The following is a 136,395-nucleotide window of genomic DNA, read 5'->3' on the forward strand; positions in this document are numbered from 1 at the left end:
GTGTCCCTTTGGGTATTTTTGCTGTATTGTGCGCTTTGGGGAATTTTCCACCCGTAACTGCAGGAGGTAACGTAGCTAACTAACGTAGGAAATTCCTTCCCTTGTTCGAAAGAAAAAAAACAATGAGGCAAGTCACCAGCTATCTCGCCAGATGAGATGAATTTATTGACCAGCGCTTTGTTTATGATGGATTTTATTGCCACCCGTGGGGTTTCTGCCACGACCTGAGCGATTACATTTCAGGTAAAGGAGGAATCGGATTGCTGTGCGAGCGAGGCTATGTCATTCACTGAGTATCCATGATCTCCGAGTGGATTCCCCCTACTAATTGAAACAATCTGGGTACCACGAACACGGGACGAAGTCCATTGGAAAAGTCCGCGATATAATCATACAGCAAAATGGATGGTGCGAAAGTGCTCAGGACTGAGCTGTTTGCTCTCAGACAGAGCGCTCTCACCTGTTTTGGACTGCAGGGCATGAACAGATATCTATTGCTTTGTGCAATGTTCTACCTAGTGCTCATCACGGATGCCTCGCCCTCTAAAACGTGTGAGAAAAACTGTCTGTCGGGAAATGTGTCAACGGATCATGCGTCTGTGATCGAGGCTGGGTTGGGGACCAGTGTCAACACTGTCAGGGAAGATTCAAGTGAGTATAAATTTGACACATTGCAACCTTTTTGTTTCGTCTTTGCTTGAAGCTTGGACTGTAAAATGTTTCAGGTTCATCTTCTAGGCCACATATTGTTTGACACATCATCTAATTATTAAGCCTTTCATGATGTGCAACTGGAAAAAAGGAGTAATCTCTTTGCAGCTGCTGCGGATTTGGTTCACTTGTTTTTAGGCCTGTTTTTATTCCCACCCTGCAAACTGACACATGTCCTGACATTAAGGTTTCATATTTTAAAAGCTTTACTAAAGAGCACTCAACATACAAGAGATTGTCCTTAACAAAATTTATAATTAAATCAGTTTAGAGCTATTTAGGAAGACTTCCTTTTGACTGTGCAAAATAAGCTATCGGAAGTTTGAGTGAGTTTAGGGTAGAGAAGCGAAAGTTATCCTTACTAAATAAGCAGTGATTAATAAAATATAATTTAGATCTGACAAAATAGATAGTACATCGGAAAAGACAATTACAGATAGGCCTGATTTGTTACTAGCTCCATAGACACACAGTAACTAGCTCGCTTTTACCGTTGTCACTGTTAACCTTTTGCTTCTCTTCTGGTTCATAATGGCCTTATATGGAAGCAGCTCTGTACAAAAATAAGTCTATTAGAGATAACTGGGTTTTTAGGATGTGTAAGGTTTTCAGTCCAGTACAAAGTAAAAGCGAGTGATGATCTGGAAGCACGAGTGGAAGCTCTCCTTAAATGAAAAGGGAGACAGATAGAATGCTTAAAGAATGTAATGGTTGACTTCAAGTTATTTGACCTTTTCTTTGTGCTCATACATCATCTTTTGATTTCAGTGTGTGTGATTATCATACAGCTAAAGTGCATTTGTTTACTCTCTGAATCAAATAAGGATGGACTGATTTCCTATATTTTATGAGTAGCTAAGATTGGTTGATGTCACTACTGATATCTGAGTAGGAGGTTTGACATGACCAAGATAAAAATGTTGTCATAGATAATTTTTTTTATTGTCCAAAATAAAGCAAACAGTAGTTTTAATATAGTAGTGATTTGATTGTCAGTTGTCAGCGGTGAATTGTGAAGTATAATTCTCAGTCCTCAGTTCAGTTTTTTTTTAAATTCAAACAGCAGAACATCACCAAGTCATAAATGATACAGGTATTGTGACATTGTACTCATTAAAACGCATTAAAAATATTTCATCCATATAAGACAAACTCTGCAAAAGTCATTGTGTGCTGGAAACGCTTTACAGCGTAGTTATGGGTAATAAAAAATCTCTGTTTTTATTGCGACAAAGATTTCCCTGATAACGATGCAAACTAAACTTCAATAAACTTTTATGTGTTACACTGAAAGAGACGACACTTCCCGTCTGTCATGCAGCATGAAGGGTTAGCACAAAGACAGGATAACAGCTAAATAGGATGTGTGTCGCTGAGTCGGACACACAATTAGAGGAATGTTGCAAGCGACAACGACTTAGTCACGAAGCAATACAGGAATACGTTGAGGAAAGACAAGCCTGAGAACAAACGTGTAGATTTTTTAGACTAACTGTGCTGTTCTGTTACTCAGTCTTGTATTAGCAAGAAGTATACTTTGAACAGTTGGTACTTCAGTTCACAAGGTGCCTTTTACTCACAAGACTGGCAGAAGTCTAGCCATTCTTTCGTATTGGCACAAACCTATAGAACAGTAAGGACAGTGACCTAACTAACTATTTTCAGAGTGAATAAGACTGTAAGTTTGAGGAAAATGACAGGAGTTTGAGACAAAAAAGGCCACGTCATCTTCATCTTTTTTGCCCCATATGTTTTTTTTTTAAAGGTGGTGCATGCTGAGTGTTGAGTTAGAATAGATTTTAGAAGTTTACATAGTCTTACTGTTTTGATGTTTCTTCCTGGTGTTTTGGTGCTCAAAGCTAAGACCATCTGTTTAGCTCACCAGTTTAGCCCTTGCGCAAGCCTTATAAATATATGTCTCAAACTCTGGTCATTATACCATTACTGCACACTCATTATACTCAAGAAAGCTAGTAGAAGTACCTGTAATTCACTTGATACACAACTGAGCATTTTTTTTTTCTTTTTTCTTTTTTTCTTTTCTGGTGTGTGGTGCTTTGAGTAGCTCTTGCTATGCTGTTCAGTAAAAAAAGGTAAACAGAAACTTACAACACAGATGTTTGGTGCTCAGCTGGCTAGAGTGTTCTGGCACTCAGATTATTGAGGAGAAGGATACCTACTTTCATCTTAGAGGACACATTCAAAATAGGAGCTTAGCAAATTTGACTTTTTTTCTCAAGTACTGTGCTGCTGTTTTGTTTTTCGTAATGAGTATAAAAGCTCTAAATTTATTTTTAGCGCATAAACCTGAAAACCTGTTGGCTATAGCTTATAGCTTTTAGTAATGAAAACATTGGCTGCATCCAAAACTGCTTTCTATCATACTATGCATGCTACATTACTAGGGGTATCTTAGATGAAGCTGAAGTTAGCTTCATATTTGCCAGCTTCTTATTTAAATTTGCTGTTCAACCTTAAATGGTTACGTTTAGGAAAATTTGAAGATGGTGTTTAAGAACCTTCATTTTTGTTTTATTTGTGTGTTAAAGGCATAAACTAAAGAGTCTAATGTTGATTTAAGCAGCTAAACACATTTACACCCAGGATTTAACCTTGACAGTGAAGGGGTGGACTAATGTTTAACATTGAGTATATTATCCAGTGTCCAAATTTCACTCGGAAAGTAAGATATCTTCTCTTTTATTCTCTCTTTGTGGCATTGTTGCCAGAAACTTCTTTGTTTTTTCCAACTTAATGTCTGATCCTATGGGTGATGATTGATCATTGAGGCTGATGTCCTAAAAAAAGGCAGCTGTCGGCAGATATTTTGGTCAGTACGCTGACCAACCACTATGGGTTTTAATACCATTTAATAAGCTTCTTCATATTTTATTTTCCCTAGTGTTCCTGAATATAGATCCTTTTATAGTGTTTGCAGCCATTGGATGTTATGAACACCACTGTTACACAGCAAATCACTCAATTTAGATTTCTGAGTCTTGTCTCTGGCCCAGCTTTTCCTTAATTATTGTGATCTGAAGAGAATGTAAGACTGGATCTCGCAAATTTCATCACACCACAGTTAGTTTGTGTGAATTCATTTGGCTTCTTAGATGACTTGATTAGATTACAGGCCTCTGCAGTTAATTGCGTATCATTCTGGTATGAAGCATCAGTTGCGAAAAGCTCATTAATTAGGGACTTGTGAGTGTCCTGTATTAAATACTCTGTCTGCTGCCTGTTGCACTGTACTACTTTTTCCTGTTATTCAGTTTCATTTCAGAATATTTGTTTCAAAATATTGGCGGTCCAAATAAAAAAAATATAAAAAACAAATTTATATTTTTAGACTGTAGGGGTACAATGCGTCTGGCATTTAGTCGTCCAAAACTCTTGACACTTTAGATCTTTCTACAATCTCTTCTTGCACCCCCTATGGAGCACTGCTCATACTATGCGAATGATATCTGATTGTTGAGAATTAATGAAAAACAAAACTACAATGGATTCTGAGTAGCACCACGCCCAATGCAACAATATTTCTATTATTTAACACTGTTAAATATGATAGTTTCAGCGATTTGAGTTCAAGAAAAATCGTCAATCATATTAGTCAGTAAAACACTGTTTAGCTAAAACTAGTGGACTTTACAATTCAAATTTATGATTACATAAGTCAATTATTTATTTACTTAAATACCTTTAGTGCTCTTTTCTCTGAAACCATTAGTATTTAGTCCTTGAGCATTTTCAATGCATCTTCATCCCTACAGAGGCCATGCCACAGCTACAGGAATTTTGTCAGTTAACTTAACTGGCCCAGAAAGAGTCCTTAGCTGTGGGAAAAGGTCCCTTTCAGGCTAGGAGGCCTTGTAGCTGCAGTTCAGCATCATACAGGCGGCCAGCCCAGGCAGCCTCGTTGCTGCAGTGTAGTGTACCTCAAGTGGCCGACCTGGGAACCCTCGTAGCCCAGAAAGAGTTTTTAACTGTGGGGGAAGGTGACTCTCCACAGAGAGGCCTTATAGCTGCAATGGATCTGGCCAGCATAGTTAGCTTCATAGCTGTTGTGTAGTATGGCTGGCCTGGGAAGCTTTGTGGCCTCAAAAGAGGCCTTAGCCACACACAAAGGTCCCGATCAATCTGGTGGGCCTCGTAGCTGAGATGGTAACATTGAGCGTGAGAAGGCACTAAGCCACGGGGGGAAAGTCACTCTTGGACCATATGGTGGTAAACATCTGTATTAGCTCTGAAGCATTGAAACACACACAAAATGATACAAAACGGTGCACAATCTAAACAAACTAAATCTATGTAAAGCGGCAGCCATATTGCACCACTGTCCTTGCACTGGAACGTGCGCACGCCATCGCACACACAGATTCTCACACACTCTGATGGTTCTTGCCCATCAGGCTCTCTAATGAAAGTCAGAAGTCTGGCTTGTGAAACTAGTAGTACTGTTGTACTGTTAGCTAGAAATAGTGGTGTTTGGGACCACTTTTCGAGAGGATTTATGTTTATTTAATTTAATATGGGCTTGTAAATGTCAGTAAACTTAAGTAGCTTGTAAGTATGTATGTATTCTGTCCTTTTGTCACCTTTTTGGTTTTTGGTCATATAATTATGAACGTAGTGTAGTTGTCTGCTGCTTGATTTAAACAAAACCAGGGTATGATAAAGAAAAGAAAATAATTTTCTAAAATTTGTATCTGCTCGATACATCTCATGGTTGGAACATCATGGCAAAAAGTTTTTTGCATGCATTGCTTATGTCAAAATGAAAAGCATAATTTCATTTAATATTAATATTGTTATTAATTGTATTTAATAACTGCATAGAAGTAGTCATAATACAACTGAAGGAACTCTTTTAGACTGTCTTGATTTTTTTTTTCTTTAAAAAAAAAAAACTACAGTGTAATACTTGTGTGTGTGTGTTTCTTTATTTTCTGTATTTCTTTTCTATGTCTTCACATAGATTATTGTAGATACAAAAAATAAATGAGGGATATGATGTTAAGTAGGCTAAGTGGTAAATGACTCTCAAATAATGACAAAAAAGGCAAAAAAGTTTATTTATTTATTTTTTTTATAAATATTAGCGTGCAGTTTGCTGGTACAGTGGACATCTCTGCTCCCTGTAGCTCCACATCTGAGAGAACTGTTAACAGAAGTGTTGGTTTCGTTTGGTGAAGTTTTTATTTTCACTCTTAGGCAGGTTAATGGCTGTATGAGTGCTTTTACGGCTCGATAAAGGGAATTTATTGACGTGCTCTGGAGAAAATTATCTATGTTGATTGACAAGGAGGAGGTTTTTATGTATCCTAATCAAACTTATTGATATGACTAGCGTTTATTTGTTTTCTGCATGTCTTTGGTGTCACTTGTAGCACAGCAAACATGAAGATGTCAAATCCAGGGTGATGGAAGTGCTGGAATTCAAGAAGAGCACCAAAGATTCTGCGTTTGAAATCCACGTCACCAGCATAGCTGCATAGTTAATGATGTTTACGTCGTTTCCACAGCAACCCATACAGATAGGTTGATGTCTGAAAACTTGCAAATGACTGCAATAAAGTTTATCTGAGGATGTCAGAATTAAACTCGCTCATGTTCTCTTTTTAAATGTAAGGTAAAATTATGTCTTAGTTCTAAATTACTTGGAGAATGTTTAAATTCCCATAAAGAAACAGCAAGATTTTAGAAACCACTGGTTTGCGGTAGACCCGTGACCCAGAAAGATAAGCGGTTTAGAAAATGTGTGTGTGTGTTTTGCGGGAGGTGACCTGTGACGTCAGATGTGTTCCATTTTGGCTGCAGTCTCTTGGCCTGAATGAACAGCCATGCAGTGACGGAAAGGTGTTTATTATTTCAGAGCTAAATGTTACTTAAATAAGTGGTAATGTCTTTCAAGCTTTGTGCCATCTTATCCTCTAAATTATTTTTAATTTGGCTCATATTGGTCATCTGCTCTGTGTACGGGTGTGATTTCTCAAAGGCGCAGGCAGTTTGCGACTGTAGTATTTAACCTCTTGTTTGGTTTTCTTGATCACTAGTCAGTATTTCCACTACTATTATAAGTATTAAGTCCTTTGGAATTTTATCTTTTGATTTGGTTTGGATGGTGCGTAGGATATTTGAATACTCCTGAAGACACAATATCTTGAAAAGATTTAGTGTACCGTACAACAGTACACAAAAAATATTTTAAAGCTTGCATTGCCACTGTTAGACAAATGTTTCCTACTGGTCGTTCGGAAGTTCCACTATCTGATGTGAACACTTACATTTTGAGCCATGTAGCGCCGTATAGAGTTTGTTTCTGAGAAGATTTAGTTCGTTGGCTGTCCTCAGTTTATCAAGCCAAATAAAATATTTTTAAACCTACAAAATGATAACAGAATGCTGCATTGCTGGCAAAAGTCAGAGATCGCCCTTCATATATTTAATGTCTAGTCAAATTGACTAAGTACAAGTTATTAATTTTTCAGCATCAGGTTTAAAAACAATCAGAAAACACGTTTAACAGAAAATTACTTAAACACACATTAAGTGATGTTGAAGTCTGGACTCTGGAGTGGCCAGGGCATTGTACTTCCTTTTTAGATCTGTAAATTTCCTTCTTTTTCTGTTTTTCCTTTTCTCAATAACAGCTTATTGACAGTTACACATCCTTTCAGACCCACAGAGTTGAACTGTCTTCTCAAAGTAGAAGAATAGATAAAAACACTTGGGGATTTTTTCAGATCTGAAGTAAGAGTGGAGCTTGATTTTTCTGCTGTTTCTCAAAGAAAGCTTTAAGTACTGTTTATCTGATTATCTGACATTTTTTTGTGGTCTACCAGGTCTCGCACATGTTGTTAAGAGCCCCTTTAATATCTTTTAATATTTTTTTAACTAGTTATTTAGTTAGTTAGAATTTGTTTTGGACACTTTTTTCTTTATTTTTTTATTTTTTTATTTTTTTTTTATTTTATTATTATTATTATTATTATTTTTTTTTTTTACTTATTTTCCTTTGACTTTCATCTTCTTTAAACTGCTGGAGGATCTTATGTTGTCTTATGTCTAATCGCCTAAAAAATGAATAATGTACATGACAAGAATTGTTCAGGTAATAGGCAGGAGAATTGTTCATGTAATAGGCAGATCTTTTAAATGAAATTGATACAAGTGCTGCAGTTTGTTCTTTCTTCAAGTGCCTGAGTGTGTTGTGTTTGTTGTGTCTGAGATGTTGAGTAATTGACCATGTACTAGACTGCTGACTAGTGGCTAAGGTGGACCAGACTGGTATTTGGGTTAAGCTAGGCCAGTTGTCATGATCACAGCTCTATTTTTAGGCTGATCTTTACTGATGTGTGTCTGGAGAGGCTTGTATCCGCAGTCAGGTTCACAGGCTTTTGGCATCTTTGAAAAAGAAGCAAAAAATGTCTGATCAAATTCTTTCTGTTCTTTTTGTTGACTAATACCACCCTTTTTTACAAAAAAAAGTTATTTATAAAAGCTTTTGCACAATTTCATGGCCAAAATTTGGCCAAATGTTCCTTTTGAGGTCACATAAAGGTTCTTAAGGAGTCCAGTTTGAATGGAGGCCAGCAAAGCCTGAAGTGATATCAGCCGAATTTATCCTTGGTGTCTGAATGCAGCAGTATGTTTTTTTTAAGATTGATGGTGTTGTTTTTAAACAGGTTCTGGTCCAGCCGAGAGCCCCTTCAGACAATGATTCATACCTTAAGGACACTCCCTTTCACTTACTTGGCAGATGTAGAGGCTATTAATAGTCAATGCAGTCCTTTTTATTTTATAGAAGATTAGCTGTAGAATGTCCTGTAAACAGGACAGAATGTGGCAGAATCTGACTTATATGAAACTGATGTTTACTTTGTCAAGTTGAAGGTTGTGCTAAATAAAGTTCCTTACAAATGTTCATGCATGTTGGGGTTGCTGAAGCAACCATCATGAAGAAAAAGAGTCCCTCTGATGTCTGTTCTGGCCATGTGTATTTTATTCACCACATTATATATGTAATGTATTTGTTTTGATTTCATCTAGTGAGAGAAGTCAGACATTAAGCCACTCTAGGCTAATGGATAGATCTGATCTGGACAGTTAACCAACACTATCCCACTGCCTTACTAGTCAGGAACTAATAGCTCCTTAAACGTCTATCATGACCAGGGTTATTATAGTTTTACATTTTCATTTCATTATATCAGGTCTTACAAAGGCATCAAACATGGCACAGCCGAAGGCTCCCGAGTGGCGCAACCGTCTAAGCGTTGGCCCTCTCATCAGGAGATCGTGAGTCCGATCCCTGGTGATGCTACAGCCATCCGTAGCCGGGTGTCCGAGAGAGCACAATTGGCCTTGCTCTCTCTGGGTGGGTAGGATGGCCCCTCCTTCTCCCCCCATCACTCAGCGCGATGCTAGTCAGTGCAGGCGTCTGTTAGCTGACGTAACAGATCTGGCGGTTGGCGCTTTCCTCCGAGCACGTTCGGCTGTCCAGTGACGTTGCGTGAGTGGCAGTTCGAAAAGAAGCGGTGGTTGGCTTCACAGGTCTCGGAGGAAGCCTGTGTTAGCCTTCACCCTCCTAGCGTTGATAGCATCGTGTGATTGGGGAGAAATTGGGGAGAAAATCGGGTAAGATTTCAGAGCCGGAAGTGTCTGTTTTAAATACCAATACAAATAACATTAATGTACCGTTCAAAACAGTTTTCCAAAATTTGCATCCCTACTAGATACATCTCTTGGTTGGAGGACCATAGCAAAATGTTTTCACTTGTATTGTTCTCATTAAAATTAAAAGCATAATTTAATTTAGGCCGTCATAGACTGTATTTAATTACTGTGTAGAAGTAATTATATTACTATTATTGGAACTCTTATAGACTGTTTTGATTTGTGGAAATTTGAGAGCCACATCTAGCACCATATGTGTTTATTCTTTAAAAAAAAAAACACTCTACAGTATATTTTTTGTGAGCTTACTGAATTATCATAGTTTTGAAAATTCCATTAGTTTTTTCTTTTTATTCTTTTTTTTCTAGGGGGTTTATTTAGTTTCTGTTTTTCAGAGTACATTAATACAGAGCGATTCAAAAAGATGCATCCAATTTTAAAATGATTTATTTCACTTGTAAATCATTACAGAACAATGCAGTAAATTGTAAATGGTTTAAGTGAGCATAAAGTTTATTACGTAATTTTAGAAGTGCTCAGTGTGATGTTCTCCAGCTCTACGGACAACATCGACGCGATAGTCAAATTCATCCCATTCTCGATTGAGCATGTCGGGTGCCATCGTACTCATGGCTCTTTCAATGCGATTTCAGAGATCAATGCGATTTTCGGATGTGGAACCAACGACGAACGCTCTGAACTGTTGGAGGTTCACTGCTGACAAAAATCACATTGCACAGTTATGACGGATTCACGCTTACTGAAGTGGAGAACGCAAAACGCTTTCTGCTCAGGGGTCACCATCTCCTCACAGACTGAAGGGAGCCATCTTCCGGTGATGGTCAGAAACTCTATGACCCCCTCTTTCAATTGGTATGTGAGGCGCCTCACGATTGTAAAAATATGGCGCTTTGAAATCGGATGAATCTTTTTGAATCACCTTGTAGTTTTCCTTTAGGACTGACGAATATTTTGTCAGAAACTGGGGTGTACTCTGAGTAATTCCAAACTGGACTAATTTCTTTATGATGATTTTAAGCGATGCTAAAGTAGCACAACAGTAGACTGTTTGCAGGCTGGGTTTTTAAGGTTTGACATAGAGGGAATCCCCCTCTAGACCATTTTTTTTCCAGGCATTTTATTACACATGCATTTTAAGTATTTTTTTTTTTACGGCTGGTTTTTCAATAATAGTGTTTTAGTCCTGGTCATGACAAGGAATGGGTGTCGTCCATCACCTCTTGTTTGGAATTGAGTGGTTCAGTTGATTTTATATTAAGCTCTGATTATTCACTACTACAAAACATTTCTGCAACACAATTTATTTTTTTAGCGGTTGTGCACATTGTACATGCTTAATGGGGCTTTCTGGCCTAAAACTAGCATTATGTTATTTGTTGTGCTATATAATATTCTGTAGCAGAATACACTGACTGAGAGTTTACAGTTTTTGAGAGTGGTCACTGATGCAGAACCACAGGTGAAGATCAACATATTGATCATTTGGCATGACATGGAATTGGGCCGCTGTAACTACACTTGCCAAAATATCTGCAATTAGGGCCTTACAAACATGACCTCCAAGCCAGAGTGCACGCTGGGGTCATGACCACACAATCTGCTGTCTTGTTTTGTAGCACTGGGCATATGTTAGAATACCAGCCTTTGTGTACCTCCTGGCCACAGTGCCCGAAGTTTGGCCTGGAGACTGGCTAAGCAAAACTCCTCCAACGACGGCCCCAGAGCTGCTCAGCTAGATATAGGGCCTGTCCGGTGGACATATCTGCAGTGAAAGTGCTCTATAAAACATTCATGAAGACATAGTGAATAATTGAACCATCGACTCACCTAAAGTTCTCCTCACTATTCCCACTCTCATGGCCACTGTCTGTCTACCCACATTCCAAGAAAGTCTGTTTCTTTGAGTGCTTTCTCACGTCTCAGCCAGAATGATGTGTCCTCCCCTTTGTGCAGGCAAGAGGAAGCGGCGAGCCTTGATTATGGTCTTTCACTGCTCTTAAAATCTTGCTCTGCCTGATTATAGACATCATGAATATAGAGCAAAGAGACAGCGGGGCTGCATGTTAATTGGTTGCTCTTTGCACCAAGGAGTCAAGGCCAGCTTGTTTTTACATTTACATTGGATTAGACATCTGAATATTGTTACTTCTGTTATGTTTTTTTGTGAAAGATTAATTTTAGTATATTTATAAGCTTGTTTAAAGTCTGACCTTTGAGTGAAGGGGTGACGAAAACCAAGTGAATGATTGTAGTATAAAGGTGTTATCATTTATCTGTTTTCTTTAAAATGTTTTCAGTGTTTCAGGGGTTTTTGTTGGTTTGCAGTTACATACTAAAGTCTGGCCACATTTATTTTTAGGAAAGCACTTTATAGTAAATTTGTGACTCTTTGTGACAGTACTCTTTTGGGATAACGTCACCCAGTTTTGATGTTTGCCTTTCTCTGTAGGACTTCACTGATATGAAAAAAAATTATGAATGTTAACCATTTTTGAAGGCCTAAAAAACATGTAATTTTATATTTATAAATTTTAAAAAATTATGTTCCTCTTATTCTCCAGTATTTTTTTTGTTACTTTTCTCAGGGATATACTTGTCACATGAATTTTTTAGATTTTTAGTCCTCATTTGTTGCATTTCTTAACCCCAAACAGCAGAAAGTCAATCTTAAACGTGGCTCAGAATTGCATTTATTCAGCATCTTCAATTCTTGTCTCATGTCTATGTAGAAGATATGCGACTTTGGTTGAGGTGAAAAAAGCTCAGATGGAGTTTACATTTTTCCCATTTACAACCCTATGATTTGGCCCTAGAACAAAACAAGCCCTTTTTTCCCCTTTTTTGGTGGGCTCATGAATAATTTGATGAGCTCTGGTTAGATTTGCTGGTTTACAGAGACACACCGTGATGGCTCACACAGAGGCAACAATTCAAAATAGACACAGGCAGGAAAATAAAATGAACCTAAATGTAAGTAAGCAAGGTCGTAAGGTTATTTCATTCATTCATTTAGTTAAGCTATTTACTTGGAGCTTGCTAGAAGCTAACGTTACCTGTACTAGCTATAAGCTTTAGAAATCGACACCAACGCTAAGCAGATTAAAGATATTATTTCGCTTTGAAGCTTTCAATTGAAGATAATCTGGATTCAACCTCAAAAAGCTGATAAAATCACACAGCATGGCTGCTACTTGCTGGTTTCGCTTGTTATTGTGATTTTAAAAAAAGTTGGAAACTGCCTCTCTCTTCAGTGTCAAACGCTGAGTAAAGCCTGCTTGATGATGTTCAAAGTTTAAGAAGCTGTCCGGAGTGAAATGTGTAGAACAAACTAACAGCCTTGAATTAAAGCTGTCCAGGATGTTGTTAAAGATGTGGGTGCTGAAGCTGGCTTCCTATTCACCAGCTTGTTTTTAGAATTTTCCATTCCCCCTTAAATGGTGCCACATTTAAGGTGAAATGGAACATTTGATGAAGGAGCTGGCGAATAGGAAGCCAACTTCAGCCTCGTTTAAAGAAAACTTCAACCATGTCCGTTGACCTTGGTTGGGCCTTCAGACAGAAAGGTACATGTTTGAATGTAGTCTGCCATTTTCTTGGTGATGCTCTGTTGTCATCGTTTCACTGGGCTGGCATGTAGGTGGGTGTGTGTAAATTTTGGGGACATAAATATTAATGAGTCAAGACTGTTACATAACAATTTAGGATTTTAGAATTGGCCTGTTTTACCATCCTGTTTTGCAAAAGCAGGATTTGTGTTTGAGGAACAAAAGCGTTCTTCACAGTATGTCAGTTCTATGTGCTATGTATGTGCTCATACAACTATGCCAACGTATATGTAGCTTTCCATTCTATGGCACCTTTAAGCCCAATTAGGATGGGAAATTTACATGGGGTTCTGGAGCTGTTTCCTTCATTTTCGTCCGGATCGGCCATGTTGGTGTCTTTCTTACTTATTTCCTGAGAAAATTACATGCCAGATTACCTACTGTTTTTCACCGAACTTGCGGTGAATGAGGTGATCTGATTTTAGTTTTAATTAGTTTTGATTTTAGTCCCATCTGGGTTTACAACTGTGTCAGTTTTTTCAAGGCAGATGTTGACTTGCATTAGGCAACAAGAGGTTTCTGACTTGCTGTTCACTATATTTTATTCTCTATAGAGATGCATCAATACCCTTTTTTTATTTATTTATTTATTTTTTCTCAGACAGAGTATGAAATTTTTCGTACTCGCTGATATCAAGCCCGGTATAATCTCTCTCATTCTAGTCAGACAAAGGTGATTCATGCGTGCAGCTCAAACTCCCTGCCGGAAACATCACATTATTTTGGTGAGAGTGCGGTTTCTGTGTGTGGGGGAAGACACGGTGTTCTGTAGCAGTTTGAATGCGTTGAGAGTGTGTGTGTTTACAGCAGAGTTTCAGTTGGCCAACTATGCAGACAAGCCACCAGAAAGCAAATTATTTGTAAAATCATAATGTATCTTTTTACATTTAATAAATACATTTATATACATAATTTCTCTCTTTAAAAGTAGAGATAGCAACAGCTCGCTACTTCCAAAGATTCCACTGCTCTGCTTAGGCTAAATGGGCCGTTTCCATACAAACATGCAGTGCAGAATAGATCTGATACGTTCAACACATTCAAGACCTGCTTGTGATCGCATAAAATACATTTTTGGTTGAATAACAGAGTGAAATAAGCACATTAACATTCATTTTCACCCATTGTTCCTGCTTTTTGCAGAGTGGCGACCATTTTTACTGCATGATTGCTTAGATGCTTACCATAGTATTTTTCCTGTAATACATTTACAGTTCTATGTATTTAGTTAGTTCTATATATTTGATAAGTGTCTTTATACAGTTTTTAGGCTAGATTTTCTTTTTTGCATCCATTTACTGAAAAGGCAAGCTCTACTCTTGATGCATGCGCTTTCAACACTTCAGTGACTCATACTACGTATCTGTTTTATATGAAAATTGTGTAAATTTATTTGAATACATTTTTTAATTTAGTTTTTGAGTTTTGGCTCCTTTTTTGAGCTCTTTTTCTATTGAGCGCCATCGAGAGCTTTTTGAGGAATTTTTTTCTGTTTAGTATCTTAAAGACCTCTCTAAAACGTTTTAAGTTACTATATAGCACTTTTTTATGATGTTCTCATGTTCATTTAATATATGTTGTGAGTAAGAGTTGCATTCTTTAAATTTTCACAAGTGCAAACATCAAATTTATGGTAAACGAATATCAGCCCCAAATATTGGTTGTTGTTATCGTTGATTACTAATAATCAGTATCCGTATCAGCCCTGAAAAAACATTATTGATTGACCCCTCATATCAATATTCCCTATTGCCGATATTGATACTTTAAGTGCTTTACTATTACTTTAAGTAATGAATTTTCACTTCTACCTGTCTTGTGTTTGCACACAACAACCTTCCCATCTCTTCCCTGTTCCTTAGCCCTATCTCTTGGTCCTATTTTTGAGTCCTTCAAGAGGAGGTACCACCAGTAACTCCAGCACAAATTCTCTGAGTTCTCTCCTCTACTCTACTTAAACAGTCTCACCTCCTACAGAAGCCTTGTTAAAGGTGTGGTCTGAATTCACAAACAGTAGTTTGGAAAAGAAAAGTGTCAAATTATTGCTTTGGTAAAACCTGCACTTCATACCGAAGAAGACACTTTGAACAAAAGCTCAAAGTATACCTAAAGTATTAGTAAATTACTATTTTATTTCAGCAAAAACATTTGTAGTAATTTTCTCTTTGTTTAATTGAAAACTGACAGCTGGAAAAATCTGCTTTCTAACAGTTTTGGCGTTCATTTGCATTTGTTATAAGTTGTTTGGTGCTGTTGTCCAAGCGCAGAATTCTCCATATAATGTATTACACTCATGCGCCTGTTGAATATGGAGTTATCAATTTTTCATGACTCGCTCAACTGAGCTGTGAAAATGGTCAGGCTCTCAAGCTCTTAGATATTAATTTATGAACACTGAGAGTAAAATGTGGAGCCCCTTCTTTCAAGGTGTCTTTTACAACTTGCGGTTTAGAATGAATGTAGGTACAGGAGGTCTTACCAATGTCACTCGAATTGATTTCCTTTTAGAATTTGCCTGGAGGAGTCTGTGGCTGTCTGGGAGGCATTAAACGCGTTCAATTAAGAGCGTGTCTCCAGAATATTGAGGTCATTGTTCATTAAGATTCGCCCTCTTAAGCTGACATCAACAAACAATAGGCCCTCTCTGGGCAAACAATGCAGCCTGCTTGCTTTGGGCAGTGCAGCCCATGGCACAGACAGGTTGAGTGTTCCATGGTGATGCAACACAGAACCAAGCTCTGTCACTCCACAGACGCCATGTCTCTTGCTGGTGCAGTGTAGAGGGGGAAGTAAGTGGACTGGTTGCGTCTTCGCTTCTGTCCATGCTGCAGTGAATCATCCTAGAATTGCTCCCACATAAACTTGGGTCCATCTGGTCATGGATAACCACGGAAACTAGCATTTCTATTAGAGATACACTCTTTAAAATATTGTTTTTTAAATAGCTCCTGGCTTGGACATAGTGTTCTAGAAAAAAAAAACTTTAATGTGTCGGGATGTTTACATTATGTTGAAGTTCTTTTAAAACTAAGATTCTTATTAAAGGTTCTTCACACTTGCACATTCTCTTTTTGAGGAATCATCAACTGAAAGGTTGTTCAGTGATCCAGAGGTGTTTTTCTTTGGCATTGGTCCGAAGAACCCTTTTTAGTCCCTTTTTTTATTGCGTATTAGAGTCTATGTCCTCTTTTCTGCTGCATAGTAAGTTGGTTCTGACCATGCTGTTCCACTCTGGTGCGGACTTGTGAAACTGGTTAGGGTTTCTTAATTCCCGTGATGTGCTGCTAAATCAGGAACAGGAAATACTGAAGAAACAACTGTTTCAGCCTCATTGGATAACCGAGTAACTGCTACAAACACCACAGAACACAGAGTCACTCCAACACCGGCTGCTCAACTGTGTGCTCTCATGCTTTTTATCCTCTAAATGTGTCATTTGAGCTGGAAGCAAGCCTGTGCTGTAGTGTGTGGAACTTTTAACCTGCTAACTAATCTCTCATTGGCTTGGCTAAAGTTAGCAGACTACCTCTCCAAACACCATCTACACTTGTGTCAGCAGAACACCAGTTAGTCAGAATTGAAGCTTCACTGTGGTGTATGGTATTGTTTTGATTTGTGACCTGCACTATGCTAATGCTAGGTTAAATAGCAAGTTACAGATCCAAACATCACGGAACAGGTTTGAGTCATTATCCTCTAAACATGTGTCAAAGAAGCTTTTGTTAGCCAGAATGAAACCTGTACTGTGGGAAGCAGAGCTGTTAGCAGTCTAGCTAAGCTAAAGCTAAACAGCTCCTTTCTCCTGGTTAGCAGCACCATTTAACATTTAGCAAGATTTAGTATTTTTGCCAGATAGAAGGTTTGACATTTATTAAATAATTGAAAATTGTGCCCTTGAATCAGTGCAGGATAAGGTGGCATGATAGTAATTCAGATATAGAACCTGTAAATGAATTGTTATGTCAGTATCCGTCCCACCCACATGATTGTGTGGCCCTATGGATGTTTAGGTAGGACTGAATTGCGATCCCAAAAAGAATTGATTGCTCGATTAAAGGCACTCAGGAATCAAGATTTGACCCTGAGCTTCTACTGTCTAGAGTCTGAATTTTGCCAGATGTCCTTTGCTATGACTTGGTTTTTGTAATCAAGATTTTTGTGTGGAATTGGCTCTTGGAATTGGCTCCTTTTCCCCCCATACTTGGAATTGGAAATCAAAATTTCTGGAGTCACCATTAATCTAACACTACAATTAACCATGGCAATGAAACCATACTGACCACAGTATGTCCCATGCCAAGCTATGTCTGTGTGGAAATGCCGCTGGAACGGTTACTCTCTGTGCTTACAACTGTTTGGCTCTACAGTGGAAAAGGGGTCTCTGTTATTAGTTTGAAATGCAGTTGTGTTTACTGTACACTTGTATTTGCATTCTTTGCATCATGGTCTGTTTTCTTCTTCCACTGGGGGGATTGTTCATGTTTGGGTTATGAATGACTGGACTGGGATTTTGTTTTTCAGGTTAACCGAGCCATCAGGGTACCTAACAGATGGCCCCATCAACTACAAGTACAAAACCAAGTGCACCTGGCTGATTGAGGGCTAGTAAGTGTCCTTATCTGTCCTGCTTCACCTGGTACTTACTGCCTGTACTGTCCACCTCCAGTCTACCAGTTATTTACAGATACTATAATAGTCCAAACAGGCTGTTATTATCCATGCTCTGTTGTCAGAAAAGGCAAGGCAGGCCACATTCTGAGTCATAGTCTCTGGACTTGCCAGAAACATGTCTGTTGTAATACATTCTGAGAACAGATTAGGCAGTAAGAAGGAAGTTTGAAAAATTAAGTCATTGCTTTTGTTTTGCAGCCCAAACGCAGTCCTGAGATTACGCTTTAACCATTTCGCGACTGAATGTAGCTGGGACCACATGTACGTCTATGATGGAGACTCCATTTATGCTCCTTTAGTAGCTGTATTGAGGTAAGTCATTCATCTGGTGCTGTCCATGTACAGCTGACTAAGTATTTTCTGCTCTGTGCTTTATGTTAAGATAATGAATGGAACTATTGATCCCCTGAGCATGATAAATGGTACTATATTGCTACTATATTAAAGGATGAAATGTTATGTCTGGTTGACTAATGTATTTAATTGTAACTGGCCTACAGTGGTCTCATTGTCCCAGAGGTCTCGGGGAACGAGACAGTACCTGAAGTGGAGACCAACTCTGGCTATGCACTCCTGCACTTTTTCAGTGATGCAGCCTACAACCTGACTGGATTTGAGATCTTTTACTCGTGAGTACTGTTCTTCTTCAGGTCAACCAGGTTAATGGTGTTCTACCGTGAGCTCTGTACTGCTGGAGGCTTATTCTGAAAGTTACCACTGTAACGTGTAATCACACAGGGGTCTCAGTCAGTCTCATTCTCTCCCTGCATATCTGTTGTAATTTCTTTCTTCGTGTATTCGCAGGCTGAGCCACATTAAATTCACCTGCTTCATCCCTAACAGAGCCTACCGTCTTTATAAGGATGGGCATTTGAATCTTTTTTTCTTTAAAATTCACTTATGCGACAATAACTTGCGGTGTACAATAACTTATACTGTACAAATTTGTCGTCTTTTGTTTGAATAATTTATACAGTCATATGCAAAAGTTTGGGCACGAAAATTCCGAGATCTTTATTTACTTTTTGTCACAAACTAACTTTTTGATCAAGAAAATGCGTAAATAGGAATATTCCATACATCAGCTGAGCTATATCATTACTCTTAATAAAAATCAATAAAAATATTCATATAAAAATCAATAAGAAGCACTTGTCGATCCAATTTCTGGTGGCAGATTTACAGAGTGGCTTTCTTTTACATGAAAGATAATTACAAGACAATACACAATTATTTCATTTAATTGTTTCAAGTTCGAAACTATGCATACCTTATTTGAATACTCAACTAATCAGCCTTTTGTTCTCTCCCTGCCTGTTTTCTGTGTCTCTTCCAAAAGGATAAACTCATGCCCAAATAACTGCTCAGGCCATGGAAAGTGCACCACCTCCAACTCCATAGCGAGCCGTGTGTACTGTGAGTGTGATAAATACTGGAAGGGCGAGGCCTGTGATATCCCTTACTGCAGAAACAACTGTGGCAGCCCGGACCATGGCTACTGCGACCTCACCGGGGAAAAGCTGTGCGTGTGCAATGACAGCTGGCAAGGTACTGCAGTCTCTCACAGTTTTCTTTCCTTCACTTAAGCATTGTCTAAAACAGTAAGAAACAGTGTAGTGGTGAAAGCTATTTGGTTCTCCTCCCAGAGCAAGTGGATAGTAAATAGCTTGCCACTGTCACACCCTGCTGGTGATGCAGTAGCAATGCGTGTTTTTCCCACCCCTGCAACACTGCAGCATCCCCCTCTACCTTGTGGGCTCATCACAGTGTCCCATGATGATAATTATGTGGCAAACCCCCAATTAATTCTGTATAGCGTTGACGTTAGTCTGTCCCGCGAGGACCAGTGAAAAGGGACTTCTGCAGCTTACTCATGCTATGGCCCTTTGGGAGGGGACTTAGAAAAAAGGCAAATCAGTTACAGATATTATGTAAACATGTTACATATTCTTTCAGTGCAATGAAAAGCAGTTGGTGAAAATTTATATTCTCTTTGGAATTAGAAAATCAGTGTGACACCAGGTGATGACCTTCTCTCATGCTTTGTCTCGCTGTTCCTTACTTTCTCAAAGGTCCAGATTGCTCTCTCACAGTGCCCTCTACTGAGTCATACTGGGTCATGCCCACAGTGAAGCCTTTCGGGACATCACTAGGCAGGGCATCCCATAAGGCAGTGGTTCAGGAGAAGGTCATGTGGGTGGTCGGTGGCTACACATTTAACTATAGCAACTTCCAGATGATTCTAAAGTAAGTATTATGAACCTGAATTTGTTTGTTTATTAAGAGTAGAGGCTGCAGTTTCTTGCTCTGTTTTTTTTTCTTTTGGGCTGTTTGAAAATCATTTCTTTATTTTCTGCAGTTATAATCTGGATAGTGGCACCTGGAACACTGTAGCCAGCAGTAGTGGGCCTCTGTCAAGATATGGCCACTCCCTCACAATCTATCAGGTAACAGAACTCATGAAGCTTCTGTCTGTAGCTCAGAGCTTAATATAGCTCTGAACAACTGTGCAAGGTTGAGATCTGTCCACTTCTTACAACTGTATCTTAACCAGTGGCTTAATGACTTTTTTACACTGTAAAAATTATACAGAATTTAAACTTAAAGTAAGTAACCAGTTTAACTTGACATATTAAGTTCATTGACCTTCAAATAATAAGTTAACAAATGTTCAACGCAAATTATTCTTCTGTTAACTTAATATTACAAGCTCAGTGAACTCACTACTTGCTTTTTTAAAGTTTAAAAGCTACAATTTTTTTTCACAGTGTAGCTAAGGGCTGAAAAAAACTTTAGTCCCCATGCCAGTAGGGTTAGCGCTGACTTTCTGAGTAAATCCCACAATTTTACCAAACACAGTTGCCTGTATTGTCAGTGTAAATTAGGTCTTGAAGCTGGTTACTTTGTGCCACTTTTGAAAACTCTAACTCTTGTAACAGATTCTCTAGTTTTTGCTCATGTTGCCGAGTTGCTCATCAAGAGCTAGACATTGCTTTTCTGCACTTTTCAGAAGCTTTAGATAGATCCTCAGTTTTGTCTTTTAAATTCATCTTTTCACTCCCCCATTATTTAAATTGACAGTGCTAAGGAAAAAATAGCATTAATTCATATTATTATTATTATTATTATTATTGCAAATATTGTACTAACTTTACTTTTTTGCAGTATTGTATAAATTATGTTTATCGACTTTTGGATTAAACATACTTGAAATACTACAAAGTAGTATAAAAACTAAGTAATTTCATATTTCACATTTTCATATTGCTGGCTCTGTTTGAATATCGTCTTTAAGATGATGGATGTAAAGACCTCTGTAAGATGGACAACTCTTGTCAGCTAACGGGAGTGATCACGGTTTTTTAAACTGCTCAAAATTGCTTTGTACCGAAGCAGGCTCTAAAGATGCTCAACTTTATCACCCAGTGCGGTCTGAATAATTTTCTGCGACTCATAATATGCATGCTAGCTACTGCACCTGAAGTTAAGACCCATGGTGTCTTCACAAATTGTGAAGGTCTCGTGAGCTGTGCCAAATCACGGTCTCTTATGAATCCGGGGCGCGGAGCTAGCAACTGCTTGATAACCAAACACTTGTTTATCCACACAAGCGTAGATTCATAAAAGTGGTAAATGTGTCAGTTATTTGAATGACCTCCATATCTGAATATTTTAGTTACAGAATGTTATTGAATATTTGTTGCAGCCCTAGACTTGTTCATGGAAACATTTTTTGCCTGTCTTTGTCACACCTCATTCCACTTTTAATCCTTTTCCCTGCAGGATGACATATACATGTTTGGAGGGAAGTTGGAAATGGGCTCTGGTAATGTAACGGATGAGTTGTGGGTGTTCAACTTACCCAACAAGTTGTGGTCTCGACGGACTCCCAGCACACCTGCTCATGGTCAGGTCTACGCTGTGGAGGGCCATTCTGCACACATAGCTGAGCTGGACACAGGCGACGTAGTGATGGTCGTCATCTTCGGCTACTCCTCCATCTACAGCTACATCAGCAACGTGCAGGAGTACAACATCAGTGAGTGTGTGACTGAGTGGGTGCTCACCAGCAAGAAAAATTAGTTCACATAATTAACAGTATTAGTCAGAGGACCATATCCACTTTGGATTTTATTCTGGAGTAGAATGATGGTGTGTTCTCTGCTCAGAGACTGGAATCAATGAACAGCTTGGGTTGTAGGTGTGATATTAGGCTGATTTATGATAATGGCTGTTAGGGTTTATCATAAATCATTTACACAGTGGTCTTGAGCTCAGTGGTAATTGAGTGCAGTTACTTTACACAGTCAGTAGATGGCAGCGTAGCTCCATGCAGAAAGCCTGTTTTCTGCTCTTTTGAGTGTTTCTAGAGAGAGCGAGCTCTTGGGTTAAGGTGAACATGCTGTGTAAGTCACTTTAAAAGCTTTGCATAACATTTCTTTACCACTTAAGGACCCATACAGTGCAAAGATTTTCCTCCAAGTTTCGAAACACACCTCTCCCCTGTCCCCACAAGCCATGTTATGAAAACTTGGCAGCAAAAACAGCCTGTTTTGTATTTGCGACGTTATGAAAAAACAAGTAAGTTATATAGGTGTGTCTACATTAGTTTAGCCCTGCACATTCTTGATGAAGGTATAAGGAGTGTTTCAGCACAGTCTGCTTGTGATTGAGGCACAATACAGGATAAGCCATCAGAACAGAACTCGTTTACATATTTTTGTCTTAAATGTCATGTAAAAATAAATTTGGTGCATAAAACTACACAAACGTTTGAAGTGAACATGCATGAAAAATTCTGGATATGGGGCCCTTTAACAAGCCCCTAGACTTTACCGTGAGTGGGTGTGCCTAAGTGCTACGGGTGTGTTAATAATTATATCAAAAAACATTTCTATAAATATGCTGGAGAAAATGCCAGTGCAGTGTGACACATCAGTAAGTAGACTGTAAATCCATTCTCATAAGTGTGATGTCCCTTGAGAGTGTAGGTAAATTTCTAGGTGATAGAAAGAGTCAGATGTAATTGGTGAGCTCATTTATGAAGCAATATTATGTTAGTTCTTAAACAGCATGTAATCATTGGAAACCTCTGGGGCCAAGGCTGTATAATTATTTTGATGTTAACATCAAGAAGCCAACTTGCCTTTCCCAAACAAACACAAACATGCACTGATAGCACACTAATGGTATTTTTTGGCCTGTGGTTGTTTTAGCTGTGCAGTACACATACTCTGCATCATTATTACTGCTTTATTAAAGTGTCATGGTTTTCCAACTCTGACCACAGGAACAAACACATGGCTGGTCCCTGAGACGAGAGGAGCAACAGTTCAGGGGGGCTACGGCCACAGCAGTGTGTATGATGGTGGCAGTAAGTCTGTCTTTGTCCACGGAGGCTACAAGTCCCTGCCTGCTAACAAGTATAGCCTTGTGGATGACCTGTACCGTTATGAGATACACACTCGCACTTGGTGAGTGACCATAAACACACACAAACTTAGATGATAGCTTTGTAATTGTGGGTACAGGGGTACATATTTGAATTCTTCAAATATTATGATCATTTGTATGACAAGTTGCCTACCATGGACTGTGAGAATCCTATTTTAGAAGTACTCTACTGTTTGGGAAGAAAAATAAATCCCACAGCTCCATCTAGAAACCGTTTTTTGAAAGCGCAGGCCGGTTGATTTGTGCAGATTGCAGTTGATGGTCATGTTATTTTTAAAATGTTTTTCCCAGAGAGTTAACAAACAAAATTATTAGACTTAGAAATTGCCAGGTTTGTATTTGACCTTAACGAATAAAATCACGCCTTAGTGCATTTACGTCTGTTGTTCAGGATGTCAAATGACAAATATAATGGCTGGTAAACAAAATGTGACCGATAAACATATCATTTGTGGAGATGCACCGAAATTTCAGGCACTGGAAATTTTCAGCCGAAGGTAGCACTTTTGTTAGTTGGTTGAGAGAGAGAGAAATTTGAATGGGAAAAAAACAAAAATTGAATAGGCCTACAACAATTTGAAAGAAAAGACCTAATGTATTTTTTGTGATAATGAAAATGAGCAATAGTAAATAAAAACTTACTTCACTCTCTTGTGCCAGTCATTGCAGATGGCTGGGTGAAGCTGTGTCACTGTTTCTACAAAGGATGTTAGACAAGTGATTTGAAATCTTTTTTTTTTTAATACTGTGTTAGTGTTAAGTGGAATTTAATGAAAGTTTAATACTACTTCAAAACATGATGTCCTGCTCAATGTGCATAACAAAGAAACAGAAAGTATATTCTAAGTAAACTTTCCCTTTATAATGGTCATAAATGTTCACTATACCTTAAATATTCTGCCCTACGTTCTGCTCCAGTTTTAGCACCTGAATCTCTGAGGGAAGACTGCATATATTATTGCTTTTTAGTGTAGTTTTGTTGGTTGTGTATACTTTTTTGAATTAGAGAGTGATTTTGTCTGTTGTGTTTCAGGACTATTCTGAGGGAGAGTGGTTACCCACGGTACCTCCACTCAGCTGTCCTGCTGGGAGGCACTTTGTTGATCTTTGGAGGAAACACTCACAACGACACGTCCCTTAGCACTGGAGCCAAGTGCTTCTCTGCTGACTTCCTGGCCTATGACATCGGTATGTGATTGTTTAGCTGTAGATGTAGATTTTCAGTGCTCCTTTACTTTGCTTAATTGGTTTTATGATATTTATTTATTTTTTTTTCAATTTTACATAGCATGTGATGATTGGAAGGTTCTCCCCAGACCAAACCTGCACAGAGATGTTAATCGCTTTGGGCATACTGCTGTCACCAGTAATGGGTTAGTAATGAAGTGGTAGTGCTTGGGACACACACACACACACGCACAGAATTTTTATTCCTTCTGGTATTTCTGTTAACTTCTGTGTTGCTGTCTCTAAATAAAGCTATTTCTACATTAGAATCAAACCATAACCTTATTCTCCATTACCAAAAGGAAATCTTCCTTTTTCCTTTTAAAGCCTCCTTTTTGTTTGGAAAAAGATTTTTTCCTTAAGGTAACGGACACGCAAAGAGGGTGTGCATTTTGAACATTTTCTAATGTTCGGGTACTTGATGGGCTAATTGAAGAGATACTTGTCTTTGTGGTGAAATGCCAAACAGTCTTGTTTAAATTTTTGTTACATTATATACAGGGCTGTTAAAGAGTTAATGTGTTAATGCGATGATTTACTAATACCACAAATTTGTTTTACCCCATTAACTCATTTTTATTCAAACTTCAGACCATCTGTAGTAGTCCAGATTGAAGCTGTATGCATGCATTTTTCTGTTTTGTTTAGGTTAAAATAAAGTATTTATTACGAGACTCTTTGTTTCTATTATTTTTACATTTGTAAAGCACCCACATGCTTTGACTCGCTCTGTCTCTCTGTTCTACCAGGTCTATGTATGTGTTTGGCGGTTTCTCCAGCGTTCTGTTGAATGACGTGCTGATCTACAGGCCGCCCAGTTGTGAAGCGTTTCTGGGGCAGGAGCGGTGTGAGGCTGCAGGTCCAGGGGTGCGCTGTGTGTGGAGACGAACACGCTGTGTCTCCTGGGAACCCAGCTTCTCCAGCAACACCATACCTGCTCCCTTCTGCCCTGCCAAGCCTGGTAGGTACTGCTCCCATTTCTGCTGTGGTACAAACGTGTGCACACGCTTTCCACAACCCTCACCTGCTACAATTCCAGAGAACCAAAAGCAAATCTCTTTCTCTTTTACATGTTCAAATTGAAGCTGTATAAGTGGGTTTCTTTTTTATTTATTTATTTATTTATTACATTTTTTTTTTAAAAGGTGTTTTTTCATGCTAACCAGCCAAATGCTGCAACATCAAGAAGTGTTTGCATGTTGATCATTACTTTTGGCATTCAGGTGACTGGTAGGCTAATTGAAGAATTACTTTTCTTTGTGGTAAAATGCCAAACAGACTTGTTCAAAATGTTACATTATATTATTTATAAGGCTGGCAAAATTAATGCGATAATGATGCCTTAATGTGATAAATTGTTAATGACGCTCATTTTTTAACACTGTTAACAAATTTCCCTGTTGTGACCCTTTCGAATCATCAAATCGCAAGCTGCTTCTGTGCTGCATGTTACTAGAGTCTGCAATTACGTCCTTCAAATACAGCTTTTATGGCTCTTAAAGTATATGGCTCTTAAAGCAGTGCCTTCAGCAGACTGCACTGGGTACTGCTCACAGGAGGTCTATGGATACATCAACATGCAGCAGTCTTCTAAAAGCAATAGCCAAGTGTAAAGCTACTCTTACCCTTGAGTGCCTCCGCTGTAACAAAAATCCACGAGCTGCATTTCACATTGAGCCAAGCACAAAGTTTGACTAGGCCGTGTGCAGCTCAGAGCCGTGTCCTTTCCACACATGTAATAAGAGGGAGAAAACACGGCTCTCTGTCATTCTTATTCTTGTTTGATCTTGACCTGCTTGTCAAAAGCCAGCCCGACAAAGCCTCACAGTACCTTCAGCTAAACACAGACACACAGGGTACACGTGTACTTCTTTGTGAAGGGGCTCTGTTTGTGCGGTGGCAGTGCTAATCTCTGCTAATTGCTTGCTTTTAAGTTCCAACCTGTGGTTTAGAATGGAAAAGTCCCTGTCAGAGCTCAGAGAAAGACCTTTAAATTCAGCAGAGGGGAAATGAGGAGTGTTTTTCCGTGGTGAAACAGGGACATAGAGTCCCTTAATTATTGAATAAAAGGCTGTCTAGAGAGCGAGAGAGAGGTGGAGGGGGCTGCTTTGATGCTTTATGTAAGGCCAGCATTTTGACGGCTGCTGATTGGACGTAAATGGAGAGGAAAGCAGGGCGTTTCAAGTGCTGAATGTTTATATCGTACCTTGTTTCAACTTCTGAGACATTAAGCAGTTCCTGTGGAAGTTTTCCAGCAGGTCCTCTCTGAAGTTATTTGAGGATGTTTTAATTAAGACTAATGCACATTTGACAGCAGCATTGCATTAATCATTTTTGAACCCACGTTCTCTCACTTTGTATCGTCATCATTTCCTCTCTCTTCCTCTGGAATTGTCTCACTCCATCTATTTCTCATGTAGCTACGGTGGATGAGAGGTGTCACCGCTTCTCGGACTGCACCAGTTGTACTGCTAACACTAATGGCTGTCAGTGGTGCGATGACAAGAAATGCATCTCTGCCCTCAGTAACTGCACTGCTGTAAGTAGTCCTGTAGAGGGAACCAAACACTACTCTTCTTACATGTTTTATACTGTGTTACTGCAGGCCAGTCTCTAAATGCTGATGTTTCTATTACATTAATTCCTTACACAACGGACCTGTTATTCCTTTAGTCACCTTGAACCTGACTATTGAATTACTACTATGAATTAATGAATAACTGGTATGAAATTAGTTTGTAAGTTATGTAGAGCTGGCCTAAATTATCAGAATACCCGTAGTTGTTCATTATGTTGGTATTTGTTTCCATTTAATACTCCCAAGCTTTGTCTTTTGTAAACATTTAGACCCTGCTACAACTGTAAAACACCTTTGTGGATTCCTGACAGTTTTCAGATTTAGAGGCTTATTTCAGCAAAACATTTTTGAAAACATCATAAGGCTAGAAGAAAATGGCAGTTATTTAATGATGGATGTTATGGGTTACTAAAAACCATGTTATACCTGTGTAATAGGTGGCTGAGCGCTCTCCCTCTGTGATTTCACAAGTCAGCCCTTTTCTTTGAACAACTGTCGCAAGAGAAGTTAGCGAAAGATATTACAATTGAAAACAACGTTTACACAAATATAAACATTAATTTGGATTTAGATTTTGCTGTTTAACAACATACAGGTGAAGAAGCTGAGTGCATGCTCTGTCACTTGAGAGAGAGAGACGTAGACCTGAGAGACAGAGATAGCTAATAACTCATCAGTTTAGCTGATTCCTGTAAGACCTGCATGGCTGGAAGTATATATCAGTTTACTATAAAACACTGAAATAACTCGCCAGGTCATCATTGCTCAATGAGATTTGTCTGCTTATCAAAGCTACTTTACTCGCCGTGGAACTTCAACTTAGGTCACAAAGTTAGCAGTCCATTCCAGTCCAGTCCATAGTCAGTGTAAATTTAAGATACTTGTGATATAATTTGGATTTATTGGGGATTAATAGTGCACAGTACAGCAGTAGTGTCATTTGCTAACTAGCCAGGCAAGCAATGCTGAAAGGCTGCCTACAGTGGAATATGCCAAAACCAGGTGAAATGTGCTCATGACTGAGTGAAATTCCCCAATGTGACTGAGGGTGAAATACTCCAATAACCAAGTTAAACCAAAGATCGTATGAATTTCACTGGTTAAATATGCCAGAATCTGAGTGAATGTTTAATCTGCAGTGACTGCATGACTGATTTCAGTAAGTCAACTGAGTGTAAACTGTTGATGGCTGAGGGAAAAGCCAGTTGTAAATGTGCATGGGCTTCCAGAAGGTTAAAAATTGTGACCTACTTAAAAGAACTTGCAAAAAAATTCTAATTTTAACATTATATAGTTGTTTAGCTTTCCTCTGAAGTTTAAGATAAACATTTGATTTAATACAAAGTATGACAAGCACAGGGATAAAAAAACACAATAAAACCAAAATCTCTTTAAGCTCTTGCAGTGAATGTCAGTGTTTGCAGCATATAAACAAAGCTTGCCAGTGTGGCAGAATGATTCCATAATACAGTGTACCATGACATCCATTCCCAGGCCCTGTTGTGAAAAGGAATTCGAGTACTCGTTGGGAACCGCTAATGAGTACTCAAAGCCTGTGAAATGCTATCTGGGCCAGCTCTAAAGTTATGTTGTTAAGAACTGTGGGCCTACATGTGGTTCCTTACGTTTGTGTTAACTCTTGTGTTAATTTGTGTTTTTTTTGCTTGTGTTCTCTTCTTGCAGAGTGTGAAAAATTTCACTAAATGCTCCATCAGAAATGAGCAGATATGCAGCAAGCTGGCCAACTGCAAGAGCTGCTCCTTAAATCTCAACTGCCAATGGGATCACCAGCAGCATGAATGCCACGCCCTCCCTGGTAAGGTGCCCAGGCTGTCAGATAGATGTTAGATCATGTTAGCTTAGAATCATTTAATTAACATTCATCTCCTTACCTGAAAGATGGGTATGTGATCTAATTACTTGCAGTGTTCAAAGTCTCAACAATGGACATACAGAAATAATCTATTTGTCTTGATATATTCGTGGACTGTGCTCAATGTTGTGAAATTGTACAGGCTTTGTTTGCCCCAATTCCTGGTGGAGAGACCATATAATAGACCTGAGGAAATCTTTTTTTCCGGATATTGAGTTTGATACGAAGAAATGATGCCAATATCTGATACATAATTCAGATTTCATGCCTCACTGGCCTCTTAGGAATTGTTGGTATTCTGTGTGTGATCTGGTTTTGATGCTTATGACAGTGTCTCTCTCTCTCTCTCACACACACACACTTGCATGCATGCATTTTTGCTCTTCTGGCAGGGAAATGGGTCGAGAGCTTGTTGTGCACTTTTTATGAAAACTGGGTCTCTGCTGACTAACATCTTGAGTGGTGTTTCTGCTTTGGTAGGATAGTTGAGGCCGGTATGCTATGAGAGATGACTAGCTTTGTGTTCAGAGCTGCTTATGTCTGCTCTCTGGGTCTCTGATTTTCCCAGTAAAACCTCTTTAGTGGTGCTCGGGAGCCCAACTCTTGACTAAAGAGGCAATTAGATTGAGGAAAGTTGAACTCATTTCTTTCAGACTTTCTTTTTCTCCCCCCATGAATTGTAAATTTATACAATTGTTCAATCTACTTGTGCACTCTTACTGCTATGCAAATTCAATTTATTGGCCACTCAGCCTGAATTAGCAATTGGGTTGTTTTGGATTTGGTTTTGTTTTGATACTCATTTTTGATAGAAGCCGATGTTCATATTTTCACTATGTGGAGTTTTATGCTGTGAGCTCTCAAGACTGCACAGTGAGAGGAAATGGCTTTAGGTGAGCTGAACTGATGAACTGTATGAACGATACTCCAGGGCCTCACCTGACTGCCTTTCCCTGTCCCTTTACAGCTAAGTTGTGTGGAGACGGCTGGAGTCATGTGGGAGAGGCCTGCCTGCGCATCAACTCCAGCAGAGAGAGCTATGATAACGCCAGACATTACTGTAAGAACCTGGGTGGTATCATTGCCTCCCTCTCTACTGCCAAACAAGTGGACTTCATACTGGAGGAGCTGCAGAAGTACCAACAGCAGGAGAAGGTGTGTGTTTAGAGTTATCAGTATACATCTGTGACCTCATAATGGTTCTATTTGATTAGTTGTTCAGTTCAGTGGTTCTCAAACCAGTCCTCAGGGATCCCCAAATCGTCAAGATTTTTGCTCCAACTTAACTAACTTAGACTTGGACTGTCTGGGAGTCCCTGAGAACCGATTTAAAACCACTGCTTTAGGGAATGGTTCAGTGTATCATGAACCTTTACAGTTCACCATGGATGTAACTGCAATGGATCCATTCTTCCTCATTGGTATTGTGCTGTATAGGTGAGGACTGTATAGTTTACCATATAGCAGTAGAATAAATGAATAAGTAAATAAGAAGTAAATGAATTTGGAACCTTTTCATCATCAGCCTTCATCAGTACTCATCAATTGCATAAACCAGGGACCCCCAGATTCTCTAGGTTTTTGCTCTAACCTAACCCAACCAAAACACATAAGGATAGAGCAAAAATGTGGACTTTTTTGGGTCCCTGTAGTTAAAGAACCATTATCATAAACAAACCAGCATGACTTGCTGGTGAGGCTGAAGGTGGCTGAAGGTTCTTATTCATACTTATATAATATGAGTGTAACAGTTAACAGAAAAGCACAGACAACATGGAAAAGTAAAAACCTGACTATGGTGAACATTTCATTCTTGGTTCATGTAGCAGTGCTTGTCAGTTACCAGTTAGTATTTTTATTATGTGACGTTCAGCATTAGGGTCTTTGTTTGTAATTGCTGTTTTTATACATTGTTTCTACAGAGAGTGGAGGGTTCTGCTAAATTTTGTTTTCAGTGGCTCACTGGCAACTGTTAAAATAATGTTGCCTGTCTACTACTTAGTACCAAAAGACTTGCAATGCACGTTGGGATATATTCAGCTGATATAGTGAACTGTGGTGTTCACTGGAAATTACAAGTGCTGTATGAAATCCCTTTGGAATTTAATTTTCATGATTCGGACACTGCGACAAAAATGGCCAGCATGCTCATTAGTACCCTAACATGCAAATAAAGATTAATTTTGGTCCCAGGCCATGATTTGGTTTGCTGTTTTAGAATCTCCCTAACACAGATTAAGAATTATTTAAACATAAAAATACATTGAATCCAAAAATTTGACTACATATATTATTTACACAGCATTACGATACAGACAATAAAACAATACAAGCTTTTTGGGGTCATTTTTACTTCTGAAAATAACCCAAACATTTTATTTCACCAAAAAAAAAAGTCCATACTTTATTGAGTATAATTGTCATTTTTAACATTCCTAAATTAATGCAGTCATCTTTCTAGCCTTTCTGTGTGTGTGTCTGTGAGAGAGAGAGAGAGAGAGAGAGAGAGAGAGTGTGTGCAAATGAACAGATACCTGTTGTTTGCCATCAGTCTATTTATCTCTCTGCACCATGTGCAGTTATGCAGTGTCCCCTGCTTTCTCCATGATGGCTCCTGACCCCCTGAGTCTGTTTGTTTCTGCAGAAGTTGTCCCCCTGGGTGGGCCTGAGGAAGATTAATGTGTCCTACTGGGGCTGGGAGGACAACTCTCCTTTCACTAACACGTCTCTGCAGTGGTTGCCCGGGGAGCCCAATGACTCAGGCTTCTGCGCCTACCTGGAGAGAGCGCAAGTCTCAGGCCTGAGGGCCAACCCCTGCAATGCCAACGCTGATGGACTCATCTGCGAGAAAGGAGTCGGTCAGTGTTCGTCGCTGTCCCTCACACTCAGCCTCACACCCTTTGACTCTTTTATTTTGGCTTCTCTGTTTTTCTTTTTTTTTTTGCCACCTCCATTAAAGTGGTAGTTTGGTCACTTACCCTTAGTGTAGTTGATCAGCAAAGACATGTTGGTTGCTGAATTCTTACTTCAATTTTGTACTGGAATCACAAGTGTAGTTACCAGGTAGCAGAAACTTATAGCCATGAATTGGCATCATAAACACACTTGCCCTAAACTACAAAGAGTTTTAAATAATCTCAAATTGACTACATAATCTAAAATTGTCAGATAATGGCATCTGACACTGTACAGTGCTGTTACCTATTGAAGTGGACAAAAGTGGATTGTATTGCAAAAACAGTAGTAATCACACAGTCATGCACGATCTCATAATGAGAATACCTGTCAGGACCAACTTGTTAAACTTTTGGTGATGGATTGTGCTGCAAAACATGGTATGCCCCCTCTAAAACCCTACCCCCAAATTCTTCTTTTACTGTCCAGAGTATAGGCAAAACAAGCTAGCTAGAGAAATGCTGTCATTAACTGCTGGAATTGCGCAACTGACACCCATCTACATGCTAAATGGAGTTTTTTAGGGGGGAGTTTTCCGCTATGCTTACTTCTTATGTCCATGGGTTAACAACAGATATGCTGTCTGGCAAACAATGTTGACCAGCATGTTGTGCCTGCCATGCTGCCATGTGAGCGCTGCCTTCAAGGTGTTGGGTTGGTTTAGAAATTCCAACCTCAGTTTTTTTCCCACCATAATGAGTCTACACCCCCCCTATATTTTAGCTCAGCATTTCTCATGGTTGTCCCCAGCCATTCTCATTACAAGATCTTAAAACTTGAAACCTGAATTTTTGAACCTGAATTAACTACATTTTGGGTTTTCTGATTTAGCTCTGTTTTTCTGATTTCATTCCATTTCTTTTGAAATCTTAACTACCCATTATCACAATTCTAAACAAATCCATTCTAGATTTGTACCTGAAGCCGTTCCCCCACATTTAGACTTTGAAACGATTTTATGATATTTAATATGGACCTTGTTCTGCTTCCACAGAAAGCCGGAATGCCCGTCCATGTAAGACTCCCTGCTCTCTGCACGTCACCTGTGAGAACTGTACTAGCCAGGCGACTGAGTGTATGTGGTGTGGCAGCACCAAGCGCTGTGTGGACTCCAACGCCTACGTCATCTCCTTCCCCTATGGCCAGTGCCTGGAGTGGCAGACTGGAGACTGTGTTTGTGAGTGTTTCGCCTGCTAAACTATTTTAGTGTAATGTGTACTTGTGTTATTGGGAGAGTGTGCGCAAGATGGGACAGGATGCTGAACGTGTACGACTGTGTTGTGATTTCATTTTGTTTTTTTCTTTTTGCCAAGTATGTCAGTAGGTATTTTAACAGTGGAATGCGTGTAGTACAGAAAGAGTCAAATAAAAAGAATAAAAAATATAAGTACGTATGAAGTGAAGATGTGATTTCCTGTTGGAGCGAGTGAGATGGCAATCTACGGCTGCTGTCTGTGCAGGGTGTTTTGAGTGTTTGATGGTGTCTGAAGTGAGACTGACTGTAAATGTATTAGAGAGGGAAGAGTGATGGCCTCAGTGCTGTGCTGAAATGAGCAGTGCATCAGGAGCTTTGCACAGGAGAGACATCATGATCAGGAGTACAGCCCAGACAATGACAGATACAGCTCCAGAGCTCACACTGATCTTTGTCTGCACAGGAGAAACTTAATTTGGAGTTGCAGCTGCCCTTTTGTGGCAGAAGGTGGCAGTTTTTTTCCCCAAAGTTTCCTGCTGTCAACACACCTAGGTTGACGTGCGTAGTAGGGCTGTAACAGTGTGTTCATAGTATTTGGTTGCGTCATTAAGAAAGCCAGGTCGCCATGTTGGTAGGCAATCTACAACTCGGGCTGTGCTCTGATGGATCTCGTCTCATCACCGTTAAAAACCAAGCAAAATAGTCCAGAATGACCATGAAAAAGATGAAGATATGTTTGACGCTTTAGATGCAGTCTCCAAAAAAAGCTGTAGAAGATTGGCTAAATTGGTGGACTGGATCCATATAACCTGCATTTCGCCAGAGTTCAGAACATTCCAATGTGTGAGATTTTACAAAAAAAATAAAAATGGCTACCAAAGCTGTTTAAAAAAATAGGTTAAGTTAAAAATTAAACCTCAATAAATGCATCCTTAGTCAGCAAATACCTCAAACTTTCGCTTGGAGATGTTTACTGAGCAACTAATGAGCAGCACAGCGAAGCTGCAATCAGCCATAGAAGCTGTTGAACACATCTCACTGGCTGATGATATATGCTCTATTTTGCATTCTGCATGCTGTGAGGTATGCTGGTATGTGGTTTGGGCTGCTGAAATAATCTCAGCCCTTTGGATTTTAGCATTCTTTTTTTTATCACTACAACAACAAATCGAATGAAGTCAGTACATGAGGGTAGTACACTCAAATATATCAATTAATATACTTTAAAATGTGATTTGAAAAGTGTTTTTTTTTTTTTTTATCAGATATGGCTTTATCTCATTATAAACTGCACAATGTGACAGCGTGCATTATAGAAATAGGTTATACCAGCTGTATTCTGTTTATGTTGTTGTCTAATGCTATGGACTTGTTTGAACTAGAAGTGCCAGCGATTAACTGTTACCTGACAAATAAACAGTTGTTCAATCAATGATACTGTTAAAAATAGGCAAATTTTATTTCCAGTAAACAAGAGTCCCTATTTGAATAGGCAGTGTTATGATTCGAATTGAGGAATGAGATGGATAGGCCTACTACAAAATGAACCACGCAGTTGTAAATAGTGGCATTTGGGACCACTTTGCCAGAGGATGATGGCACAACTACAACAGTGTTCCAGTTCAAAAGTAAACATCCACAAGCACAATGACAGACAACAGTTTTGAAATAAAACTAGCCTCAGTCATGCCATTTATGCTCGTTTTAACTTGGGCTAGTAATGAGCAATAAATATAGCTTTACAACCTGGAGTAGCCCATCACTGTGTATTCCGCTCATATTATCTAATTTTTAATTTTTGATAATATGGTCATTAGCATGTAGTGTTCAGCCTCCTCTGCTTAAACAAACCCAGGTTTTGCTGTGATCTTTGTTTCATACAGTTTGGGCCATTTATTTCTTATATTTGCTAATGCCTGACACCACCATCAGTACTAGGTATGTCACCTATTTAGAATGGCTTCCAAATTGGCTAGTGAGATTTCAGAACTGGAACTGTCTGTTTTATAATTGATGTTTTGATGGGTTGTGTCCAGTTTTAGGCTTGCCAGTTATGGATTGATCACTGACTAATGACGGTCGCTGATTGGTCAAAAGAAACATTGCGTCTTGAGTTTGAACACCAAAGATCGCAGTCAGCTTAATCCACACCTGTGCAGTCAGTATCCTACATCACACTCCTTATTTTAGTCTCCTTAGTAGATAGCACACTGGCATTGGTAATTATTTTTCAAATCTTGTTCAAATTGCTGTGAGAATATAGAAGTGTTGTGAACTCAGTTTCGTGAATAGTATGAAAACTTGAGCTGAATGTATCATTGTACCCCTAGTCTTTACATCTTACTACGTCAAAAATCTGTCGAAGTCATCAGGATGTGCTTCTGAAGAGGTCTCTATCTCAGACGAGAGCTCCTCTGTTGCTTCTCATTAGTGAAACCGGCTGGCTTCAAATCTGCCCATAATGTGTAATTAGTGTTTCAATTTGTCTGCCTAAATGTTTAGATTTCCCTCCTGGCCATCTTTGAATGGGATCTCATGATATGCGCTGGTTCACCTGAATAAAAGAAACCCACAAGCATGAACCCTCCTTTTTTTCTAATTGGAGAAGGATTCTCCATGGATCTCCCAGAAAGAAGGCCTTGAAGGTGTTGCTGGGGTATCCAAATACACCACAATCTGGTTATTGTAATTACAAATAAAAGCCATTACTGAATGCATAAGTTGGACTAAATGGTTGTCATCCATTGTTCATGCACAGTTGCAAAGTATCTCTGAACATTCAGATGTAAAGAGATGTTGGAGGTCCTCTGTCGTCAGGAGTCGCTCAAGCTGAGCTCCCAATGTCTCATGTTTCTTATTCTCAGTGACAGAGAGACAATTTCACGGCGGACACAATGACACCGCGCTTGTGTGTGTGTGTGTGTGTGTGCATGACAGTCCCTCCATTCACTGATAGAAGCGCTATTATGCTCACTCTGATGGAAAATGAATTAAAATCTCTCAGCCAGAAGTGGGTGGTGTGAGTCTGTAAATCTGTCTGACTGAGGGGAAACATTTTTGTCACCAAAATGTTTCTCTCCATCTTGCGGAGTGATGGTTATTTACCATTTCCACAGCTCCTCTCAACTCAGGCCTCTGTCAGTGCCCCTTTTAATATTTGTTCCTGCATGTCACTTTTCTTCTGGAGCCTGGAAGGCACTTTGTCTTTGTCGGGGCATGTCTGGATGAGCGAGACTGGATGGACAGCTCAGCAGAGTGTGTTTGTGACAAGTATACTGTATCTGATAAAAGCACATACTGTGAGTGTTTTTAAATATAGTAATAACGTGATGTAGCCTGAGCTACTATGTCTTTTCTTGTTCTTTGTAATGCCATAGCATTTAGTGCTCACTGGTATGCCTTTTTGCCTTTTAATTTTATTAGGAAAAGATTTATCACATTGGTTTTATTCAGTTAATTACAAACAGGGACAGAGTATTTGTTGAAGTCTTTATTTCAGCTTTACTCTTATTTACTATCCCCTTCCAGGCTTTGAGTAGTAGAAGCAAAGTTACACGAGTAAGTTGTTTTGTGTATGGTGACCCTACTACTGTCATCTTTGATGGATGTGTGATGTGTATTCAGTCTGCCAAGGAAAGTACGAAAGAGTGAGAGAGGTGAAACAAAAGCGATGATGAACAACAAGGACAAAAAGCACAGACACTTGTCATGTTGCTGAAGGTTGTGTGGACAAGTGGTTGTGCCTTTTGTCCTTGTTTGTCAGATGGTTTGGTGTCACCTCTCTCTGTCTTTTTAGCTTCCCCATCCTCTGCTGCCATATGAATCTGCTGTTGTCTGGACTTGCATGTGGTCATGATTTTAGATGAGAAATCAGCTGGAGAGGCTGATGTTGAGGGTGGGGCTGTTTTAGATGTGCTCAGCATGTACAGCCACTTTTCTCCATGAGGAGTTTCGGCAAATGTGACTAGCAAGTGTCTGTGCCTCTCGAATGTTTGACATGCAAAAATGATTCCTTAAACAGAAGGAAATTGTTTCTCATCTCTACCCATAGCTCTGCTAGAGTGGGGAAAAATAATCGATTCTTTGATGCTTTGCAATTCTGAAAGATTCTGAAATGATTCACAAAATCTTATAATCAGATTTTTATACAGGCTGTACATTTCCTATAGTGGGCACTCACTTATTTTTAAAGTAGGATACTTCGGCACAGCCCAACTTAGTGGAGGAAAAACATAGAGGATCTCACTATTGCATGCATGTTTGCAGTCACAAATTGGTATCGATTTTTGTGTATATGAAATAAAAGTCCCAAAACCATAATGAACGTGACACTGTGTAAGAACATGGCTTTATTTGACAACTACCCCAACACGTGGTGAACAGGCTAATCCACTAATATTTAGTGTTAAGCTTTAAGTTTAAGAATTAACTGAAGGAACTATCAGCAAACAGTAAAAAGCACGTCACCTAAATGTTTAATCTCCAAATGTCCATTTAAACTAAACTACTTTACCTGCTATAACTAGTATTAAAACTAGGCTGTGATAGTGAAGATACAGCAGCAGTAGCTTGGTGATAACGTTGACGATCTTGTTAAAGAGTTAACAAGATATGATATGAAACTGTCCATTGTACTTAAACATTTCTGTTACTTGAAGAGTAGTAGTCCTAGCATTCTGTGTGTACGTGTTTATTGTTATTTTTTGTCATGGCTTCGGTGGTGTTAGATGCTTAGGTTGTTGATGAGAATCCAAAAATTGACTGAAGTGTTGGCATATAGACAGGGTGAAGCCAGATACACAGTGCATAACTTTAAGGCTTTGCAACTTAACCACAGGGTAAAGTCACTAATCAAGACAAAATAGTCAACTTGCCTCAGTTTTAGAATTTGAAATTGTAATCTCAAACTTCTCTCAATGTACTCTTCTCTCTCTTGCACTCTTTCTCCTTCCAGCTCAGAACTGCTCTGGCTTTCGGACATGTGGTCAATGTCTGGAGCAGCCAGACTGTGGATGGTGTGGAGACCCCAGTAACACAGGGAGGGGGCAGTGCGTGGAGGGCTCATACCGTGGCCCCATGAAGAACCCCCCTAAACACAGCCAGGACATGGTTCTGGACACTGGGCTCTGCCCCAAGGAGAAAGGCTATGAGTGGGCCTTCATCCAGTGCCCTGGTGAGAATGGAGACACACACACACACACACACAATTTCTCGTCATGCCACCAAACCCTCGAACAGTGAACCCCCAAAATGTCATTTGATATACTCAGCATCTCACTCGCAATATGTGTACTTGGAACAGATGTGTGTGAATTAATATAAAACATTTGTAGAATAGCCATGGAGACTAATTCTCGTGTTTGCAGTGCTGATGAGCTCCTCTTCTCTGTTGCAGCATGTCAGTGCAACGGCCACAGCACATGTGTGAACGGTAGTGTGTGCGAGCAGTGTCGCAACCTCACTACTGGCCCACACTGCGAGACCTGCATGCCTGGTTATCACGGAGACCCCACCAATGGAGGAAAATGCCAAGGTCAGTGATTTAACACCTTTAGCCAACAGAGAGCATTGTGACACTCTAGTTAGAGTCAGCAGCATAGGCAAGTTAATATTACACATACTGATACCACCAAACCTGAATATTACACATTTAATGTTGGGGTCATTTAGGAGCCAGCACAATTACAAGTGGCTGCAAAAAGCAACAGGCTTAGTCTGTAGTAGAAACACACAAAACTCCCACACAGACTCAAATTTACATGTGTCTGGAATATATGTGTGTGTGTGTGTGTGTGTGTGTTGCTGCCTGAAGGTGGTGTACCTGGAGCAGCCCATGGTGTGGTAGAAGTGCGAGGCATAGTGTAGCTCCTGGTTATATTCATTTAAAACACTGTTGTCTGGCTCTATAGTAAATCAGGTCTACTGTCAGAGCCTGTTCAGCTTAGAGCCAGCCAGCGCTGCATGCCTCATCTCCTGTTTACTGTAGGCCTGAGCAATATATACAAATAAGTAACACAATATTTTGTGAAAAAACAATAAAATTGACCCCCAGTGTCTGCTGCAGCTTAGACATATTTTTGTGCTATCTTTAGCTTATGTGGTTTTTGGTATCAACTGAATTAATGGGAACCTTTAATGAAAGTTACATATTTAGTAACATAACATAATATTGAGCAGGTGAACACATTTTGGTCATTAACTGTATCACTTCTCGTTTTTAAAACAGTTGTTAATGCAGACACATGCGTTCATGAGCTCCGGCTGGTGTGGGTTCATAGCTGTTTCTTCTCTTTAAACGACACACACAAAAGCAACTTGCTTCCTAACAGCTATCCATTTTGTAGAAACTTTAACTGATACAGAACATACTTTTTCAAAATTTCCTCAGACAGTATGCACCAGAAACAATGGGAAATTTGCTGTCCTGTAAGGTAATGGCTTATTAATGACTTGTAATAATCCATTGTTTTAAGAGTGACAGGCAATAAAACATAAAACATTTCATATATATATATATATATATATATATGTGTGTTTAATATCATTTAGCAAACAGTTTAAATTAGTTTAAATAAATTAGTGCTCTCTAGTGTTTGGGAGCATCATCAAGTTACTTGTCAGTCATCACCGATTACATCGCCCTATTGCACAAGCTTACTTTACTGGGCCATCTCTAGTGTAGAGGCACTAGCCAAATCTGTTCTGTCACTGTGACTGCAAGGTGATTGACTACAGCCTGTGTAGGTTAACTTTACTGTTTTCCCCTCTAACGCTGCATTTACACCCCTCCGGCAGTGCATCCCATTCGTTTTCAAAGGGAAGCTTTGGTTCCTTCAGATGCGGCCATGCAGTGCATGATGGGTACAGTGCATCGAAAAGTTGAGTGGAGCTGAACTTTATGAAAATTAATCTGGCCAACACAACGCATGTAAATAATCAGGAAGCAACTGGTGTTGGCATGATTTGTGTCTGTAGCACAAGGTGTGAAATGTTGGTTCTGCTTTTCAGATGATCCTGTGTGACAGACCAGCGGCGAAAGCTAATATATTCAAACACATCTGTTTGCATCAAAAATTTAAAATCTGTGCAGGGAAATGATCGGTTGGATGATCATAACCTGAAATTACTGATTTTGACTGCAAGTGGTAATCAGTGAACTTAATCAGGGGTGTCCAATCTTATCCGCAAAGGGCCGGTGTGGCTGCAGGTTTTCGCTCCAAACAAGCTGAAGCACACCTGATTCTACTTGTTTAATCAGTTGATCTTCAAACATTTTTTCAGGTGACCTCCTGCTTTGTTGGAGTGAAAGTCTGCAACCACACTGGCCCTCTGCAGATAAGATTGGGCACCCCTGACCTAAATCCTAACATTTCCAAGTTTAACCTTGTTAACCTTTGAGCCAGACTGTGTAGGTTCCGAGAACTGTCTTCTTTAACAGAAAAGGGCAGTTGGCTGACATGCAAAACGACCACCAATTGTTTTGGTGCAACATGGACACAGCAAAACTAATTTGTATGAAATAAATTGACTTACCAGTTTACAAACACAAGTTCACAAAAATTTGTTGCTACTCATGCCTTAAAATGAAATTCTTGAATAAAAATTGAACTTTTTTTTTATTTTAAGTTCAGTCAATCTCATTCTGAAAGGCTCATTGCTCAGTGGTGTGCCGAGATGAAAACATTTGGTTGATAAAACTAGTGCACGAAAGTACAGATAGATGTGAGGGGAAGATTCCGAAACATGGGGTTATTGGAGCATGTAGAACACATTAGACAGTTCCATTTGAGAGTAAACTACAGTAAAATAACTCTTTTGCAATGCATATTCACCTAAATGTGGCACCAAGCCAGTAACAAAATACTTTTTTTAATTAATAGATAATTATGCATAGTCTAATAAAAATTAAGTAGTCTTTCACTGAAGCTATTGTCTGTGAAGGTCTCTGAAGTAATGGCAAGACCAATAGAACTGAAATTTGCCTAAGTTAGACTCATTGACAAGCAGGAGAACATTGTGTATGCAGTATTATTATATATAATGACGGTGTAGGAAAGGTAATGCATTGCATGTGTTTGAATGCTGAAGTCCATTAAAGTCCTTTTTCACTGTAGTGGCAAGACTTGAGCATGTGAAGCAAACTCTGCTCACCTGCTGCTGTCTTATGGGAATCAGCGTGGACCAATTCAACTGCAATTGGAGAAATAATTATAGTCCACTGCTCAGATGAGACTAAAATGGATTTCTGTTCAGATAAAAGGTTAAGGCATGCCAGGTTGGCATGTTTTGTCATTGTAGGCATCACATTCCTTTAAATATCTCCTTTATTACATTTTGCACTTTCTCCTGCTCTGTGCCTTTCCCATAACATGACCAAGACCAGAGGAGAGGGAATACCCTTTTCTCCAGTTCAGAATTTCTTTAGTTTAATATGGGATGATATGTACTGAGGAGATGGGAATCCATTCTATTAATTATGCATTTTATTAATTATGCCATCTAATGGAGTTGCATTGTTTGAACACAAAGTGTTGCAGTCAAACCACACTAGCATGTTTAACATCCTCTGTCACACTCCCAGCTGTGTCATAATGTGATGTCGTTACGCAGTCTTATGGTTGAGCTGCCATTTTGGTAGTATAGACTGGTTCTGAAAAGTTCTGTCTGATTTCCTTGGTTTTGCCCAGTGTGAAGCCCATGCAGTCACTAAGTACGTTGGCAGAGCTGACTAGCATGTGGATCTATGTGGCTACCAGGGCTGCAACTAACAACTATTTTGATGGTTGAATAATCTGACAATTTTTAAAATGAATAAACGACTATTCAGATTATTATTTGCAGTTACTGAATAGATTTTATGTAGCTATCAGATTTTAAATATAAATCAAGTTTTTTTTTTTTTAAGCATGTGCTAACTAACATTAAAGACAATCAATATTTGTTGTCCCCCTTTTTGTTTGTTTCGTCCCCATACTGTCATATTAGTGAGAAAATGTGCAGTGTTACCGTTATCCCTATTTCTGTGCAACTCTGTAGTAACAACTCACTGATGAAGAGATGGTGTATTTCAAAAAAAAAGTTACTCATAACATGTAACATGGCTAGTTTTAACAGTAACATTAGCTAGCTCGCTAAATAGCTAACTAATTTACTGAGACGAGTCTTCATCGTCTAGAGAGACAGCATGACTGATGTGCTTTCATGCCAGGCAAGGTCAGCTTTGTAAATATTGCGATTTACAATGTGTTTTGGCTGAGTTAAGAGTGAAGTGCTTCCATACTTTTGATTGTGAAGGTGTTGCCATTGCCCTGTTCCCTTCACTCCAGTAAAGTGACGTCACCAACTGATCGTCAGTTAAATTTGTTAGCAAGTAATTTGGTAATCGATTTTAGTCGATCCCTTCGTCGTTGATTAAGATTCACCAGTTTCTGATTTGGTTCACTTTTACACATGGCAATATAATAGCAAAGACTTAGCTCTTCCAGTATGTGTAAGTATTTGTAGCATGTAAACAATTCCATAATGCAGCGCGACATGACATCATGTCTCAAGCCCTGTTCTCATTAGTAGGTGCAAGTTGTTGAGAAGATTGAATCGTGAACCCTGTATCATAAATCAAATCGAATTGTAAGTTGAATGTATCGTGACACACTTACAATTTAAACAAATACACAGGCTGCAGTGGCTTTCTTCTTGCATGCTAGCTGTGTCTCTAATGTTTACATAATAGCTCTATGTTAACATGCATGCTTAGGGGCTGAGAGAGAGAACGAGAGCCACAGGGATGTGTTTTCATCCCCAGCGTTCCCTGACCTCTGAGGTGAAGGTCAGGGGTTTGTGAGTGGAGAATTGTTAATGCATCCATGTTTTTGTTATTTTTTATTTTCATCATGGCCTGGGGACAGAGCAGCTTTCTTCACTCATCCCCTAGTCTTTTCCTTAGCCACAGAAATCCAGACTCTAAGACCAACTCTCACTGTTTGAAATGAAACAGTTCACAGAAAACAAAACAGTGTGCCTTTGCCGTGTGTCTAAGGCTTCATTCACGCTACAGTGGCACAAATCTTTTTGGCTATATATAACACATCACAAAAATCTCCAAAATCTGATCTTGATTTCAGTGTGTAAATGCAGTTTCCAGTTTTCATCACCAGCGTTCAGTGAGGGCAACAGCGGCTACATGTTCCAGCTTTTTCGTGATTGAAGCCTCTCTTTCACACTGCTACATTGTGTATTGTTCCAAGTTAAACTTGTGCTTTTTGCTTTGCTATTGCTTTTGTTAGTTTGTATTGTTGATTTTATCCGCCTCCCGCAAGTTCTGTCTAGCATAGACTGCTGAAGATGTCCTCCAGTGCTAATGTTACTGATATTATTGATACTGCTGACATCATGTATTGCTCATAAATTATACTGAAGACTCTGCTTTTTTTGTACTTCTGTGATAACACATTCACTGTGGCCATAGTTGAAAATAACTTGTATTAATATTTTTTCAAGAAAGCCATCAATACTGTTTCAAAAGCTGTAATTAAATGAGAGGGCTACAGTCGGGTTGTCATAGCAACCAACTGTATTTCAGCCTAGGCTACTGTGATTGTTAGAAGGGATTTGGATGTAGGTAGGCTGCTTTCAGAAAAGAAAAGGGGGAAAAAGCCATCTCCCATGCCACCAGCACACTGTCTACGCTGAGTACACAGAAAAAGAATCTAATAAAAGTTTTAGTATAGCTTGGAAGTCGTCTTTTAAGGAATGAAACAGCTAAAGCTTATCTATGTGAAGTAGCCTAAAGGCTACTGTTACTGTAGCTATGCGTTGTTTCTTTTGTTTTTAATAACTGATGTAATCACAAGGTAACATTTTTTTAAGCCCCCATTCATGTTTAATGAGAAGCCGTTCTGAGTGTGGAAGGATGTAAAATGGTTTTATCAGCATATTAAGCAAGACTGAGTTTAAAAAACTTGCGCTGCTACAGAATATTCTAGAGCCAGACAAGATATCAGGGCTGGTTAATCACATGTACTAACTCCTTATTGCAAAGCAAATATAATTATTTTTGTGCGTCTTAAACCTGCAGACAGTGTGTTTAACAGTCATGATAGATGTAAACTGTTTAAACGCTGATTGATGATATCGTAAGTCAGCTCAAGCCTGTCATGCACATGACATTAAAGATAGATATGCATCTCTTACAAACTTGGATGTGAACATTCAAGCCAAAAAGCTTGGATCCAAGTGAAAAATCGTAACTCAGCAGTAAGGTTTGTAATTTAAATGTAACCTAAATGTCTCAGTGGCTGTTATAACACTGGGAGATTGACGGATGGTGTTGTTGACTTAAGTCAATTTGTCTTGCCACTAATTATGCTTATTGGCTGTAATGTATAATTATGCCTCATGTCGTTAGATGAGTCTGCAGATGTGTCCCAGAGTCTTGACTGTTGAAGTAGCTTGTTGTCTCATTTTGTGCTAAGATCAAGCTTTCACTTGCTGAGAAGCCAGCCATCTGCAGGTTTAATTAGTTTAATTGCCTCCAAGGTGCTGGGTGTTCAGATCATCTAAACACTTCTCTCTCTCTCTCTCTCTCTCTCTCTCTTTATTTTTCTTTCTCTTTAGCCTGTAAATGTAATGGCCATGCCAATGTGTGCCAAGTGCTGACAGGGAAGTGTTTCTGCACCACCAAGGGGATCAAAGGAGACCAGTGTAACCTGTAAGTATCACGCACACGCACCTGTTCTTTTCTCAGGCATCCCTTAGATCAGGTTCTGCCTTTACCTAATCCCACACCCTTAAGTAAAGTTGATCTATGATGTCCCATCTGTAGTGCTGACATAGTGCCTTGTGTGGGTGAAGAGCTGACTCGGACAACAGAAGAGCAGCATGATCTTTGACATTTTTAATACTACTAATGGAAATAGCTGTTAGATGCGTGGGTATGTGTGGGGGTGTGTAGTATGTAGCTGTATGTAGAGAATAATCTAATGTGCAGCATTTCACCTACCTTAACACTTACATACAGCACCGTAGTCTTAGCCACCTAAGCACATTATTCAAAGCCGTTTATCTTGGCAAGTGTGTTTTTGCTTGTAAAATCATATATTATTAGAAAACAGATACAAATAAACATAAATACTGGAAAAAGTAATAAGAATGTCATTTTTTTTTTAAAAAAAAAAAGAGTAGTTGAGATGTTGTGAGCTGTTTAGAAGAACGTAGCTTTGTTCCAGACCTAAATACCTCCTACCACTGCATACCATTGGACTCGGTAAATTCTGCCACCTGCCATTGCGTACCATTGGACTTGTTAAACTCCATCAGCAGTACCCCTGATTTAACATGAATGAAGCACTGAATAGCCAAACGAGGCTTTGGATGATAACATATAATATTGGGTGGCTACGAGAAGAGGTTTGGAAATGCTTAAACGAACACAATGACACATAAAATTAATACTTGTTGAAGTGATGGTGTTTACATTTATTGTAATATTAGTGTTTTTCTGTACAAATAAATGTTCACTGCCCATAGTACTTTTGCACAGTACTGTATTTTCACATGCTGCCTAGCACTTTGAGAGGACGATAGTTACAACAGTATACTGCACCAACAGCAAACACAAACATTTGACCATATTCTTCGAGAGAAAGTGTAAAGTGTGCCAGTGTGAGGAAATCACACATGGGTGTGCAAAATCATAGAGAAAGGCATAAAGGACGACGTTGGCTTTTGAGAGCTGCTGAGGTACATTGAGCCATAGCTAGCCCCAGTCATGCCATTTATGTTCATGTGAACTTAGTCTAATAATGCATGGTAAATAACTTTAAAACTTGGAATTTATAACTGTCAGTAGCCAAGTTTACTATTATTATTATTGTTTTTTGTTGTTGTTTTTTGGTCTTTTGATCATGTCTAGTCATCGGGCTCTCTGTTTAAACAAAACCAGGTTCTCTCGTGGAGTATGTTTAATGCTGATGTCCATACATGGAACCTTTTTTCAATATCTCGGTGCATTAATTCAAAATTCGTTCTTGTGTGCATTCATAAATGTGCATGAAGAATTTTACCATAGCTTTGAACATGGCTCAACCGAACAGATTCCAGAACCAGAACTTTGCCTTTTATAATTGAGTGTATAGTTTCCTATTCCTATGACGGTTTAAGGACCTATTAACACTGTTCTTATAAATTTGTTTATGTAATATATGTAAACTATTTTTCAGCCCAGTACAAACTGTAAAGCATTGAGTTGTTCATGAATTCTTTCCTATAAATGAATTCCTAATCAATCACAGTTACACAACATACGTATGACTGCTCTGGTAGCTTCAAAGGGTCTACTACATGACCTGAAAAAAAAATATCTTTGTGAAACACTGAATGTATCTACCTGCTCTGTGTATTTATGGTGATGTGTGTGTGTGTGTGTGTGTGTGTGTGTGTGTATATATGTAAATAATGTTGTCCATGTGATTGTTGAAAACCTAATTTTTATTTTATTTTATTTATTTATGCAGCTGTTTATTTATTAGTTGTCTGCTTGCACACATTAGTCTTTCTATGTATGTGTCTGTGCCTCGGGCAATCCTTGATGCTGCTGGTATATTTATGCACTTGTGTTCATCAGGAGAAAAAAATGAGTGTGAAGGCAGCAGAGAGGCGGCCAATACCTGTTTGCTGCTCTCTTGGCCCATTTTCTCTCTCTCTCTCTCTCTCTTTCTCTCTCTCTCTCTCTCTCTCTCTCTCTCTCTCTCTCTTTCTCTCTCTCTCTCTTTCTCTCTTTCTCTTTCTTGCTTTCACTCTCTCTCTCTCTCTCTCTTTCTCTTTCTTGCTTTCACTCTCTCTCTCTCTCTCTCTCTCTCTCTCTCTCTCTCTCTCTCTCTCTCTCTCTCTCTCTCTCTCTCTCTCTCTCTCTCTCTCTCTCTCTCTTTCTCTTTCGCTTTTACTCTCGCTTTCACTCTCGCTCTCTCTCTTTCGCTTTCACTCTCGCTCTCTCTCTCTCTCTTGCTCAGAACAACATGATGGCATTACCCGTTACCCGTGTAACGAGGTTTATAATGAAGCGCTGGGACCGGTTCAGCCACATACAAATAAGATGCCGTTCAAAAACGCTTGATGAAAACTTAATATGGTGCGGTGACCGCTAGCTGCGGCTCCTTTGTATGTTCTGACATTGTGTGGTGGGGTGCAAATGTAATTCTGAAGTTTCCATTTGCAGCAGTTAGCCCAGCCGGCGGTGAAAAGGAGCTCATTACTCCGCTCGTGAGCTAGCGGCTCCACTCGGCACACAGAAATGTGCAAGAGAGTCGCTTATTGACAGAAACAGATACAATCAAACGAAAAAGCATTGTTGATTGAAGTCCATCATCGTCTAATGGAGACCCATAGAGTGTGTTGTGTGTGTTTAACTGGCAAAGGTGTGACCTAATTGGGGAATAGATTATAGCTGCGCAGAAAAAGAGTTTTAGTGCGTGTGTTTGCTGTGTGGGTGTGCACTCAGTGGAGATTAAATTAAGATACAGTAGAGTAGAGTGCATTATGTTTCATTGCTATGGTGTAGGTCAGTGTGTGTGTGTGTGTGTGTGTGTGTGTGTGTGTATCTTCATTTCTGAAATGTCATCCAGATGAAAGGCAAGGGGAATGATGTGTTCAGGCTTTAAAACGCCAGCAGTGCTGTTTGTCCTCTGTCCTCTGTACCGTAGTCAAAGTACACTCTACCTTGTCCTCCCATATTTATCACACGCTCAGAGGGGGGGAGGAAAGACAAATCAGAAATTTTTGCACAAGTAATTCTGGGCCGTTGAGGGAGAAAGAGAGAGAGCAACCATGAGTGTTCCTGTTTAGGCTTCATGAAATGCTGAAATGCATCAAATTATTGTGGTTATATAACATAATTGATGGACACTTAATATTTCCATATGGCCAGGTTAATGATGGTGCTGCATGGTTTTGATGAAAACAAAACATTTGTTACATCCCTTTACAGTAGCGTTTATGTAGCAGTATTTGTGCGCTCTCTCAGACACAGAAACAGTAATATGTAACCAAACTTGTATATTGCTTCAGTCAGGATGTGAGTCTTTTGGCTGAAATCATCAGTGTCTGTCTATTTATCAGGTAAATACCTGTTTCTGACCAGCAAAAACACTATAAGACTGGCAAACAAGTCTCCTTGGATAGAAAGATACTCACCAAAGTACTCATGAATATTGTGAAATTGTCGTATCGTGAACACAGTATTGTGAATTGGATCGAAGTATGTATTAAGCATCTTTACACAGCTAGTGGCGACTGCCCCCCTGCTGGTCTGCATATGGTGGAAGATGACTCTCTCTGGACTGCCGCCATTTAATGAGGGCAAAGCTAATTCAGATGTTGTGTCAAGAGTTCAGTCACTGTAACGCTCAAGTGTAGTAGCCTCCTGTCTCAGCTTGCAGTTCTTGTTTGATTTGTTTTAACTTATGTCTTCTTATCATTTACTGCCAACCCTATAATACAATTCCATGCCTCCTTCTATCAAAAATGTGTTCTTTTATATATGCTAAAGGAAAGAAGGTTGTTGTTTAAATGCAGGTGTTTCAATTGAGCCAGTAGCTTGGCTAAGCTAATAATATCCTTGGTAATTTAGCTTGTAGGTCTTCAGTTAGTAGCTGGGCTCAAATTCTGTCTGATGTGTAAAATGCTGTAGATTTGCAGGAGAAGTCCAGTTGTACTGCGCTCTTAAACTTCTGGCAGATGGCTGTGGCATTGAGGTGATTTGAACTCAAGTCTGGGAGACCAGGCACAACCCCCTTTGCCCGGAGGGCCACTCAGGAGCCCATTATGTTTAATGAGTTCTTTTTCCTGCCCATTATTATGAATTGGTTAACAACCATACTATGATAAATTATGATGTTATGATGTTCAAGGCTTTATAGTGACTGTATTCCCATTCTGATAGAAAATATGCTGCTTCTGAAGCAGTTTGAAACTTTGGGTCAAGGCAATTAAAAAAAATAGTTAAAAAGTTAAATAAAAGTTAAAATCCTTGAAAAAAATGCTGTCACAGAAGCATCATTGCACCATCATAGATTGCTGTATCTGAAAGGGGGTATAATTAAATGCATTTGATTCGTTACACTGCAACAAGCACAAATGAGATCAAACGTAGTGCTCAGATAGCATTTGTATTGCACATATGCTTGTGGCAATTTTATATTGCAGAGGCCCAGCGCTCAAAAGCAGTGTTTTGAAGGGCCAAACCTACAGAACACAAACAGAAATGTTCACTGAAGAAATAGATTTGAAATTCAGGTTTTTCTGGGTGTGTATGAAAGTGTTAGAGATCACTGCCTTCCTTTCTGCCTTCCTGCATAACTTTCCAAGTAAGATAAAGTTAATTAACTTAAATTACAGCCTAGGGTTACACATTGTTTACACCGTGCATTGACATGTTTCATTTTAGGATGGTGTCTGTATGTACTTTGGCCCAATTCTAATTACGCTTTTTGCAAGTATACTTTCCCAGTGTGACCAGATGAGATCCGATTTTACTTCCTTGTGTAAAATGCACATCAACACGTACATTTTTTGCATTTTATTTCCAGTAACTTGCTATAAACATAGTTTCCCAATTGTTAGTATCAGTGTATTGTAAGCTTTCCAATATCAAAAACATTTTGAACAGGCAACAAAACATGGGTGTGAGAGAACGCTTTGTCCTGCAGCTGCTGTGTTTTCTGCAGTGCCCAGTGCCACTAGTGTTCAGAGTTTTTTTTTGGAGAAGAATACCTCGATTGCGGTTTGATCAGATCAAACCATGATTGCGGTTTTATCTGATCAGAATGCATCCTGATGGTGTTAACATCTGGCTTTTCATAAGGACAAGTGATATCTGAACGTGATCCGATCACTGTCAACATGTGTATGCAAGGTGTCTCTTGCCTCAGCCTTTGATTTATGCATTAATGAGAAATTACAGCATTTTATGAAAACCCTGTGTAATGTGCTAGCATCTCAGTAGGTTTAGTACAGTTTATTTCTGAAAATGCACCATGGAATAACTTTTTTATTGTAATACAGTTGATTTACTTTATTTACCTTGTGGTTATGCTATGAGTCAAAAGAATCGGTAGGGAATTTTTTTACACTGCCGGCAAAGGTATTACATTATTAGCATTATTGCATTGCAAGGTGCAAATTATAATATTGTTTGAGTTGCTGGGGTACTGTTAATTGATTACTCCACATTGCATTAGTCCTTACTTTTCAAGACATTTATGCTGGTTTTAATCTTTCCATTGCTATCCCTGAGGTTCCACGCAGTGAACACACCGCAAACATTAAAGTATTTGAAGTGGGAACACAATGTAAGATAAGCCCTAATGAGTCCTCTGCCTCACATTATTCAGTAGCCTTAATATGACTGCATTTACCATTAAGGTCGACCATAACATTTAAACGCTAATTCAGACTGCAGTTGAGATGGGATTTACGGGCAAATAAAGCCAAGCAAGATAGGCTCCCCATTGGCAGAAGATGCCTTGTATTTTTTTTTTCCTAAGAAAGAAGGAGGAAGGTGGTTGTCTGAGAGTGACTTTGCTCATCAGAGACTACAGACTTTAATCAGGCTTCCGGTTCTTTGCTCAGTAGAGCAGAAGGATGTGTAATCTGCTTAGTGTGAGAGAGCACTCAGTAGGCGATGTGGTGTTAATTGTTTAGCCAATTTGAGAGGTGGAGGAATCTAGCTTGTCTCCTGGCTCACTTTAATGAAGATGCAGAAATAAAGGAACACCACAATGGACCTGTATTACATAAGACTCCTTTTGATGGGGCAAACACTGGAACCGGAGGCCACACACGCACTCCAGGGATTTGTGTGCTAGTCTGCATGTTTTGCTTGGGATATAGCATTCATAATGACAAAGATAATAGCATTAGTTTTATGAATCACTAACATCCAGGAATAATAGTTGTTTTCCGTGGGTACTCCTTTGAACTTTTGTCCCTTTCTCAATCAGAAGTAACCACATGAAGACATGAACGAACCTTGAAGAACAAATTGCAGTGAAAAATTTCTGACTACTAGCCCAGTGCATTGTAGTACTTTTCCTGATCTGACCTGAGACAAAGCAGGTGTGGAGGAGCAGGGAAAACACTAACTTCCAGCAAATCAGACACTGTCTAACAAGTATGGCACTTCTAAGGTGAAGCAAAGCAGGGCTCTGTAGACCTCATTCTGTGCTCCCACTTTAAATGCCATTGTGTTGTACTGTCATTTAAAAGTTCCATTTAAATTTCTTTTGCAGATGTGATTCAGAGAATCGTTACCTTGGCAACCCTCTGAGAGGAACCTGTTACTGTGAGTATGCAGTTCTTTACCTTTTAAAAGTACAACTGAAAAAGATTTCTGCATTAAGACTCAGTTAGTTATACCTTACACTATAGTTTTTTGACATCTTTACCATCAAAAGAATATGCCAGAATTTTTCAAACTCCTATATATCAGCTGCATCTATATCACACCGTCAATTACTACTACTAATTTTGACATATTTCCCTGCACTTCGAAGAGAACAGAAAACCTTGGACTCAAAATTTAGAATATAAGCTGTTGGGCAGTTTCTTAATTCCCTTAATTAATTTTTGAAATATGTGACTGCATATTGCAAGTTTGAAACCTCAGGCGTCTTCCTTGACATGACACAGAGATGAGAGAATGTCTTAGCAGAGTTGTTTTTAGAAAATTTTGTCCAACTTTACCAGCAATTCTGGTTGCATATGCTTTGTTAAAGTTAAGTGGTCTTTGACATTTCTCAGTACAACATGTATACACTGGAATGAAATGTTATTAATCAGGCCCCATGGTATAACACACAACAGCAGCACATTACACAGGACTGCATAGAGTGTAGCTACACGACAGTGTGAAATGAATGCAGAGTATATACTAAATACATCAGACAAATATATAGAACAATATATGAACAACACTAGACAGGACAACAAAATAATGTATATGATTGGATATCATGTATATGTATATACACATACATATTTGGCATCAAGTGGATTGGCATCAAGCATGGATTGGCATCAAGCAGCACATGAGTGATGAAGGAACTAGTCTCATAACAGCTTTCACATAGTTAAAGAATTTAAATTGCAGGTGTACAGTGATGGTAAAAGGGTGTGTGTTCAGTCTGTGGTGGATGTTAGAAAAGGGTCTAGAGTAGTTCAGGTGGATGTTGGGGGCCATCAATGTGGTCAGTAATTTGACAGTAACAGTTACAGTAATCTTGTTAACTTGTCACCACACTTTTTTCCCTCTGGAAAAGTAGTCCCATCTCTCAAAGAACAAATTAGATCAGTAGCTTAATTTGCACTGGAGAATTTCTGGGAGTGTTCTACTAAAATAAATGTAGACAGAATTCAGCATCTGGCTAAATACTTTTTTGTTTTAGGTGTGTATCGAGTCAGCAGGTCTTCAGTCAATACTGCATCAAATGAAATACTTCATGTTAACTGTACGCCAGAGATTTGGTAAATAGAAATTAGTTTGAAAAGTGCTGGAGTATTCCTAATATTCCTTTAAGGAGTGAAGCACTGTCAGGTTTCAGCTTAAATTTAGCAGTGGAAGAGCATAACCTTCTAAAATGATTGACCAGTCCATCTCAGTGGAGCTGGAGAACAGGAAGTGTGAGTAGATGTACTGAGGGTTAGTCAGCGTATATCACACAGGATGCGTGACGGTAGAGTGAACACACAGACATGTAGGCTGTGCCTAGAGTGCCTGTGAAGGGCACAGAGGTGTAGCACTAGGTGGCAGTGTTGCGGTTTGTCATAAGTGAGGGTTGTGCATGCATGTATGCTTTTTACATTCACTATCAGCCGTCATCATGGAGCCCATCCAGCCTTAATGCAGTCAGGAGCATTTAGGACATCAGATTTCACTCAGTCTGCAAAAGCTGCCAGCATTATCCCCAAGCTATCATCAATCCACATTAAACAAACCCATCAATTTATCAATCACTCTCCTGCCACTCCACTCCTAGTATATCTTTTAGATGGAGTGCGTAGGCTCTGAGCGACTGGTTCAATTACTCTGATTAGAGGAGAGCTGGTGTGCCCATGTCTACCTCTGCTGCACTTCCCTCAGAGTATGCTGGAGAGAGTGGGCTGGAGAGCAAGTTGTGAAAGAGGCTTGGTGGAAGCGAGTGAAGTGAGTGATTGAGCTAATTAAAGACATGTGAGTAGAAGGTTTGGCAGAGGCAGTCGTACTAAGAGGCACTACTCTCTCTCTTGCACCCGCGCACGCTCTTTCTCTATATATTCCCCCTGTAACTTTTTGTTTCTTAAATTACAGCCACGGCCGCAGAGGCTGCTTAATCTTGGGCTGTCGCAGCATTCTGTTTTTGACCCAATGTCCAGCACTTCTTCAGGATAGAGTAGAATTACTAATCGGATTGTTTACTTAATATCCCCCTCTTTGGAAACTCTCTGGATGTCAATAGGAGATGGTGTAACTCAGTCTGGCCCTGAAGGGAAAATCCATACAGGCCAAAGCCATAGATGTCTACAGTTCAGCCAGGGTCAGAGCAGCTCTGGTGACCTGAACTGTAGTCTATAAAGGGTCTCCAGACATGTTCTATACTCCCTAGCAGTCACAAATGCAGCCATACCCATACTGTACTAGCACTGTGGAAACCATTGACTCACTTGTAGTTAGTTTAAGTGTAGAAGAGGCCTAGGGTGGACTATTAGGACTGCACATGACTTGAACAACATATCATATTGGGGGCATCACATCTGTGGACAGTTCACATATTACGCAAAAACCTAAAACTGTCAGAATAATTTATATTGCATCACATAACTTGAAAACACTCAAGACAGTTTAATCTTATTAACCTTCCCTATTTTGCATATATGTTTTCAGCAGACACTCTTATCAAGAGCAAGTTACATTGGTTGGCAGATTCAGCGTTCAGATTCTTTCCTGTAGCATTATCATTTCTGCCTGAATAGGGGATCGAATCCCTGTCTCTTCTTCTCTTCATGCTTTCGTCCTGAATAGTAGTTTTGATCTGTCCAGCAGAATATCGTGAAGTATTCTTCTGTTATCCACTACTGTGGTCTTCCATAGTCTTGGATTATTGTTAGAAAGTAAGAATGTACTGGTGATCTTATCTTTAACACTTTTAATGTTCTGGCTGTATCTCTGATTTATTGACTGTTTTTTAATGTGTCTTCCAGGGTTTTAATGATTTAATTGAAGGCCAATTAACTGTTGTTAAGAAATTAGTCAACTAAATTATAACATTTTAACAACTTCTTCTATTAACCTAATTTAAATAAAGTTCTTTGCTACATTTGTCATTATTTTAAATTTCGCACAAGGGAGTGCATTTCAATTATTGAGCAAGAAATGCAGCAGTAATTTTCATAAAATTAAAACAATCAGTGTGGCCTAAAGGGGTCCTGTGTTGGAGCATTTTACAAAGAAAGACGAAGGATGCAGTGCCAGTACTATGATGCTGTTTTGAAATGTAATTCCACCATGAAGTCCATTAATATACCATATGACAAGCCAGCACCTGAGTATGTTGTGAGCAGCAGATACATCACAGCCAACTGTCTTGGTGATTTTAAAGAGAACTTGGGATGAACATTTGGAATCAGATTTGGAATCAGTCAGAGGCTATGCATAATGAAAAAGACATGATGCCAGTAAACACTGTCAACAGTGAGAAATTTCAGGAGCTCATTAATTTCCTCATGTCAGGTACCGCAACTCATATAAACGCACCATTATAAACCATAAAGAGGCACACTTCAGGTAGAGGTTATGTGGTAGTAGGACTTGCATGTTTAGCATTTGTCAGCGATTAATCAGTTACTCTTTGTTGACCACAGCGTAGTCTTAGCCTCATAATGGCCCACTTTACTGGCATTGGCTGTTCTTTTGTCCTAATGTTGAGAGAACTAAACAGAGTCAAGATGCAAATTAAAATCAACTCAAGACCTTTTTTGACATGAACTAATGATACCACTACACAATGAGCAGCCAATGTCCAGCCATTGTCCTCTGAAATGCAGTGGCTGTATAAAAAGGACTGTGATTTTTTTTTTTATGGTTCACTCAATACAGATGTACACACCTGACACTGTGCACTTTAACCTCAATTGTTGTTTCATTTCAAATCCAATGTGCTGCAGTGCAGAGCCAAAAACAGCGTCTTTGACATTGGGCTGAAAGAAAATCAGTTTTTCCCTGGCTCAGTCTAGTCTAAAACTTTCTGGAGTTAAAAAAGTGGGATTTCTAAACTAATATTGAGGTTTCTTTTGGATACCCCAAGATAAACTTGACACTGTGCTTCCTGTGTTTTTATTAAGTGCTGTGCAAGGATTGCTTTTGAGCTAAAACAGCAGTGGCCTTGAATATTCCATTCATAACAGCCTGTTAATGGGGTGTCTATGTGTCCTTCACTTTATTGGACAGGTAATTACTCATTACCAGCCCAGTCACAGCAGCAGTCCAGATAGAGGCCGTCGTAAAGACGATGTGCTCTGTATTCTGATAGAGCACTCCTCACTGCCTGTTAGGATACTGTGGTAGACATCAACAATAAAGAGAACATTGTCCCTGGGTTATGAATGATTGTCTAGCTATTTGAGTGTTCACTTTAGTATCTGAAAGATGCTCTTTTATGTAAGCAAAGGTGACAGACCTCAAACATTTGTAGATGTCTCTGAAACAATTGCGTTCAATCGCAAGACATGCTTTTTACAGCAGTGACGCATTCAGAAGGGGAGGTGTTCATTTAGAACAGTTGAGGTGATGGATGACTCATGTAAGCACTTTAAAGTAGCCTTCATGACAAGTGTGTAGAAATGTACTCACGCCACTCTTTTATAATGTCGTATATTTAATCAATGGAGGCACAAGTGTGACCCCATTCTTGAGGTGAACTGCTTTGCAAATGTTAACTACAGCTGCTTTGATTAATGAGTAATACTTAAATATCCTTCATTGTACTATAATGGTTCCATGTTTATGATGTAGAAACTTTAACAGTAGTGTCTTTTTGGACCATTTGAACAGACAACCTGCTGATTGACTACCAGTTCACCTTCAGTCTACTTCAAGAGGATGACCACTACTACACTGCCATTAACTTCATGGCCACTCCTGAACAGGTTAGTCATTTTCCACTGATCCTGCATGGTATATTGAAGGGCCCATACCATGAACAACCATATTTTCTTCTCCACTAGTCCTGCACAGTATATTAAAGGACACAAATCATAGAAAACTGTATTTTCCTTTCGCTTTCTTTTTTTGAACAGTTTAATGTAGTGTGTAAACATTAATAAAGTCTCCTACCATTTACTCCCTAGTTGGTACAGTGCATATATGAAAACTAAGGGTGTGTTCAGACTTGGCAGGTTTGGATTGATTCAGTTGAACCCTTGTTCGATTGCTCTGCTGGTGCGGTTTGTTTTTGCAAGTGAAAATTATGTCATCCGATCTCTGGTGCGCAGCATCCATAAGTGTACTGAGACCCCCTAAAGAGGTCTGCTTTAGTTTGCTTTAAAACAAACTTTGGTGCAGTTCTTTGAAGTCAGAACACAAGACAGACCGAAGATGTCTAAATTATATTGTCTTAAGGCACCAAGCTTTTTCCCTTTTGTGAAAGCCGTAAGCCGCTCAAGGCTGTGTTACAGGGATTTCACGCTGCTTTGCGTTGTGCAAAACTATGGTAACACAGGGAGTCTGGTGGCTTATTGCTCTAATATCACAAGACAGATAAAATAAGACACAAATAAAACCAACAAGCAAGATAGAACAGAGAACAGCATCATTCAGAGAGTTCAGAGAACATTATCACAGTTATTGTACAGTGCTGTGATAAAGTATTTGCTTCTCACTCGATTTCTTCTATTTTTGCTTATTTGTCTCATTCAAATGTTTCAGAACATACAGATAATTTAAATATAGAATAAACACATGAATAAACACAAAAATGCAGCCAAATGATTGTTCCATTTATTGAAGGTAAAGATTTATTCAAAACCTATATCACCTATGTGAAAAAGCAATTGCCCCCCAAAACCTAATAACTGGTTGTGCCACCCTTGGCAATAACAACAGTAATCAGACATTTGCGATAACTTGCAATGTGTCTTTTACATCAATGTGGAATTTTGGCCCACTCTTCTTTGCAGAATTGTTTTAGTTCGGCTACATTGGAGGATTTTTGAGCATGAACTGCTTGTTTAAGGACTTGCCACAGCATTAATGAATCCATCAACTATGACAAGTCATCCACAACCTGCAGAAGCAAAGCAGCCCCAGATGGTGAAATGTGGTTTTAGCTTTACGCCACATGTAGCTTTGTAACCCTTTCCAGACTGGTAGATTTCAGTGACTTTGTTTAGCATCTGTATTCATATCTCTGTAGAACATGGCATGTGCTGCTTTTTGAGACTTTCTAACCTGCTTCACATTGCCAGACAGGTTCTTTCTAAGTGATGTTTAGATTCAACAGGTCTGGCAGTAATCATGCTTGGATGCAGCTGGTAAAATTGAGCCCATTAGTCAATTGAATTTAGTTAACTGATTAATTTCATAGCTGAACAGCATTTTTCTTTAAATGACATCATTTAAAACCAAATTTTGTTTTTATTTGGGTTATCTTTGACTAGTATTAAAAGTAGTTTAATGATCTAAATCATTTAAGTGTGACAAACATGCAAAAATAGAAGAAATCTTATTTTTTCACAGTACTGTACGTCATAAAATCTGCCCAGTAAGTTTTGACGTTTAACTCGTATGACTTTTGTTTACATGTTTTGGTTTGATGTTGACATGCAATAGTGTATCATTTTCTGCTTTGGTCTACAACAAGGGAGCCAAATTACAAGTATAAATGCACCCTAAGCTACACTAACAGCCAATTTTAAATGTGTTGTTTTTATGATGTTGATGTTACAAACATCAATGTATTTACATTCATCTGCCTGTCCTGCCTACAGCTGTTTAGCCCTGCCCATTCAAGGAGTGTTGTAGCCCAGACAGCTATTTGAATGAGGCACAATATGTATGTATGTATCTTGAGAAAAATGGTCAAGATAAAAAATGGTCAATTAATAATGACTCTTTTTGGTACACAAAACTACAAAAGTGTCATAAGTGGACCTTAGGGAAAAATAATTAAAACACAGTAAAAATGTAGGATATGGGCCCTTTTAACATGCTTGTAATTACTGTTATATGAGCCTTTGTTCTAGGCTTAGTTAGAAGGAGATAGTGAATGAGCAGCTTATAGCAAAACCCATTTTTGTTGAGTTCAGTAGCCATAAAATTAATGCTTTCTGTGTGTTTGTGTTATATAATGCCTGTGTCAATCAACAAACTCTGTGCTCTGATATGATTGGGATGTAGGCATAAAAAGCACAGTAAAGCACTTGTGATAGATAAAGTGATTTATTTTGTACTCACTGTCTTTTTATTCATTTCAAGACGAACAAAAATTTGGACATGTCCATCAATGCATCAAATAACTTCAATCTGAATATCACTTGGTCTGTTGGATCAACAGGTAATTGCGTCTTGATGTTTTTCAATTTTCCATTTGCATTATATGGTAATTTGGTTTACTTATGTTCTTTTGAGTTCTGCCTTTGTCTTACCTGTTTGTGTAGTGCAGGTGTGTGTTATGTCTGAGTGACTGTGGTGTGCATTTAGAGCTATGCTCTACAGCAGACATTCAAGGACACTACCATTATGCGTGCTTGCTATTATTTATTTTCTGATCTTCTTTCATCCAAAAAGTCACCAGCCTGTTTTTGCTGTGACTTTGACATTTTCACTCCTGTTAAACAGGTTTACCCTCTCCCCCTCAACCTTTCAATGTTCTGCCATTAATATTTGGAGCATCAACTCCCTGTTTAAAGATACTCTCCCCTGAGAAGGGCTTCTTACAATAGTCTGACCCACAGCTCAGAATTCCCGAGACGAGACGTCTTCAGGAGTACTGAATGATTTCAATTAAGATAAACGTTCCCACAGAGCAGCACTTGGGTTGTCATTTTAAGAGCTTTGTTTCATAGTGCTGGGATGGAATTGTGAATGTGTAGTTGAAGGAAATAAAAAAAAAAGAAAGAAGAAAAAAATCTACTTTGAAAAGCTGAGTTTTGGTCCTGTTTATCAGTATTTATTCATTGCTGTGTTTTCTAACTTTATTCAACCAAACTCAAGATGCTTAAGATTAAATTATATATGTGTGTAATATTAGCAAACATATTTGACTCTTGTGTAGCATGGGCTAATTGTGATCACACATTTGTGTGGGAGTATTTATTAGCTTTCAGTTGTGATTTAAAATCCAATGGTCATTGTCTGAAAGTGTGATATTTGGTCAAGTAAGAGCAATTTTTACCACTTGTCTTTCACTATTATGAATTAACATTTTGCTTTACATGTATTCATTTGCCTTATGTTGCCCTGTAAAGTATTGACTCTCAATTGTTCTGTCAACAGCGGGTACCATTTCTGGAGAAGAAGTCCCCATTGTGTCTAAGACCAACATTAAAGAACACAGGGACAGCTTCTCCTGTGAGAAGTTCAGCTTCCGCAGCAATCCCAACATCACCTTCTATGTCTATGTCAGTAACTTCTCATGGCCAATCAAAATACAGGTAGGAGCACGTCCTAGAAGATTTCAGTGTCTTTATTGTTGCATATCAATTTTGAACACTAATTGGTGGTGTATGTCCGGATCCAATCCCAAGGAGCAGTATTTCCCTCCCTTTTACCAGGAAGCCAATTGGCTCTTCTTGTTGAAGGGTGGAGCTTTCCCCCTAAACAAACAACATGTTGGGCGTTACAAGATTTCAAATTTATTTTTCAACCAATGACCTGTCTCCTCCATGTCTCTGGGCTGATCCAGTTCTGATCCTTTGTTTCTTGTTTTTGCACTCTACTTTGACCTCTGTCAGGTGACCAAAATGGGCATTATACACAACCTGCTGAAGTTGCCTGAAAGTTAACAAAGAGGTCCAAATGTCAGTAGCGTGTAACTGTTTTACAGTTGAATATGAAAACTTGTAACATGTGCAGCAACAGTATTTAGGCTGGGTGTGATTTAAAGAGTTTTTATTTGATCACCGCATGTAAAATGTGACTATTACACTTTGAATGTGTAATTACGAAACAAGTAAAGTCTAAACATTTCGATCCTAAATGTCACATATTGCACACACACAAAAAAAATGCAATTTTAATGTAGTGTTAATCGATAGCCTAACATATCTTACCTAAATTATATGGCCATCTTATCTATAACCCTATTTGAGCTGATTGGTTTTACCAGAGGAGGTCCAGTAAGTTTGCTAAGGTATGCTAAGTTTGGCAAATTATAGAAGACAGTTCACTCTGGAATTATTAATTAGCAGACTTGTGAAAACTATGGACATTAAGATTCAGCTTCATACTGGAATAAAATCTCAGACAATTACTCAAAGTACAGCACCTCCCCAAGTAAAATGAATCCAGCTAGAATAAGGCTTTTGCAAACACAAAGATTGGATCCGATATGGGGGGGAGCAACATTAAACTCAACATTAACATAATCGGGTTGGATCAGGCACATGTAAGTTGACCTTGACAGCCCTGTTACTGACTTTTGCTGAGACAGCCCTGTGACACCCATCCACCATTTTGAATAATTTCTTCAGTATAGATTTCTAAAGTCTTCCATGCTATTCCAAAATTAAACGAAGTTCTAATTAACTGTACACTTTAGCACTGACGTGCATAAATACTGCACACTAAGTAACTAAAATAAGGGCACTTTTTTCAAGAGTTTGAAAATAAGTACAAACAGTGCAATTGTAAATTCTGTTTATAGTCCTTATGCCTTTGTTAAGCATGAATGCACTGCGCATTGTGACTTAGTATTTCCATCTGAAAGACACATCTCTGTGAAACTCAATGCTGGTTAGGTAGCTGTTTTCTCAGTAAGGGAGTGTTGTCAGTGAAGAGCACTTTTGTGCTTACTAAAGCTTCTCTTGCTGTCAGCCGAATTCACTAGAAAGACACAGCTTTACCTTTCAGCCTCTTTGATGGTTTTGATGATGTTTAGGTTGACTGTTGCTTTAACATGTGTTTGGCTAATCTAGCATAGCCATACGCAAAGTGATTTGCATGCCTGTTGTATAGCTGACAGTCGTAGATATACAGCTATGTCATGTCTGTGCCTCTAAGTGAGTGAAAAGCTTAAAGCAGACACATTTACATTGAATTATAACTGTTAGTGCCAAAATTGAGCACAATTCTGTATTTTAGATTTCTATTTTTAATGGTCAAATTTCATAAAATCCTCACAATTCCATAAAAACAGAACCTATAGAACCTTACTGAATTCCATTAATGCTGTGTTGAGTCAGCGTGCCTTTTGTCTGATGTCAGACAAAATGGAAATGGAATTCAACAATCATTCTCTCCTGTGAAGTGGAAATCATATTGATCACTGTACTTTAAAATGCACTTAGACAAGAGAAAACACTCTTTAAAAGATCCATTGCTTTGTAATGTGGAAATCAATTATTTAGATATGCACTGGGACAGTTTTACAACAATTCTGCAAAATATTCATTCCTTAGTCTTATGATCCATAAAATTGAATCAGCTCGTATGTGGGAGTGTATTACATTGCCAGATGCCTAGATGACTGTCACATAATGACAGTCTCAGAGTGATGGTTAAAGAAAAATGGGATTGCTAGGAAACATTAAAGTTGAATTTAGACCGATGTGCATTACTCTTCTTATGAAATATGTGTGCTGTCTTTATTGCCTGCAGGCATACACTAGTAAATGCACATATAGGAAATTGAGTTTGAAGCCAACGTCAGTGTTTGCTGTCAGATCAGTTTTAGAAGATTTCAGCGTCAAAAAGTGAGTCTTCCAGCTCATTATCTAATCTGTCCCTGTCGTCCAAAAAGGATCTGCTCACCTCTTCCCTCTGTAAGTCATCAACACGCACGTCGACATATGTTCCTCTCGAGTAAATGCAGCACATTTCTTTGGTCCCTTTCTTACTGTGGCGTAAATAACCAAAACCACTGTAGCGTTATGTGAGCACGGAGACTCAGGCAGAAGACAGTGTTTTCTGTCCAGTGCTGAGCCCTGAGGGGAGTGACCGCACTTGGAGCCTCATCCATTTTGACTCCCCCTCACTACGTCTCTCGCTGTCGTGCCCATGTCGGGCTGAGTGTGGTGCCCAGGGCTGGCTGACATCAGCGCTAGGTGGCGTTGGGGCCCATGGGGGCTGAGCTGTACAGGAGGACGGTAGGGACTTGGCCGTTTGGATGTAGAAGCAAATGTGATCTGGCATTACAAACTCACCTTCTGCCACTCTGGCCTCAACATCATCACCCTACAGTGTCAAAGCATCAGCCAGGCGTGTTTTGACATACAGACACTAACACAGGGTATCATTTTCAGGTTAGGCTAAGGTTTTCTTGAGTGTGGAACATGGGTTGCGGCTTTCTTGGGATCTTGCCTGCTTTTATCATTAACCACAGATTAAATGCGTATCAAATGGTGACCGATCCGTATTCAATACTGTTTTTTAAGTCATAAAATTGTAACAGAACATTGTCTAGTAGCCTGCTTTGTCATGCATTTTGTCATCCAAATTCTTATTCATTTATTCATATTTATTTGTTTTTTCCTGATAAAATGTCAAATAAAAGAGATTAGATTAGAGAAGAAGACCTTAGGTTGTTGCAAGGCAGTCCAGTGTCGTGCACTGACACTGATTAAAAACTCTATAACAAAAGACCACATTGCCTCCCTGCATGGAACATTAACCATCACTGCAAATTTATTTCAGTTTCAAATTACTTTATATCTCTTAGTGGGAGTGAGTAGTTAGCCAGGCCAGTAGGTCATTAGCTTTTAGTGCGCTCTATTTACGAACAATGAAGTCCTGACCGACACAAGCTACTCCTGTAAATTAGCATGTGTATGATTTGTCGTCTTTCTGTGTAATCTTTTCTCCTGTTTTGAATAATGCCAGATTTACTCTGACTGAACAGAATAACCAGGTATAAATGTTAATATGTAGTTTTTTTTTAACATCACCACCTGCATTTAGCTTCATCATTATTTTATCATTTTATGATGGGACACGACTGCTCATGTCAGGTTTGCCATTTCCCAAATATGTTGGGTTCGGGTCAGGTTCAGATTTCATGTTCGGGTTATCCCAGCTCGCCTTTCACCCACATTTCCCCTTGATCAAGCATTTCTTGATAAATAAATGAGTTAAAACAGCATTTAAACTTAATTTTGGACTAAGGATTATTTTGTTATCGCTTGAGGAGTAATTTATGGATCTCTTTCCTATCAGGTTTATTCGGCACTTTGGGTGATTATAGGCTGGTTTGGGCTTAGTTTCGGGCAGACTTCATTATGTGGGCCGGGTCAGGTTTTTTTTTTTAGGCTTGGATTGGGTTTGGACTCAAAACTGTGTTGTGTTGTGGGTCATATCAGAGAAAAAGTTTTTGGATTGTATTTGGATTCGGGCCAAAATATCAGGCCTAGTTAAAGCTCTGCTGTATGCTTTTTGAAGGTAACCACTTGATTGACTTCTTGATAACCTTGCTTGTGGTAATTACTACTACTAATAAAATGTGTTCAATGAAGCTTAGTTACATTTGCTGTACATTAATATTACTGAGACACTCTCCACTAATGAAACCACCATCTAATGTTGATCAGTTTTCATGTTTCCATGCCTTTATCACATGTGAAATGAGTTTTTTTAGACAAAGTTAATTTATTTACAGACCCTTTTCAGCCCTCCATTTCTGCTGAGCTACATTCATCCAATAACATTTTTCTATTAGATTTTCCAAAAGCAGAGTTGCTTATTTACCATGAAGCAAGAGGGCATCGTTAAATCAAATGGCCTCTGTAACGCTATGAGCGTGTTCTGCGTTCATGTTTATGATCAAAGTGTCCGATCAGCATTTATTAGCTGACGGGGGGAAATTGAGACTGCAAATACAAGCGCAGGCGTTAACATATAAAAACCTCAGAAAATATGTGAAATTGAATCTGGTGAGGCAGAGTGCTCTGGCTGTGCGGGAAACCCAATCTGACAAAGCATTTACTGCACTGCAGCGAGCAGACTGTAGCCACTGTTTACCGCTCAGCACCTCTCAATCTGCTGAGATGAGGTCAGCCGCTGTGCTAATGTTTATGCTCTCAATATCTGCCGCCTGTAGGTGTTTTGGTTTTGAGTATGTTTGGTATTTTCAGTTTGTTTTTTTTCTCAGTATTTTGAAATTCCAAGACTCTTTGATGGACGTGACTTTTTGAGCAGATGTAATGTTTTACAGTGTTGTAAGATCAGAAAAGCTGATCATGTTCATGTCAGTCCTCCCAGTGTGTTCAAGCTAAGATCCTTAGCCCGCATTTTTATGCCACTGTCAAAATTGATGAATCATGAATTGTTGTGAGTTTTGAGAAAGTCCTGCTTATTGTTCCATTTAATGAGTTGCATAAAAAATAACTTTTTCCTCGCTCTCTGCTCAAGGCATTTTGTCCTCTTGCACATGATCTACTTGGGGGAGGTTGAGACAGTCTTGCCCTGATGAGGGTTCAGCTTCAGAACATGAGAGCTGAGGACAGCAGAGCAAGAGATTGATACTCACTGACATGAACAGATGATCTGGCGTTTATAATGAGCCTTTAGCCTTAGGTTTGCATGCAGACCCTTTAATGAAGGTAGAACACGAAGCTTTTTGACAACATTACTTTGTGTTCATCTCTCTGTCTCTAGCTGTTGCTCTCTCTGTACAAGCAGTCAAAAGTTTGGACACCCCCAGCTGAACATTCATTTTTCATGGTCTTAAAACATGTGTTTTTCCACTTTACATTCGAAAGCAAAAACTGACCCTGAAGAAGAACCAACAGAACTTGAAGTTCTGGTTCTAGCTCATTTTTTTTTAGCTCATTTAGCTAATGTCTGCCTCATTGTAAGTATGACCAGTCACTTGCCATTTCCACCAGAGGCACCTCTCAATTACTGGACCGATGGGCAATAGAAAAAGCTCACTTTTCTGGTGCCAAAGGTTCCAGTCTTTTCTACAGTGGAAAAAGTATCCTTTGATCTAAAGGCTTAAGCTCAAATGCAAATTAAGTTCGTCTGTAAGACAAATACAAACTGAAGTTAATGCCTGTGTACAAAATTATTTCCCAATGAACAATATATCTCTGCTGTCAGAACAAAACCTTGTATCTCCAAAATAATACATTTACAGGAGAAGGAAAAACATGCTTTACTTTTAATGTAAAGCAGTTTAACAAGACTTAAGTTTGGGCAACAGGCATTTTCATATTATGTCAAAAACTGAAAAATGACAGTAGAGAGATATAGTTCTGGAATATCCTCCAACAAGTGAGTTTCAGCAATGTGTGTATCTTCAGTCCTGGTGGAAAATCATCTCAGGTTGCTCTTTATAAATTACAACAAAGAGGCTTGTTGTGAAGTCTATTCTCATTCGCTGGTTATTTTAAATTCAACTTCAAATTTTAATTCCAAATTTCAGTTTATTTCAGATGTCCCATATTCTATGCAAAATAGAATGTTATTGCATCATTATTTTATATATATATATATATATATATATGTTTTCTGAAGGTTTTTTAAATTGTGGTTACTTTTTCACTGCCTAGTCTTATAATTCCATTCCACAATCTAATTAAATTACTTTAATTTGCTCAGTAAATTGCTTACATTTCATATTCTCAGCACTTTTTTGGTATTTTTATTATTGGTTCTAAAACTTATGTATGTTGTATGTTCATAATGTTAAATCTAGAACGTACACCATATAGGTACAAATCTGTATGACGCATGCACATGATGTCTTAATAGCACTCCCTCCTGGAGCCACTGCTTGACATTTCAGACATACAGATGAAAGATGTTCTCAGTGAGTATGGATATACCTGCAGCATAATGCAGGCATAGGAATGACCAGTAGAATCACTTTTATCTCCTTTAGATAACATATACCTCATTGTAAGTATGACCACATTCACTTGCCCTTTCCACCAGAGGCACCTCTCAATGACCTTTCATAGAGCAGGAGAGTTATCATACGAGCGTAACCTGGCTCCATTATGTCCCTTCACATCTAACAGACCACAGTCTCCCTGAGAGCTGTGTCCTAATGGAGCAGGCAGGGACCTGGAATATAGCTGCTCTTTTCTAGCTCTGCCTCTCGCTGAAGTCTGTTTGCTGTGGAGATGGTTCAGCCCTAATGGAGTGTTAAAACTTTCTTCAGCACTCCCTCTGGATCTGCCTCAGCTTAGCTCTTGTGACTGAGCCAAGCACCTAATGAAATGAATGGTCTCTTCAGAGGGCCTGCCCACAGCTCTGTTGTTGCATTATTCATTCACTATTTCAGGGTGACTTACAGACGCGTACATTTAGAACATTAATCCATTTATTTTTGCTGGGTATTTACCCAGGCAATTCGGTAGCCTGCCTCTCGGGATGCTGTGACAGTGCACTCTTTGACACTGTGCTTGCCAGATTTCTTTTAAGTGTTCTGATGCTGAATTAATGGCTCGGCACTGCTCATTGTTGATCCACTGCTGTTGTGGTGCTCCCAAAAGTCTAAGCCATCTAAAGGAATCATTTCATCCAGTGAGTAATCTCAATCCGAAGCTTCTGTTAACTGACCTTGCGCTAGATGGATCGAATAACATTGCACAAACATAGAAATTACTGCCACACATAACCTGGAGATAACGTGAGGTTCAGACTTTCTTCTTCACTCCTGCAGTCAATGGAAATCTAATCCAGACCATCAGTCATTTTAAAGCTGCCTTCCAGCCATGAGCAGACACATTCCAGTCCATTAAAACCAGCAGAATTGGGAGCTTTTATCTTGTAGTGTCACTCTTTCTCTATCTGATCCTTGTAGAGCAGTGAGATAGTAGACCACAAGCCCACAGGAAATAATTCCAACATATAGATAATTTACCTGAGGAATATCAGGTTGGGTGTCTGTATGTGCTCTTAATGACTGCAATTTAGCAATTATAGTGCTATTGGGCAGAAAGGCAGCAAATCTGAGTGGTGTCTTGAGGCAGTTATCATCATACTGTGTCTGGTCCTGGACCTTAGCTAGTGACAAAAACCTTTTCCATATTTATGCATATGATCAAATATTTCCCTTTTGGCTCTTGAACACCTGTTTTTTTCTTTCTTTTGCTGTTCTCCTACAGATTGCCTTCTCTCAGCACAACAGCATCATGGACCTTGTGCAGTTCTTTGTGACATTTTTCAGGTGAGTCCATTTTTCCCCACTTGTTTAACAGTGCTTCACTGTGTTAGCGGATAAGTCGAGTCTTAAAGGTCTGTTGATTTGTTAAATCAATGTGAAATGAAGCCTGCCTTAACTAATTTCCCTGTTGTCTTGATATGTCACATGACTTGTCTTGGCACATTAGCAAGTTAGTGCTGAAGCATTTGGCTGGGACTTGTGACTGGTGTTCATGAGAATCTGCCATGCCTCTTCACCTAATCTAACATACGACTGTGTCACTGACACACAAACTAGCTTCTGCTCTAGTGGATGACTGTACAGTGTTGAACTGTACTTGCGTATTCAATTTACAAGACTCTAAAGGTGTTGATTTATATGACTTTATTGATTTGGGTCAGTCAGAAAATAAATCTAACAAGATTGAAGTAGGCCATCACTAAACTCACCCCTCATAAAAGGGGCAAGTTACACACTGTTCATTAGTAGTCTCCAACAACACTGAATATTCTGATTGACAGATTTTTGGCGGTGACGGGGGGCTGAATAAAATAAATGTCCTAACTCTTTGTATGTCTACATGCAACTATCAAAATCCTTTATAATGTAAAAATACATAAAAAACTAAGCCTCAATGTGGGCCATAAATGTAAAAACCCTACAATATAGCTGATTTGTGCTGGTGGCCCTGTAGGATTCTAGGAATATGCCAGCGCTAAACTACTGGCAGTTCACCTGTACTTTTTGTGATCCAGATTACACTCATACATTTGGAGCTTGTAAAAGACATTCCATATGTTTTAATTGAAATATGCTTGTAGCATATTTTACCTTGGCAGTTTTACAGTGCCCTGGAACTTAGTTGCTCCTGCAGTTTTCCATTTTTAACAACTGACTAAAATGTATTGATTTCTACAGTTCATGCAGAGGTTTAATATAACAAGCATGATGATTGTATTAAATAAAAATGATCAGAAATCATTATTTCTGTGAAAGTCTAGAAGGCCCTGACAGTTGGCTTTTTGACATTAATTTAGACAGAAACCAGTGTGGTTCATATGTTTTCAATCACATTTGAGACATTGCTCACCTGCTGTTTGTTTCATTGCTAAGAGGTGAAGTAGATTTATTCATTTCAGACCTATTGACTGTTAAGACTCTTTGCACTTTTTGCTCATTACATTTAATTAAGTTTCTGATAACTGACAAGCCCTCTAGTAAGCGTGATCAGATCATGGTCAGTCTGTTAATAGCCTCTTTTGATGAAGGCATTACACATGAAAGTACATAGTACAGATCAATAGGGAGTAGAAGAAAGCTTAAGTTGTAGTGAAGGAATGAGTGTAGTGACATCATTTACAATAAAATCTTCTGTATCACTGCTTTTTAAAGCAGGTGCATAAAAGCAGGAATCTCAATAAGATAACATTTATCTATGTTATGGTGTAAAGTCCTTGTAAATATATAATGCAGGTGCAGGTTGTCCAGTTTAGTTTTGTCACCTTACCAAAATCACAGTACTCCAAGGTTGAATTAAAGCATGCCACCAGGCAACATATAAATAGTAAGCATTGTATGTACCTTGTTTTACCGACACATCATAGCTTTGAGGCAGGTCAACATAACATAAACACACATAAAAAAAAAAAGGATTTTTGTTTACGACCGAAGTCACCACTGTCTCCTGTTGTTTTGTGTTGATATCCATTACATTTTGTTCCCATTGCCACATAAAGAGTGCATGTACAGCAGTTAGCTTTCAGCTAGTTACAAAACCAGCTGTCATGACTTCTACGTTAATGGCTTGCTCTGATATAATTTCAGTGTGGGTAGAATCTGACTGCAGCCTGACCGTGTGGAAAACGCTTGACTCACAGCTCTGCTTCGGTGTCCATCTGCTATATTTTGCACATAATTTGTGAAACAATGTGCTTTTGCCAACGGAGGGATGGTCACCAACACAGCATATCTCCTTGCAGCAGCCCCTGAACTGCACATCACCCAAACACAGAAGATATTAGCAGAGGAAAGAAATGTCACTGGTGATGAGCAAGCAGGATTATCTTCAGTTTCTGTCAGCCATCACTCTCTGCTCACTGTCAGCACCTGATCTCTACATTCATCTTCCCTTCAGGTCAACACAGCCACAAAACAGCCAGAAATAGATCACAGTATGGTAATGAATAGCTTCCCCTTAAAAGATGCCTTTTTACAGCTTGGCAAATGACCAAATCCCTTGTTTTGAAGGTGCCTATTAAAAATATCAAATCTAGTTATTACCCTCTCAGCAAAGGGCTGCACTTGAGCGTTAAAACGTTTCCAATGGAAATGTGACATTAATTAAGAATCAGACATTGTATAACCTGAAATTACCCAATGTTTAACAGAAGTGAGGGCAAACTCCATTTTTCCAGGCTGAATGGCTTTTTAACAGTCACTTTGTCATTTCTGCAAGTTAATGCATTTGGTTCAGTTTCTAGAATCCATTTGCTGTGTTAGCCATCTGGCTTGTGCTATTAGGGCTTCAGAGTTCAACAAGAGCACTTTCCTAATGTGGTAAACAGAGTTTTCAAAGGTGTGCTGCGGTCTCTTTTTAAGCAGTGTTGGTCTGCATCTCTTTATAGCAACCTCCCTGCCATTTACTGAATGTGTTTAAATGAATCTCTCTTCTCAGAAACTCTCATGTGTGATGAGTAAAGGGCAGTGCATCATTCCAAAGATATCACCATCCCACTGCTTCAACTGTGAGACTAAAATGACTCAGTAAATGATGTTTGTAGTGTGTCTACTCCCATGACTCACAAGATGGAAGTGATGAAGGTTTTGGCTGAAGACTTCAGACTGTAGTGACAGGCTCTGGGCTTGACCCAGTCTCTATTCATCTTCTGGTCTTTGGCTTGTTATGAGCAGTGGAGCAAGAAGGAGCCCAGAAGAGTCTAGTCAAATAGGAGTGGTAGTACAATACTTTGAAACAACTTGAACAAGAGAGTTTTTGTGGCTGTTTTGTAACTTGCAAATAAATCTGGAATAGGGGAGACTGCCAAATGTTAACAACTGGGAGAAGGCAAATTGCTAAAATAGATTCTGGACCTAAAACAATGGAAAATTACCATCAATAAGAACACTGCGGTGCACAGCAAATGGGCTCCATTATTTTTAACATACATCTTTTCTTTCTTGTGCCGCGTTGTGAAATCGGTGTGGTCATGTTTGGGCTGGAAGATTGACCAAAAAAAAAAAGTAAATGCACTGTAGTGTTGTTAATGGGCTGGCTCACTTGCCTACCAGAAGCAGGATAAACATAAAAGTAAAACAGTTAATAATATACTCATGACATTATAGTGCTGCTGAAGTGTAGGTGACTTAAGCTGTACTTATTCAAGGAGCTAACATAGTAGCTAGCAAGCTGTCTAACTTGTCTAGCATACACAGTAAAATTTAAAAAGGTAAAGATAATGAAGTCTGACTGCATATCATACAGTCTTATTCTTTAATAGCCAGTGGGGAAGAAATGTTAAACCTGAACTGCTGTTCTTAGACACTGCTAAATGTAGCTTTTGCTGCATTTAGGCTCAAGGGCTGCTACCTTAGATGTCTATGCAGGCAAAGCAGTCATAGCAAATTCCATTGAAAATGTACCTTTTTTTATTTTATTTTAACCTTTTTAGTTCAACTTTCTTGCTCATATTGTATATATCAACTCTATGGTGACATTAGTCAGGTGTTTTCAGTCAATGGGATGGCAATCAGGTGTGCATGACCACCCTGTTTTATTTGAAGAACAGGGCTCTGTCACAGTCTGATCTTCACATCACATGTTTGTGGAAGTGTTTTAGGGCACGAACAAAGGAGAGAACCAGAAGGCTATAGGAACAGTGTGTTTTAGACAGATGAGACCAAAATAGATCTTTTTGGTTTAAATGAAAAGTGTTACGTTTGGAAAAAGGAAATACTATATACACACACACACACATATGTATATCGTTGTTCCTGGAAAAAACTTGTATCTCCGAAATGGTGACTTTACAGGAGAAGGAAAAAAACCTTTTTACTTTTAATGTAAGTCAATAGAACCAGATGTTTTTCCAAGTAATTTGGGGTCATTTCTTTTGGTCCATTCTTCATGAAATTTACACACAATGTAAGGGGCTACATCTCCATGCCCCAGAGGCAAGGAAAAGTAATATTAACCAATAACCAATAATGTTCTTCTTCTTCTGACCACCCCTACTTATCGTGTGAAACACTCAGCCAGTTCACAGATCCTCCCTTTTACAGTGTTTCACTCTGAAACAAGTCTCGGTGCAGAAGAAAAATGTGTTATGATTTCCAGTTCACATTGCCTTTTAGCATTGATTCTTGGTAGAACTTACCTGATAGGAAATTGATGTCTGTTACCTGTAGACATTTAATATTTAGTGAAAAAGTAACAAGTGCAGGGGTGCTCTGTTAAATCCGTTCTTTTGACCTGGAGCTCTGAAAGGTTCCTTTAAGTGAGTGAGGAAATGGTGTCATTGAAAAGCAGCTTATCTGCCTAATTGCTGCTAATTTGCAGAATAACACTTCACTTCACGCCAGTCATTACTGTTCCTTTTCTGTCCAAGATTCATGTTTGTGTGCTTGAAGCAGTTGTGATTGGTCGGTGGGAGCTGTCTTTGGCGGCAACGGTTGGCTTGTTTCTGGATCGATAAAAATGATTCATCACGCAGGACTCTGTTTGCAAACTGTTTACCTGGAGGCAGCCAGGCTTCACTTGCACCTTTTATCACAAGTTAATAGTCAGCGCATAGTCGTCATCTGCTAATATGTCCCCGAGCTGGTTCAATTCACACGCTCCTTTGCTTCATGCAGTCCTGTGGACCCTTTCCCCCTACTTAATTTCCTCGATTCCCCCGACGTATTTACTTGACTCTCCCCATCCGCTGCAGCAAGAGGGGAGAGAACCTTTTAATTGCTTTATTTCTCTTATTAATTCTGATTCCAGGTGGAACTGTGGAGGGGATTAAATCCTGTTTACTGTCTGAAACGCTGGGGATGAAAGAGACAGATCTGAAGAGGGATTTCTTTCGCACTGCTACTTAATCGAGCCATTCAAGTTTTCTCTCTTCCCCCTTCGTCTCCAGTTCGGCATTATCTTCAAACGAGCCCAAGATGGTGTGCGTTTGAAAGCATTAAAGGGATTTCATCATTCAGCTTTTTTTTCCCTGTGTGAACCATGAATTAATTTCACTCCGAGATGTTTACGAATGCTCACATATCTCCACAAATACAGATGCCGAAAACCAATTTGCCTGCAGTTCTTGAGTTCACTGTTGGCATGCTTTTGAGGAGTTGCTTTTTTGAAGTGCATCACCTGGCTTAACTCTTGACCGAGACCCATAGATTGCTTTGCTTGATCTTGGGTACACAGAAATTCTTGGGACTTTCAGGCATCTTCATGTATGTGCGAGTTGACTGTTGGGTCATTTCAAATAATAATCAATTTGCACTGTACAGTGCTATTTGGCTTCTTATCCAAGTTGTTTTAATGTTGTCACAGGCATGGCTTTCAAGGAAATGAAAAATGTGCTCTTTGCTTACGTGTTAATGCACACTTAATATTTCTATGCTTTCAATTTGTGACCTGAAGACATTTAACAGCAGTTTTTTTCTGGAATTTTTAGATAATTTATTCTACTGTATTTATTAGGGGTGCGGGAAAAACTCGATTCTTAGATGCATCGCGATGCGGACGTGAACGATTCTGAATCGATTCATTCAAGGTCAAAAATCGATTTTCTAAATATTTCATTTATAACGTAATGTTGACGGAACGCAAAAGGCTGAACTGGAAGTGGGAAAGTGCAGCGCCCGGACAGTCTGTGGCGGTACATAACAAAAACACTACTGGAGGAGCGAGAAATCCGACCGGCTCCCTCTGCATTAAAAGCCAGGTTAGGTCAGGAGTCACAACACAAATGATAAGAAGAGCCATTTTGTCCTTTAACATAAATCAAACCACCTTGGGAGCCACAACACTTTAATGTCCAGTATGTCTCAGTGTGTGCTAATGTCCTAGTATGGGCTAAAAATATAAACGAGAGCGCAGATTTACTTCGCTCTGCTTTAAGCTTTAGCTTTAGCCGCTTTCCTCCCATCTCCGTCAGAAAACTTCAAAACTAGAAGAGTTTCTTGTAAAATGTCTCAGCATGCGGCTGTTTTACGAGGCTGAAGTCGCTTCTCATTCGCCAGTTTCTCGTTCTAATTTTCCCGTTCCACCTTAAATTCTGCCTTAGGCGCCGAATGTAACTGCTGCACCATTTAAGGTGGAACGGGAAAATACGAAAGAGAAGCGAGTTCATTTTCGCAACTTTTTAGAGAAAGACAGTCTCGCAGCAGATTTAACCAACCGCGCTGCTTATAAATGCGAATAAGTCCTCCAAATGTTCGTCTTAATCTGTTTTTTCGTTCGCTACTGGCGAGGCCAGACATCGGGGCTATGTGACTTGCTGTCTGCTGTCTGTTCTCAGTCGTTGAGAACCAGGGCTTTCGCGTTATGCTGCACACTATGGAGCCGAGATTCAGCGTCCAGTCTCGAAAACAGCCCCCCCACTCTCTACAACGAGACCAAAAGGGTGCCTGTAACGTACTGCGTGGACACCCATTGCCACTGGATCTTATTTCAGGGCAACAGCGCATTTTATCGCTGATGAGTGGCAGCAGCGTCTCTGAATGAGAGCCTTCTAGTTCACTTGCCACATCACTTCCATTTGATTTATTAATAAAAGATATTTCAGATATTTAATTAAAGCAAAGTATTTGTAATGATCCGTAATGCGTTTACATTATGGATCATTACAAATACTTTGCTTTAAAACTACCAAGTCCTCAGACAGTAGGAAGATAGAAATCATGTATAGAGAAAAAAGATCGAGATGCATCAATAATCGTTTTATAATTGCATCGCAGCCCTCTGAATCGTAATCGAATCGAATCGTGAGGTGCCTAAAGATTCCCACCCCTAGTATTTATGTAATTTATTTCCTCTGTATTTGCGTATGTAATGAATTCTCTAAAACTGAGAATAATTAAAAACAAATTGTGCTTCTTTGACATGAAACTCCTTTGGGAATGAATGATTATTGCATTTATTGGAGCCTCATGTGAGTAGACACGGTCTGATCTCAGTTTGGGTTTTTTATTTTATTTATTTAGTTATTTTTTTATTTACACTGTGGCATAAAAATAGCTGCAGCAGTGCAAGAAGAATTCTTGAGCTGGATGACACATACAAGATATTAAATACAAAACATTGTGTTTGTGACTGCACTTTGAAGAATCCTGCATGTTGCAAGTGCTGCAGACATATTTGTTTTCATGGAACAGTACGTCCCTCCAGCAAAACTCACAGTTTAGATATCCAGCAGAAATGGCACATTACATAATTAAAATAATCATGGTGTATCCAGAGTGATCATTCAAGAGAAAAAAAAAACTGCTGGCAGTCTTTCATGGTTGATGTAAGGTCTTAGACTTGTGATGAATCCCTCCCTCTATGCAGATTGAGTACATGTTAATATTTATTTCGGCCATGCACCCTGGCTCTCTCTTCACAGTGGTAAAGTGCAGTGTTAAAACCCATCATCATTGTTTGATGAATACTGATTAGCTTGCTGAGCGAATGCAAATAAGCCAAGTTCTTTGACTCTTGTTAATTAATATGCAGTGTTTTCAATATTGTTATATACAATAGCTATTTTTATCTGTTAATTTTACAGAGATGTCTTGCAATTGTGAAACAGCACTTAAAATGGTATTGATTAGAGGCGTGAAAGTTTTTGTTATACTTGTCGCATTGCTACCTTACTGCTTTCTTCAGAATCCTTTCAGAGAGTTGTAGTCCATAGCACAGTCAGAGAGAACATGTGAATGCTTATTCACACAGCCACTGTCAGAGAAAACACTACTGAGTATTTACTGGAGTCACTTGTCAGAGAGCAGTGTGGTCACAGTGGCTTGGCAGAAAGATTTGTTTGAAAGTCCTGCATGAATTCAAACTGGCTGTTGTTTTTGATGAAAGTGATGGAAATAGGCACTGATGATGAGTGACTATTAAAACTTGTTGTACGTATCTGAAGACTGAGCCCATCTCTCCTTTTTCTTCTACAGCTGTTTTCTGTCTCTGTTGCTGGTAGCTGCAGTGGTGTGGAAGATCAAACAGACCTGCTGGGCATCAAGACGACGGGAGGTACTTTGCCATTATGTGTTTTTCCTTTTTCCTTTTAAAATACAGTAAATGAGGCCAAATGAACAATACAAAAATGTCACTTATTGTACCAACTAGAGATGTTCCGGTCCAGTTTTTTGCCCAACAGTAAGTATATATATATATATATATATACTTTTTTTTTTGGTTTCTATTGAGTCTGAGTCTCATCAGATCTTTACATGTTCATAGTTAATGCAGCCACACAATTTAGGTAAGCTATGCTAGGCTTCCAATTATTGCTAAAGTAAAATGGTTTCATTTTTAGTATGTATATAATGTGATGCTCAGGCTGATATGTTTCGTCTTTTTTGGTCTTTTTTTTAAATGAATATATTATATTGTGTTTAATATTGACTTATGAACCAATTTGATTGGAATACCCTCTCTTGGAATACTGGAATACTCTATATCTGGAACTGGAATACTCTATATCTCTTGTGAAAAATGTTACTCTGGTATGGGCTATTGCTGTGAAACATTTCAAAGTGCATGAATATGCTGTAATTTGAAATTGCTCTAACACGTCCATTTTGATGACGTGGCTACTGTAACTTATTACTACAAGTTAATAAGTGAATAATTTCTTTTTATGGCATCTCTGTGACAGTTGTGTAAGTAGTGCAAGAAGGAAACAATGGATTGAGACTGCATCAGGCTTAATATAGCAGATACCCAATCCATTAAAACATGGCTGAATCAGCTCTGATACCAATCCTCTGGATTAGATCCGGACATTCCAAGTACCATCATGGTTGTTCTGACCATAAATATTTGATTGGAAAGCTAGGGTACACAATTACAAAACAGTGTCAGTAATATGATCGTTGCTTTGCCTTGAAAAAGCTGCAATGCTCATCTTCCTAATTAGAGGTCCTTATGAACCACTTAGCTTTTACAGTAGTTATCTAAAGCAGAGTTGACTAGAGAGAGAGAGAGAGAGAGAGAGAGAGAGAGAGAGAGAGAGCGCGAGGGAGAACAGCAGTGTCCCTTGTTTTGTCACACTGAAAAATGACTCTGATTTGTCTTAGGTTTTTCATTATCAGGAATGCTTCATTCAGTGTGATAAAGATGGCTTAACTGAGGGGTCCAGGTTTAAGAGGCCTTCAGGGACAAACAAATGTACTGTGGTCACACGCCACAAGCTCTGTTAATGTAAATTACCACTGCAGTCGTCAATGTCATGATCTCTGGTTCGCTAATAACTGTATCATAGCCTGTGTGCTGTGTTTGTCCGTTTGGTAGGAGGGAGCTGACATTGGTAATCACGAGAGGTTGATCTCTTTTGCTCTTCTGCTAATTGACATATGAAAATAAACATGAGCGATGACTGCAGTGATCCAGAACCATATTCATCTAAAGAATTAAAGCCAATAAGGCCTAATGTGGGCAGATGGGCTTCAGCTATTAGCATTCCAGTCGCTTCAACACTCCACTTCCCCAATTCAGATCATCTGTTTGTTTCTGCCCTCCAGCACCCTTGGGGGGGGAAAAAAAGGTGGGGTGGGGGGAGTTTTATCTTTTAATTTGAAATGATTGAAAAGTTTAAGGGAGGCACTCCAGGAAAATAATTGCTTCCAAAGATTTATTTTCTTCCTTCTGTTTGTCTAAGTTTTGATCAAGAAAGAGGCAGGATAAAGTGCCCATCATTTTGCCATGAATCAATCGTCAAGGTCGTGCCGGTCATTTGGCCTTTGGAGTTTGCGTTAGAGAAATTAAGCTGGTAGTGTTTTAGCGCAGATGTATTTTCACTGATTTTACCATTTTATTTATTTATTTTCCCCCACCTAGTAACTAGCAGTTATTTATTGCCTTGTTCTTAGCGTGGCACTTGGTATTTAGTTCTTGGCCACAGCAATTTTCAGCAGTTTCCTCTTGGCCTGCAGATGTGTCCTCTGTGCCCTGTTTGTCCTGGCTGACATAATGAAAGATGTGAGCTGGAAGAGAAGATATGTTTAGAGCTACCATTATGCAAAGATTCCTCCCTACAGTCTTACAGGCTGTGAGATCAAACCGTGGAAACTAGAAAGCAGCAAATGCACTGCAATAGTCAGGAACACTTGCTACCTGAGAAGAATGCTGAAGGTGACATTGTCATTCTACAATACTGTGCAGACATCAGAGACTTCATTTGTTTAATTTCCAGTCAAAACACCACTTAAGTCATTTATTTTTCAGCATCAGTAGTCAATGACAGAAAAACATATTTAACTATTTAACAGAAAATGAACAGAAGCCTGAGCTATTTCTCAAAGATAAAAGCTTTACTGTTTATTGGGTGACAGCTTTGGTTGTCTACCAGGTTATGGATTGTTGTTAGAAGTCGTATTTTCACTACATCTTTTAATAATTTCTTAACACCAATTCTTTTCCTTTGTCTCTCCTCCTTCTTCTTGGATTGTCTTATCTCTAAAAATATCTCCTGAAAAATGAATAACCTGTGCTTAATGGCTGTTTTGACTTGAAGTTAAATGAAAGGATGGTTGACTTGTGCAGTACTGTGTTTTGTTGAACAGTTACATTAGTCTAAATGCAGCATAAGCTTCCCTCTAGCTGGCTTTTGTGTGTCAGAGTAATTCCAATTAATCTCACTAAAGACATCCAGTTCATGCTTTTCTACTTGTTGCTCTTTTAATAATATAGTAGTAAGTAGTAATCAGACAGTTCTGATTACTTTGATAAGGTTGTATCTTGAGTACAAATAGGATGTATCTTTGTTCCAGATAATTATTTAGCAAAAACTGAGAGTAGAATAAAACAGACCACAGTGGGCAATCGCTGATTGATTTTGTACAGCATTATGTTATTGGATCACACATGAATTTTTCCTTTACTTTAGTTGTTTGAAAGTTCTAACAAAGCAAATTCATATTTTTGATCAAGCTGAAAAAAAAACACTTTCCTAATATACCACCCAATGCATATGCAGTATGTTTGTTTCATTGACTATATGTGTATGGAGCTGCATGTTCCCATGTTTCCAGTCTCAGGCTTCTTGTACACTGAGTGTAATGGGCTTGTTTGTGTTTGTGGATTCTCTTGTTGTTCCCTATGTGACATTTTGGGTTGGTTTCAGAGTGCCTTGAAGAGTGTGGTTCTAAGAATGTGCTTTGCATTCATTATAACTGATTTTAGTTGAACAGAAGTACATGAGTGAAGCAGTTTTTCAGTTTGGTTTAGCATAGTGAGTGCCGTGTATATGTCTGCATATATTTACATCTAAATAATCTCATGTTTCAGGGGCTATTTCATCAAGCAAAGCATTTAGTTAGTGCCAGAAACAGGGATTTAGAGTATCATTTATTTGCATTAAATGTAAATAGCGCTTGACAAAATGGCGAAAATATGATACTTTTAAGAAGTTTTCACGATACACAGTATGCCACAATATTTGTTTTTTTCTGATGTCTGATAAATTGGAACAAAAAAAAAACAGTAGTGCCTAGGGGTGGGAATCTCTAGGCACCTCACGATTCAATTCGATTACGATTCAGAGGGCTGCGATGCGATTATAAAACGATTATCGATGCATCTCAATGCATCTTTTTTTTCTATATAGCATTTATATTTTCTCACTGTGTGAGCTCAAGTTTCAAGTTCAAGTTTCAAGTTTATTTGTCATTTGTACAACATGTCAGGACATTTATGCACTGAAATGCTTGTGGTGAGGCTCAGCTAATCACTCTACAGAAAGTAAATAAGTAAAAATGAAAATATAAGAAAAACCAACTGAAATCTATTAAATATACACAAAATATACACAGAATATAGAGACAATATACATTTTAAAGTGACTAAGTGACTCTGTGTTATTGTTATTTAAAGTGACTTGGTACTTTTAAAGCAAAGTATTTGTAATGATCCATAATGAATTTATTTGCATTTATAAGCAGCGCAGTTGGTTTCCTGGTATGTTAAATCTGCAACGAGAGACTGTCACACAGTAAAAAGTGGCGAAGCTGAAGTCAGCTTCTCTTTCGAATTCTCCCGTTCCACCTTAAATGGTGCCGCATTTACATTCGGCGCCCCAGTTAGAATTTAAGGTGGAACGGGAAAATTCAAACAAGAAGCTGGAGAATAAGAAGCGACTTCAGCCTCGTAAAACAGTCGTTGAAAGACATTTTACAAGAAACTGATCTACTTCTGAAGAAAAGTTTTCTGACGGAGATGGGAGGAAAGCAGCTGTAGCTTAAGCTTAAAGCAGAGCGAAGTAAATATGTGCTTTCGTTTATATTGTTTAGCCTATACTAGGACATTATCACATACTAGACATACTGGACATTAAATGTTGAGGCTCCCAAGGTGGTTTGATTTTTGTTAAAAGGACAAAATGTTAACATTTGTGTTGTGACTCCTGATCTAACCTGGCTTTAATGCAGAGGGAGCCGGTCGGACTTCTCGCTCTTCCACTTGTGTTTTTGTTATGTGCCGTCACAGACTGTCCGGGCGCTGCACTTCCGCACTTCCAAGTTCCGCCTTTTGCGTTCCGCCAACATTACGTTATAAATGAAATATTTAGAAAATCGATTTTTGACATTTGTGAATCGATTCAGAATTGTTCACGTCCGTATCGCGGTGCATCTAAGAATCAATTTTTTCCCGCACCCCTAGTAGTGCCACAATTAAAAATTACTGTTACAGACTATGAATACAATAGTTCATGTTCAGCATTTCACCTCTTACGCTGTGCAATTTTCATTTAAACAGGCCTAATGATGCTGTTGTGTTGTAACTTGTACCTTAAGTACCGACAATATCCGCGACATGCCCGGTTGTGATGTAATTTATCACAATAACAATAAATACTATGCTATACTAAATACTATTGTCCAAGCCTGAACGGATGGTTTATTCTCATTCTCATTGTGGAATATTGTTCAATAGTACAACTTCTAGCTTCAGGATTTCCTTCTACTTGACAGAAAAATCCTGTAACCAGCAGAGGTTTTTGGACGACATGTTAAAAGATCATTAGAATTATTCAAAAAATGAGGAAGAAGAACAAAAGCAAAAAGATGTCAGATTACATCTAAGGCTGAAATGTTTGATCAAAAAATGGGATTTATCTCAGTCAAGAAGACTGCATGATGAAGCACTAACGTCGCTGCTGTAGAAACACTTCACAACCAAGCACAGACAGGGCAGCGTTCTAAACTTACAAGAGAACATTAACTGTTGTAGTGAACCCGTTTAGATTCAGCTAGCACTTATTAACTAGCCATCCACTACTGGATTAAACTATACATATACTCACAAACAAGCTCTATTAACTGTGTGTGTGTGTGTATATATATATTATATATATGATATATATATATATGTGTGTGTGTGTGTGTGATGTGTGTGTGTGTGTGTGTATATATATATATATATATATATATATATATATATATATATAATATCCACAAATGCTGTTACTGATTAATTGACATTCGGTGTAGGTGATGGTCCTAGATACATTTGGAGAAACATCTTTTTTGCAGGGCCTTTTCTGATCTGTCGATTCTAGTTTTCTGTTCCTTTTTCGTGTGTAAGTTTAATGGTTTTGTGATGCTAATGAAATCATTTCTCATTCAGACCAGCAATCATATCTCTGTGAAAGATCATTACTTTGCTGCTTTTAACCATCAATCGATCCTTTGTAAATGAAGCATCTGTTGTCTTTGTTGGTCAAATATTAATCTTTCCTTTTTAGAAAGTGACATTTTAACTGCCTGGTTTGTTAGAGCTACATAACAGGCAGAGGAAAGGAAAGCCGTAATCATGTGCAATTAGAAGACTTTATCTTTGTTCTGCAAGGAGCAGCAGACGTGGAAATCTTTGGCTAGGGGCAGTACTCTTGTCTTTTGTTGTATTTGCTGATTTGTTGAATTGAGGGGACTGGGCTCCTGCTGCTTGGCACTATAGCCTCATATCCTGCTGAAATCAGAAAAAGATTGAGTGAAGTCTAAAAGAGGTTATGAGAATTAAATAGAATTTAAATGTTGTGAAGAGATCCCTTCTTTCTTTACAGTCTTGTTCAAGGCAGATTGAAAGACCTGTAGAGGAGCTCATAGTCCAATAATAAATGTTATATGCCTCTAATCTGTCTTTTAACTATCATTTATATTAGTAAATAGTTTAATTGATTTGGATTAATTATTTATATTTTATATATTTATTATACCTAGTGCCATTACCAGAGTAAAAAGGATGAGGGAAAAAAAGCCTCTTTTATTTCTGTGACTTAGGTTTCGCTGCAGTATTTAGCCTCATGTTCACTTATGCAGGTGTGTGATCTAAATGGAAGCACTGCTGAGGCAGAATGACTAGTTTATAAGAATGCAAGAACTGGTTGTAGGCAATAATGGCACATTTCCACAACATGTGACATGAATATCTCCCTCTGCTCCCTTCAACAGCACCTCACCTCTTGAGGGCACAAGGCAAGACACAAACAAACCTGTCAATCACAAAATAATTTTTTTCACATTTCTCATAAATTATTATTCAGTTATGGATGTCTCCTAAACTTAGTTATTAAAACAGACCTTTTGAGCTATATTTCTGTGGAGTATAATTCCAGGGTTGCAACAACTAATAAACATTATCAGTAACATCAATAAAAAGAATTGTTGGCAACAATCATGTTATCAGTTAGTTGGCTTTATAATATTTGCAGATCTCGCTTACATCATGTGATTGAAAGAGGAAAAAACAGGTAGTGGACATTGTGGAATTGTGCACGAACCCAAAACTAAAAACTATGGAAACACTTTAACATCATCTAAAAAGGTGGTTTCCTGTATATGTAAAACCAAGCTCAGTGGGACCAGCAGTCCGTCCATTAGGTGTGAGAGAGAATATACACTGTACAAATATCTTATTATAACAGCAGTCAAAAGAAAGAAAAACAGTGTTACTTTCTGCTTTTTTAAGTTAATTCTGTTTTAATTTAGCAGATAGAATGAGCAGCGCTGGCTGAAGCAATAAGCTTCATTTTGGAACTGTTGGTCTAGCTAAATGACCTGGTTCTCAGGGCTACATTAATGCATACAGACCAGGCTACGCTAGTGCATACAGACCGGCTTGGCTCGTCTTTTTCTCCAGGTTTTAGCCTCTGTTCTACATGGGTTTTTTTAACTCTATTTTTTGTATTTGAATGTGGTCTGTTAAATGTATACATTTGAAAACGGCAGTATTGCCCGCCTGGTTACTGCCATTTTACGCATAAGTATGCATAAAATGTTGTTTTAAGTTTGTTTTTGTTTTTTAATAGGGGAAAAATAATCATTGTACTTTTAATGTGTTGAATGAAACATTATTGGCAGTATAATATCTACAAGTTGACTCCCAACTAATTGGTTTATCGAGGTCATAAAGGACCAGCTAATTGGTTATGGAGATCATTAATTGCGGCCCTATATGATATCATGTATGTAATATTTAAATATACCTCATTTATTATTCGTCTGTTTGCAATGGCACCTGATAACACGCTTTACCACACATATAGGCTATTTTTTAAACTTTGATAAGCCATAAATAATTGAACAAATGCTGTAAATAAGCTACACCATGCAACTGCAAGGCACGTTGTGGCAGCTGCAAGAATCAAGAGAAGTTCCATAGCTTAATTCAGAAAGCTTCGCACAGATGGAACTGTATATGTCCTTCTTTTGCACTTTTTTTTTTTCACCGCACTCCAAGTCACGTTTGAGCTGCTCAGTATCCAGAAATACCTTGTACATTTAGTGGTAAATGAATGAGAACGAAATATCTAATAATGGATTTATGTGCAGTGGACATGTACTGTAAAGACATGTTTGTTCTGACTAATTTAATTTTTTTAGGTGACAGCACTAGTGTTGCACAGATATTTAGCAGCAGTGGAAAGGAAATTAGTAGGTTTTAGCTCTTGAGTAACAAAAGCTGCTTCTTCAGATAATCTAATGAGCTCACAGAGCTAACCAGTGTCATGCTGGATGCTGATTTATCCCCTCAGTGAACGATATACCAACACTGTTATTTTGTCAGAGAAATATTCTTTCAGTTTCTGGACCTAGCTAAGATCAGCTACACTAGTTAGCCTAGATAATGATAACAGCAGAGCAAGCCACATGCTCTCTGCCTTCTTAATCCTGTTCTTAAAAACATATCCTTGAAAATATGCTTACCTTAAGACAAAGCAAAGTTTGTTAGCCAAGTTGTAATAAGCTGTAATACGCATACATCCTCACACATATGTGTAAACTCGCCTGTTGTAACATAAAATCAGTATTTCACTGAATTGTTGCCCTGTATATTTTGGAATGTTCTTAATGGAACAGAACGAGTCCCCAAATAGTAATCTCAGTGTTTGAATAATGACACCTTAGATGGTTAAAAGAGTACTCAAGATCCCTAGTACTGTAATGTGCAAAGATGTCATAGTAACTTTGGCTGATTTAAGACTGTATATGTAGAAGGGGCAGAACTGACCTGTCTCAGCCGGCTGTTGGGGGCTTTGCTATGAGCACAGGTAGGTCAGACAGCCTGTTGCTGTTTCAGGGAGGTGGCTTGGATATTGATGTCTCCACTAAATGTCACCACAGAGCAGCCAGAAGGGAGACTGCCATTTCTCTACATGATGCCACACACAGCACACCCACTTTCCGCATGTGCACGCTGCATCAAGTGAATGGACTGGTCTGCATAGACTCATTCACAGTATTAACACTTGGATATGCATATTGGATGCATTTGTTGTGCTACATAAGGAAGGCATGCTCATGGAAGTGGTGACATTTTTGTAGCAGTATGTGTCCAGAAGGCACTGAGAGAGCAGTTTGAGCTCAGAGTTTACAGAGAAATCACTGTTTGGAATGTGTGAAAGGCCAGTGTCATCACCTCACTTGATGTGCCAGGCAACTGGGGTGATGTAAAGCCTAGAAGCAAGATCAGTGTGAAAATACTTACAATGAACTTCGTGCTAACACTAGTGGCTGACAGAGGTTTGACAAGATAACTTAATTGATTGCCCCTAATAATAATTCTGCCTTTCATATTAGCAGTTATTTGTTTTAATATCTATTTTTTTTCCCACAAATTGTTCATTGTTATTCAATGAAGAGTACACATGTAGAAAGACGCAAATGAATAATAGCAAGGAAAAGAAAGTAAGGATGCTAAATAAATAAACTATGAAATACAGTCATGCACCTTTATTACAGATCATCTATGAGATTGAGATTAATCTCATGTTTTGCATATCCCACATACTGTTATGCTCTTGATAGAAGTTTCCAAAGACATACTCAAGATGGGAGTAGGTGAACTTTTATTTATTCAGGAAATCCTATTACAATAGGTTATTCTACAAGCCCTGTATTTTAAGACATTTCATCCTATTTTATACTTCTGTCTGCACAGAGGATGCACTGTTCGCCTGAATTTTACTTACTTAGTACTACACTATTTATGATAAATGCTCAAAAGTGGTTGTAAAATATTCTGAATGGTGAACAAGCAAAGCTGTTAAGGGCATGCTTCTCTTTTTTTCCAAGAAGATGCTGTTGTGAAAAATGAAGCAGTTGAATAAAGTTTTCTGGGCAATAGCCTATCTCTGTGATAGGACCATACGTTATTAGAGGCTTTACTCTCAAGGACATCAGCAAACCTCAGGCCAACAGAACCAAGTGTTCTATCTCTTTCAGTATTGCAACTCATGGTTTCTTCTTCCAGTATAAAATCAGTACAGTTGATTCAGTGACTTTAAGAGTGTGCAGGATAAAAACTGACAAATGATTAACATGTGACATGCAGATTTAAAAACCGTTTTATTTGTCATTCATTAGGATACAAAGATCATAGAAACACAGATATCATTAGGACTGTTGTCAGTTTTGATCTACTGATATTATCTGAAGCCTGATGTCCTGATCAAACCGCATTGCCCTGCTACTTTGGTTGGTTGTTATGATGCACAGACAGTTCTGGAAAGATTTGCAGGAGGATCTAGGACAGACCTTCACAGATTTAAAAAAAAAAGGAAGCCATAGAAGCAAAACTGTGGATATGCATCAGCCCCATCTCCAGTGGTCCAGAAGAGCTGGTCTGATCAGACAGTAAAAATGTTCCTGCCCCTAATGAGCGTCTCACATATGGCTGTATCCATGTGCTCTGAACACTGAGTCACTTCATCCAGTTCATTCAACACACGCTCGCCAGGGAACATTTATGACAAATTCTCTTGCTGGGTTTTAAAACTCAGCTCCAAGGCTGTTGTGGTTGACTCATTCAGTTCATTAATGCACAAGTCCACACAAACTCCAATGGGCACCCGAGTGCAGCAGCACAGCATGGTGTAATGGATCAATGCAGAGCATACATATGGGTGTGGTAACACTACCAGATCAATATCAAATGCAATTCTGAGCCAATGAGATTGACCTGTCTTCTCTGAGAGAGTCAGTCAGCAGTTCTTTGTTGAATAACCAGCTGAGGCCATTTTGCAATCAATCTGCTGAATTCATTGCTGAAGAGCTAATTATATCATTGACTGCTGACGTACCTCTGGAAAAATTCTACATAATGGTCTCCTTTCAGGGTCAGTGCAGATTTCAAGCGGATTTTTTTGGTGGTAGCTGTATGTAACAGCTAAGGGGTAACTCAGGACTCGCCCGGAGTTTGTAGTGGTGTGGTGATCTCGTTTACTTATTCACACCACAACAGAAACAAGCTAAAATATGACTAGTCCTGGGCAATACCTGAAAACAACACAATATTTTCTTTGTAAGTAATGTGGATTATTTATTGAAACATTGAGTTACTTGTACTATTGCTCTGTGGAGGTCACCAATCCACTAGATCATTTTTTTTATCAGAGTGAAGTTTCTGTTTAAAAAATTAGCAGTAATTATTAACTGCTAATGTTGACCCACCAGAGTGAGACCCTGTGGCTTTTACTGCCTCTGTCTAGAATCTTGCCGTTCTATTTCCACTCTTAGATAATGAGCCCTGCTGAATGAAAGAAAGGTGTATGCTCTACCCATCTGTGCTGCTTGAGATAGCAATGTGATGGTTGGATTGAGAAGGGGGATCTCCTCCAAGGAACACTACATTAAAGCCTCTTGTTCTGGCTAACAAAGAACCTCCATCCATCCTGGAATTCACTTTCACAGTGAATTAATCAAGTCTGTATGCCAGATTCTATGCACATCCATTTTCATGTATTGGCCTGGATCCAACTTGGCTGCTGTACCGTCCACAGTGTGGGCTGCAGCTGGACAAACTTTAATTGGTTAAGCTTAGTTTTCGTAAGGCAGATGTCCAGAGCATGTCTTAAACCTGAAGAATTGTCCTCCTTGTTTCTTTTGATTCATGGTTAAGATGCATGTAGAATATTGCAGCATATATTGCATGTGTAATTACAAGCTAAGTTCTGTAAAGGCATTTCTTATGTGTATATATAACTAGACACGTAGATCTTCGTCTTAATACAGTACCTGAACGTTTCTCTGCTGTTGCTGTTTGTTTTGTCATTTTTGGAAAGGGCAAGGAACCTAAATAAGGTTCACTATCTATGGCCAAGAAATCTGTTGGATTTATAGTTCTTGCCAAATGTGTAACAGCAAAGTTCTTATTCCGTAGAGCTTTTCGTGGGCTTAACATGAAGCCCAGAGAAAAATCAATGGACAATCAATCTCAATTTCGCATCAGTGAAGTTTTCACACTGCTACCCTCGGGGAAGGTTTTAAATGTGATTCAACAAACAAATAACAACACAGATTTAACCGGAACCCTACCCTAGTCTGAACTACAGTGTTTCTGTTGCGCATTTACTTTTTAGCATGTGTGATTAGAGAAAATGTTGCCGTTGCAACCTTTCACAGTGTGTTTTGGGACAAAATGAGAAAGGTGGCAAACCTGTCAGTGCAAGTTATGTCTTCTTGGCTCTATTCTCTAAAAAGATCCCAGATTCTGGATGGTTAAAGGACCCATATCCTACATTTCTCTTGTATTTTATTTTCCCCCTGAGGTTCACTTACAACATTTGTGTGATTTTAGCCCGGTCCCATTTCCTTTTACACCTACCACTTGTTTTCAAGTATCACTTGGAACTGAGTTACAAGGGGTAGTGGTTGAAATCTTGCCCTACGAAATGGGACAACCCTCAAAAAAAACAAAAGAACATTACCTCATTAACGGGCTACTAGTGGTGCTCTGTAGGCAGCCCTGCCAGTCTGCAGTGACAGCAGAGGAGGGTAAAGTTTAGCAACCTTGCTGCTGGTCTTTAGTTAAATTTAGGGAGTCATACTGGGGGGTTGTGACAATTATTTATTATCGCCCACTCCAAATTCCTAATTCCTAGCTAAAGTCAGCTATTTGTTAGCTTCTTGTTCAAAAAGGAAATTTAGCTAGCCACGAGACATCAGCATACTACTAGTGATTTTTTTTTTTTTTGAAGAAAAGGACCATAATACATTGAAATGACATTAAAATGAGAATACAATGGTTATCATAATTTTTTAACAGAGAAAATACCATTTGTGGGTTTCTTTGGTTGCTTGCGCAGCCATCTTGATGGATTTTTTTTTTTCTCTCATAACACTCCATATGGAAAAACATCTGTTTTGCCTCTGAAAAAAACTCAGTTTGGAGGACAATGTAGCCCTAACTTTTTGCCCCACCTCTCTATCTCAACAAAAATCGGAACACCATACCCCTAGGCATGAATGCGCAAAACAGAGGGGTAAGGACGGGGGTGAAATGAGATTAGGCCTTTATGTACCAAAAATAAACATCATTTTTACATGACAGTCTTCCAACCTCTCTTCATCTCCCCTTCATCAAATTAAACAGGCTGTCTTTGTTAATGTACCTTTAAGACTGATATGTGTAAATAATTCTTCCTGTGTTACGCCTTATTAAAAAAGCAGTTTGCCCTGAAGTTACTGCTTGTAACTTAAACATTAATGGTGATAAAGTGTGGCAGCAGGTTGAGCAGTGATGGGCTAGCTTTGTCCTGAGAGATTGTTATGGAGATCTGGTTGACGTAGTAAAGGAATTGGGCCTGATGAGTAATGAAAAGTGATGGAGAGGCATGGATAAATTGCAGATGGTGCTTTTTGGCTGTCTTGTATTAGCACAAATGAGTGCGCTCTCTCTCTTTCATGAACACACACTTGTTTACTTTCTGACTTTCTGATTCTTTCGTTTTGTTTCTCTCTCTCTCTCTCTCTCTCTCTCTCTTTCTCTTTTATCTCTCTCTCTCTCGCTCTCTCTCTCTCTGTCTCTGTCACGTACACACTGATCAATAGGGATGAATGAGAGCAGGGAGCCTATCGATAAGCTAGGAGCTAATTTCAGATGTGATATTACCGATGAACTCTTAAATCTTCACAGGTTTGGTCCCCCAGCAGGGGCTAGGTTGGTGCAAATGTCATCTGTGTTTGATGAGTGCACACAGTCATGATGATATCGAACAGCTCAGCAGGGGCAGCATTAACGGCTTCCTGTCCCTGCCTCATTCATTTCTCCAGTGGCCAGCCTCTCTTTCTCCCTGACTAAACCAGAGGTACAGCTGGCAGGCCATTCATTACAATAGCAGCAGCTGAACCTGTATCTCACCCTTTGTGTTTGGTCAAGTTAAGGACAAGTGACCTGTGATTGAGAAGCCCTTTAGCCTTGCTCAGGGCCTCTGCTTCTGTATTCACTCATTCACACACTACATGGGGAGGCATCCCTCTTGTTGAGCTGCTGTGTGAGATTTTACCATCTAGAGCTGAATGATATGGAAAAAATATAATATTGCGATACTTCAGGAAATTTTCACGATGTGATATGTCACAGTATTTATTTTTTCAGACATCTGATCAATTAGAACAGAGAAAAAACAGTAATGCTACATTGTTAAAAATACTATCAAAAACAACAAATGATTTTTATTCAATATGTGGTATACGTTATGCACTAAATCCAGTTAAAGGGTCTAATTTAGCTTTTTAAAATGAAACGTGCAGTTAGTCAAGGTTCTGACAATTTGCAAAATATGCTCAGAAAAGCATATTGTATGGTATTGTGGCATAATTTATCACAATAACTAGATATTGTCATATTGCCATCTAAGAAAAGCTGTGAAATAAGTCTGTGCCCATAGTTTTGATAATTTCATTATGAATATGATCTCTGTGGGATCAACGGTAGCAGTTGTCCAGTGGTGATTAATAAAAGAGATAATGAATGATTAATTACTGTGAAGCAGATGGAACTCCTTTGAGCTGAAGCCATTGAGGAGACATTCTTTTGTGTTTGTATGGGAAAGGAGAGATGCTTTCATAGAAAGCAGTGTATAGCTGAAAACCCATGAGGGAAGGATGTGACCTCCTATCTACATTTATTTAGTCGTGGACAGGAGAAGAAGCTCAGTTTTTGATCTTCTTTAATTATTCTCTGGCTAGCAAGAGTCATAATTAGGGGTGTAACAAGACACTTAACAAGACAGCTTATGGTTTGATTGAATTCACGAACAAAGTTTGAATGAAAAATGATGTGTTTCCATGTTGTGCAGTCTACTGATGGGACTCAATCTGGGAGGAGTTAGGCCTGGAGCAGGGAGTGTGACACAGTATGAATGAGTTAAGTCCAACGCGCTGATATGGGTTAGGTCAATTGCGCTACTGTGGGTTAAGTTGTACGCGCTGCTGTGGGTAAAGTCCAACAGGCTGATGTGGGTTAAGTCGAATGCGCTAGTCTCCTCAGTGCACATTATCACATACTAGCATCACAAAGTATTGTTACATCCTTGGTCATTTTGAATGTAAGTGTGTAATGTTGAAGTATTGAAGTGTTAACCTGATTGCAGTCAGTTTAAGACATGCTGTTGTATGATTGATACCTTAAGGCAGGACTGATAAATTGCATTGGCTTAACCTGAGCTTGCATTGATTTCTAGATGCCATCCTCTATACTTCACGACTAGGACTTGGTCATTTAACATATTTGTCTCCAAGCAAATTGCTGTTACAAACAATCAAGTGCTTTGTGCACATCATTGAGCTGTAATATTTCATTGTGGTACTTTGTATAAATGTGCAGCTAAACGCTCCCCAACAGCCAGTATTTAATTTCTTATTAAGCAGCCAGCACGAGGCTTTGCTATTGACTTCCCTTTGTCTGCTGCGCTCCATACGGGCTGAATGGGCATGATTGCTTTTTTTGTGCAGAGAGATGAAGCGGTCTGTGGGATTCATGACTTTCTTCTCTGCTGTTTGTCTGCAGCACTTAGCTCGGTTGTGTGTGTCGCACTATAAGAATGTGTGTTTACAATGAGAGGGACTGGTATGAAACCAGGGGAGTGACTGAAGCACAACAGTTTGCTTTGCTTGCTAATCTGTGAAACAATTAGCGCGTAATGCGGCATACTCCTCCTCATCACATCCAATAGCAATCAGCCATGTCCTTGGCACCCAAATCGGCCGGCGTTTAGATATTGATTGGCTGCGAGTAACGATGCTGTACTTCGCTGTTTTACCTATCGATTAACCACAGATGATGGTAGCATCACCTGCAGCTCAATCATGCTGAAAGGAGACAAGCTCAATGGAGGAAGCCTCCAGCTCTTAGAGTATCTTTTGAAAAAAGTTCTGACTCTTTTTTATTTTTTTCCCCCCTGTCACCTGAGATCTGTGTTGGTGCATTCTCTTTGTCCAAGCATGTTTAATGTTTATTTTGAATTGAATGTTTATTGCTTACTTTGTATTACTAGTGATCTGTGCCCTGTAACATCACTGTGGAAAAAGCAGTATATTCAGGATTGTGTTAACCATGATCCTTGCACATCAGCTTAATGAGTAGCACCGATTAGTGAATTGGTGGTTAGTTACAGAACTGTCAACACGCTGTGAGGGCTGTGTGCCAAAATGCATCCGTGCTGTCCTGAGATCATTAAACGAACAATTAAGCAAATTATGCTTGTGCCATGCAGTATTTTCTATATTGCCGTAAATATCCTACTGCAGAAATACACACTTACACACACATGCCAGCACTTACTTTCTTGTAGAGACATTTATGTCCTTAAGGCAGATGATCCCCCATTATTGATATTGTATATTAGACTCTGCTGTACTGGCAGTTTTGTATGCTTCTGTAAACACAGACGTTTTGATTGAAGGCTCGAAAAAGTAAAAGACAGAAAATGTATTTGTTTTATGGAATGTGCATGTCATCTTCTGTTTAAGTGGTGAGTCCTGTGCTTTAGCAAGTCCGTCAAATGGAGAAATTAAGCAAAGTGCATCTTTAATTAAACCTCAACACTGGAATACTGATGCCCACAGAATCAATGGCGGAATGATTGCTTGTCATGCATGTTATGACAAGGGAAATTTGATTCCAGTCTCTGCAGACATTCGATTAACCAGGACCTCTAAAGTTTTTTATGTGGAACAAATGTATTATTCAACCACCTATTTGTCTGTTTACTCTCGGTGAGAGTCCCTTCCCCTACTACTGTCTTTATATATCTTTATTCTCTCTCTCTCTCTCTCTCTCTCTCTCTCTCTCTCGTCTCTCTGTCTCTCTGTCTCTCTTTTCTACTCAGTGTCGCCAACCATAAGGTGCTTCTTTGATTTTTCCATTCTGGCTGAAACTGTCAGTTGCAGCACTTTTGGGGGACTGCTACATACTGTCATTTTATTCTCTTATATTAGCATCAGTTTGTAGGCCTGTTTGTCTGTTCTTTCTGTTTTGGAGAATAAAGCAAGGGAACTAAAAGGAAGAAGTGACTAAGAACTTCTGAGGGTATAAAAATGATTAGTGTTACTCACCAAGTCTCTCTCTCTTTCTCCCCCCCCTCCCCACACCCACTTCTCCTGCTTTTATTCTGCCTCACTCTGTCTCTACATCACACCTTCAGCAACTGATGAGGGAAAGACAGCAAATGGCAAGCCGCCCCTTTGCTTCGGTTGCCATGGCACTGGACGTGGGAGGTGACCAGGTGGACCTGCTGCAAGGAGGAATTGAGGTGAGCGTTCCTGTGTCCGAAACCTTGTCTTTTCATTTTTCCTAAGTGATGTCATGCAGTCTGCTTATAGCCACGTACTTATTAGCCCCATGTGTGTCGTATGCTGTTAAACAATACTCTCCTTGTTGTGAATAAACACCAGCACCGCTCTCTCTCTGCCATAGGCTGCATATAAGACTGTTTTCCCTGATATAACAGGACGAAAACGAACACACAAACATCTGTGAGAGCAGGCCTACCTGCTGCACAGCACAGACGTTCAAAACACATGTCAAGCAGCTAGAGAAGTGCCTCTTCTCAATCCATTAGCAGAAAGTGCAGTGGCACTCAGCGTGCATTATGGTCTGGTGGAGGGCACGGCAAAGAACAAGAGAGGAGAGAACAACATACTCTTCAAGCCTTCAGCTGAATGCTGTTAAACACAGCTCTCTTTAAACAAACTTTAGCTCCTGCTCTCATCCGCCCCTGCCTCTCTTTTAGGGTGCTGGCTTCAGAACCCTCAGTCTTGCATGAAGAGTCACTTAAGGCCTGTGAAATTATGCCCAAAAGCTGGCTGTTAAAACTGATAAACGCTGTTTTCTATTTTAAACACTGTTTTAACCTCAGATTTTACCTACTCTTGGCACACAAGCACTTTTGTTTCCGCACACCCGTCTAGTTATAACATGCAAGATGACAAATTGGAACTTTCCCATTTCTCATGGGTATATTTTAAAGTAAACTGAGAAGACATGTTGCACACACATTTCCTCTGCCAGAAACGCTCTGTTGTCCAGTTTCAACACTCCGTCATTGTCACCTTCATATATGGAAATGTTTCCAACTAGAACATTCTTGTGAGATTCGATTGCCTCCTTTCTCTCGTCAGCCTTTCAGAGGCTCTTTTTCCGCCGGCACAAATTGGCCAAACAGCTGCTGCCACAGACAAACCAACCCAACTCAGGAGACCCACAGTGAACAAACACGTTTCAAGCCCACACTTTCAACTCGCGTCCGTCCTTTCAAAGGCTTGAAAACCATAGTGTTTCATGCTAAGGTTTAAGATACAGAGCTTACTCTCAGAATAGCTGATGAACCATTCACACACATGCGCTCAATACTAATTCAGAATTCACAGGACTGTTGCTGTGACCGCCAGTGTCCACTATGAATTTGCAACTTTGTTGGAGGCTTGCTAATCAGTTGCCCCTAGTGGAGAGTATGAAGTTCATTTCATCTTTTATTTAATCCTTGGATTTACAGCCTGTCCTAGAGGACTGTAGTACTGCACAATTTAGGCTGCACAATTTAAGCTGACACAAGATTCAAGCCTTTCATTTGATGATTCAGGGGGGTAAGAGAAGCTCTCTGTTCTGCGGGTGTGTGGCTCTCCAGGTGTACAGAAACAGGTTGAACTTTTGCACACTGTATAGGTAATTATTTGGCGAGTAAAATACAATACAACAAAAAAAAATTCAGTTCATAGGAAGAACTAAAGAAGGAACCTGTATTGTAGGGTATAATGAAACCTTTAGAACCTAAGATAAAAGCCATCTGGGCATATCTTTATATTTTTCTAAATCTAGTATTTTCTATTTCTAGTATTAGTCTATCATCAAGTGATCTGGAGATGTACAATGTTAAAACTGAATGTAGTACATGAACACACAAACACAAAGTGAACTGAATTCTCTTTGCATTTTTGCTGGAAAATCAATGAAAACATTGAAATTCAGCATGTGTGTACTTGGCTGTAATCCATTTAGCATTTCCATTATTTGCAACACAGTGTTGTTTATTCATATAGAATATTTTTAAAAATGCTTCTAATATTTATGCTCCTCTCTGTCATGGTGGAAGACCCAGTGTTTACTTTGTTCTCATTTTTCTTGCTTTCAAATCTTCTTATCTCCAGTAAAATTTGACCTACCCACTCAATATTTTGGTGAGCATCCAAAATTTGGTTTGTACTGAACCTAGGTACCCCACATAAGGAGGTGTGCACAAACCAAGGGTACATGGTAGTAGATGTGATGGCCTGTAGATGGCTGTGCCTACCTACTGGCGCTGCTGGAATCTTCAAAGTCTTAAGTTAAGACACTTTAGCAGCTTGTGTCTTGCGCTGAGACACTAGCGTCTGCATGTGCCCGGGGCTGTGGAAGCAGATCCAGATGCTGGCCTCAGTTTTCTTGGATCTGGCAGGAGCTGAAGGTGAAAGATGGGAAATGAGTGTAATTCTGCTCTATAAAGGTTAATGAGACAACATCTGGAGCTCTTCAACTGTTTACTGTTACCTGCTAATCAAACAGAGGACAATCCACAGCCCCATCAGAATGCTAAGCTCTGTGCACTGCCCGTTATTGTCGACCATCATTTATACTATAGCACAGAATAAGATGCTGCAGGCTGTGTTATGGATTGTTGGTTATCTTTCAATTGAGTTGAAGTGTTTAGTTCCTGAGCAGCTGTTTTTAATTGCTGTCCTGGGCAACAAAAGGCTGTAGCTTTTAGATTAAACAGATGCGGAGACTCCAAATTGATTTCATATTTGTGAATGGTAGAGGTGCAACAGTCATGATTTTATAGCCGATTTTGACTTCTGTACAGTCAAATCGGCAATTTTTTATTTATTAGGTATTTTTAAAGCAAAAAGCCACCATGACAGTATTGTGTATTTGCTTTGCTTAATAAACACACTAACATGAGACACAGGCTGGTGGGTAGACCCAATATCTGCAGCATTGAAATGCAGCATGTGTGTACTTGGCTGGCTCACATTATTTACATCTAGGGCTGGCCCAGACAGCATTGTACAGGCTTTGAATACTCGATTATTTATTGGGAGCCACAATATTAATAGTCAGACAGAAGCCCAACTGCTTGTGTGTGCCTAATGTTGGTATGATAGAATCTGTTGCAGGGTTGTAGACCTCTCTTCAAAGGCTATTATTATGACCTGTGTTTGAGTTATGTATCTAGATGCTTATGTACACTATATTTACAAAAGTGTTGGGACACCTACACATTACACCCACAGGAGCTTTTATGACATCCCATTCTAAATCCATAGGCATTAATGTGGAGTTGGTTCATCCAGAAGAGCATTTGTGAGGTCAGACACTAATGTTGGACTAGAGAGCCTGACTCAGAATCTCTATTCTAGTTCTTCCTAAAGATGTTTGATGAGGTTGAGGTCAGGATTCTGTGCAAGCCAGTCAAGTTCTTACACACCAAACTCACCCAGCCATACCTTTATGCACCTTGCTTTGTGCACTGGGGCACAGTCATGCTGGAACAGAAAAGGGCCTTTCCCAAGCTTTCCCAATTTTCCAAAATGTCTTGGTATGCAGAGGCTTTATGATTTGCCTTCAGAGGCTTTATGATTTCCCTTCCCTTCCCTTCCCTTCAACTAAGGGGCCTAGAACACCCCCTGAAAAACAACCCCATAGCATTATTCCTCCTCCACCAAACTTTACACTTGGCCCAATGCAGTGAAGCAGGTAACGTTCTCCTGGCATTCACCACAACCCAGACACGTCCATCAGACTGCCAAATAGAGAAGTGTGATTCATCACTCCACAGAATGCATTTCCACTGCTCCAGAGTCCAGTGGCAGTGTGCTTTAGACCACTTCCCCAATCCCCCAGCACCCCCATCTAATCCCTGCCCCCCCCAGTTTAGCATTGTACAGTTTGATCATAGGCTTGTGTGTAGCTGCTCGGCCATGGAAACCCATTTCATGAAGCTCCTGATGCACAGTTCTTTTGCTGATGTTGCTTCCAGAGGCAATTTGGAACTTTTTAGTGGGTGATTCAACAGAGGATAGGCACTGTGCACTTCAGCACTTGGCGGCCCCACTCTGTGGCTCCGCTTCGTGGCTAAGATGTTGTTGCTCCTAGGTGCTTCCATTTCACAGTAGTAGCACTGACAGTTGAAAGGGGCAGATCTAGCAGGACAGAAATTTCACCAACTGACTTTTGGCAGAGGTGGCATCATATGACAGTGCCACATTTAAAGTCACTGAGCTCATCAGTACAACCCATTCTACTGCCATTGTATGTTTATCAAGACTGCAAGGCTATGTGCTTAATTCTATCCACCTGTTAGCAATGGATGTGGCTGAAACACCTGAACTCAATAATTAGGAGGTGTGTCCCAATACTCTGTATAGTGTATCTAACGCTAAAATTATTGTTGTATCACCATCATTTTTGAGGATGTCTGGCATGATTCCAGCTAAAACGGCTATAATTTATTTTCTAAAATAGTTTCCATGTATTAACAGCAGTTGTTCTTTCTAAAGGCCTGTGCTGATGAAATGCTTTGTAGTTCAGGCTTGAAAAAATATGAAGCTTCCAAATAATAAATAGGGAAATGAAATACTTGAGTGTTCAGATCAGACATATTTACATCAAAAAATTATAACATCTGCAATTACTGATTGTGTGTCATGAGCAAATATCGGTCAATATTGATAACCAACCCCTAATGAAGTGCTGCATTATTGTTTTGATCTTTGATTTTGATCAGTTAGACTGCCTGCAGGTACACAGCAAGTAATGAAAAGACCATAGTGTGCACAGCTTTATAGAAATCTACTTATGTGTGGAGGTCATCATCTATGCTGCATAGAGCCAAAAAGAGGCAGGCATTTGGAGAATGGTGCTGATGACACAGATGTTGCTCCGTCGCTGTGGCCGGCACACAACATATGGAGCCACTAACAGACATGGAGTGTGATGGATGGAAGCTGTCACCAGAACCATCAACGTGTGTGTGTTTGTGTGTGTATGTGTGTTTTGTAGTGTACCCTTATCTGTAGTGCAGTGCTTATGTAAAGCTGAGGCACGTCACACCACTCCCTCCTCTGTGGGCTCTCCTATTAGCCATGCAAATGAGAAACACTCTGGCCATTTAAAAGCCCGAGAAAATGCAGCCTATATATGTGTCCTACTGCTTTATGACTTTATTTGCTTTTCCATTTCCCTTTTTCCCTTTACCACATATACTAGCAGAATCTTATTGGCATCATCTAAGCAGCATCCAGCAACAGAGATACACATTTTGACTTGAGAGAGATGAATTGGCCAGAAGAAATGGAGAGAGAAAGGGAGACGAAATAAGAGAGTAATAAGACAAAACAACGGGTGCAAAAGTAGCAGAGTTACGACTAAAGGAATGAGAAACACATACGAGGTGTCTGGGGGATGAAAGTAGATAAACAAAAGAAAAGGGAGTGTAAGGCCATGCAGCAGAAGTAGTGAACACGGTGGATGAATAAAGTGTATTTATGTTGGTTTGGGAGGTACTTATGCTGAACTGTAGACGTCATGTTAATAAATACATGTGAGTAAAATGGAGCTGGTTTCCTATTAGTAATAAAACTGCAGGGCTGTTGACTGGCTTGCTCACATGATACGGGATGTCATTTACAAGCCATTGCTCTACTCTGGATTCTCAAATAACAAGAATGCAACTTTAGGTTGTAACTGAAAAGAAGTTTAGACTTGCATTAATTATTAATGTTTGTTTCAGGCTTTGAATACTCATTGATATTTTCGATTACCTAAATACAAACTACAATTAATCTTTATCATATGTTCTTAGCGGTAATGCTAGCATTTTCTAGAGCAAGGGTCTCAAATAACGTGGGGGCCCACTAGCCAGGTGGTTCCTCCAGCGGGTTGAAATAATGCAGAAAAATAAGTATTCTATATTTTATTCAAAGTATGTATTTTAATTAGATACATTGTTCATCTAATACAGGGGTGTATAACTCTGGTCCTGGAGGACCGGCGTCCAGCAAGTTTGGTGATTTACCTGCTCCAACACACCTGATTACACATAACTGTTAATTGCCAGGTTGTTTGAGCAGGGAAACCTTCAAACTGTGCTGGACACCGGCCTTCCAGGACCAGAGTTGTGCACCCCTGATCTAACATTTTACCTAACGTAAACTAAAATATGTGGAAAAAGAATGCTGTATTTTTGTTCCAAGTCTGAATTTTAACTACATAATTATTAGTATTATTAATAGTAATAATAGTAATATAAATTGTGTTTAATAAATATTTTAGTGTTCAATTAAATCAAGTAAACTTACATTTAAACAGTACTATTATATGGGACTATTTTCCTACAGAATGTAAGTGAGTAAAGTGTTGGCAAATGAGAGCACGTATGTCTGCATTCTCTTTGTTTGATAATTCCATCAATTTCTTAATTCTGACATGCTGTATAATGTCAGTCATGCTAGCTCAATGTGCAGCATTTTTCCCACATCAGGTTTTCATTTGAGTGTGTCCTCTTATGTGCAAAATATAGTAATAGTATAGTAGTAGCGAATCTATCCATCAGATGTCAATATTTAGCAAAAATTAAAATAATTATTTGCAGGCTTGATTTAAGGATATATTGTAACTTGTGACAGGTAAGATAAAGTTGGCTGGCAGTTTAAAATCCCTGATCAAGAAGGTAAAGAGCTTTCTGTGTCACTTTTTTGCATCCCCTTTCGATTCAGATTCATTCTGTGTTTCTTGTGTCAGAGGTACAGTCTCAGTTGAAACATGATGCATTACCCTGCTTTTAATGTTCTTTCTTGCAAACTTTATCTCTCTTCATTAGTTGTATCATTGCATTGTTCCCTAAATGGGCTTCTATTGGATTACTCCTGATCTGTTTGGAGCAAGGCTAATGTGAATGAGAGGAATATCACATACAATTTGAAACCATGTGTGATATGAGCAAATGCACAAAAGCGGATTTGCCTGATAATTTGGACTTGTTGGATCCAATTTGATGGCCTCATTAACTAGTTTCTACATGAGAGGCATGGCTCCTTCCAACCCATAACAGGCTAATGAGATACATTTAGGCATATTGTGTGACAGAATTTATTGAGATATCTTTTTCCTCATAGTTTTAACTCTCTTTTTCTGTCACAGGATTTTGGTGAGGCCAGTTTCAAACCTCTTGAGCTTTTAGCTTTTGTCAACATTAAATGTCAGATTTTGTCCCATTAAGGTCTTTACTTGAAGCCATAACCTTTTCTGTAGTCCATTAAATAGTATTTCTGGGAGAGGGAGCATATGTGTACCCAATAACCAAAAAAATGCATTTTCATATTGATTGATATGTAGGGAATAGATGAAAAGAATAAAACTTACCAGACCTTCTTTCTTAGTAATGGCCATAGCTGCTACAGGAGGGCAGAAAAGCTCTTGGTTTTGATTTCTGCTTCTTCAGTTAACCTTTAAAAGTTTTCATCAGTGATAACAAAAGCAAGTCATAATTTTATATTGATTTTCTCACATATAGCTTGGTGAAACAAGCTTTGAAGTGCATATTTTGAAGTTTTAATCAATGCTAAGGATTTAAACTTTTAATGTTTTGTGCATGGTCATGTTTTGCAGAAAGAAACCCTTTACATTTTTGCCACGTGTTTGTTGTTTGTTGATGAAACAAATGGGGGGAAATAACAGAAAAAAGTTGGAGATAAAGGGAGAGAGAAATTTGGAATTGCAGGCTTAAAACTGTTGATATAGAATGTACATGTAATTCATCATCTGATGAACTACGTCATTATGGAGTTATCTAATTTAATTTAAATAGTATCACTAAACGATAACTCGACTTCTAAATGTTTTTATTGTTGTTATTATTGTTGTTGCTGTTGCTGTTTTTGTTGTTGTTGCTGCTGTTGTTATCAAGTCGAGTCTGACTCCTCATGACATATGAATAGCATTTTGCCAAAATAACTTCTGATTACGTCTTTAGGCTTCTTATTTATATAAGATATATTTAACTGATGTAACCATTGCCAACATCTAAAAGCCTCAGCCCACAACCTCTCTAAGGCTGTTTTGACCAAGCCCCTTTTTTCAGGGTTTGCTGGCTCTTATGGGTTTTTAATGCTCCTTTTTGGTCTGTAGTAAAAAAAAAAACTACATGAAAGCCAGCTTTCACATTCGTAAGTCTGTGTGTACAATATTACTATTAATGCCTACCATTCAAGAACCATATATCTCGATTAATTGTATTTCCTGGAATGTTTTTTCCTGGCCCTGGTGAATACCTAGAAGGAAATTTAGGAACATTTTTAATAGTAGTATTGTACTTAAAGTAGAACATGTTCTTTTTCTGCACGCCAATTAAAATGTACTTTAGCCTGCTGGAAAGTGGACACCCCTGTTCTCCGAACAAGGTAAATGCATGTTCTGAACGATTCAGTCAGGGTATGAAATTCAAATAGATCTTTAAATTATGCATACCTACTGGGTTTACACAATGGCAACAGCCAGAACCTGACGTCTCTGAGTGTAGATTTGAAAAAAGAGATTTGTGGTAATTAACTGTGATTGGTGGGCTTTGTGAAATAATGAAGTTTAGCAGATCTAACTTCAGGCTAAAGAGCAGGCTCCAGAGTAGACAGCTGCCAAAGCTATCAGCTCAGACTTTGCAGTCGATTTATTATTAGGGTGGACCCCTGCAGTCTAGAAGGCATGACCAAGAATTTTATCACTAACCCGGAACCCCATGACTGCTATTATCAACTGTAAACACACAGCCCGTCTTACTCCATGGTGGAGACTGTGCTGTGTCCTTCACATCTGGACATCTCCCTGCAAGGCTATGCCTGGGAATTTCAGGACGGGAAAGAATATCCAAGGGCGACAGCTGAGTGACTGAGGGTTTTTGTCAGGGAAATCACGTCTCTTTCAGCAAATGCTACATAGCGCAATAAAGAGCGAATGTGAGTTCACAGAGGAAAATAGAAAGAGAGAAATTCTGTACACGCAGCGGTGGAGAGGTTGAAAGGAAAGCCAGACGCCCCCTGCCACCCCCCATCACTTCGAAACAATGGCTTTGAACTTTTAAGTGCAGCACAAGTGGCCTCTTTTCCTCTCAAAGAGACAGATATTGCTCTGATAACAGCCTCTGTCCACTGGGCCTGATGGACGTCACTGTCAGCACAGGCTTAATTTGACCTTTCACAAGCCCCTCCATGCCTGGGCCATCTAACACAATAAGTACTCTTACAATGTGTGTGTGTGTATGTGTGTACGTGTGTGTGCGTGTGAGAGAGAGTGAGAGATTAAGAGAGAAGAAGTGCATGAAGGTGTGCCCACTTGTGCACACACTGATGCCACAATGCTTTAAATCTGTCATCTTTTCATCTATGACCATTTTTTTTACTGGCTTTCACACGTGTCATGCGTTCATATTATTGATGTCATAGGACTACTGCATTGAAATCCTCTCTGGGTTACCACTGCACCTTGACCGGTCCACTCTTGCCTTACTTAAGTCTCTTACTGTACTTAAATACAGTAAATTCTGTAATGATAGAAAGTGTTGAGAAAAATGTAAGATATGGTCCCAACACAAAATGTTCTAAGGTCCCACTTAATGCATTTTTAGCCTAGTCTCAATGGGCTAATAAGGGGATGGTATAGCCATGAGAAATTTTGGGCTAAATGTGGGTAGGAATGTGGAATTATTGGAATGGGAACAAACTGAGTAAAATTTCTAAACCAATCGAGTACCTTGTGTTGGTGATATAGGGGCCGAAAGACAAAAAGCATAGCCGTTAGCAGTCCCCCCCCAAAAAGTCCAGATTAACATGTAAATATGTGTGAGTTAGACAGAGGACACGTTATATGCTGTAAAAATAAATATCTCTTGCAACAGAAAAAACTATTTAGTGAACAACAGTGTTTCATTAGCTTGCTTGGTTTGCTTGTGTAATTAATTGTACTCCAGACACTAAAAGAGTACATAGTAAGATAGTTAACAGAAATTTGGGGGTAGGTTTTAGAGGGGGTGTGTATCCTTATTTGTGGCTGATTTTGCCACAATCAAACAACAAAAGTTTAGCGAGTCGTCCCTGGACATGTATTCTAATTATGAGGTCACGTCTGGCCCTGTAAGACACTTTCTATCCTTATTACACAATAATAAGGTCAGTACTAAAAAGTCCTGAAAACAGGTGAGCTAGTGAGTTTGACATCCTTCTGTGATGTTAATATTATACATATTTAATCCATACTAGGTGCCAGTAATTCTGGATCTGCTTAAGTTACTTGTTACATTGTTACTGTTACAGCAGTGCACAATATTATAGTGGTATGATAGTAGTATTGCTTTGGCTCATGTGTCAGCTGACTGATATAAACTATTCTCGAAAAGAAAGAAGCCATTGTTATCAATCTTAGAACCAAATGTTACAGTATCTTTGTCTAATCTGATCTTTTTTGTTTATAACAAATCAACTGCCAGCTTGCCTACCTGCACAAAGTATGAAAAGATCCTTCGTTAGTTTGTGTGAAATTACTGTACTCAACACTAACTGACAATTTTGCTCCAAAAAAATGTATTAATGGTGCTGTCAAACTTTTACACTACTCTTTATCATCACAATTTGATCAGATCATTTTATTTGGTGAACATGCTATTATATATAGCCCTTTGTCTTCAGTATGCTTCTTGCATAGATATGGCTTTAGTAGCCTAACATACTAAATGCATACCAATGCAAACTTCAGCTTGAACTTTTCACTATACTCTAAATACTATAAACAATTTTTTAGAATCCCAGAAATTGCAAGTGCTCATAAATTACTATAATTTACCACTGCCAATCAAATTTTAGTCTGTTGCGTCCACTGAGACGACAGTAGATTCAGATATTACTGCAGAACTCCTGGTTGCTGGAGTTCAGCCTGCCAGCACATCATTAGCATACTAGTCCATTGTGACGTGATTCGCTAATATTACCCTGCTGAGGTCAGTGTTACGCACGTCTTGAAACATGCCATTAATGGTTCTCCTTGTCATCAGCAAGATTTGATAAGACTTTAGAACTCCAGGGTAAGACAGCTAATTACAATGACAGATTTGTGCTGAGGTAATTGTGGTGATTAAGTTTGAGGTAGATGGGGCTCACTTGGTAGAAACCTGTGACTGAATGCAGGAATCCTAGCTAGGTTGGCTTAAGGCTGAACTTGACTTGTGCTTACTCATACTTAAAGCTGACAATTGCTCGCTTTTCTTGTATAATAAACTATTTTGGTAGCTGAGAAAACTGTAACATTCACTAACGGATACAGTACTGTGCAAAAGCTCCACTTGCATAAGGAAGGGGAATGTCAAAGACTACTGAAATGGTCAACATCAGTTTAAAAGTATGTAAAATTTTCCCCTTTAAAAGAGATAGGAGAATATGTTTGGGATTGCATGGATTCTGAGAAGCAGAAAATGCAACCAACCTCTAATACTCAACTTTAGAATAGTGGAAAAATATGCCAGCAGGTTTCTCAAAAAGAGTGGAAGCTGTAATAAGGGCAGAGGATGAACACACTAATTACTGAAAATTGGATATTTTATATAGTTCTATATAAAATCTGTTAAGTATGTTTTATGTTTTGACTGGAAATTACATGAATTATAATTGTAGGGTGACGTTTTGCACAGTACTGTGCTTAAGCAGGATCTTGAATTTTAGAAAAAAATCTTTTAATAGTGGAAAAAAAAGCCTCTCTACTGCTGAGTCAGAGTGCAGAGTGCCAGAAACAAGAGTCTCTTAATAGATGGAGAGGATCTTGAAGTGACAGTGGTCATAGCAAACACTTCTGGTTAAATGGGGTGACACTTATGTGTCTTCCTCTTCACTTAAGTACATAAAACAAGGGAATCTGCCCCCTGAAACATAATCTGCCCACAAATCCAGATGGGATCCCTGCAGGCACAATCAAGGCTTGACCATGTCTGGCAAGCGTGGAAGTAGCAAAGTACTAGATGACTTGCTAATTGATTAAATTTCTGAGATATGAGAACTTGGCACACTGTAGACATACAGGAGAAAAGAGACTTCAGTCAATATCGGGAAATGCACTCTAAAGAATGATTGAAATCTCTGTCGATGTCAAGCTGAGAGACCTAAAAGCTGGTTTCCACCAAGACTTGTCTTGAACACACCACCTAGCCACCCTTTCTTTTTAGAGTCATTGAAAAGTCCATTGAGTGACCCTTGCCACCAGTTGTGTTGTTTTCAAAAAGTATTGGACAACAGCCTGGATATGAAGTTTTAATAGAGAAAAAAGTATTGTTGGTGCAGTGTGTTCATGGTGCTTTTTCCTGAGACAGATTAGATGCATTGTTTTGTTTAATAAGAAAATAAATGAAGAGTTCATTTGCAAAAAACAATAAATGCCATCCTTTAAAAAAACAAGCTGACTGTTGTAAATTACTCTTAACACATTCTGAACCCAACATTACAAAATGTTGTTCCACATATTACATGCATTTACACCAGAATTCTACTAGAGAGGTCACCAAAACTTGCATAGTGTAGCTGGAACTAGTATGGTGTTTTGGTTTCTGGGTTTTTTTTGTTTTTTTTGTTTTTTTTGCAGGCATGAGTGACAAGTGACAGTATGTTCACTTAGGAGCAGTTCCTCAATTAAGTTTTTTTCAGAAGACACCACAGCTCTCCCTATGGCTTTCTATTGGCTCAAGCTTTTGAGCTTTGCAGATTTGTGGGATTAGGGTTCATCTAGATGAACTCTGCGCTAAGCAAATTTAAACACCTACTTTTTTGCATTCATGCATGCTCTACCATTTATGAGAATTGTCTTTTTCACCTGGCATATTTTACTTGCGTTCGGACCACTACGTACGTACTCCTTGATAGCCAAGATCAACATTTACAGTGATAATGTATACTTAAAATCTTAAGACTCTTCACCAACCTAACAGTTGTTGCTCTCAAGAAAGTTGTCTACTTTCAAAGAAGAGTAGACTGAACATCTTTTCATCCTTTTGAAGATTCCCTTTAGCTGATGTGTTTTCACTGACAAGTCACACCAAAGAAAATGACTTGGCTGTCACAAATCCACAAAGACCATACTGATGCCCCAAGTTAAAGTAGAAGAAGTCATAAAGGAAGCATGTCACTACAACAAGAAGGCGAAAATGGAAAGGGGTGAACTTAGCAAGGGCACACAAAATAGGAGAGAGATATTGAAGATCCTCAATAAGGGCATCAGCAAAGCATGATTTATGCTTTTTTTTATGAATATGAATTTATGAATTATACAAAGGTATGTTGCAACTGTTTCCCTTGTTTGTTTTTTGGAACCAGTCTCATTGCAGTACTCAAAATATTGCACACCGTTACACAATGCAGTGCTCTGCTGTTGATACATGTACATGAATACAGTATGCTGTGTTGAATATAAATGCTGTCTGCAGATTTCAGAAGCCTGTATAAAGTTCTTGTCAAATGACTGACATGGTAACATTGTAACCAGTTGAAGGAAAGAGTGGATGATGACCTTTTAAACTCTAGTGTTGACAGTTCCTCATGCCTTTTCTTTCCTTTTCCACTCTGTTGTCACTGAAAGATTGCACTGGTATCATAGCCATGGTGATGCACAGAGATAGTGCTTATGGAATCAGTGACTACATGTCTGAGGTCACTGAGAGTGGTTAACACCAGACACAACACTGTGTCTTCTGTGTTTGTGTGACTGTGATTTGTGCTATATTTGAGTGATTTGTTAGTGGACTTGATGATAATGTGTGGATGTTCTCCTGTTATCTTGTGAGATGCAGCCTCCACAAACTTGTGAGGCATCACACTTGGCCCATATGTCGTTAACTTTGTCACTATATATTCTGAATCAGGTCGGCCTTTGGGTTAAAGAGTATGCAGTTAGTTTATTTGTATATTTTCTCTTTATTTAATCTCTCCAAAGGGCCCTCCCAAACCTGTTGCCATGGAGCCCTGTTCAGGGGGGAAAGCTGCAGTGCTGACGGTGCTCCTATGCCTCCCACGAGGACCATCAGGGGTTCCACCTCCTGGACAGTCAGGTATGTGGCTCTAAATTTTGTACTAGTTTTAATCCTGGGGAAAAAGCTGCATTACTATACATTTTTCTTTTTCTTTTCTTTTTTTTTAAAAGTAGTTTCAATTAATAAGACTTATAGTACACTCTGAGTTATAAGTGTCTTTGGGAAAGGTGAACAAAAAAAAGACATGAAGACATGTTGGTTGTTCACTAGCTTGTAAAGCATTCAAGGAAAATTAATCATCAGCAAATGAACTTTTTTTTCCTAAACATATTGTAGTTACTGGCATCCTTAAAAACACGTTGAGACAAAGTATTAAAAATATCTTCCTGTTTATGCGTTCATTTATATTTTTATGTTTTTGAAGGTTAATTTGAGTCTTCAGCAACTCATCCACACCTTCCTGTTCCACTCGGTTATAGATATGATGCATACTTTAATTGTAACCAGATAAACAATAAAGACAAACAATAAACAGTAAAATATTATGGTAAGTATGTGATGGCAGGCAATCATATATGTCATATATATGAACATATGGTGTTTTCGCATATACCTGGTTGCTTATCTGTGTTAAAAGGCACACTGAAATACAGTCAACTCCTGACTCACTATCCATCCATCCATCCATCCATCCATCTATCTATCTGTCTATGAACACTGCAGTCCATGATCCTATATCAGTGTAGCAGACATTGTGACAGCTTCACAGATGTATTCTGTAGAATAGTTAAAAGCACTTTGGGCAGCAGAAAAAGAGGATTTTCATGTGTGAAAAGTGTGCACAACGAGGCTATCAAATTCCAGGATGTTTTAGAGCAAAATGTGGTTGCCTCTGCTTTTAGGCTAAAATTAGGTCATTGTTTGATCTACCAGCAGGACAGTGAACCAAAGCGTTCCTCTACAAATGTAGAAAAAAAAGTCATTGACCACAGAATTAAGCATTTCCTATGACCAGCTTATCCAGGATGCAATTCATAGTGAAGAACTAATGATACTCAAGGGTCTAGACATATGGCCCAGATTTCTTGCAATGTATTCTCTCACCTTATAAACTGTTGTAGAGAAGAAATTGTGGTGTTTTCAGTAAGATATTTGATTTTATTAATTCAATATTGATCCCTAAATTCTCACTTAATGCTGGCCCCAGAAAGCCCACTAGTTATTTTGAATAGAAATCTAATGTCTAATAGAAACATAAGCTTTTTTAATTCCTTTTTTCATGTTTAGGGACACAGCTTGGGTTTGCTGTTCACCATTTAAATTCAAAATATGACTATATGAAATCTGATATATGGCCACCTGGCTGATGGCTGGCTCCAATTTAGCATTATGCCTTGAACCCAGGCATGACCCAGGCATGCTGTTCCACCAGCCAAAATTGTATGAGAATACAGAAGCACATTATGTCTCATGGTTTTACAATTGACCTAATCATGCTTTACCCACAAAGGCAAATTGGTAGACCTACATCATATTCATAGTTGTACTGTGAGTAAACTGCCATTTGCAGACTTTACATTTTGCCCTCTTATCTTTACAAATTTCAGTACACCCATTATTTCTGTTGTTCTTAGGCTCATTAATTATTAAAATAAACTAAAATATAACACTTGTCTGATTTAGTGTTCAGGTATACTTCTGAATAAAATAAAAATGCAGACAGGATGTGGTTCCCTAAAGACTTGGTTGAGAAATTTCAAAATGTAGAAATTTACAGACTGATAACAGTGTTCAGTTGGTAGTGAAATGATTAACTCAGATAGCCCCATATTTGTTGTTTCTGCTAGATTCATCCCAGGGCTCTCTGCAGGGTCCGGAGGTTTCATGTATCATGTGTTTTATTCATCATTCCTGTTTCAGTGCGTAGTTGTGGTAACTGCTTTGAGTAGCACATTCAGAGCCATCCTCCCACCTTGTGCTCTTGTGACACTGACAAAGACTTGAAGGTGCTAAAAGCATGGCCAACACCTTGTGGTTATTCAGTGCTAACACGGAGACCTTTTCATCGTTGAAAGATCTGCGACAATTGAGTCACAAATTATATCTAAAAACAGCATGCGCCTACTTCAGGCCGCTGCATCAGGGTTCCTGTGAAAGATGGAGGAGTCTGCCATAATCTTGACTCATTTTACCATCATTTGGTTTCTGGGTTTTTGATTTGTTAATGTAGCATGCAGTGAATTATTCTCATTACTGCAGTGTGTCCACATATGTTTCTCATTTCCAATGTCATTTTTTTACTTTGTAAGAAAAAAAAAATTGTATTACTGTTTGTCCAACTGTTGAATCTCTTCAGTGATCTTCTCCTTGTAAACTGTAAGCATATCAACCAAAACAACAAAATGTTGTGTGGCACAAAAAAAAATGTCTCAATGTGTAGCAGTAGTGAGATGAAATGGCAAAATACTGTATTTTGCCAAACTAATAATTACCTTTAAAATACTAAAAAAGATTACAAAAAAGCGTTATTTACAGATTTATCTTCAAACCTTACTGTGCTTCGAGTATGCCAATGAGTATGTGGTCATTTAAATTGAAAAATGTTCATAAAAATCTTTTTAAAGTCAATTAAATTATTCTGAATTGTCCACCCATCATTTGTACATCCAAAAAACCCTAAAAACATTCAGTTTTAATCATTTGAATTTTGTTAAGCTGGGTTGCAGTATTTGTCATGTTTGTGAGTGTAACCTACTATAAGCCTATGACTACATATGTTGCTTCCCAGACACTGAAACCTGAGCTCTGGCAGGAAGTCGGACCAGTAGATACATGTCCCTGTGGTGATTTGGTGTAGCTAGTCTGTCGCTTCTGGCCATATTCCCTTACACCACAGCGGCTAACCTCCATCTTAGTCTCTTGTGTTTCTGCCCTGGGTTGGAGCAGCTCTGCCAGCCTTTGTGGCTAATTATTGCATGTAAATCGAGAGATACATTAGCGGATATTGTAGCCGCTTGTCCGTGTCCTTGAATTTGATGGGGAGGGTTGTTGTGTTCCCAAGTGCAATAACCTCTACAAGTGTACAAAGCGGAATCAGAACAATCAATGACAGCATAGCGGTGTTCTCTGGGGTTCAAATCTTTGCTCAGTTTGGGCCTTTTTACGTCTCCAATCCAGAGCCTCTGTCTGTGTCCATTTTACAAAGGACTTTTCTGTTACAGGACTGTTAGCATCAATCTAACACACCAGTACTTTAAATTTTCTTATGGAACCTTTCCACTTGCTCTATTTCGAGGTTGTTGTGCTTTTAAGGTACTGTTCTGAAGGTCTGCTTCATAGATTTATCTGCTAAGAGCTAGCGGAGTGACAGTGTGTGCCAGAGAAAAGCCCATCTGCCCCTCCCTCCCACAGTAGGTCTGTCAGTCAACACGCTGCTTCATGGAACCTCAGCCCTTGAAGCTCGGCTTCCTCATCAGAAACTGACTGATCTGGAAAAACTTCTGTTTCAGTGCATCTCTTCTAATAGTTGTAGTTTGACAAGCACAGCAGCTCAGAATGTACAACAGCAACAGCTATTGTGCAACAAGAAAGGAAATGAGCTTTTTATATTGAAAGATGGCAAAAGCGGCTGCTTGTTGTCCTGTTGTGGTTCGTCATGGAAAGTTCTGGCAAGAGGCACTTCAGAGACAAAGCGAGCGAGAGTAAGAGCCCCGGCTTACGTTCAACAAAAATATTTTAAGAGAACAGGGCCCGGTAAAATGGCTCTAATGTTCAGCAGATGTCTCTTTCCTGTCACAGTTGAAAGAGGCCCATTTTAGTTCAGCTGCTGTGCTTTTTGGAAGTTACAAAGCAGCGGAGCTTCGTGGGTGTTATGTCTGTCAGGGTAAAACAGAGCATCACCTACACAGTGCAAGTCAGTGCGCGAGTGATGTTGGAATTGAGTGAGGAGTCGTCAGTGATGTCTGCTGTCACCATGCTGCTCCTGCACATCTCTCACTACCTGCTGTGATGTGTGATCATGAACCTCACACTGTTTAATTCAGAGATGAGTGAACTCCTCTTTGCTCCGTCAGGACCACTCACTTTTGTAATGAACTCGCAAAACGGTGTAGTTTGCATCAGGTGTGACTGACAGCTAGTTAACTGTACAGAAGTTAAACTACATCAGTGAAGTTCGATGATCTTGTGACATTGGTCTTTCACTGTTTGTGCACTCTGCTGAAAGTGAGGAAAAATGATTCACTTTTCACATCTACAAGACATGCATAAGTCATTTGTTTAGTTTCCAGTCAAAATAGCTTTTTAGAACAAGCTAATAATTTTCAGTGTCAGAAGACACATTTAACACAAGCCTTAAAACTAAGTATTATATCAAACTTACATATTTACTATGTTTACATGTTGCATTCATTACAGCTTTAATGCTTTTTGGGGGGCTTACTTTCAGTTTTTCATAGAAATCTGAAGAAAATTTTACCCTCCTCCAAAGTTCAGTCTCAGAAGTTAGTTGTGTTTTCTGATTCTCACGATCCGAGTGATCCCAAACTCATTAAGTAATGTTGAGGTCTGGGGCCGTATTACAGAAAATTATCTTTTTGTCTTAACTTAAGATCTGACAGGTCAAGATAAGATTTTTCACAAATTTGTATTACAGAAGCAAATCTTATCTTAATTTAGGAATCTTATCTAACAGCATCTTATCTTAAGTTAGGAAATCTTAACTTACTCGATTGAAGTCGACAATCAACTGTTGTGTCTCTTATCTAGTAACCGACCATACGCGCACAGCTGATACGTAAACACGTAATCAAGTTAGTGAGCCAAACAGCTAACGTTAGCTGCCGTTAATGAGATAAAAAAGGTCAAACAAAAAACGAAAGCATGATAAACTGAAAGTTAAGAATATCGTAACAGTGCTTCGTGCTGTTAATCAGAGCGTCGGTGTGTCCACTTTAGTTTCATTTCCCAAACACTTTAGCAGAGCACGCTAACTTTATTCCTCCTAATAAACAGACACACGTTCAGCTCTGTCTCCTCGTTATTCACTACCATCACTGTAATATTTTGTCTGAGTTTTCATAAACGTAATCGCATGAAAGTAATAAGAAAGGGGACGATGGAGATCGCCTCTGCAGCGTCTGGGGCTTTTAAACACTGTTACAAAAAACTCAAGTCAAAGCACCATTTTCAGTGTAGAAAACGTAGCTTTCAGACTCATAGCACTGAATTGTCTTCTCATAGTGGAAGGATTAGTGGATTATCTTAGATCTAATCTAATAAAATATTCGTAGGTCTTTGTTAGGATGTCAGTGAGCAAAATGGCCTAAGAACTATCTTATGTAACACGGAAATGTGCGAGAAACAATGTGGAACAACCAGGAGCACATAAAAGCTTATTACTCATGCCAATAACACTGAAGCCATGTTCACAACACTGACATCAATGGCACTGAAGAAATAAACCCATGCGACCTGCTTACTACCACAGGTAGAGCAGCAAATGGCAGGGCTTCTGAGGAGACTTCATGAGTGTGTCAGCATGTGGAAGTACTTCACATAAAAATGAGCTATACGTTTTTTGGTTGGTAGTTTTTTTTTCTTTTTTTGCATTCAGCCACTCAGTGGGGAAAGGTCAGATCCAAAAATGGTACATTAAATGGGCTTTTTAAAAACCCTTGTGAATTAAACAGAGCATTAGCAACATTAATTGCAAACCCATAAGTGGCTTTGGCTATAGCGTTATTATGGGCTCACCTCTAATAATTGCTCAGTGTCAGGTTTTAACCACAAAAAGTTGTGGAGTCTGACCAAATGTATTTGAAGTCGCAGAAGGTATTTTAGGAAACGTTTCAGACAGCAGAGAAGCAGTTACCAATATGTTTCCAGCCCATTAGGTTGCTCCCAAAAACTCAATCACAGCAATAGTCTGGGATTTTGGGATCACACATCATCTTTGGAATGCACACTAAGCTGGCTGAGGTATCAAATGTTATGTCTGATAACATGAGTGCTTGTACTCAGTGCTTTTTGGCAAACCACACTGTTGACATCCCCTTTGCTCTAGCCCAGGTGTGATGGCTAATAAATCGGAACAGGCCAGAGTGGCTGTCGGCGAGTCAGCTCGTTCCTGGATGTAAATCCTGTTCACCTGGAGCGGTCGTGGCTTCGTCTTGACATGCTAAATTCAATTCCTTTTGGCTGGCCTGTCCTGAAGTAATGAATTGTTCCCCTCCAATAATTGTATTCCTTCAATAGCAGGGAGGGAGCCGAGCCAGGTCAGTGCAGAACACAAGTGCCTGTTTTGTTTTGGGGATGATTTGTGAGATGGTGCTGTGAAAAATGGCTGGGAGGCTTTGGCCATGGTTCTTGCCACAGCCTCTTTTGACAGAATGCTGGCATGGAGCACAGCGGTAGACCATGCTAGGCTCTGTGCCAAGCTCCCTACACCACAGAGATAGTGAGTGAGGGATGTCCCACCCAGCACAAAAAGACTGGAAACATGGAAAGAGGGACTTGCTTTTCACAGAAACTACAACAGAATGCTGAGAGCTCTAGAACTGCTTGATGGAATTGTTTGCCTGTTCTTATGTGATTACTCTTTGTCTTTTTACCATCCACATGAGGGAATTTGTTTTCTATTAGCCCTGTTTTTCTTGTGTTCTTCTTTCGTCTGTGTGGGCAGAATTTAACTCTTAAAATGATTAAAACTTGTAACCACAGTAATCAGTCATTGTTTAGACAGCTGCAGCCTAAGGTTTTGAGATATAGCTGTACTTGAAGAATAAAAGCCTTTATACAGCAAGTGCTTATTGGTTAAATCTTGCAGACCAAAGACGAATGAAAATGTGACATTGTTTTACTTGCCGTCCGCTCAATTGTTGGAAACTTTCACAGGTGACATGAGCTCATGCAACCAGTCACAGTTGTCCCTGCCATTGGCATGGTGGCAACCAAGATAACCAGTTGTCTGTGTCCCAGCAACTAGAACTTTTTGACAAACATGAGAAGGGTTAGTTTATCTTCTGTTTTGCCTGGTGTGATGCTAGCATCTCCAAAAAACAACTCAAACGGAGTTATGAACATCCAAGCTATCTGTGAAAGCACTTAAAGTTTCAGCTCCTCGATTAAAAACACTGTTCTCATGTTGCTTTTTCAAGATGGAAAATAACCTACGCTATATCACTATTTGGCAAGCAGGAGAAACATAATGAAATTCAGGAAAAAACAAAAATTGCATCAGAGTGTGTTTAATTTTGATTCAAATGTTTCACCTTTTTAATGTCATTGATTTGCATTGCATTTGGTGTATAATGGTCTCTGATCTGCATACAAGCTGTTCTCATATGCACTGTTGTAACAGTCTGTATTTTGTCTTTGCATAGCATTTATAATTTCATGTTATTATAATAATTAGAATTTCCTGTTTTTTGCAGGTATTGCCATTGCCAGTGCGTTGATTGACACCTCTCAGCAGAAGCCCATGGACTTTAAAGAGAAGAGTCAAGGCTTGAAAAACCGCAAAGCTCTGCCCACTACTCACCAAGGCACCTGTGTGTGAGAGACCTGTTGCTTCTTCTTGCCGGGCCTCTCCTTTGCCAGAGTGTCCTGCTCTGATCCACTGCTGCAGACCACCAGCAGCTTCTGTGTCCAGAGAGAGCCCCCCCAGTGATGGGATTAAATCAAGTAGCAGAGTGCTTTTTCTCCTTCCCCTCCATCATCACGCACTGTGACACTATGGGTCATTGCAACACTATGCTTATACCAAACGTATCCCACGCTCCAGCATACCCCTCCGCTGCTCTTTGGTCTCGCAACACCTTTTTATCTGCTCACCTGTGTCTCTTTTTTCAGCACATAGCACAGTTCCTACACCCACATGCTCACTGCAGTTCTCCTCTGAACTTCCCTCCAACCCCATCCGAGTTCGGTCTAGTTTATTCAATGGCTCCCGACTGCACTCTGCAGGCCCTAGCTGTGAGACCTCATGGTGACTACCAGCAGCCATTCAGCCCTTTTTTGCAGAATTGCCGTCAGTGAAAGGGCCTGTTCCATTGACATCTCCCATTCACAGCCTCGGTAACTGGCCAAGCACTCAGATGTTTCTGGTCTGGCCTGGTTTCTATTTTCAGTGAATGAATATGTCCCCATACTGGGGTGTCAGAGCAGAGGACGTGTATGATACATGTTGTGTACCTAGCGGTAGAGCTGCTGAAGGTAATTTATGAACTATTGATGATGTTGTAAATGGGTGTAAATCCCACTTGTTTGCTTGCTAGGTAGACAGTCTGTGTTTGCTAAGGAGCTTCTTAATCACAATTAAATGCATTTCTAGCCTTTTGGGCGTTTTACTTAAAATCCAGCAAAGAGAAAAGTCTGCTATATATAGCACAGGAAAGCTAATAGGTTTGTTTAAGCTAATGACATTGTTGGTTGTACTGTTGGTTGTTTCAGATTTGGGAGAAAGTGATAACGTTTGATTAGAAAAAAAACCCTTTATTTGCTAGAGAAATCTTGTTTCAGCTGTCTGCTATTCTGGCAACATTTTTGCATGAACTGCACACTAGATGCTTTAAAACAGTTTGTAATTTGTAAGTCACAAAAAAAAAGAGTCTTTATTCAGTTGGGTTTCAGAGTGTACAGCCATCCACAGCCTGCCACCAGTAGCTACACAATGCATAGCATCCTGGTGAAGAGGGCTATGCAGGAGACAACAGGTGCTATCGAAACGGTCCAAGAACTGGAACACCAGGTGTCATCCACTAGTCATAGAAACAGAACGGTGATGTGATGAACCTGGAGAGTTTAGAAATTGTAAGTAATACAGGGGCTCAGTGCCTTTGTTGTATATTACTCTTGCTATATAATGCTAAGGAATAGGCTAATAGAAAAGCTTTTGTTGTTCTGAGTATTTTTTGTTTCTTCGTTTCTCTTTATTTGGAATGGCCCGGTACCGATTCAAATGAAAGTTGTCTATTGACTTTGCAGTAAAACTCTTTATAATGGATTTTTGGACTCCTAAGTTTCACATATTGTGAATGGAGAAGATGGCCTTTGAACAAAGACACTTCATCCCCTGAAGGCCTGTTTCCTCCAGCTCCATTCTTCTCCTGTACAGCAGCCCCAAATGTTCGATCACCACTAGCTCTTCTGCAGTCCCCACAGCTCAATCAGCCAGTGCACTTTGTCCCAGTGGCTGATAGAGCTCATATGCTGCTGGGAGAAGCACACGAACATTACAGGACTAAAAGGAGACAGGCTGAACAGGCTGTCACAGGCAGCCTCATCTTTAGGATGGTGACAAGAAAGTGTACAGCGCCTTTCCCTTCGCGTGTTTGCATTACATGGATCTAAACATGTGAATCAAATGTGAATCACTCGGTTCTTCATCTAGCTATTTTAATGTTTCATTCGTTTTTTTTTTTTTAATTCATTTCTTTGCTGTTTTTAATAAAGTATATTAAAAGGTCACATTTATTTAGGGCCCATTCTCTGTATAATACTCATGATGATTATGATGAAGAAAAACATGTCTTTTACAATGTTTGTGAAAAAGAAATGTTGACGTTTTGTTTTGATAACTGATTCCTGTGTAATACCTCTGTTGTTATATAACTTTAGTCATTGGAGTCATGTAGCTAGCTTCAGTGACCTTTTTTTCCCCTTTTTTCTTATCATGTAGACAGTTGCAGTTTGTTGCAGCTGCTCCTGTAGAGTATTTTGGGCATTTGTAGTTACTCTTGCGAGTCACATATGAATATGAACTACACTTTGATCATGTTTTATTTTAAAAAGCACCTGTGAATGAGAGTAGCTGTATCCAGTAGAACCACAGTGTACGGTCTTACACAGGAATCATCTCTCACTGTAATTTCATAGAGAAAAAGATGAATGAAGCATTCATTCTTCAGTGCATATCATTAATCTTCAATGTATTTTAAAGATGGACAGAAAAATAAAACACTTGAATATTCATAGGGCCATGAATCTTTTAAGCTGTTTTAGACCAACTTGAAAAATCTCTTCTTGGGTATTTTGCATCATGCGGTGTTTTCCAACCTGAAGAATATGAGCCTTAAATTGCAAGTTTAGTGAATAATTTACACACTTTTCCTATTAACCAAAAATGTAGCCAAGACAGTTTAGCAGTGGAGCTATGAGGCTCATGTACTTAACAAGTAACAGGAACTTAAACACCAATTAGCAACAAACGAACTGCCAATCTAAATAACTTCTCTCCAAGAACATGTTTAACTAATACCATTTGTGCAATAGAAGTTTTATAATGTAGCAGAATAAGTCCATATTATAACAACATTAAACGCTGGCTTTTTACTTTGGTTGGCAAGTGTACTGTGTGCAAACACACCACATTCTTTTTGTCTGTTTTTAGATGTAAAACGCCGCATGGCTCTGGCTTATAGCTTAGACTGAGCAGGGTGAAGGTTTTCCTCAGAGGTGCTGACCGCACTCCAGTAACTTTCACTGTTTCATAAGAGTAATGTTTCACATCCGTGACACTGTGTTCTTCTTATATCATACAGTGTCAGAAACCACATAACTCAGACTATTTAACAACGTGGCAAGTGTGTGATGATTTATGCATGCAGGTGAGGTATAAGTTTCCTTTCCTTTTTAGCTACATTAGCCTTGTAGCTAAGGAAGCAAACTTTTGACACCAAACATGGCTGATTGACTGCAATTAGAAGAACACTTCACTTTTTTGTCTTGTCTTTAACCCTTCCACAAGTTAGTTCTGACTGTCTTCTAAGGGGCCGTGGTTTAAAAAAGTTAGACATTGCGTTCCCTCGCAAAATGTATGCTCGTCAGATAGCATGCAAACGTAGGACCAGAGGTGCCCAACGACATTGCCTACATTAGAGCCCTGTTTTTAGCATAGCTAACGTTAAAAGCTGATTTCCCAGTTTCGCCGGTCTATATTCAGCAATTGTTCTCTACAATCTCTGTAAATGTAGCTTTTACTGTGCGAGGACACTCGATCTCCGTTTCAGTTTGTGCTCACTAATAGCATAATCATGTTTGATTTTGAGAAGCGACACTGTCTTTATATTTCAATCCAAGATCAACATAAAATTCAATGAGCTGCTTCATGTCTGAGCTTAAGCAAAGCACAGCTTTTGCGAGCGAATGTCTTTTATTTGCAAGGGAACGCAATGTATTTTATTTATTTATTTTTTTTAAACACGGCCCCTTACGGGCTCCGTAGTCTCCAGTGGTCCACCCAGTAAGTAAATTCTTTTAGCAGGTGCTGCAGATGTAGAATGCGACTCTTATACATCACTGCCTTCACGTCTTCGGCAAAACACTGAAGAATCAGCAACATGCAAACAAGATCAGATCAGGGATCCTGTGGGTTTTTAATTAGCCATTTCCTTTGCACATTTAAATATTAGGCCTAAGTGTTTTAAAATAACTAAGATATAAACACATGGCCGTTTGCATTGCGGTTAACCGAGTTAAACTTTGTCTGCTGCACACCATGTATCTGACGTACACCATGGAGTATAAAATATCACTAGGATGAATTAGGACGTTTGTTTGAAACCAGATCACGGTCTTTATAGGAAGGTCTGTCCACTCAGTGGCCATCTTGACAACAAACCTGGGCCTTCCAGCCGTACAAGACCAGACTCCTATTTATTTGAATGCGGAGAGACCTAAAGGCTTGAAAATTACAGCCTAGAAATCACTGGTACAATCCCAAATATTTAATACATATGTTAGAGCGTTTCGCTCAAACAACGTTGTTCTCGTGAATTAGCGCGGTTCGGCTGTTCGGTGCTGCCTAAATTCGGGTGGAGTCGCATGTCAAAACTGAACTAAAGGCATGTTCGCACCATCCACGGCAGGTCTGTAAGCTCCTCCCAGCTGAAGATTCTGATTGGCTCTGCTGCTCAATTTTACTCTGCCTGTTGGTGTTGGTCAGCGCTTCATGCAGTTTAGGGAAAGTGGATTTTTTTTTTTGTGCGTCCTGAATTCAGAAAGTAGCGGGGCGTCGCCCAGTCCTTTGAAAAGTGGTGGGTCAACTCCTCGCTCGCTACTGAGGTTCTGGCGGCCCTGGCGGTGAGTTTAGCGCGAACTCGTTAGAAGCAAACATGTGCAAACTCAACATTGTGTGAATTACAAGCTTCTTGCACATTCAAATGTGTGCCATATAAAACACCTAAAACACAGTAAGAAGGTGTTCATCGCTACGCCCTCTCTCTATAATGCCCAGTCCAACCTCCTGAGTTCTGCGTTCTTTAAAAAAGTGAATTTGGACGGTACCTTTTTAAACTGCTACTCTGTACTGAATGCAGTTCGTTAGCAGCATTGACCGACCCAAGATGGCGGCGCCGTTGACATGCCTGGCTGAACTCAATGTGGCACCTGTTTATGTGCATCCATGATTTTACCAGCAAGCCGAATGGCTTTATTGGAAGTCAGGACTTTCCCCAGAAACAGACGACATGTTGAGCGTCACTAGGGAGGTTCCCATTCGTTTTTCAACCAGTCTTCTTCCTTTAAAAAGACTCCTTTATAAAAACCGTTTTTTTCCACAAGTGTTATGGTTCAAACACATTGCAGTGTGTATTTTGTTGGTGCTTCTAAATACACTCAGTGACCAGATGTCCCTCTTTTCCTGTTTTTCCCTTTTTGGTGGCCTGTCCTAAGCTGAACCTGTCCATGGAAATGTCACCGCTTTAAGCTATGAATTCAGAACACACTGCAAAGTCCTCAGAAATACCTGACAGCAGACGCGTAGTGCGTATTTTGGCCCACAGAGGGAGTTGACTGATGCTATCTACTAACCACATCTACCACTTGCTTGCCTAGTTTTAGAGAATACTGCTGTTTAAAACTCGAACAGAAGCTAGCAATTGTCAGGTGAGTCTCACCACAAATGTCTTTTCAAGACATGAGGTAACCGGATTAAAGCTGATTTGTATAGGCATACAGTGTACTTGAATATAGGGTACCATGTGATTTACTAATAGTGCGTCATTTTTTAAAACTGACACTTTTCAGCCATCCTTATATAGCATGTATGGCTGTCACTCTCTACAGAACTGTTAGCCCAGGGGTGTGTTTAGGGTCTGGCTATTGGGCTATAGCCACGGGTCTCTTTTTTTACTAACAACATATTTAATATGAATATGAATTATGGGTTCATTAAACCACTCAATCTTTTTGTGATAAAATATATTCCTGCTTCAATCCTGTCTAAGACTTAGTGACTTTTGAGTCCCGTTTTACTTAGTAACTTTATAGGTTACTGTATGATTTTCTTCACCGTAGTTTATTACAGTACAACAGTTATCATGGTCAAAATGCATGAAACTGGAACTGTCTCCTCTTTTTTATTTCATAGATATTGAAAATATTGGGTGTTTTAATGATTTATTGACCGCCGAACTGGAAATGTCCCCGGTTTTCATTTCATTCATCTGGTCACCTTAGGTCAGACTGAAGCTGATTGTTGCGATGGTGTTCAAAACTGAGCATTCTGAACATGCAGCGTTTGAATCCCTTTGTTGGGAAAGTACTGCACTTCTTTGGCTGTGTCTGAAACCCAGTGCCTTGCTGTCTGTGTGTTATAGGTCAGTGCCTTAGAAGGCGGCTTTGTGATGAAGGTACTTGCTACTGAAACACATTTGAGACACGCTTCAAAAGCAGCTATACTCACGGCATTACCAAGATACCAACAGCTCATTGCTAGGTGTTAGCATTTAGCCGTTAACGTTAGCCGTTAGCTTCATTCACCCAGAAAAAGTCTTTTAAGAAAGCTAGCATACTGAACTTCTTATAACCAAAACATGACATTTCACACACACACATCATCTAAAGCACTTATCCTTCTGGGTCGTGGTGGGGTGCTGGAGCTCCCAGCTGTCATCGGGCAGAAGGCAGGATACACCCTGGACAGGTCGCCAGTCTATCGCAGGGCAGACAGACAGACAGATTCACACATACACACACACCTAGGGGCACTTTAGCATGTCCAATTGGCCTGACTGCATGTCTTTGGACTGTGGGAGGAAACCTACGCAGACACGGGGAGAACATGCAGACTCCTCACAGAAATGGCCGGCCAGCCGGGAATCGAACCCAGGCCATTCTTGCTGTGAGGCGACAGCACTACCTACTGCGCCACTGTGCTGCCCCTGTGGCATTTCATATAACCAACGTTTCACGGGGTTTACTGGCTAGGCATTAGCTTAAGTTAGGTTATGTTAGCAAACGGACACTTGCAGATGAACATAAAAACGTGTCGTTCTTGCTTTAAAATCACAAAAGCAAATAAAATACTAAAAGAACACAATAGCTGTTTAACTAAGATTGGTATAATTTAGCATTTTACGCTTAGCCTGTCCGCATCAGAGCTGATACAGGATTATGGAATCATGTAAATCAGTGAAGGATACTATACACTACCGTCAACCAATTGGGGGAACCTCAGCAGACAGCTCAGACAGTATGCTCAGGCAGGAACGGCAGTCATATCCAAGTTGAATGTTTCTATAAAAGAAAAAACACCAGCACTGACACAATGGAGCCAAACAAACTGGTTTGTGAACAAATATGTGATTTTTTTTTTTATGGGTAAAAGATGCTAACATCAGATGCTAACAGCTAGCAGTGAGCTGTCAGTATCTTGACAACAGCATGACGTATCGCTGCCTCCGGAGCGTGTCTCGAAATGTGATTTGGTTGCAGATACTTTCGTTACAGCACTGCCTTTTTAGGCACTGACTTATGAGACAGCATAGGCAGCAAGGCATCGAGTCAGCTGCCTTCAGTCTCAGACACAGCCAGTGTTTCATTCAGACATCCTGACATAACGGGCTGCCTTCCTGAATGACAAGACTCTGAGCAGGCAGCATTTGTTACATTTCAGACACAACCTTAGAGACTAGCCACATCAAATTCCACTAGTTGGACTGAAAGGGTTAAAGGAATAGTTTAGAATTTTTCACTTACCTGAGTCGGCACATGGGCCAAAACATGTTTTAGTTTAGCATTGGAGCTACTCAAACACTTAAAGTCAACAGACACCGAATTTAGAATTTTGCCACAACACCCTGTTGTCTAAAATTGCTATGCTGAGCTACATGGTGAAGTTTTGTACATTTTTATTGCTCACAGTTAATCATACTGTATCCTGAACCACATCAGGACACAGTATGCACGGCCTTAATAAAGACCTGGATGCAGCTTGAGAGAAATTCAAAGGATGTAGGCTAGTGTTTCTTGACAAAGTTTGTCTGGTAGTTCCAGTGCAAAGCTAAGGAAGGACTTCAAACATCAAACATGTCTTGGCTGATGGGCTAGTAGGTTTAAAGGGGAAACTGTAAATTACATTTTTCACCAAACTGTTGCTCTAAGGTTGGGCTATGTCAGAAACGTGGGCTGTGCTATACCAGACAGAGAACTTGCATCCCGCTCCCCCTGATTTCACATTAGTGTGAAACAAGTACATAAAAGCTTCTTAATTTCATTCCATCCCCTCCCCCTCCCACACACACACCTATTTTAAGAAAGGGTGAGTTGAGTTTCTCGAAGATTTTAGGTTCTTTTCCTTCTCTCCCTCGCCTTTTCTGACCTGTGCTCCTTGCTGTGTGTGTGCCAATATGCTTTACTTAGTCAGTCAGTCTGCTCAGGTATGCACACTGCCCAGAGTGACAGAGATAGAGTGAGCTGTCACTGCTGACTAATGTCCGTAAACACACTCTGGGGAGCGGTGTGAATAACTCGATGTAGATCTGTGTGTGTGTATGTGTGTGTGAAAGAGAGAGAGAGAGTAGCATTCAGTGGACTGGCATGAAAGGAAATGACGTTTAACGTGCCACTGGCTCATTCCGGTCGCATGTGGTATATGCCACTCTCTGAGCGAAATGTCACAGTCTCTCAGAAGAACATATTCGACTATTAGCGGACTTTTTCATACATTGTTTAAATGATTAATGTATTACACGTTTGAATGATGTTTGGAATGATATATTTCACAAACATTTGATGTATACAGGTTGTTAAACGTAATTAACTCCTTTTGGTTTGCAGCTTTAAGGATTGTGTGAGTTTTTGTGGAAATACTGCACTTTACCACATTTTTACACATTCCTTTTAGTCAGTCCTGTAATAGAGCAGTTGTATTTAGGATGTGCAGTGAGAAGCCAAAATAAGTGCTAAGACTAGCAGTGCAATAACGTACAAGTCAAGATTTATTTCTGAATTATTTCATTCTCATATGATCTTAATTTTGTGCTTCTGGGTGCTTTGCCAATAACATAAAATGGTTTTAATGCGTGTCCAGGGATGCTTCTCCAGGAAATGTATTTTACCTTATGTATCTTCTCTTAAAATGAAACCCAAGAAGGGTGAATTTATGTTTGACATTAATTATGGTGTTATGAATATGGATCACCAAGTAACAATTAAAGAATAGACTCAGTACATTTCAAGGTTTAAAAACCATGCAAACTAGCAACAACTTTGTTTTCTGGGGAAAGTCAACTCATGAATGCATGTTTCTATAGGACATTTTTCAAGGCTACAGAAAACATATACCAGTCAGGCAGCAGCACTAGTCTGGTCCTTGCAGTTAACATATGCAAAAAGCTTGATAGAGTGAAAAGGTTTAAAGTAAAGCATTGAGATTAATATAGGTTTAAACCTTTACGTTCACAGTTATTTGTTGACCTTACAACATTACTCTCATTTGTGGTGTCTCATTACGTGTCATAGATAAATGTCATAACTCTTTTATAATTTTATGTCTCAGCAAGGAGTCATTAGAAAACAAACCGAATTCCAAAAGAGTTGTGACAATTGGTAAAATGTGAAGAAAACAGAAAGCAATGATTTTCAAATCCTTTTTGACCTGTTCAATCTGTACAAAGACAAAATATTCAAATGTTTTATGTTTGTTTATATATATCTATATATATCTATCTATATATATCTATATATATATATATATATATATATATTCTAAATTTGATGCCTGCAACATGTTCCAAAAAAGTTGGGACAGGGGGATGTTTACCACTGTGTTGCATCACCTATCCATTTTAAATGCACTTAATAATTGCTTTAAGATTGAAGACACCAATTATTGTAGTTTCTTTTTTTCAACTACTCAACATGTTTCCGTTGTCATAAAGTCTGATTTATAACACACAACACATTTTTTAAAGGGAGAGAGATCTGGACTGCAGGCAGACTAGTCTAGAACCTGCACACTCTTACTGTGAAGCCACGCTGTTGTAACTCATGCAGAATGTTGCTTAGCATTGTCTTGCTAAAACAAGCAGTGACGTACCTAAAAGATCTAGACATTGTCTACACACTCAGGTTTCTTTAGTAAAGAAAATGATTCTGTATAGAACCATGAACACTTACAAAAACCTTTGCATGATTAAAGGGTTCTTTGAGTGGTGAAATAGTTCTTCAGATTGTTGGAGAATGTGCTGTAGACGGTTCTATATAGAACCCTTTTGAAAAGGATCCGATATAGCACTAAAATGGTTCTTCTGTTCAAGTTTGATATAATATCAGAACTCTTTTTGGTGCTCTATAGAGCCCTTTTAAAAAGGTCCTATATAGAACCATACATAGCACATTCTCCATCAATCTGAAGAACCCTTTAATCATGCATCTACATAGAACCATTTTCTTTACTGAAGAACCCTTGAAGAACCATCCTTTTTGAGAACACAACATGCACACGCTTACTGATAATGGCGAGCCTGGACCCATCCTCGCTCATAAAGGACTGGTTCTTTCCTGGATGCTCCTTTTATACCCAAGCATGATTGCATCACCTTTTTTTTAAAACATTTTGCAAAGTTTTCACTCAGCCACTGTATGTCATTAACTGGTGTGTTTCGCTCGGCAGTGGCCAATTAGTTGAATAAAGTTTTTATTACACTATTACTGGCATATTCCACTTGAAACAGGCATATTATGCTAAGTGGTGTGTCCTACAGTTACACTGCTAGCCCATCTAGCCTTAGCCCTTTAGCCTAACTATCGTTTGTTAAAAGCCTAAAAGCTGGAAACCAAAAGGAGTTACTTATGTTCAACAACCCGTATGCATAAAATGTTTGTGAAACATATCATTTTATACATCACTCGAAAGTGTAATGCATTAATAATTTAACCAATGTACGAGAAAGTCTGCTAACGGTGAAAAATGTTCTTCTGAGAGAGTGGCGTATTCCACTCATACCACATGTGACTGGAATGTGCCAGTGTCACGTTAAACGCCATTTCCTTTCATGCCAGTGGCAGAAAAACGTAAAATGAGCTGTCCACTGAATGCTGCTACCCCATCTCAGACAGATGGAAAGGGGATGTGTGTGTTGGCTTTTGGTGGAGAATGACTGGAGACATCTGGAACATTGTGTGCTGTTTCAGTTTGGGGGGCTGTTTAGGGTAAAATACACTGAAACACTTCCACACACACACACAAACACCACTTGCACACACATATGAAACACTTGTATGAAAAGGCTGATTAAAACTAATAGAGCAGTTGTTTGTACTTATAAGAGGTGGAAAGGAGTTCTTTCCAGAACCCATTTGTCTTTGTGCTGCTGAGCATGCTCTTTTTTTCAAACGTCTGCCTTCCTGATACACTGACATGGCTCCCAGGTGCACTGATAACTGTTGTGCACACACCAATGACTGCAGTCTGCGTACAGTCATTCACACACACGTGTACACCCTAAACGGCCCTCACGTTTCAGAGGCTTTGATGAATAAGGCCAGCTAGTTATTCATTCATCCTCCTCTAAGTCCCTCACAGTCCACTCTCCACCACACCACCAAGCTCATATTGCTCTGTCTGGACAGTGAGAAGCTTTTATTGTGAGACACTTTTATAGAAAAGAAGCTTCAAGTAGAGCTGAACTGAACTGCTGTTAATGCATACATAACAATATGGGTAGTTTAGGGGTTGTTATCTGTCTCTCTCTCTCTCTCTCTCTCTCTCTTTTGTGGAGTTTGATTCTCCCTCACTTTCTTTTTCTTTTTTGCCATCTCACTTTGCTTCTCTCTTCTCTTTTTTCTCTTTTGCTCAGTCGGTCTTTCTTTTTCTCTCACACCCTTCTTCTGTCTTTCTGTCTCTATTCGTTCTTTTTTCCTTACCCACTTTCTTTCTCACTTTTCTCTCGTTTTTCTCTCGTCTTTCATTCTCTGTCACTCAGTCATTTTTCTTTCTCTCACATTCTCTTCTTCTCTCCCTTGTTTTCTCTCACTCTCATACACTTTCTTTTTCTTGTCTGTTTACTCATAGTTTGTTTCTATCACTCTCACTCCTGTTGTTATCTGTCACACTCAGTGTCTTTTTCCTTCTCTTTCTTTTCTATTATTCCTCTCTCTCCCTATCTTTACGGAGCCCTGTTGGTGACATCTCTTATAAATAAAAATAATGCGTGGCCATGACTTAATAAGGCATGGAAATGAGATAATTAAGTTGTGGCCCCAACTTAGTAAGGCATGGAAATGAGATAATGCCTTACTAAGTCGTGGCCATGCGTAAGGATCTTGCTCGCACGCGTTACTAAGTCAAGGCCACACATTAATTTTATTTATACAGGATGTGACCAGCAGGGCTTCGTAAACTTTTTTGTCTTTACCTCGTTTTCTTTTTCTCTTGCTCTTTTCTTCTTTTTTTTCTTTCTCACTTACTCTTTGTCACTCCTCATTTGTTTCAATCACTCTCCTGTTTTTAACATTCTCTCTTGCTGTTCTTTTTTTTCTTTTTTTCTCACATTTGCAGTCTTTTTTCTTGCTCGCTCTCTCTTTCTGTCTTTTTCTGTCTTTCTTTTTTACTCTCAAACATATCTTTTTTTTCTGTATGTATATACCACCCATGCTCTCTCTCTCTCTCTCTGTCTCTCTCTCTCTCTCTCTCTCTCTCTCTGTAGGGATGAGTCTCTCAGTAGCAGTGGTATAACTCAGGGCCAGTGTATGTTCAGGGCTGCCGTATATCTGGGCTGGATGTGTCAGCAGACGAGCGGAGTGAGGGATGCCCTGCGTCTCTTTATCGCTTTCTCTGGGCAGGAGGAGCTCACTGTAAATCAAGGTGTCTGCTGCTAACATTAAGAGATATTAATGAATGTGTGGCTTAGTGGTAATACAGAGGCTAAGAGAGAGAGATTGAGTGATGGCACAGCTACATCATTCATTCTTATGATGCCTGAAGCCCACAGAGCCATGAATATCTGTCCTGCGCTCTCTAGAATGTCTGACTGTCAGCAGGTCTCAGAAGAAACGGATCATTTGCCTGTGTGTAAAGAAAATCAGTATATTATCTGAGGCAAACTGTAGTGAAGTAGTAGACACCTGTTCGTCTAATCTTTCTTCTGAAATCAAAGGTATTAATAGGGACTTTGCCCCCGCTTTTGCTACAGCAACAGCTTCTAATGTTCTAGAAAGGCTTAGTTTATGTTACTAGGAACACTGCTATGAGGATTTGATTGCATTCCACCACAGGAGTATTAGTGAGGTAAGGTGGAAATGTTTTGGAGCACTAAGGCCACTCCAGCTCATCCCAAAGGTATTGGATAGAGTTCCATCACTCCAGAGAACTACACAGCTCCACAGCCCAGTGCTGGAGGACTTTGTGCCCCTCTATGTGACCAATGGCATTGAGCACAGTGATCTTAGGCTCATGGAGCTGTTCCAGAGCATCCCATTGTATTCGCAGTGCTTTTCTATGGAGATTAACGCACAAACTATTTGTGTAACCGAAAGCTTGTGTCAGCAGTGAGCATGCCTTAAAGTAGCTAAATTCATTAATTAGAAGGATACTTTTGGGTATATAGTTCATGTTGGATTGGATTGAACTGTATTTTACCTGTAGGCCAGATAGTCAGATTTTTTTCCTCTTGTGAAGTGAAATACGCTCTTGGTCAATCACAGAAAGGCTCCTACACAATAATTGTCCCCTTCAGGTTTTATAAGCTTCTCTCTGCAGTCAGGATCTTGCATATGTACTTAGCTCGTCCTTTGTTCTGCTTTGTTTTCCCACAGCTCACTCTGGGCCTTTTTATTTGAACTTCTACCAGCACCTTGAACTCAGGACAAAAATTCAGATCCAACTGAGCTTGCAGTAAAGATGAAATGCTCCGTCTGGGCCCATCGTTCCCCTGCTGTCATTTCTGTCTCGTGTCTGGTCTTTTTTGCTCGCTGACAGCAAATGACATAAACAGAGCTGACTTGGTCACAAAGGCCTTACTTGTCCTCCTGTGTTTAAGTGGGCCTAAATGAGCATGCAGGCCATGCAGCAGAAGACTGTGTGCTCAGCCGCTCTCGGGACTTGTCATTACTTTCATTTGTAGGAACAGCGAGTCCCCTGTGAGCTTCAGCTGTCCTCTGAGTCATGTCTCCTGTCCCAGCTCAGTGTCCTACTGCTACTACAACTTATGCTCAGTCCTTTTATAGACTGGTAGCAGATTGGAACAGTGGATTACAAGATACTGGAGCTCCGTCTGGTTCTTAGCCTAGGACAAATGTGGGTTTGCGATACATATAAGAGTCTGACCAAAATATCAGCTGAGATAGAAGTCCCATCGGTTTATCTGTGTTGCCTGGAAGCCTGCCAAAGTGCAAGTATTTGGTGGCTTGTTTTGCATTGTAGTAAACAAATCATTACAGATACCATGAAAACTGACGATCAGTAGCATAGTTTAATGACACTAACATAACCTAATTTGACCCTTCATACCATCCATAGTTCCACTAGGGCTGTGGCCAAACTACCTTTGTCAAGTCCAAGACAAGTCCATGACAAGACCTTGACTAGTCAAGATTGAATCAAGACTGAGTGTAAAGGGGGCCACGTCCAAGTACAAATTACTGGAAAAATATAAAGATTTTTGTTCAGCAAAACAAAACTTTGTACAAAATTAACTCCATCAAATACAAATCACCATGAAATACCTGTTCTTCTACTTGCAAACACAAATGCGGTATGAATTAAAATTTCTTCCCCTTTAAAGACCACTCTGAGTGAGTGCAACCAATGGTAATATCATGAAATATCAAAAAAATATGATTAAAAAGAACAGCATATCTGGTTCTGTCTTAATGGCTTTGTAAGTCAGTTGATTTTATAAGTCAATTAAACATTATAAGTCAATTAAAGTTTGGCTGTTTTAAGTAATCCTTGTCAGGTTTAGCATCAATATTATATCTAGATATCCTCTGATTCTTTCTCTGACAAAGATGAAAGTCAAACTACAGCCTTTAACAAAACAATCAATAATGCCACCAATCTGACATCAAGAACCCCTTCAGTCCTTTTACTTGCTTGTTTCAGCTGCTTCATGTTTTTATACACAATACAGTTTATCCAGAGAACTTTCTAAATGGTTCACATCTGCAGAACACTTTACTGCCAGGTTGAGTGCCATCCAGTCAGATTTGGAATGATGCTTCTTAAACTGCTGTAAACTCCAGCCTTCTTACCAAACATCATTAACCAGTTTAACTCTGATTTGCAAACCCTAACTACCAACACTGTTAGCTAGCTAGCAGGATGTAAATGCACGCCTCTGAGAACATTTAGGAATAGTCAGTTAACAGTCAGCTATAGCAAAACAGTATGTTAAGCATCATAGTTATGTTTTTCAGTAACAACTCATTTACATGGAACCGGCTGTATGATAAATATCTAATTTAGCTTCCGCAGTTCTAACAGCTGTATCTCGCTACACAAACTCGACTACATACCTTTGTAGCAGAATGCTTTAAAATTACGTTAGATTTAACAGGATAAATACTTAAACAAATTTACGTAGTTAAAATGTATTGGCAGAAATGAACTAACCATTGCTTAATTGCTTGTGAAACCACACGAGGAGGACTGTTTAAACATGCACCAGTGTTCTGACGAATTGTGCTATGTTGTCAAAATGTACTACTGTACCGCATATTTATGAATATCCTACCTATATGAATATTTATGAATAGGTAGGATATCTTTATAGCTAAATGACCATACCAGGGTAATAACAGTTAGCTAAGTCTACAGGGCAAAGCTTTAGGGTTAGGATGTCACAACACACACACACACACACACACACAAACTATGAAGATAGTTAATGGAAAAATAAAAAAATGAGAGATAATGAACAGAAACCAAGAAAAACCTGAATAACTGTGAAAGCTCCACCAATGCACTGCAATATAATGTTTAATACTTTGAGAGTTTCTGCTGTTTATTTGAATTTAAAGGATGTGACAGTTGATAATATTAGTCAGTAATTGTGATGTAAATCACCTCATGGATCTGGTTTGTCACTCAGGTTTAGCAGTCTGAAGATTCTCCATGAGAAGGAGCTATTAGCACTTAGCTAGCTTTTAGTGTTTTGCATCAGTTACACTAGGTGTCCTTGTTAAAAAGTATTGGAAACTGTTTAGTTTTTGACTAGATATAAATTAGATCAGAAATTGTAGCTCCTTAAAATCAATATCTGCATAAGTCACAAAGCATTCACATCAGTCAGGCCCTAATGTACTGTACCAGTGGTTAAAGTGGGTCAGAGCACACTGGAGTGGAGCTCCGGCAGCTTTGGCTCATGCAAACTGAGCTTTTTGGTACTGCAATTTGATGGAAATGTAAAGTGTTTTCAAAACAATCTTCATGAAAGCCATTTAATTTTCTGAAGTGATAAACGACACTGAGGGGAAACCTTCACCTTCAGCGAACACCCAACTTAGTCCGTTTTATAATAAATACAAAATTGTGCCTCAATCTTTAAGTAGCCTAGATAATTAGCCTTTATTTATCTGTTAAATCTAAAGTAATTCCAACGATTTCCTTGCATAGGTCACTACTGAGGAGGCTCAATCCTACATTTGTTCATACAGTGGGTCTATATGTAAAAGGGTGTGTACTCAAAAGCACAGATCTGCAGTTAGCTATCTAACAGTGCTGATATCAGATTAAGATTGTGTGGTGATCTTATGTAGGAAGGCTGGGGCTTACAGTAGTTTGAGAAGCATGTTTCTGACTGGATGGCATTGAAAACTTGGCAGTAAAGTGGTAAACAGAGCCATTTCACAAGTTTTCTGGATGAACTGTTTTCTCTACCACCAGTCTCTTAAAACCAGACAACAGGAGGCGACTGCTCCAAGCATAGAGTTAAAAAGCACAGGAGGGGCTCTTGGTGTCAGATGGGTGGCATCATTTTTTGTTTTGGTAGTTAATTTTGTAAATTATTATTATTTTTTTGTTGTTAAATTTGCCAGAAAATAATTAAATCATATATTAATAGAATATTAAAGCCAAATCTGACAAACAAGGAATACTAAAACCAACCAAGTAAATTAATCAAGTTAATTAAGCCAATAAGACAGAAACATAATGTCTATTAGTTCTAAACTCATTTTCATTATATCAGTGCTGAGAACTCTATATTTGTTCCCACATTGGACACGGCCATGGAAAATAAGGCTTCCCCATTGCCAAAGTCCCAGTTTAACCCCTGATTACACCCTGATTACTTTTAGTCCACCTTGTTAACTCCTTGAACTGCAAGGGTCAGTGTATGGACCCACACTTTTTCCCTCTCATAAGTACAAAACTTGTGTATTTATTTCATAGTAATTACTGAATAATTTGTCATAGTTTCTTATTAAGATGTTTCACAGTTAATAACAAAGTAATAAGCCCAAGCAGTCATTAAAAGGTTCAGTTAGAGTCTGTAGAGGTGAATGCACAGGCTGTTTTGCAGCTATTCGTGATCCACCCATGAGCTGCTCTTAGCTGCATCAGTTTGCTTTATCTTCTTCCAGTTTGAGAGTTTCAGGCAAAACTTTGCAAAGTGGGAATTTCATCATGGCTCAAGTCAGTATGATTGCAGTAGAGTCGTGGCATGTTGGTTGCATTTTTCTCTATTATTATTGCACACTATTTCTGTTTTTTTTGCTCCTCTTCTGGTCTCTTTGCTGTGAGTGTTCTGTAATTGTCGCCTGATCTTCTGTGGCTTTGCGCATGAAGCGGCAGCAGCTGCTCTTATCGCACATATGAAAGGCTTTCTGTGAGTCATATAAACACTGTCTCCGCTTCTTTTTGTTTCTTCCTCTTCCAAGTAATTTTGTTTTTCTCTGTCTCAGTTGCCTGCAGAGCACGCTCGCCCAAATTTGTCTCTCTCTCTTTTTTTTGAAAACAACTCTCTTCTGTCTTTCTCCTTTCTTCTCTGTCTCTTTCTTTCTCACTTTTTGTATCTCTCACTCTCTCTCTTGCCTTCTCTCCTTCTCTTCTCTCCTGTCTCTCTTCTTCTCTCCTGTTCTGTTCTCTCTCAGTCTTTTCTTACACACTCTTCTTCTGTTCTCTCTCCTCCTATTCCCACTCTCTTCTCTTACCATCCTTTCCTCTCTGTCTTTTTTCTTTTTCTTTTCTCTCTCTGACTCTTTCTTTTATTTTGTCATCTCTTTCTCTCTCTGTCACTCTTTCCTTCTCCCAGACTCTATCTCACCTCTCTTGTTCTCTCCCTCTTTCTTTCTCTCTTCTCTTTCTCACGCTCTCTCTACCCTCATGCCCCATCTACTTTCTGTTCTACTTATTATTTTTTCCTCGTCTCTTTTTCTATTTACTCTTTCCATCTGTCTTCTTTTTCCCTCACTCTTTTATTTCTTTTTCTCTATTTTTGCTCCTGTTTTCTCATCTCTTCTCTCTTCCCTCTCTCTCTATTTATTTTTCTCATTTTCTTTCTCTTTCACTCTGTCTTCCCTTCTTTCTTATTCTCTTCTTTCTTTCTCTCTTCTCTCTTCGCACACTCTTCTCTTTCTCTCTCTCATCTTTCTCTCTTCTCCCTCTCTTATTCTTTACTCTTTCTCTCTAACCCTTATTTGTCATCTCTCTTCATCATTGCTCTTTCTCACTCTTTTTTTCACTCTCTTTTCTCTCACTCATTCTTTCTAATCTTTCTTTTCTCTCTCTCTCTCTCTCTCTCTCTCTCTCTCTCTCTCTCTCTCTCTCTCTCTCTCTCTCTGGTGTTGTCTCTCTGGTGAGAGAGAGAGTGCACCCATGTCTCACCTTCTAGTTTGAGTTTGGAGAAGAGGGCTCGTACATCGTCAACATTATCAGTGAGTCAAATCATTATCCCGGCTTATTACCTGTGCCCTTCTCCAGCGCTGGAGGAAATCATCTCCGCACAGCCACTCTCTGCAGATCTCTCAGCCCAGATACACACACCCTGACATTTACTGCACACAATAAGATAAAAAAGCCAGGTAATAATGTTGGAAGTGGCACTTTTCTGTGAAATAGTAAAGGTGAGTGCTGCGGCGGGGGCTGCAGGAGAAAAAGCATTCTCTGAAAAACAGTGGGCGATGTTGTCAGGCGCCGAGTTCAGAGGTGAAGTAATTAGATATAATTTCCTCTCTCATAGCAGACAGTGTGCTCTGATTACATTGTCTCTTCTCCTTGGCTCCTCTTCTTTATTTGAAGGAAGTCATTATTTCGTGGCAGGTCACTCTTTCTTTCTTTCTCAGTCTCTCTCTCTCCTTCTCTCTCTCTCTCTTTCCGCTCCAGGGTTTGCACTGTTGCTACGATATATGTGTATAGAGGAATGTATTGCCTTCTAATCAGTGTTGCTCTCTTATTGAACAGTTATCTGAGCACAGAACAGACACCCGTCTCATAACATCATTCATTTATTTGCTCCCGTATCATTTTGCTTTTCATTGGCAGCTCATAATGTGGCTCAATGCTGATCTGTGAAGCTGGTTACAATGAAGCATTTGGATTCCTCACAATAGACTTTGTGGTATCTTATTAAATCTTGCCTGACTTTTTGTTCCGACTATATGAATTTAGCATAAATTCATTTTTTTCTAGTGCGGGCACTTTTAAACCACCCACATATCACTTTTTCCCCCTAAGGTCCACTTTTGTGTGGTTGTTTGTACCAAAATCAGTCATAATTAATTTTTACAGGACCATTGTCCAGCCTCTCTTTATTTCTTAGAATTAAACAGGCTGTTTTTGTTTTACTCTGCCATTAAAACTCATGTACAGTGCTGTGCGAAAGTCAGAAATCACCCTTCATTTGTTTAATTTCCAGTCAAAATGGCCATCTTTCCAGTATGTAGTATGTGCATCTTTTGCCTATATTACCTTTATTATCTTTTCAGGAAACTTGCTTTTAGTTTTTAAAATAAATCTGCCATCATATCTCTAAAGTTCAGTCTTAGAAGTTGGTTGCATTAGGGGTGGTCAGTCTGTAGTTTTGAGAACACCAGCAGCTTCTTTGTTTGATTTGCAAATTTTCTTTTTTGTCTTTTTTTCTTTTCTCAGTAGCGGCTTCTTGACAGGTACACATCCTTTTAGACTCATAGTGTTGAACATCTTTTTGGTGGTTTTGACTGAATAAATAAATGAAGGGAGGTCTCTGACCTCTGCACAGTGCTGTATGTTAATTATCTGTTTTCTAATTGGCTGTTCTGTTTTGTGCCTCATTCAAAAATCACTTCTTATAACTTTAACATGAATGGGGCTAAACTGCTGGAGGCTGGATAAGGGGGTATATGTAAATGTGTTGGTTTTTGTGACATTACAAATAGAACAAATTTAATTCATGGGCTGTGTTTACAGCTCATTTTCCATATATAGACTGGGAGGTGAAACTTTTATTAAAAAACAACAAGGATTTTTTCATGATAATAGGCCCTTCAATAAATCCTTGACCACACTTGTGAACACTCGCTCAATCATAATGTCTGAGGTAATGGCTACCGACCGGCTGTTGTTAAAAAAAGGAAAACGCCACGCCTCAGTCTGGCGTTGGGAGTACGTGACGGAGACAGGGCCACGTCCTTGTGTGTGTTATTGTCCCCGGTGGAGGGAACTGATGTGATCTGACTGACAATCATGCCGTGTCCCCTATTATCACTTAATCCTGCCTGCTAGGAGTCCTGAGTTAATACAGGCTGATAAGCGGAGCAGACACTGAGGTAGCACTCGATCCGCAACAATGCAGGTGGACATCCTAGGTAACACAGCCCTGAGGCACATATGACACAATACTGGAAAACTCAATCTATTTCTGCCCAGGCCCCCATCAGTCTGAAAAGGCCAGGCTCAATAATGCTCTGGATAAGGCTTAAGGTGTGGCTGCTGAAAATAACCACATTTCACGCTCATGCTTGTTTGTGATGCTACATTGCCCTGATCATTTGAATGTCATGAGCCTCTTCGTTGAGGTTAAGTACCTCTTTTATGGTGCAAAGTGACCCATATTTCCATTTTTTTACAGCACGCTTACGGCGCCACATCTAAAACAAACACCGCTTTAAGCTTTTTACAGCTGCCGAGGATGAGAGAGAGAACTTGAGTCATCCATCAAAGTGATAGGATGTCACTAAAACCAAGACAGCATTTATGACACCCCATTTAAGTGTCAACTTAAATGTTTTAAAATGTAATGGTTGGAAAATATCACATGGCTTCCGACAAGTTTTATTGTGTTTGATCAGCAGTGCCTCAGTTTCTGTCCAGAATGATATGACCAAGCAGAAATATATATTAGAGTAGTTCTCTTAAATCAGTTCTCTGGCAGAAGGATATCAAGTTAGGAAAATTGGAATTTGCGTGTTCAGTACCAAAGCTTAACTGTAAACTGGTTATACAAGAGAGACTTTGTTGCTTTTGGCACAATCACTGTATATATATATATATATATATATATATATATATATATATATATATACAGTGATTGTGCCAAAAGCAACAAAGTCTCTCTTGTATAACCAGGTTACAGTTAAGCTATATATATATATATATATATATATATATATATATATATACACACACACACTGAGCCCTATGCTTACCTTGCATCTACACTCACTGTCCATTTTATCAGCTCCACTTACCATATAGCAGCACTTTGTAGTTCTACAATTAGACTGTTTCTCTTCATGTTTTGTTATCCCACTTTCAGGACCCCCACAGGACCAATGTGGAGCAGGTACTATTTGGGTGGCGGATCACTCTCAGCACTGCAGTGACACTGACGTGGTGGTGGCGTGTTAGTGTGTGTTGCACTGTTACTGATAGACTGAGAATAGTCCACCAACTAAAAATATCCAGCCAACTGCGTCCTGTGGGCAGTGTCCTGTGACCACTGATGAAGGACTAGAGAACGACCAACACAAACTGTGCAGCAACAGTTGAGCTATCGTCTCTGACTTTACATCTGCAAAGGGGAAGAAACAAGGTCGGTGTGTCTGATGGAGTGGACAGTGAGTGGACGCAGTGTTTAAAAACTCCAGCAGCAGTGCTGTGTCTGATCCACTCAACATATCATATCAGCACAACAAACACTGACACATCAACACCACATCAGTGTCACTGCAGTGCTGACAATGACCACCAGCCAAATAATACCTGCTTTGTGATAAAAGAAACAGATGGACTGCAGAGAAACAGATGGACTACAGTCTGTACTTGTAGAACTACAAAGTGCTCCTATCTGGTAAGAGGAGCTGATAAAATAAACAATGAGCGTAGATACAAGGTAGGTGTACTTAATAAGTGTACTTAATAATAGTGCTCAGTGAGTGTGTATATTTTAGAGTGAAATTGCACAGATCACAGAACATCTGAAGCATTTAATGGATCTAAAAGCTCCTTCACAGAATGCTATTATATTAAATAGATACATATATGTTGCCTAATGCCTGAGATGTTGTTTTGCGACAGGTTTGAGAAGGTTAGGCCTAAAACATTTTTTGTTTAAAGTGCATTCATGGCAGAAAGGTACATGCATGATGCTGTGAAGCAAAATACTATCCAAAGAAATATATTTTTTAACCTTTCTTTTATCATTATCGATATTATATATTACAACTCGAAAAAGGTGTGTGTTCTTTGTTTTGTATAGTAAATAAAATGAGTATATTTGCATCAAAGACATTGTGACCCCTGGTGCCACAACCTCTGTACAGAAAACCGGTAAGAGACGGTAACCTTCTCTACAGTGAACTATTTCAGCTATTTCATTTGTTCAGTCCATTTGTATTGTTTGGCATTTTTACAATTCAGCCCTTCAAACAAAAAACTATATATTGCTGCTGTCG

At 39.2% G+C, this 136,395-nt stretch overlaps 1 protein-coding gene across 1 annotated transcript; it reads left to right on the plus strand.

Annotated features, from left to right (window-relative positions):
- Nucleotides 1-401: 401 nt before the first annotated feature.
- atrnl1b (attractin-like 1b) lies at nucleotides 402-116,269 on the plus strand. Its single transcript, XM_036572753.1, is given in 30 exon segments — nucleotides 402-567; nucleotides 570-651; nucleotides 17,538-17,621; nucleotides 17,886-17,999; nucleotides 18,188-18,316; nucleotides 19,027-19,235; nucleotides 19,760-19,934; nucleotides 20,047-20,134; nucleotides 21,471-21,726; nucleotides 22,978-23,161; nucleotides 24,175-24,329; nucleotides 24,430-24,514; nucleotides 25,118-25,329; nucleotides 26,789-26,907; nucleotides 28,630-28,762; nucleotides 29,787-29,974; nucleotides 31,464-31,677; nucleotides 32,769-32,951; nucleotides 37,924-38,142; nucleotides 38,365-38,502; nucleotides 44,583-44,676; nucleotides 51,251-51,303; nucleotides 56,047-56,141; nucleotides 58,468-58,546; nucleotides 59,488-59,645; nucleotides 67,260-67,321; nucleotides 75,446-75,524; nucleotides 92,419-92,526; nucleotides 106,263-106,377; nucleotides 113,733-116,269. Coding segments are annotated over 30 exon segments (4,101 nt in total). The 3' UTR covers nucleotides 113,858-116,269.
- The last annotated feature ends 20,126 nt before the right edge of the window (nucleotides 116,270-136,395 follow it).

This window comes from Colossoma macropomum, unplaced genomic scaffold, assembly GCF_904425465.1.
Source record: "Colossoma macropomum unplaced genomic scaffold, Colossoma_macropomum, whole genome shotgun sequence".
Lineage (NCBI taxonomy): Eukaryota > Metazoa > Chordata > Actinopteri > Characiformes > Serrasalmidae > Colossoma > Colossoma macropomum.